Source organism: Asterias rubens, chromosome 4 (genome assembly GCF_902459465.1).
Source record: "Asterias rubens chromosome 4, eAstRub1.3, whole genome shotgun sequence".
NCBI classification, from domain to species: domain Eukaryota; kingdom Metazoa; phylum Echinodermata; class Asteroidea; order Forcipulatida; family Asteriidae; genus Asterias; species Asterias rubens.
Genome location: NC_047065.1, coordinates 5,407,370 through 5,551,548, shown reverse-complemented (window position 1 = coordinate 5,551,548; position 144,179 = coordinate 5,407,370). Strand labels below are relative to the sequence as shown.

The 144,179-nt window shown below is 37.9% G+C and overlaps 3 protein-coding genes across 4 annotated transcripts; 2 read left to right on the top strand and 1 right to left on the bottom strand.

The window, feature by feature from the left end:
* The first annotated feature begins 61,035 nt into the window (after positions 1-61,035).
* Positions 61,036-73,417, top strand: LOC117289691 (lysyl oxidase homolog 3A-like). Of its 2 annotated transcripts, none has more exons than XM_033770926.1 (5): positions 61,036-61,104; positions 68,614-68,943; positions 69,504-69,833; positions 70,445-70,753; positions 71,612-73,417. In XM_033770926.1, the coding sequence occupies exons 2-5, from the start codon at positions 68,658-68,660 to the stop codon at positions 71,770-71,772; spliced, it is 1,086 nt and encodes a 361-aa protein (XP_033626817.1). In that variant the 5' UTR covers positions 61,036-61,104; positions 68,614-68,657; the 3' UTR covers positions 71,773-73,417. The 2 variants fall into 2 exon arrangements, with proteins under 2 accessions (XP_033626817.1, XP_033626816.1); XM_033770925.1 differs by lacking the exon at positions 61,036-61,104 and adding an exon at positions 67,384-67,569.
* Positions 73,418-77,993: 4,576 nt separating this feature from the next.
* Positions 77,994-125,871, top strand: LOC117289100 (calbindin-32-like). Its single transcript, XM_033770062.1, has 9 exons — positions 77,994-78,302; positions 83,571-83,650; positions 87,099-87,188; positions 115,603-115,689; positions 116,255-116,311; positions 116,943-117,014; positions 118,141-118,196; positions 119,882-119,904; positions 123,468-125,871. The coding sequence occupies exons 1-8, from the start codon at positions 78,206-78,208 to the stop codon at positions 119,901-119,903; spliced, it is 561 nt and encodes a 186-aa protein (XP_033625953.1). The 5' UTR covers positions 77,994-78,205; the 3' UTR covers position 119,904; positions 123,468-125,871.
* Positions 125,872-127,586: 1,715 nt separating this feature from the next.
* On the bottom strand, positions 127,587-143,304 carry LOC117289099 (cytochrome P450 3A13-like). The gene is made up of 14 exons (XM_033770061.1): positions 142,922-143,304; positions 140,837-140,922; positions 139,552-139,645; positions 138,775-138,827; positions 137,505-137,601; positions 137,100-137,216; positions 136,030-136,118; positions 135,034-135,182; positions 133,988-134,130; positions 132,778-132,903; positions 131,859-132,079; positions 130,667-130,804; positions 129,105-129,267; positions 127,587-127,956 (listed from the first exon to the last, which is right to left on the bottom strand). Exons 2-14 carry the CDS (start codon positions 140,911-140,913, stop codon positions 127,879-127,881), a joined length of 1,545 nt encoding a protein of 514 aa, XP_033625952.1. The 5' UTR covers positions 140,914-140,922; positions 142,922-143,304; the 3' UTR covers positions 127,587-127,878.
* Between the last annotated feature and the right edge of the window lie 875 nt (positions 143,305-144,179).

The window sequence follows — 144,179 nt, the reverse complement described above, 5'->3', positions numbered from 1 at the left end:
TTGTTCAATATGATTTTGTAAATTTTGTTGTTGTCAAACTGTCTCTTTAATCTGGAAACGTATTTTGCAAAACAGTAATGAAATCAACTTTACAAAATAGGTTGTCCACCTTTCGAGACAGTTTGCTAAATTGCAGCTACTCGATGGCATGCGTGTAAACCCTAATACGAAAAGTCACATAGAAATCCCAAAGGATTTGTAAATGACAGTCAATGTTCCTGTATGACCCTTGTATGACATACTCCTTTAGGATGGAGTACAAATAGCATTCGGAAATCAGAATATTGAAGGAATCCTACAGATGCCTTATATGAATCTTATAGGAATCATATAGAACTCGATGGCATACGTGTAAACCCTTACACGAAAAGTCACATAGGAATCCCAAAGGATTTGTAAATGACAGTCATTGTTCCTGTATGACCCTTGTATGACATACTCCTTTAGGATGGATTACAAATAGCATTCGGAAATCAGAATCTTAAAGTCACCTGGAAATATAATTTGTTTTTCTTTCAAACATAAGAGTATATGCTTACGAACAATAAAACAATTTTTTTAGTATTTGTTTGTCACGATTTATATATTAAAAAAAAAATATATAAAGTTGTTTTGTGACGTCAATCGAGGCAGACTTTGCCTGCAATGCGTATAGTAAACACACGTGCAAAGTACATGTACGTCTAAGTCGTGAGTTGGTACATTTCAAAAAGTGTTTTTCTGCATTTAGCAGCAATACACCTGGTCGGCATTGCCGGAATTTTTTTTTTTTTGAAACTTACAAACTCACGACTTGGTCCGTACATGTACTTTGCAATTGTGTTTACTCTACGCATTACAGGCAAAGTCTGCCTCGATTGACGTCACGAACAGCGCCCTCTCGGGTCGGGGTCTACTCTTAAATTTGTAAATAACATAAGAACTGATTTTTTAAAACCTTAGTTAACTGTTTATTCACATTCCACTCATCAAAACACATATATTAGTGACAAAAGCTTTATTTTGAAAAAAATACCACTTCCAGGTGACTTTAAAGGAATCCTACAGATGCCTTATATGAATCTTATAGGAATCATATATAAAATTCAAAAGAAACTCTTTAGAAAAGTCCTATAAAGGAAGTGACGAAAAAAAAAACCTATAAGAATTCTATAGCCGGATTCTATAAGACACATCTTATGGGATTTTAATGAACTTTCCTATATGATTAACTTTTCTTTGTAAGGGAAGTGCGGGGCATCGGAGAAATAAAATACCTCATACAAAAAGTGACGTCTCTGTGCATTGGAAGATTATCACCACAGGTTCTCACCACATCGATCTCACCCACATCTGGTTCGTCCCAGAACCACCACTTAAAGGGTATATGTACTATTTACTAACAAAAAAAACACAATGTCCACAGATTTACATTAAACTTACACTGTTTGAAGATTATGATAGTAGAAAGCTTCCCATGAAATTTTACTAACTGAAGTGCTGTAGTTTTTGAGAAATGAGTAAAAATAATAATTTTTGTCTCAGTTTTAGCATGTAAAAACGTATTAACTAGTTATGCTATGGTTTTGGTATATAAGGGGATTTTACATGCTAAACTAATTTTGGTCTCATGAGACCAAAACTATTTTGTGACTTGTTTTACTCATTTCTCAAAACCTACACAACCTTAGTTAGTAATATTTGAAGGGAAGCTTTCCACTATCATTATCTTCAAACCCTGTAAGTTTAATGTAAATCTGTGGACATTTTGAAAAAGTACCCGAATCCTTTAAAGCCATTACATGTATACACTTTCGGTACAGAAACAAAAAAGTTCACAGATTTACAAATAATATACAGGGTTTACAGAATGTAGTGGTGAAAGACTTCTCTTGTAATATTGTTCCATGAAATGCTTTACTTTTTGAGAAAACATTAAAACAATATAAATTCTCGATATCGAGAATTACGGACTTATTTTAAACACATGTCATGACACGGCGAAACGTGCGGAAACAAGGGTGGGTTTTCCCGTTCTTTTCTCCCGACTCCGATGACCGATTGATCCTAAATTTTCACAAGTGGTCTGTTATTTTATATAGAAGTTGTGATACACGAAGTGTGGGCCTTGGACAATACTGTTTACCGAAAGTGTCCAATGGCTCTAAGAAGCGATTTCTTGCCAATCGAGAACTGGTCTCCCATTAGGTTTCATGATAACGGACTAATTTCTTTGCAAAACGGAATAAGGTTTCGTCCGAATAAGTGTTCAACAATCTCAAGATTTGTATTATTGATAAACACCCCCGCCTCCTCCGCGGCTTGCAACGTCCTAAACCAACTCCCCGAATGTCCAGTTTGTCTTTAAAGGCACTGCAAGTTACAGGTAATTACTCAAAATATTTAATAGGAGCATGACATTTTACGCACTTGGTTACAAGCAACGGAGAGCTGTTGATTTAGTAAAAGAAACATGGTGAGAAACGACACCTTTGCAGTAACGTAGTTTTTTTTTAAAGGTACTTCATTAAAATACTACTTGTATTGTTTTAATTTAAAGGAAAACAATTTAGGCCCGAAGCCCCTTTTCGGCATCAGAAAACACACAGATTTGTGCAAAATGTGCTTTCTATTCTTTCATTATTCTCGCATAGCTTCGATGACCATTGAGTGAAAATGTTCAAAGGTATGATGCATATGTTCCGAAACACGATATGGTATTTCATTACTAACATGTGTCCACTGCCTTTAAAGCCCTGGTGCAAAATCAACATGTTCAATGACGTGGAGTTCTTCAAGTCCCTCGCCAGTCGTTATAATCTTTGTACATCTACTGTTATCACGTTGGGAAGTACCGGACAAGTCCTTCGAGGATTTGTCTGTGATGATTTATCTAGCCGGTGAGAAGAGTTTGTTTGAACTACCGGTACTTGAATTTTTTATTAAAATAAATAAATAAATAAATAAATCAAGCATCAAAGTCAACGGGAAACGCAGTCGACTTTATCCGGGAGAAACGAGGGGGCCGGGACGGCGTTAGTTTATAATTAGAAACACACGCACGTGTGAAAAGGGAAGACGAAAATAAAGAGCGAAAGAGACTGTGTCGAAAGTAGCTTCAAATTTCAGTAAAAACCACTCCCAATAAAAGTAGAGAGTAGCTTAAGTTTCAATAATAACCACAACTGTAAATAGTGAGTGGCTTGGAATTTTGACTAGAACCACGAATGAAAATAGTCAGAAGTCAATATTTTAACGTTTCAATGAGAACCACAGATGGAACAGAGAGTATAGCCTACAACTTCAACACCATAAATTGAAACACAGAATGGATTGAAATTCCAATGGAAATAGCTCGTAGTTTGACATATCAAAAGGAATCACGAATGGTAATAGTGAGTTGCTTGAATTTTATTGTTTGAACCTAACTGAAAGTAGATGGTAGCTTAAAATTTCAGCAAGATCAGTCACATGAAAATAGCTTGCAATTTCAATAAAATCCAATGGAAAACAGAGAGCGACCTAACATTTCAATAATAGTGAGTAGTTTGACATTTCATAAGTACCAGAAATCAATATATTATTGAGTGATTTGAAATTCGAACCATGATTGAAAGTAGAGAGTTATAACTCTACATTTTTACAAGAACCATGCAATAAAGAAGCTTGGACTTCAAAAAGAACACAATTGAACGAAAACAGAGTAACTGGAAATTCCAACAAGAAACATAAGTTAGAAAAGTTAATAAGAACCATGAGGGAAAGGGAGAGTAGCTTAACATTTCAATAAGAACCATGAGTGAATGTGAAGAGTAGCTAAACATTTCAATTAGAACCATAAGTGAAAGTGAAGAGTAACTAAACATTTCAATAAGAACCATGAGTGAATGTGAAGAGTAGCTTAACATTCAATAAGAACCATAAGTGAAAGTGAAGAGTAACTAAACATTTCAATAAGAACCATGAGTGAAAGCGAAGAGTAGCTTAACATTTCAATAAGAACCATGAGTGAAAGTGAAGAGTAACTAAACATTTCAATTAGAACCATGAGTGAATGTGAAGAGTAGCTAAACATTTCAATAAGAACCATGAGTGAAAGTGAAGAGTAGCTAAACATTTCAATAAGAACCATGAGTGAAAGTGAAGTGTAGCTTAACATTTCAATAAGAACCATGAGTGAAAGTGAAGAGTAGCTTAACATTTCAATAAGAACCATAAGTGAAAGTGAAGAGTAACTAACATTTCAATAAGAACCATAAGTGAATGTGAAGAGTAGCTAAACATTTCAATAAGAACCATGAGTGAATGTGAAGTGTAGCTTAACATTTCAATAAGAACCATGAGTGAAAGTGAAGAGTAGCTTAACATTTCAATAAGATCATGAGTGAAAGTGAAGAGTAACTAAACATTTCAATAAGAACCATGAGTGAAAGGGAGAGTAGCTAAACATTTCAATTAGAACCATAAGTGAAAGTGAAGAGTAACTAAACATTTCAATTAGAACCATGAGTGAATGTGAAGAGTAGCTTAACATTTCAATAAGAACCATAAGTGAAAGTGAAGAGTAGCTAAACATTTCAATAAGAACCATGAGTGAAAGTAAAGTGTAGCTTAACATTTCAATTAGAACCATAAGTGAAAGTGAAGAGTAACTAAACATTTCAATAAGAACCATGAGTGAAAGTGAAGAGTAACTAAACATTTCAATAAGAACCATGAGTGAAAGGGAGAGTAGCTAAACATTTCAATTAGAACCATAAGTGAAAGTGAAGAGTAGCTAAACATTTCAATTAGAACCATAAGTGAAAGTGAAGAGTAGCTTAACATTTCAATAAGAACCATAAGTGAAAGTGAAGAGTAGCTAAACATTTCAATAAGAACCATAAGTGAAAGTGAAGAGTAGCTTAACATTTCAATAAGAACCATGAGTGAAAGTGAAGAGTAGCTTAACATTTCAATAAGAACCATGAGTGAAAGTGAAGAGTAGCTAAACATTTCAATAAGAACCATGAGTGAAAGTGAAGAGTAACTAAACATTTCAATTAGAACCATGAGTGAAAGTGAAGTGTAACTAAACATTTCAATAAGAACCATGAGTGAATGTGAAGAGTAACTAAACATTTCAATAAGAACCATGAGTGAAAGTGAAGAGTAGCCAAAGATTCCGTGAGTGAAAGGGGAAAGTAGCTTTAAATTTCAATAAGAACCAAAAATAACATCTATAGTGAGGAGCTTAACATTTTAACACGAGCGCTTTCAGTATTTCAGTTAGAACAATCGAAAGCAGTGAGTATAGCGTGACATTTCAATTAGAACCACGAATGAAAATGGTGAGCGACTTGAACCTTCAATAAGAACCCCGAATAGAAACAAAGAGTGGCTAGAAATTTCAGTTAAAAAAACATGATTGAAAGTAGAGAGTAGCTTGAATTTTCACTAAGACCCTTCAGTGAATGGAAGAGATTACTTTTCTTTCTGAGGTGTAGTGGATTTGTTTCTTTGTCTACAATAATAAAGTTCAGTTACAGGCGTACATGCACAGAGTATAACAACATACTTTGTTCAATAATAAATCATGAATTAATGCACACGTTGGACTTTACTCATTTACACCCTATTCAGAGAGGTCCTTTCCAAAATATCTTGACTTAATCTCTTGAGCGAGCCAGCCTAAACTACACTCGTTTAGTTATTTATAAAACCACACAGTGCGTTTCTAAGACAACATCGTCCACATACAGTGGCGACCCCATACTAATATTCTACCCTTATCTTTTGAGATTGCATGCAAAGACATTCCCCAGCATTTTTCCAACATCAATACACCGTGAAATTGCCCATGTCGACGCTGCAATCAATTATGTAGACTCTACAGCCTTAGATCCAAAGTGCACGATATACAGCCCTTTCCCCTCGTAGTGTCCGATACAAGATTTGCCGAGTTGACTTTTGTATGAGACGCAATTAACCTTGGTGTGTTTGGCATCTTACTCATAGCTGTACACTATACGTGTATTGGATGCAGGCATTGGCTGAGAAGTAATTACATATTAAAGAAATGCTGCGCTGAATTAGTCTGACGAGTTAATTTCTTCCAAGGTCAAATGATTTCGCCTGAGAATGCACTGTAGCACTACGTTATATAAAAAAATTAATAAATAAATACATAACAAAAAATGTACGTTTTTCTTATATTTTTTATTAAGTTAACAAGGTTTTTGATTTTAACAAACCGGGCCTTCAAAATATAAAACATATGTTAAAATAAAAAAAAAACCTGATTTTTATCCCTGTAAATTATTGTTAATCACAAAATAAAATGTTTTCCCTCATACCTTAACGCGCCCATTCGCTTGCTCACTGATGCGTGAGTCGGAACGATGTGGTAAATTAATTTCACATTTCCAACCCAGTTGCACGATAATTGACTGACAAAACTGGGTCGGGTTAAGACGATGAAATGGGTCGGGGTGTCACTCTCAAAGAACATTGTTTACTATTTGTTATTGTTTCATTTTATTGTTTTATATGAATTCGAACGTATGCCATGGTTTAAATAATATCTCTCGTGTTAAATATCGTCAGCATGATTTCGCGGTTGTTTGTGTTTGTTTTTGCACTGGACTCTATTGCTGATTACTCAAAATAATTGTTAGCATACAACATTTCTCTGTAACTAGCACTGGAGAGTTGTCGATGAAACACATTGTGATTGACGGCTCTTACTCTCTCGAAGTAACGTATTTGTCTTGCATATTCTCTTGCAACTTCGGTGTCAACTATTGAGTCGAAATTTTCAGAGATTTCATATGTTATGCATATGTTGTCACGGTGCCTTTAAAGACACTGGACACTATTGGTAAATGTCAAAGACCAGTCTTCTCACTTGGTGTATCTCAACTACGCATAACATAACTTGCCTGTGAAAGTTTGAGCTTAACTGGTCGTCGAAGTTGCGAGATAACAGGAAAAGAACAAACGCCCTTGTCACCCGAAGTTGTGTGCTTTCGGATGCTTGATTTCGATACCTCAAAATGATCTAATTTTGAGGTCTCGAAATCAAATTCGTGGACAATTAATTCTTCTCGTAATCTACGTTAATTCAGAGGGAGCCGTTCATCACGAAGCTTTATAAAATCAATAGCTCCCATTACTCGTTATCAAGTAAGGTTTAAAGCTAATAAATATGTTAAGCAATTACCATTAGTCTCATCTGCCTTCAACCTGTTTGTGGGTATTTTTTAAAACAGCGGATAGTAAAAAGACACAAACCCACAAAAACAAACAAACACCGCGTCTGTGTAACTCTTAATTCTAATAAAATCTAGCAATCAATAACTACGCAATGTTAAAACAACTCAAACAGACGTCAACTTGTACTTAAGAAGCAAGCCCCTTATTCTTATTTTTTACAGCGTTACAGGCAAATAAATACTCGCCAAGAATGTCACATTTTAAAGCTACCCTTGAAATAAGCGTTGGGGAATTCTGCAATGCTGCTTTTTTCGATAAACTTTCGGTTTGCTATCGAAGACGTCGATCTTCATTAGGAAGGTGACCTAGATGTAGCTTCCTTGGTGACCTCGCCATCTTTTCAAAGAGGAAATTAAATGTTTTTTTTTAAACCGGCTCTTTAAAGGGACTTGTTGTCATGCTTTTGAATTGTGCGCTTACGGCCATACAAACCGTTTGTTTTGAAACAATTTACAGTTTGACAGATTTTAAAAGTAACAACCACATACATATTTCTTGGGGTTGAGATGGTCTAGGATGGTGGCCTCTGGTAATTTTTTACAGAGTGTGGGTTTGGCTCCTGGCCTGCTCAGTCGTGTCCAGGTATATCAACGTGCTCAGTCGTTTCATGCTAGTTAAACCGTATATAAAACACCGGTACTTCTGTTGCTCACTGATCGGAATACACTGTGGAGGTTTTTTGGTGCATAGCAACTCTTAAAACGAAACGAAATGAAGCTGTATCAGACATCAACATGTTGAAATGTTTATAGGCAATGTTCCCCTTTAAAACCCAAATTAATGTTCAATCAGTCTTGAAATAATACACAGTATGCCGTAGTATTTTTTTTACTATTTTGTTTTACCTAATTTGGTTTAAAATGCAATTGAACTAAACTGGGGGGTAGACAAATATCCGCTAGATGAAAAGTAGTTAAAAACGTCATTTGAAATAAACATAGTGGACATGATTACCTATGCATATCATAATAAACCTGTGAAAATTTCAACTCGATTGGTCGACGGAGTTGCGAGATAACTATGAAAAAAAAAAAAAAAAAAATCAATCTAATTTGTGGAAAATTACTTATTTCTCGAAAACTATGGCACTTCAGAGGGAACCGTTTCGCACAATGTTTTATACTATCAACGTCTCCTCATTACTCGTTACCAAGTGAGGTTTTATTCAAATAAATATTTTGAATAATTACCAATAGTGTCCACTGCCTTTAACTACAACAAACCAATCACGTTGTTTATTCTTGAATGAGTAGGATTTGAAACTTTGCATATGGTTGAAATACGATATAGAAATGTTGGCGGTAACACAATGTAATGGCTATCTCTAATGAGTTGGGGTGATTCTGAAAAGAACCGTTGGTTTCAACTTGACGTTTCGATCAGTATGCTCTGATCGTCTTCTGGTCGACCATTCTCCAGAAGACGATCAGAGCATACTGATCGAAACGTCGAGTTGAAACCACGGTTCTTTTCGGAACCACCCAAACCCATTAGAGATAGTCATTACATGGTGTTACCGTAAACCTTTCTTTATTCTTGAATGGCTGGTTTTGAGAAAATGGTGACTGCTTTACAACGAAAGACAAATCACTTCCATTTAAATATATCCAAGCAAACTGAGGCTAAACTCATAAAAATAATTCCCCGTAGAATCCTTGCTGCGTGTTGCGCACCCATGTGATTTATGTATTTTTTAGGGGGCTGTGAAGAATATAACAAAAAAATTGCTTCCCATGGGGGCTGGGGCTTGTCTCAAATTTGTCATTTGGATTATACCTTGTTTTACCCTTCACGTGTATAAAAGCTCCTCATACTCAGTACTTTCCAGAGCGCTGTGGAAATTTTTTAGGTATTAAGAGCTAGATGAACCCTCTGTCTGTTTTTCCTTCTAGGTTTGAGACACTCGCTTTTCTCTCTCTTTATTAGTTAGGGATACATTCAGGTGATTGGAGACATTTTCTACTCTGTAACTGCCCCTTTAAAGAGCTGGTAAAAGCCAGCTCAATATTTTTCTACGGGAAATTGTAACTCTCGTTCAATCAATACGTGTTAGGTAACCGGCCCGTGAAGTGCCAGCTTATTACGTAGAGTGTCATAATCAAGATTCTACGGAGAATTCTTGATGTTGTTATTATATATTTTTTTGAAATGTAAAAATTGACAACGGTTTTCAGGACTTCTAAAAAGAACCTGCTAAGTTTACCGGAGATTGCCATTTACTGCAGACCAGGTACCTTTTTTCTTTCTTCAATTGAACGCATGGTCGACTATTCGAGATTATTGAATGGGGGGGGGGGGTGCAATAATTTGCTTCTTTCTTCTTGGTATTGATGTAACTGAACTGAAACAGGTTTGGAAAAATTGCGTTATGTATCGTGACAAACTAATATTGAACTGAAGTATACCGGATTGGAACATCAAGGTTGTACCGCCCAGTAACGACCCTCAAGAGAATTAACTTTGACCCCGCCCTTCCCCTTTGAAAAATTATGAGCAGTTTTCGCTCACTGAAAACGTGAGCATCTGACTAGATGATAGTCATTGGCTAAAGTAACGAATCCCGGGTCAGAATTGATTCGGATTCCGGCTCTGGGTCTTAATCTTTTCTGGGTCAGTATGACCCCGAACTGAGAATCTGTGCCAATAACTAAGAAACTGTTAAAAGACACTGGCCATTATTAGTAAATGTCAAAGACCAGTCTTCTGACTTGGTGTATCTCAACATATGCATAACATAACAAACCTGTGCAAATTTGAGCTCAATCGGTCGCGAAGTTGCGAGATAATTATTGAAAGAACAAACACCCTTGTCACACGGAGTTTTGTGTTTTCAGATGCTTGATTTCCAGACCTCAACATCTAATTCTGAGGTCTCGAAATCTAATTCGTGGAAAATTACCTTCTTCCTCTCCCCATTACTCGTTACCAAGTAAGGTGTTATGCTAATAATTATTTTGAGTCATTACCAATAGTGTCCAATGCCTTTAAAGCTTCGCAGAATCCGAGTTAGAACTTCAAGGTAAACCAATTTCCGGATCAGCCTGACCCAGAAAAGGGTCAGTTCCCGAGATCCGGGGGCAGTTCTGACAAGGGAACTTTTAGATTGTATATGATAGGAACATTCTTACTCATCCTGGAAGTATTGGTTTAAACAACTGCGAAGATATATCGTTGGCAAAAGATAACGCAGATATTTGCCTAAGTCTCCGGGGGTTTTCGGCTAGGCCGCATAGTGAATGATTGTTGCTACTAAATGAATGATGTTGTAAACAAGACACTTGGCACTACGCTGTACCACGATGAATATCTCAAGGCGTATGGAATATTGGAGTAAGCGATGTTTTTATAAGGTGGCTCGAGACAGAAGGTCTGAACCCCGTAGATATTTATCTAGATATTTACGTTTTTGGCTCCATATCGCAAACTGCCCTACACGCTGAGAATATTTACGTAGCTATTCACGTAAATATTTTTTGTCATTCAAACACAACTGTTGTTTCAACTAGGTTCCGTTTACGTTAAAATACAATTTTCGGGTTGCATTCTTTTAGATTATGTGCTGCGTGTATACACACTAGCAGGGCTACAGTTAAGCATTATGTTACAATTAGGTTTCGGGCTTTATACAACGTGCTACATTGGCGTTTTGGGCTACATTCAGGTCCCAAATTCGGTTGTGTGATATATATGTATACATCTCAACTGTGGACTCATCTGGATTCCGTCTTCATTTAAATATATACTTTGTGTTACATTTTAAGATATTATGCTGCGAGTTTACAATAAAGATCCAGAGTTACAAGTAGGCATTGGGTAGGTATCTGGCTTTATACAACGGGATACATTGACGTTTTGGGCTACATTCAGGTCCTGAATTACGTTGTGGGGTACTTTTGGGTAACGATACATTCAGGTCCCGAATTAGGTTGTGGGGTACTTTTGGGTAACGATACATTCAGGTCCCGAATTAGGTTGTGGGGTACTTTTTGGTAACGATACATTCAGGTCCCGCTTTAGGTTGTGGGGTACTTTTGGGTAAGGATACATTCAGGTCCCGAATTAGGTTGTGGGGTACTTTTGGGTAGCGATACATTCAGGTCCCGAATTAGGTTGTGGGGTACTTTTGGGTAACGATACATTCAGGTCCCGAATAAGGTTGTGGGGTACTTTTGGGTAACGATACATTCAAGTCCCGAATTAGGTTGTGGGGTACTTTTGGGTAACGATACATTCAGGTCCCGAATTAGGTTGTGGGGTACTTTTGGGTAACGATACATTCAGGTCCCGAATTAGGTTGTGGGGTACTTTTGGGTAACGATACATTCAGGTCCCGCTTTAGGTTGTGGGGTACTTTTGGGTAACGATACATTCAGGTCCCGCTTTTGGTTGTGGGGTACTTTTGGGTAACGATACAATCAGGTCCCGCTTTAGGTTGTGGGGTACTTTTGGGTAACGATACATTCAGGTCCCGAATTAGGTTGTGGGGTACTTTTGGGTAACGATACATTCAGGTTCCGGATTAGGTTGTGGGGTATTTTTGTATAACGTCTACTTTCAGGGTCTTGGCTACATTTAGGTCCCGGGCTGCCTTCAGGTCCTGTGTTACATCCAGGTCCCGGGCTATAATTAGGTTCCGTGCCCTTTTAAGTGCTCTCAACTTTGAGACAATTCGATAATACAAATTGGAAAAGTGGTTTGCGAAAACTTAATCACTGTTAGTTTTCGTCATAAGAACCACTTTACCTGTCAGTAATGTGATCACATGCAAGTGCAATTTATCAAGCCTTGGGCTCGATACGAAATGGATAATGACATACACACTGACGTTTTTATCATGTCTTAAAATGTTCAGGAAGAAACGATATGTTTATGTTGGAGTTTTCGATGACAAAATGAAACCGAATCGGCACTTTGATAAAACCCACTCGGAGTGGGTTGAAGTTTACCGTAGACCAAACTTTGAAGTTATTTGGATCGGATTTCCTAGGTTTTTTCCGGTTGTTGGGCCAGAGTAGACTTTGGGCCAGTTTCGCAAAGAGCCAAGATTGATCTTTGTTGTAAATCAATCGTGGTCCTTAGTATAGTGTGATTTACAATACAAATTATACTATGGTGATACTGACAATATTGTGTCTTATTGCGTCAAACTAAACGCGTCATAGTAACAACTTTAAACATTTTGGCGCGTTTAGTTTGACGCATCAGCCGTTTGCATTGTGTTTAGGAAGCGTTTAAAAGGTCCTCGGTACGTCAAAGAAACACCAGTGACTGTTTAAGTTTGATTTTTACACCACTGCTTTACAACACAACTCATGGGCCCTTGGACACTGTTAAGTGTTTAACCTGAACCCCTTGACGCGTTCGAAATCTGTTACAGAACCTAAACACTTGGTTTTTACAGTGTACGCTTTGTGAAATCGAGTTCTGTGAAATTGTTGTGGGCGTCGTTATTCCATTAGTTCAAGTTAGATTGCTCCTCACTACTCTTGTGGTGATGTTATTGTGCATGGTATGACAGTTTCAATAAGGGAATATTTCCAGCCTTTGCAAAGGCTGGAAATGAACGCACCAAAGCTTTGGTGCGTTTATCTTGCATTTTGTCATCTGAACAAACGAAAAACAAGGCTGAAAGTTATACCAGCCTGAGCCTTTGATATAATTTAATATCGGTACTCTTAAGCCCCTTTCACACGAGCGCTGCAAACGCGGGTCCCTGGTTAAGGGCGCCAGCCGTCTGTCACCTTTACCGCGTGCGATTTTTTAGCGAGCATTCACACGACACGCACACACACACATGTAAACATACGTCCCTCGTTTGGGTAGGCCTACTGCATGGACAAAAGTCTACAAGCAAGAGGCTTGAGTTAAAACAAAAACCTTACAGTTAAAAGGAATAAAATAAATCAATTTCATTGAAATCAGTTAAGTCACATAAAATGTAGAATATTTTAAAAACATTTGCGATAACGTAACTCTCATCCCGTCGGCCGGCGGGAAGGGGGTTACGTTTTCGAAGCTAAAAAAAGAAAAACACAAAGTTCCACGATTCAAATAGCTTTTTGGACGTTAAAAATGCTACATTGTTGAATGCAAATGCTTTTCAGATATGAAACTATTGATGAGACATACCAAATAATGAATTAAAACATCGAAAAGCTTAGCCAAATGACGTATTCTGCTTGCGATTGAACGATGTTTTTGCTTCAAGGTTTGGGCTGGTCTAGCATCCGGCCACAAAACCCACCAGCCAAACGGATCGTAGTCCAGCGTTGAGCAGATATACATGTACATGTATGTACATGTACATATGCATGCTATAGTTCGCCCATTTCTTCCTCCATAGTTCTTCACGTGTCAACGCAGCGGTCCCTCATTACGATCGCAGGCATTCGGTTCAGACGATGGCTCCCCGTGATTATAACATCGATGCGATTTTTTGGAGGAGGTCTCGATCTGTGTTATGAACAACACGGGACCCAGGTAATTTCGTAACATACATAGCATTCACACGACGTGGATTTGCGATTTCATAACATCGATGTTATGAAATCGCACGGGACCCTCGTTTGCAGCGCTCGTGTGAATGGGCCTTTATATTAACTGTGTGTACAGGTTACCCGACCATACCTTGTTTGAAAAGCTTATTAAACAGTGCTCTTAAAACGCCCGGGCGCCCCTTCAGCCAGACAAGGTCTTATTATTTTCGAGTATTTTTTTTATCCACGTTCCTCACATCCTTGATTTTTTTATCGTGCGCAATTAAAGTAATTCCCAAGTCCCCAACACAAATCCAAGACTCGAAGTAACCCAATCTGAAGCTCGTCTTGCTGGCTTGTTTCAAAAAGAGAATTCACAAGGACATGCTTTGGAAAGAAAATCAGTGTAGAGAAGAGAGAAAATCAAGTTAAAAGCATGCGCTTTATTGCATTATTTGCCTCTCCCTGTCGTCTCGGCGTGCGAACTCGTCTGGAAAACACATAATGCTGTGGCAGCTTGTTGAACACGAGTTTGTTACGTGGCGCGAGATGTTTTTCATTTTTTGTCCTGTATTTTTTTTCTTCTTGCGTTTAGCTTGCATAATGGAGAATTCGAATATATTCGTCGAATTAACGGCTTTTAGCACGAGGGGAGAACTAAACACCTTGGGGGCGGATTCATTATGATACTTGATCCATTGCGATTTCAACTCTTTGACGATTGCTGAGGTCTCGTGGGATCACGGCTACACCTTTAGGTCACTTGTAGCTTATTTCCGTTAATGGTGCACCTTTTTTTCTTCTTTTATCGAGCGGGGCAATTCAATTTGGAAATATACATGTACATACGTATTTCGAAGCCGTGTCTCTGCCCTAAAGATATGGTCAAATTAGCTAGAGAGCGAGAAATGTTAAGCAAGTACCTTTACTATAACACTCTTGCAATTTTTCACTGGGATGACGTAAGTCGTGTGTAATAGTCCGTTGACGTCAAATTTACTCTTTTAGAAATCCATAATTGTATACTATCCACCGTCACTCAAATAATGTAAAATCGGCTTCATAAAAAATTGTAATCATGATCAACGTTTATAATGACCGTTTGGAAAATAACTTGTTTCAATATATTGTACACTTTGGTTAATTACTCAAATTAACTCTTAGTTTGTTTAAAAACGTACTTGCTAACGAAACACCGAAGAGCTGTTGATAGTATACAACATTGAGAGAAAACGGCTCCCACTGAATAACGGTTTTGATAAAGAGGTAATTTCTCTCTCAAATAATAATAAGGCCCGATGCATCTTATTTTGCATCTTAAAGCACACAAGGTTGTGCAACAAAGGTGTTTCTCTCCCATAATTCTCTTGCAAATTCGATGACCAAATGCGCCCAAAGGCTCGAAAGAGTCCATTTCTTGAAAACAGGATGGTTGAAGTAACCCTTCGGAAAAATAGGAAATAGTTCATCATTTTTCAACGAGTAAGCATTTTAGTCGGCGATTTGCTCTGAAAAGTCGCCACTCGGGTTTTTAACCCTCAAGCAGTTGTTTAGTTGTCAAAAGAAAGCGCGTAGTTTTTGTTCCGTTTCAGCAACAAATCTATTTTTATTTAAACCGCAACAAGGAGTAGTTTTTCCAAATTCTCCCCCAACATCAACAGACGAAGGTATTATTTATGAGAACAGTTATATGCTCCACCAGCAGACACACATACAGGCGTGCGCTTTTACAGATTACAAATTTCTTAATATATTTTATTCGATAACCACGAAAACTGTTCCACATATCCTGGGGGCTTCTTCCTACAGATTTTGCCTGTGTGAGAACATGGGATTGAGAACGTAGGAGTGAATCGAGTTTGAGGTAAAGGGAGCTTTATGTACAGCCAGATGGCAGCATGCTCATTGTATCAAGTGATAAGCATCTGGTTGCCTATGTCGCTAGAGTCGACTGAAATTTCTTGTTTGCCGTCCTGACCGACGGGCATAGACCGTCATTTGAGAACGCTACACGGCTCGTTGGACCTCAAATTGAATCATCCTAACCCGTGAATTCCCAGCAATAGGCGCAGGACCCTGGGCTGTTTTTCAACACATTATTGTGGATATAAGTGTATAATGAAACCGAGGTTGGTTGGATCGAACGTCTATATAGTCAGATCTATTGAATGTGTTGCAATCAGAGGGATTCATACAAAACTGGCGGCTGAACAAGAGCGACCAAAAAAGATGGTCTCTCCGATGGTTTAAAACTTGCTCAAATTCAATATTTTGAGGGGTAATTTTCTTATTCTCATACTTTACAAATATTCCATTTTGGGGAGGCTGTTGAGGTGCGTTCGGAGGCAAGGTTTTAAACGGCCGTTAAAGAACGAGTCACTACTCTTTTATTTCCGTTCAAAAATGCCATTTTGGTTAAAAGGCGTGATAAAGTAAGAACATGTTGCAAAACTTATCCGTTTCCGACGTGCTTGAGCTCTGTACGTCCGCGTCTTGCATTGTTACGACCGAGACGCCTACATCCCACAGTTTCCGCATTCGTTCATGCGCGTATGGTCTTGTGCAAGACGTTCCTTTTGCTTTCACACACAGCACAGCCAACTCACCGACATCGCTCGCATCGCCCGTAAAAAGAAACGTCTTTCACCAAGACTAGCGGTTATGAGCTCCAACTGGTCATTATCAACCGTTTAAACACACCCACGAGGCGTGGTTCTTGATAACTTTACCGAGACGAAGTCGAGGTAAATATCAAGAACCAGGCCTCGGCGGCTTTAAATCACTAGTTGAAAGCCGATTCAACACACTTTGATTCTCATCCATAAATACCTTTTCGGTCAAGGAACATCAATCCTTTTTGTAAAAAGTGAAATAAATGCAAACAATTATAATTGTTCAATGATTTCTTTCAACTGAACACCCCTCCAGCTATGAAATAGTAAGGCCCTCGGGTGAACAACTCATTATAAGTGAATGCTGTGCGCGTCGCACGTATCGTGTGATGTGGCACACTGTTTCAGCCCTTGCTCTCGACAAACAGAAATGAAGAAACTGTCTTATATACACAGGTGCAAGCTCGCGTGTCACGCCCATATTTCACCACTTTATACTGGTCATAAACAAAGGTTTATACACACCCACGTGACGCGCTCTCAACCAATAGGAATAGCGAAACTGTCTGGGGTATGAATGTATTATTAGTGTTGTTTAGCATATACAATTTTAGTATTTGTTAGTTTACCTTTAGTAATAAACAGGCATTTTAATAATAAACAAGCATTTCTATAGCGCCCCACGAAGAACGGAGCGCTTTACAAAGAAGAGGAACAAAAAAACAGTGAATTACGGAAACAAATGAGTTTTCAATTTCCGCTTGAATACAGACAAAGACGGCGCTCCACGAAAACTAATCGGAAGTTCATTCCAAAGACGAGCCGCGGTAGATGTGAAAGTCATGTCACCAGCTTTCATGTACGATCTTTGGACAACAAGCCGGGTCCGATCAGTGGAGGAGCGCAGTCGTGATCTGTGTTCAGCCGAACCAATGATCTGGAGTTGAGTCATGGCAGAAAGATAACTAGGAGCAAGGTTGTTGATAGCCTTGTAGGCTAGTATGAACTCTTTAGTATGAAATCTTACCCTGTCATTCATTATAAAAGTTTATTATAGTAAAAAGGCTTCAGGCCTGAAGTATTTAATATTTGAGTGAGAAATTACCTTTCTCGATGCGACTTCACAGGGAGCCGTTTTTCACACTGTTTTATATAATACCAACTCCATTGCTCGTTACCAAGTAAGTCTCTATACTAACACTTATTTTCAGTAACCCCCAATAGTGTCCAGTGCCTTTAATTGCCATGTGATTTCATCCCCGTGTGTTTATGACCCCTGAGTGATAAACCTAATGCTAAATTGATAATCAACTCTGGGAACTACCTCTCCATTTACATAGCCGAAGGTTGCTGACCAATCCATTAGGCATGTAAATCTATCGGTAGCAAGGGATGCCGCTATATACTACATCGGGTCCTTGACTGTCACTCAGACGGCATTCAATGACCCAGAGTAATAAAACAGCTTCTCTGCTCATCATGGTTTTCATATTATAGTCTGGTCGGTACGTGTTTAGGGGTAATACACAACTCGATTTTATCATGAACCATGCAGCTTACATTAAACGTTCGCTACGGACGATCATGCACCATTTAATTTGTCCGACATGAACCATTCATAATGTCCGACATTCACCTTTCCTTATGTCCGATATTCACCGTCCCTGATGTCCGACATACATTATTCACTAGGTTCGACACCCACGGTTTGCTGTCCAACAAAATAACCGATTCATTGTGTCTGACATGCACCATTCCGTATGTCCGACATTCACCATTCCTTGTGACCGACATACACCATTCCTTGTCGACGTTCACCATCTCGGGTGTCCGACATGCACTAATGACAAGGTTCGACAATCACCGTTTGTTGTCCAGCATATAATATATTTATTTGTGTATTAACTATTTTTACGTGTAAATGTACTTTTACGGCCTGATTGGCCGCCAGTGCAGTGAATAAATAAGCCAGAATAATAATATAACTGATTCATTTTGTCCGACATGCACCAATCATTATGTCTGACATGCACAGTTCGATATGGCTGACATGCACCATCCAATATGTCCGACATGCACCATTCAATATGTCCGACATGCACCATTCAATATGTCCGACATGCACCATTACTCATGTCCGACACTCAACAGCCCTGATGTCCGACAAGCACCATTCATTTTTCCCCACATGCACTATGCCCAACATACGTCCGACATGCACCATTGATTACGTCCGACATGCACCATTGATTACGTCCGACATGCACCATTGATTACGTCCGACATGCACCATCCATTATGTCCGACATGCACCATTCCTCATGTCCGACATGCACCAATCATTATGTCCGTTCATTAATATCAAAAATGCACCAATCATTATGTCCGACATGCACCATTTATTAATATCTGACATGCACCAATCATTATGTCCGACATGTACCATTCATTGTGTCCGACATTCACCATTCCCTGTTTTCGACACGCACCGTCCATTTGGTCATACTTGCAACGTTCATTATGTTTGACAATCACCATTCATTATGTCCGACGTGTACTATTTGTTATCCAACATGCGATGTTAATTATATCCGAACTGTGCATTATTATGCTCATTCAGTTCGCCAACATGTATGGTTCATTGTGTTCCATATGCACCGTATCTGACAGTAATATTTCTTAGATTCCGGTTCAGTGGGATAAAAATAATATTTCCTGTAACGACATTACTTCGAAGTTAACTGGTTTTCGAAATAACTGATTACCATCGAATGTTTTTTGTTGTTTTTACTTTATAGCGAAGAACATTTACATTGCCATTTATTTCCCAAGTGACTGCTAAACGTATACACATTCAATATCCGTTAAAGTTTTCAGTCATCAGGTTTTACCGTTATCTTACTATAGGCGGTACTCATGGTGTTCTCCCCCTTATGTTTGACCATTCATTGCGTAGGAAGATCTACAAAAACAAATCCTTCGTCAAAATTTATCAAATTATTTGGTCCTGAGTGGATTCTAAAATGTTTGCCAAAGACTGTAGCAATATGAGACGTCGGTAAATTCGACTTTGTTTTCTTTGTATTCAGCCCCGTCTATTAAAGTGATTAGACACCCAGGCCTGACCGCTTAAAATTGTAGTCATCAATATTTGGCGAAATTTTAGAGTTTCAGAGGGGATTGATCAGTCCGGGATGATTTCCTTATTTAACCATCATAATTTGATTTGTTCTCGGTTAGGCTGTAACTGTTTGCTACTTCTGCCTTGTTTGTCACCGTGCAGTAAAGCCGTACTTTTAAGTGTCGCTAGCCAGGTATTACTTCTTAACGAAGCATGGCAATGTACACGTATGGTGCTATTCACGGATGTATTCTTTTATGTATGACTTGACGCGAAGTGCAAACGGATGGTCTAATGCATTTCAAGCTACGACCACCGTATGCTCTTCTGTATGCATGCTGGGACATTATTTGCACATTATATGATGTCACGTGGGCTATAAAGATAGTTCGACCAAGCTCTTCTGACTTCCTCACTTTGGCAATCGGATACTGGAACATAGTGGTCTATGCTTAATATTTGTAGAGCTGTTTTAGCACAAAGAGTAGCTAAGCACAACAAAGATGCTTACCAGAATAAGATAACCGGCAAAAATTTCCATGTGACATGTACATTTTGTTTATGTCTGCTGAGCTGAAAAAGGCTTAGCTATAATTATTTGCTGCTTAAAGGCAGTGGACACTATTGGTAATTACTCAAAATAGTTTTTAGCATAAACCCTTGCATGGTAACGGGTAATGGTAGTATCATTGTGAGAAACGGCTCCCTCTGAAAAAACATAGTTTTCGAGATAGAAGTAATTGTCCATGTATTTGGTTTCGAGACCTCAGATTTAGTATTAGAGGTCTCGAAATCAAGCGTCAGAAAGCACACAACCTCGTGTGAAAAGGGTGTTTCATTATTGACCGATTGAGCTTAAATTTTCACAGGTTTGATACTATGTGCATAGGCTAAGCCTTACACTTTTGATGATATTGAGCTAAAATCAGATAAACTCGAAAGGGTTAAGCTTTGCATTTTTGATGAAATCGGAAATAAAATCAAATTAAAAAGCAAGGGGTAAGTCTTGCTTTTATGATGAACTTGGGATAAAATCAGATAAAATTGCGAGGGGTGAGCCTTCCATGAAATTTGGCTAAAATCAGATGAAATATCAGAAGTAAGTCTTGCAATTTTGATGAAGTTGGGCCTATATCAGATAGAACCGCAAGTGGCAAGCCTTGCATTTTTGATGAAATTGGGCTAAAATCAGATAAACTCGCAAGAGGTAAGTCTTGCATTTTTGATGAAATTGGGCTTAAATCAGATAGAACCGCAAGATAGTAAGCCTTGCTATTTGGAAGCAATGAAGAGCTAACATCAGCAAAATCGCAAGGGGTATAAAAGCCCTGCAATTTTGATGAAGATGGGCTAAAACTAGATATAATTGCCAAGGGGTTTGAACCGGGCTTCAGAAAAAATAAAAGTATTTGTTGCAGTAGGATTCGAACCTGGGTTCAATACCATTGAAAGACCTCCTTTTACCACATGGGTTGCGGTACCCTTAGCCGTCCGTAGAGATAATGAAGTCTGGTGTATCGGATTGATCCGTTAGAATAAAAGACTAGCTTCAAAATGATGACTTAGACCTACTCGAACAGTTTGTAAACAGCCCCCTTCATGTCATGGTTTCATCATTTACTCCCGTAAACAGGGGAAGGGAAGTGAACGTTGCAACTGAAATAAATTGACGCACGTGACCAGCAACTCCAGAAAAAAGGTAATTTTATTGCCTTCGATTGCGTCATCACTTCGAAGATCGTCTTTAATTATAACGTATAAAAACAGGACCGATACCGTTGCATAAGATTGCATTATTTTCATAGAGTAAGTGAAGAGAACCGTAGCCTGTGCTGTAAGAGGTGCGCTTTGAATGCTACTGTTCCGGGTTCGAACCCCACTACTACCAGCATTCTTTTTCTTTTACTAAGTCGTCCCAGCAGCGCATTATTTAAGTAGTGTTTAAAATCACCTCCTAACACCAACGGGCACTGTGGCGACACGGTGCACTGGATCGTTCGCTTGCGTGCGTTCCAGAGCTGGGAGACCCGGTTCGAATCCCGCCCCGTACCAAAGGGACATGACTTTTACTGCTAGCACCAGTAAGTGATTGGGGTCCGTCATGTCTCTCCCCAAATTAGGGTAGGGTGATTATTCCGGGTCGGAAAGTAAAGGAGGGGCCGGGACTAGCCATCCCTTAAGGGTTCTAATGGGTGATCACCACGCTGGTTTCGATCAGACTTTGAGTCCCCTGAATGCCTGGTCGTCACTCTAACTAACTTTCTGCACAAATTTGTTTTAACTTTTTAAAACCCTTTTAAAGATATTGATTATTTAATGTTTTAATTTTTTCTTTCCGCTCATTTTTAAAGGAACGTTACATAATTTACAAGAAAATAAAATCGTGGTAAGCCTTGCATTTTTGATGAAATTCGGGATAAAATCAAATAAAATCGCAAGGGGTAAACCATGCACTTTTCTTGAAATTGGGCTAAAAAAAAAATAAAAAAAACGCCGGGAGTAAGCCTTGCATTTTTCCTGAAATTTTGTTTAAATCAGATAAAATCACAAAGGGTAATTCTTGCATTTTTCTTGAAATTGGGCTAAAAAAGATAAAATCGCCGGGAGTAAGCCTTGCATTTTTCCTGAAATTTTGCTAAAATCAGATAAATCGCGAGGGGTAAGCCTTCCATTTTTGATAGATCTGGGCTAAAATCAGATGAAACGCATTTTTGATGAATTTGTGCTAAAACCAGATAAAATCGCAAGGAAGTAAGCATGCAATTTTTATCAAATTTGGCTCAAATCAGATAACTCGCATGGGGTAAGTCTTGCATTTTTGATGAAATTTGGCCCAAATCAGATAACATCGCAAGGGGTAAGCCTTGCAAGTTTTATAATTGGCTCAAATGAGATAAACTCGCACGAAAGTCTTGCATTTTTGATTAAATTTGGCTAAAATCAGATGAAATCGCAAGGGGTAGCCTTAGTCTTGCATTTTTAAGGAATTTGGGCCCAAATCAGATAAAATCGCAAGGGTTAAGCCTTGCATTTTTGAAGCACTTGGGATAAAATCAATTAAAAACGCAAGGGGTAAGCCTTGCATTTTTGATAAACTTGGGATAAAATTAAATAACATCGCGAGGGGCAAGCCTTCCATTTCTGATGAAATTTTGCAAAAATCAGATAATTTCGCAAGGGCTAAGTCTTGCATTTTTAATGAAATTGGACTAAAATCAGATAAAATCACAAGGGGTAAGCCTTGTTTATTTTGATGAAATTGGGCTAAAATCAGATAAAATCGCAAATGGTAAGCCTTGCATTTTTAATGACCTTGGGATGAAATCAGTAGAAATCGCAAGGGGTAAGCCTTGCATTTTTGATGAAATTGGGATAAAAATCAAATAACATCGCGAGGGGTAAACCTTGCATTTTTGATGAAATTCGGGATAAAATCAAATAAAATCGCAAAGGGGAATCCTTGCATTTTTCTTGAAATTGGGCTAAAAAAAGATAAAATCGCCGGGAGTAAGCCTTGCATTTTTCCTGAAATTTTGCTAAAATCAGATAAATCGCGAGGGGTAAGCCTTCCATTTTTGATAGATCTGGGCTAAAATCAGATGAAACGCATTTTTGATGAATTTGTGCTAAAACCAGATAAAATCGCAAGGAAGTAAGCATGCAATTTTTATCAAATTTGGCTCAAATCAGATAACTCGCATGGGGTAAGTCTTGCATTTTTGATGAAATTTGGCCCAAATCAGATAAAATCGCAAGGGGTAAGCCTTGCAAGTTTTATAATTGGCTCAAATGAGATAAACTCGCATGAAAGTCTTGCATTTTTTATTAAATTTGGCTAAAATCAGATGAAATCGCAAGGGGTAGCCTTAGTCTTGCATTTTTAAGGAATTTGGGCCCAAATCAGATAAAATCGCAAGGGTTAAGCCTTGCATTTTTGAAGCACTTGGGATAAAATCAATTAAAAACGCAAGGGGTAAGCCTTGCATTTTTTATAAACTTGGGATAAAATTAAATCACATCGCGAGGGGCAAGCCTTCCATTTCTGATGAAATTTTGCAAAAATCAGATAAACTCGCAAGGGGTAAGTCTTGCATTTTTAATGAAATTGGACTAAAATCAGATAAACTCACAAGGGGTAAGCCTTGTTTATTTTGATGAAATTGGGCTAAAATCAGATAAAATCGCAAATGGTAAGCCTTGCATTTTTAATGAACTTGGGATGAAATCAGTAGAAATCGCAAGGGGTAAGCCTTGCATTTTTGATGAAATTGGGATAAAATCAGATACAATTACGAGGGGTAAGCCTTCCATTTTTTATGAAATTGGGCTAAAATCAGATGAAATCGCAAGGGGTAAGCCTTGCATTTTTGATGAAATCGGGCCAAAATCAGATAAATCACAAGGGGTAAGCCTTGCATTTTTAATGAAATTGGGCTAAAATCAGATGAAATCGCAAGGGGTAAGTCTTGCATTTTTAATGAAATAGGGCCAAAATGAGATAAATCACAAGGGGTAAGCCTTGCATTTTTAATGAAATTGGGCTAAAATCAGATGAAATCGCAAGGGGTAAGCCTTGCATTTTTGATGAAGTTGGGCAAAAATCAGATGAAACCGCAAATGGTAAGCCTTGCATTTTTGATGAACTTGGGATGAAATCAGTAGAAATCGCAAGGGGTAAGCCTTGCATTTTTGATGAAATTGGGATAAAATCAGATACAATTACGAGGGGTAAGCCTTCCATTTTTTATGAAATTGGGCTAAAATCAGATGAAATCGCAAGGGGTAAGCCTTGCATTTTTGATGAAATCAGGCGTAAATCAGATGAAATCGCAAGGGGTAAGTCTTGCATTTTTAATGAAATTGGGCCAAAATCAGTTGAAATCGCAAAGGGTATAGTCTTGCATTTTTAATGAAATTGGGCCAAAATGAGATAAATCACAAGGGGTAAGCCTTGCATTTTTAATGAAATTGGGCTAAAATCAGATGAAATCACAAGGGGTAAGTCTTGCATTTTTGATGAAATTGGGCTTAAATCAGATAGAACCGCAAGATAGTAAGCCTTGCTATTTGGAAGCAATGAGGAGCTAACATCAGAAAAAAACGCAAGGGGTATAAAAGCCCTGCAATTTTGATGAAGTTGGGCTAAAATTTTATAAAATCGCATGTGGTAAGCCTTGCAATTGTTCATGAAATTCGGCTAAAACTAGATAAAATTGCCAAGGGGTTTGAACCGGGCTTCAGAAAAAATAAAAGTATTTGTTGCAGTAGAATTCGAACCTGGGTTCAGTACCATTGAAAGACCTCCTTTTACCACATGGGTTGCGGTACCCTTAGCCGTCCGTAGAGATAATGAAGTCTGGTGTATCGGATTGATCCGTTAGAATAAAAGACTAGCTTCAAAATGATGACTTAGACCTACTCGAACAGTTTGTAAACAGCCCCCTTCATGTCATGGTTTCATCATTTACTCCCGAAAACAGTGGAAGGGAAGTGAACGTTGCAACTAAAACAAATTGACGCACGTGATCAGAAAAAAAGGTAATTTTATTGCCTTCGATTGCGTCATCACTTCGAAGATCGTCTTTAATTATAACGTATAAAAACAGGACCGATACCGTTGCATAAGATTGCATTATTTTCATAGAGAAAGTGAAGAGAACCGTAGCCTGTGCTGTAAGAGGTGCGCTTTGAATGCTACTGTTCCGGGTTCGAACCCCACTACTACAAGCATTCTTTTTCTTTTACTAAGTCGTCCCAGCAGCGCATTATTTAAGTAGTGTTTAAAATCACATCCTAACACCAACGGGCACTGTGGCGACACGGTGCACTGGATCGTTCGCTTGCGTGCGTTCCAGAGCTGGGAGACCCGGTTCGAATCCCGCCCCGTACCAAAGGGACATGACTTTTACTGCTAGCACCAGTAAGTGATTGGGGTCCGTCATGTCTCTCCCCAAATTAGGGTAGGGTGATTATTCCGGGTCGGAAAGTAAAGGAGGGGCCGGGACTAGCCATCCCTTAAGGGTTCTAATGGGTGATCACCACGCTGGTTTCGATCAGACTTTGAGTCCCCTGAATGCCTGGTCGTCACTCTAACTAACTTTCTGCACAAATTTGTTTTAACTTTAAAGAACATTTTTAAAGATATTGATTATTTAATGCTATGATGATTTCTTTCCGCTCATTTTTAAAGGAACGTTACATAATTTACAAGAAAATAAAATCGTGGTAAGCCTTGCATTTTTGATGAAATTCGGGATAAAATCAAATAAAATCGCAAGGGGTAAACCATGCACTTTTCTTGAAATTGGGCTAAAAAAATAAATAAAAAAACGCCGGGAGTAAGCCTTGCATTTTTCCTGAAATTTTGTTTAAATCAGATAAAATCACAAAGGGTAATCCTTGCATTTTTCTTGAAATTGGGCTAAAAAAAGATAAAATCGCCGGGAGTAGGCCTTGCATTTTTCCTGAAATTTTGCTAAAATCAGATAAATCGCGAGGGGTAAGCCTTCCATTTTTGATAGATCTGGGCTAAAATCAGAAGAAACGCATTTTTGATGAATTTGTGTTAAAACCAGATAAAATCGCAAGGAAGTAAGCATGCAATTTTTATCAAATTTGGCTCAAATCAGATAACTCGCATAGGGTAAGTCTTGCATTTTTGATGGAATTTGGCCCAAATCAGATAAAATCGCAAGGGGTAAGCCTTGCAAGTTTTATAATTGGCTCAAATGAGATAAACTCGCATGAAAGTCTTGCATTTTTTAAGAAAAGCCTTAGTCTTGCATTTTTAAGGAATTTGGGCCCAAACAGATAAAATCGCAAGGGTTAAGCCTTGCATTTTTGAAGCACTTGGGATAAAATCAATTAACAACGCAAGGGGTAAGCCTTGCATTTTTGATAAACTTGGGATAAAATTAAATAACATCGCGAGGGGTAAGCCTTCCATTTCTGATGAAATTTTGCAAAAATCAGATAAACTCGCAAGGGGTAAGTCTTGCATTTTTAATGAAATTGGACCAAAATCAGATAAAATCACAAGGGGTAAGCCTTGTTTATTTTGATGAAATTGGGCTAAAATCAGATAAAATCGCAAATGGTAAGTCTTGCATTTTTAATGACCTTGGGATGAAATCAGTAGAAATCGCAAGGGGTAAGCCTTGCATTTTTGATGAAATTGGGATAAAATCAGATGAAATTGCAAGGGGTAAGCCTTGCATTTTTGATGAAATTGGGCTTAAATCAGATGAAATCGCAAGGGGTAAGTCTTGCATTTTTAATGAAATCAGGCTAAAATCAGATAAATCACAAGGGGTAAGCCTTGCAATCTTAATGAAATTGGGCTAAAAACAGATGAAATCGCAAGGGGTAAGTCTTGCATTTTTAATGAAATTGGGCCAAAACGAGATAAATCACAAGGGGTAAGCCTTGCATTTTTGATGAAATTGGGCTAAAATCAGATGAAATCGCAAGAGGTAAGTCTTGCATTTTTGATGAAACTTTGCTAAAATCAGATAAACTCCCAAGGAGTAAGTTTTGCATTTTTATTGAAATGGGCCCAAATTAGATAAATTCGCAGGGGGTAAGCCTTGCATTTTTGATGAAATTTTGCAAAAATCAGATAAACTCGCAAGGGGTAATCCTTGCATTTTTGATGAAATTTGGCCCAAATCAGATAAAATCGCAAGGGGTAAGCCTTGCAAGTTTTATAATTGGCTCAAATGAGATAAACTCGCATGGAAGTCTTGCATTTTTGATTAAATTTGGCTAAAATCAGATGAAATCGCAAGAGGTAGCCTTAGTCTTGCATTTTTGATAAATTGGGCTCAAATCAGATAAACTCGCATGAAAGTCTTGGATTTTTGATTAAATTTGGCTAAAATCAGATGAAATCGCAAGGGGTAAGCCTTGCATTTTTGAAGCACTTGGGGAAAAATCAATTAAAAACGCAAGGGGTAAGCCTTGCATTTTTGATGACATTGGGCTAAAATCAGGTAAATTCGCAAGGGGTTATCCTTGCATTTTTGATAAACTTGAGATAAAATTAAATAACATCGCGAGGGGCAAGCCTTCCATTTTTGATGAAATTGGTCAAAAATCGGATGAAATCGCAAGGGGTAAGCTTTGCTTTTTTGATGAAATTTGCCCCAAATCAGCTAAAATCGCAAGGGGTAAGCCTAGCAAGTTTTATAAAATTGGGCTCAAATCAGATAAACTCACAAGGGGTAAGCCTTGTTTATTTTGATGAAATTGGGCTAAAATCAGATAAAATCGCAAATGGTAAGCCTTGCATTTTTAATGAACTTGGGATGAAATCAGTAGAAATCGCAAGGGGTAAGCCTTGCATTTTTGATGAAATTGGGATAAAATCAGATACAATTACGAGGGGTAAGCCTTCCATTTTTTATGAAATTGGGCTAAAATCAGATGAAATCGCAAGGGGTAAGCCTTGCATTTTTGATGAAATTGGGCCAAAATCAGATAAATCACAAGGGGTAAGCCTTGCATTTTTAATGAAATTGGGCTAAAATCAGATGAAATCGCAAGGGGTAAGTCTTGCATTTTTAATGAAATTGGGCCAAAATGAGATAAATCACAAGGGGTAAGCCTTGCATTTTTAATGAAATTGGGCTAAAATCAGATGAAATCGCAAGGGGTAAGCATTGCATTTTTGATGAAGTTGGCCAAAAATCAGATGAAACCGCAAATGGTAAGCCTTGCATTTTTGATGAACTTGGGATGAAATCAGTAGAAATCGCAAGGGGTAAGCCTTGCATTTTTGATGAAATTGGGATAAAATCAGATACAATTACGAGGGGTAAGCCTTCCATTTTTTATGAAATTGGGCTAAAATCAGATGAAATCGCAAGGGGTAAGCCTTGCATTTTTGATGAAATCAGGCGTAAATCAGATGAAATCGCAAGGGGTAAGCCTTGCATTTTTAATGAAATTGGGCTAAAATCAGATAAATCGCGAGGGGTAAGCCTTCCATTTTTGATAGATCTGGGCTAAAATCAGAAGAAACGCATTTTTGATGAATTTGTGTTAAAACCAGATAAAATCGCAAGGAAGTAAGCATGCAATTTTTATCAAATTTGGCTCAAATCAGATAACTCGCATAGGGTAAGTCTTGCATTTTTGATGGAATTTGGCCCAAATCAGATAAAATCGCAAGGGGTAAGCCTTGCAAGTTTTATAATTGGCTCAAATGAGATAAACTCGCATGAAAGTCTTGCATTTTTTAAGAAAAGCCTTAGTCTTGCATTTTTAAGGAATTTGGGCCCAAACAGATAAAATCGCAAGGGTTAAGCCTTGCATTTTTGAAGCACTTGGGATAAAATCAATTAACAACGCAAGGGGTAAGCCTTGCATTTTTGATAAACTTGGGATAAAATTAAATAACATCGCGAGGGGTAAGCCTTCCATTTCTGATGAAATTTTGCAAAAATCAGATAAACTCGCAAGGGGTAAGTCTTGCATTTTTAATGAAATTGGACCAAAATCAGATAAAATCACAAGGGGTAAGCCTTGTTTATTTTGATGAAATTGGGCTAAAATCAGATAAAATCGCAAATGGTAAGTCTTGCATTTTTAATGACCTTGGGATGAAATCAGTAGAAATCGCAAGGGGTAAGCCTTGCATTTTTGATGAAATTGGGATAAAATCAGATGAAATTGCAAGGGGTAAGCCTTGCATTTTTGATGAAATTGGGCTTAAATCAGATGAAATCGCAAGGGGTAAGTCTTGCATTTTTAATGAAATCAGGCTAAAATCAGATAAATCACAAGGGGTAAGCCTTGCAATCTTAATGAAATTGGGCTAAAAACAGATGAAATCGCAAGGGGTAAGTCTTGCATTTTTAATGAAATTGGGCCAAAACGAGATAAATCACAAGGGGTAAGCCTTGCATTTTTGATGAAATTGGGCTAAAATCAGATGAAATCGCAAGAGGTAAGTCTTGCATTTTTGATGAAACTTTGCTAAAATCAGATAAACTCCCAAGGAGTAAGTTTTGCATTTTTATTGAAATGGGCCCAAATTAGATAAATTCGCAGGGGGTAAGCCTTGCATTTTTGATGAAATTTTGCAAAAATCAGATAAACTCGCAAGGGGTAATCCTTGCATTTTTGATGAAATTTGGCCCAAATCAGATAAAATCGCAAGGGGTAAGCCTTGCAAGTTTTATAATTGGCTCAAATGAGATAAACTCGCATGGAAGTCTTGCATTTTTGATTAAATTTGGCTAAAATCAGATGAAATCGCAAGAGGTAGCCTTAGTCTTGCATTTTTGATAAATTGGGCTCAAATCAGATAAACTCGCATGAAAGTCTTGGATTTTTGATTAAATTTGGCTAAAATCAGATGAAATCGCAAGGGGTAAGCCTTGCATTTTTGAAGCACTTGGGGAAAATCAATTAAAAACGCAAGGGGTAAGCCTTGCATTTTTGATGACATTGTGCTAAAATCAGGTAAATTCGCAAGGGGTTATCCTTGCATTTTTGATAAACTTGAGATAAAATCAAATAACATCGCGAGGGGCAAGCCTTCCATTTTTGATGAAATTGGTCAAAAATCGGATGAAATCGCAAGGGGTAAGCTTTGCATTTTTGATGAAATTTGCCCCAAATCAGCTAAAATCGCAAGGGGGTAAGCCTAGCAAGTTTTATAAAATTGGGCTCAAATCAGATAAACTCACAAGGGGTAAGCCTTGTTTATTTTGATGAAATTGGGCTAAAATCAGATAAAATCGCAAATGGTAAGCCTTGCATTTTTAATGAACTTGGGATGAAATCAGTAGAAATCGCAAGGGGTAAGCCTTGCATTTTTGATGAAATTGGGATAAAATCAGATACAATTACGAGGGGTAAGCCTTCCATTTTTTATGAAATTGGGCTAAAATCAGATGAAATCGCAAGGGGTAAGCCTTGCATTTTTGATGAAATTGGGCCAAAATCAGATAAATCACAAGGGGTAAGCCTTGCATTTTTAATGAAATTGGGCTAAAATCAGATGAAATCGCAAGGGGTAAGTCTTGCATTTTTAATGAAATTGGGCCAAAATGAGATAAATCACAAGGGGTAAGCCTTGCATTTTTAATGAAATTGGGCTAAAATCAGATGAAATCGCAAGGGGTAAGCATTGCATTTTTGATGAAGTTGGCCAAAAATCAGATGAAACCGCAAATGGTAAGCCTTGCATTTTTGATGAACTTGGGATGAAATCAGTAGAAATCGCAAGGGGTAAGCCTTGCATTTTTGATGAAATTGGGATAAAATCAGATACAATTACGAGGGGTAAGCCTTCCATTTTTTATGAAATTGGGCTAAAATCAGATGAAATCGCAAGGGGTAAGCCTTGCATTTTTGATGAAATCAGGCGTAAATCAGATGAAATCGCAAGGGGTAAGCCTTGCATTTTTAATGAAATTGGGCTAAAATCAGATGAAATCGCAAGGGGTAAGTCTTGCATTTTTAATGAAATTGGGCCAAAATGAGTTAAATCACAAGGGGTAAGCCTTGCATTTTTAATGAAATTGGGCTAAAATCAGATGAAATCGCAAGGGGTAAGCCTTGCATTTTTGATGAAGTTGGGCCAAAATCAGATAAATCACAAGTGGTAAGCCTTGCATTTTTAATGAAATTGGGCTAAAATCAGTTGAAATCGCAAAGGGTATAGTCTTGCATTTTTAATGAAATTGGGCGAAAATGAGATAAATCACAAGGGGTAAGCCTTGCATTTTTAATGAAATTGGGCTAAAATCAGATGAAATCACAAGGGGTAAGCCTTGCATTTTTGATGAAATTGGGCTTAAATCAGATAGAACCGTAAGATAGTAAGCCTTGCTATTTGGAAGCAATGAGGAGCTAACATCAGAAAAAAACGCAAGGGGTATAAAAGCCCTGCAATTTTGATGAAGTTGGGCTAAAATTTTATAAAATCGCATGTGGTAAGCCTTGCAATTGTTCATGAAATTCGGCTAAAACTAGATAAAATTGCCAAGGGGTTTGAACCGGGCTTCAGAAAAAATAAAAGTATTTGTTGCAGTAGAATTCGAACCTGGGTTCAGTACCATTGAAATACCTCCTTTTACCACATGGGTTGCGGTACCCTTAGCCGTCCGTAGAGATAATGAAGTCTGGTGTATCGGATTGATCCGTTAGAATAAAAGACTAGCTTCAAAATGATGACTTAGACCTACTCGAACAGTTTGTAAACAGCCCCCTTCATGTCATGGTTTCATCATTTACTCCCGAAAACAGGGGAAGGGAAGTGAACGTTGCAACTAAAACAAATTGACGCACGTGATCAGAAAAAAGGTAATTTTATTGCCTTCGATTGCGTCATCACTTCGAAGATCGTCTTTAATTATAACGTATAAAAACAGGACCGATACCGTTGCATAAGATTGCATTATTTTCATATAGTAAGTGAAGAGAACCGTAGCCTGTGCTGTAAGAGGTGCGCTTTGAATGCTACTGTTCCGGGTTCGAACCCCACTACTACCAGCATTCTTTTTCTTTTACTAAGTCGTCCCAGCAGCGCATTATTTAAGTAGTGTTTAAAATCACCTCCTAACACCAACGGGCACTGTGGCGACACGGTGCACTGGATCGTTCGCTTGCGTGCGTTCCAGAGCTGGGAGACCCGGTTCGAATCCCGCCCCGTACCAAAGGGACATGACTTTTACTGCTAGCACCAGTAAGTGATTGGGGTCCGTCATGTCTCTCCCCAAATTAGGGTAGGGTGATTATTCCGGGTCGGAAAGTAAAGGAGGGGCCGGGACTAGCCATCCCTTAAGGGTTCTAATGGGTGATCACCACGCTGGTTTCGATCAGACTTTGAGTCCCCTGAATGCCTGGTCGTCACTCTAACTAACTTTCTGCACAAATTTGTTTTAACTTTTTAAAACCCTTTTAAAGATATTGATTATTTAATGTTTTAATTTTTTCTTTCCGCTCATTTTTAAAGGAACGTTACATAATTTACAAGAAAATAAAATCGTGGTAAGCCTTGCATTTTTGATGAAATTCGGGATAAAATCAAATAAAATCGCAAGGGGTAAACCATGCACTTTTTTTGAAAGTGGGCTAAAAAAAAACTAAAAAAAACGCCGGGAGTAAGCCTTGCATTTTTCCTGAAATTTTGTTTAAATCAAAGGGTAATCCTTGCATTTTTCTTGAAATTGGGCTAAAAAAAGATAAAATTGCTGGGAGTAAGCCTTGGATTTTTCCTGAAATTTTGCTAAAATCAGATAAATCGCAAGGGGTAAGCCTTCCATTTTTGATAGATCTGGGCTAAAATCAGATGAAACGCATTTGTGATGAATTTGTGCTAAAACCAGATAAAATCGCAAGGAAGTAAGCATGCAATTTTTATCAAATTTGGCTCAAATCAGATAACTCGCATGGGGTAAGCCTTGCAAGTTTTATAATTTGCTCAAATGAGATAAACTCGCATGAAAGTCTTGCATTTTTGGTTAAATTTGGCTAAAATCAGATGAAATCGCAAGGGGTAGCCTTAGTCTTGCATTTTTAAGGAATTTGGGCCCAAATCAGATAAAATCGCAAGGGTTAAGCCTTGCATTTTTGAAGCACTTGGGATAAAATCAATTAAAAACGCAAGGGGTAAGCCTTGCATTTTTGATAAACTTGGGATAAAATTAAATAACATCGCGAGGGGTAAGCCTTGTTTATTTTGATGAAATTGGGCTAAAATCAGATAAAATCGCAAATGGTAAGCCTTGCATTTTTGATGAAATTGGGATAACTCAGATACAATCACGAGGGATAAATAAGCCTTGCATTTTTGATAAAATCAGGCTAAAATCAGATGAAATCGCAAGGGGTAAGTCTTACATTTTTAATGAAATTGGGCCAAAATCAGATAAATCACAAGGGGTAAGCCTTGCAATCTTAATGAAATTGGGATAAAATCAGATGAAATCGCAAGGGGTAAGTCTTGCATTTTTGATAAAATCAGGCTAAAATCAGATGAAATCGCAAGGGGTAAGTCTTACATTTTTAATGAAATTGGGCCAAAATCAGATAAATCACAAGGGGTAAGCCTTGCAATCTTAATGAAATTGGGATAAAATCAGATGAAATCGCAAGGGGTAAGTCTTTCATTTTTAATGAAATCAGGCTAAAATCAGATAAATCACAAGGGGTAAGCCTTGCAATCTTAATGAAATTGGGCTAAAATCAGATGAAATCGCAAGGGGTAAATCTTGCATTTTTAATGAAATTGGGCCAAAACGAGATAAATCACAAGGGGTAAGCCTTGCATTTTTGATGAAATTGGGCTAAAAATCAGATGAAATCGCAAGAGGTAAGTCTTGCATTTTTAATGAAATTGGGACAAAATCAGATAAATCGCAAGGGGTAAGCCTTGCTTTTTTAATTAAATTGGGCTAAAATCAGATAAACTCGCAAGGGGTAAGTTTTGCAAATCGGGCCCAAATCAGATAAAATCACACGGGGTAAGCCTTGCATTTTTGAAGCACTTGGGATAAAATCAATTGAAAACGCAAGGGGGTAAGCCTTGCATCTTCGATGAAAACGTTGGGCTGAAATAAAATAAAACGCAAGGGGTAAGTCTTGCATTTTTGATGCAACTTGGGCTAAACTCCGATAAACTCCCAAGGGGTAAGTTTTGCCCTTTTAATGAATTTGGGCCCAAATCAGATAAAATCGCAAGGGGGTAAGCCTTGCATTTTTGAAAGACTTGGGATAAAATCAATTAAAAACGCAAGGGGCAAGCCTTCCATTTTTGATGAAATTGGTCTAAAATCGGATGAAATCGCAAGGGGTAAGCCTTGCAATTTTGATGAAATTTGCCCCAAATCAGCTAAAATTGCAAGGGGTAAGCCTTGCAAGTTTTATAAAATTGGGCTCAAATCAGATAAACTCGCAAGGGGTATCTCTTACATTTTTAATGAAATTGGACCAAAATCAGATAAACTCGCAAGGGGTAAGCCTTGTTTATTTTGATGAAATTGGGCTAAAATCAGATAAAATTGCAAATGGTAAGCCTTGCATTTTTGATGAACTTGGGATAAAATCAGATGAAATCGCAAGGGGTAAGCCTTCCATTTTTGATGAAATTGGGATAACTCAGATACAATCACGAAGGATAAATAAGCCTTCCATTTTTGATGAAATTGGGCTAAAATCAGATGAAATCGCAAGGGGTAAGTCTTGCATTTCAATGAAATTGGGCCAAAATGAGATAAATCACAAGGGGTAAGCCTTGCATTTTTGATAAAATCAGGCTAAAATCAGATGAAATCGCAAGGGGTAAGTCTTGCATTTTTAATGAAATTGGGCCAAAATCAGATGAAATTGCAAGGGGTAAGTCTTGCATTTTTAACGAAATTGGGCCAAAATGAGATAAATCACAAGGGGTAAGCCTTGCATTTCCAACAAAACACATATATTAGTGACAAAACTTTATTTTGAAAAAATACCACTTCCAGGTGACTTTAATTTCATCCCAAATTCATCAAAAATGCAAGGCTTACCACCGCGGAAAGAAATCATCAAAACTTTAGATAATCCATATCTTTAAAAAGGTTTTTTAAAGTTAAAACAAATGCAAGGCTAACCACATATAATTTAAGCCCAACTTAAGCCGTTTTTTTTTTCAGATTTTAGCCCAATTTTACCGAAAATGCAAAACTTACCCCTTGCGATTTCATCTGATTTTAGCCCAATTTCATCAAAAATGCAAGGCTTACCCCTTGCGATTTCATCTGATTTTAGCCCAATTTCATTAAAAAAGCAAGGCTTACCCCTTGCGATTTCATCTGATTTTAGCCCAATTTCATTAAAAATGCAAGGCTTACCCCTTACGATTTTATCTGATTTGGGCCCAATTTCATTAATATGCAAGACTAACCCCTAGCGACTTCATCTGATTTTAGCCCAATGTCATCAAAAATGGAAGGCTTACCCCTCGCAATTTTATCTGATTTTATCCCCAGTTCATCAAAAATGCATTTGCGATTTTATCAGATTTTAGCGCAATTTCATCAAAAAAAAACCAAGGCTTACCCCTTGTGATTTTATCTGATTTGGGCCCAATTTCATGAAAAATGCAAGACTTCCCCCTTGGGAGTTTATCTGATTTTAGCCCAATTTCATTTAAAATGCAACATTTAGGCTACCCATTGCGATTTCATCTGATTTTAGCCAAATTTATTAAAAAAGTCAAGACTTCCATGCGAGTTTATCTGATTTGAGCCCAATTTTATAAAACTTGGAAGGCCCCTTGCGATTTTAGCTGATTTGGGGCAAATTTCATAAAAAATGCAAGGCTTAATCCTTGCGAGTTTATCTGTTTTTTGCCCAATTTCATCAAACATGCAAGGCTTACCCTTTGCGATGTTATTTGATTTTATCCCAAGTTTATCAAAAATGCAAGGCGAGTTTATCTGATTTTAGACCAATTTCATCAAAAATGCAAAGCTTACCCCTTGCGTTTTAAATTCATCAAAAATGCAAGGCTTACCTCTTGCGAGATTATCTGATTTTTGAAAAATGTCATCAAACATTTAAGACTAACCCCTTGCGAGTTTATCTGATTTGAGCCAAATTTTATCAAAATTGCAAGGCTTACCGCTTGCGAGTTTATCTGGTTTTAGCCCAATTTCAATAAAATCTTACGATTTCATCTGATTTTAGCCCAAATTCATCAAAAATGCAAGACTTACCCCTTGCGTTTTTAATTGATTTTATCCCAAGTGCTTCAAAAATGGAGATCTTACCCCTTGCGTTTTTAATTGATTTTATCAAAATTTTATCATAAGTGCATTTTTCTTGAAATTGGGCTAAAAATAGATAAAATTGCAGGGGGTAAGTCTGCATTTGTCCTGAAATTTTGCCAAAATCAGATACAATCACAAGGGGTAAAGCCTTGCATTTTTCTTGATCTTGGGCGAAAATCAGATGAAAACGCTAGGGGTAAGCCTAGCTGTTTGGATGAAATTTTGCTAAAATCAGATGAATTCAGAAAAAGAGTAAGCCTTGCATTTTTTATGAAATTGGGCTAAAAATAGATAAAATCACAAGGGGTAGGCCTATAACTTATATTTGTGAAGAAATTTGGCTCAAATTAGATAAACTCGCGTTTTTTTTTTTAAATGGGCTAAAATCGCAAATTTCAGGAAAAATGCAAGGCTTACTCCCGGCGATTTCATCTGATTTTACCAAAAAATTTATAAAAAATGCAAGGCTTACCCCTTGCGAATTCATTTGATTTTATCCAAATTTCATCAAAAATGCAAAACTTACCACGATTTTGCTTTCTTACAAATTATATAACGTTCCTTTAAAAATGAGCGGAAAGAAATTATCATAGCATTAAATAATCAATATATCTTTAAAAATGTTTTTTAAAGTTAAAACAAATTTGTGCAGAAAGTTAGTTAGAGTGACGACCAGGCATTCAGGGGACTCAAAGTCTGATCGAAACCAGCGTGGTGATCACCCATTAGAACCCTTAAGGGATGGCTAGTCCCGGCCCCTCCTTTACTTTCCGACCCGGAATAATCACCCTACCCTAATTTGGGGAGAGACATGACGGACCCCAATCACTTACTGGTGCTAGCAGTAAAAGTCATGTCCCTTTGGTACGGGGCTGGATTCGAACCGGGTCTCCCAGCTCTAGAACGCACGCAAGCGAACGATCCAGTGCACTGTGTCGCCACAGTGCCCGTTGGTGTTAGGAGGTGATTTTAAACACTACTTAAATAATGCGCTGCTGGGACGACTTAGTAAAAGAAAAAGAATGGTGGTAGTAGTGGGGTTCGAACCCGGAACAGTAGCATTCAAAGCGCACCTCTTACCGCACAGGCTACGGTTCTCTTCACTTACTCTGTGAAAATAATGCAATCTAATGCAACGGTATCGGTCCTGTTTTTATACGTCATATAAAGACGAGTTTCGAACTGATGACGTACTCGAAGGCAATAAAATTACCTTTTTTTCTGGAGTTGCTGGTCACGTGCGTCAATTTGTTTTAGTTGCAACGTTCACTTCCCTTCCCCTGTTTTCGGGAGTAAATGATGAAACCATGACATTTCGCGGAAGGGGCTGTTTACAAACTGTTCGAGTAGGTCTAAGTCATCATTTTGAAGCTAGTCTTTTATTCTAACGGATCAATCCGATACACCAGACTTCATTATCTCTACGGACGGCTTAGGGTACCGCAACCCATGTGGTAAAAGGTGGGCTTTCAACGGTACTGAACCCAGGTTCGAATTCTACTGCAACAAATACTGTTATTTCTTTTACATAGTTTGTAAGAAAACAAAATCGTGGTAAGCCTTGCATTTTTTGATGAAATTTGGATGAAATAAAAAAAAAAATCGCAAGGGGTGAACTTTGCACTTTTCTTGAAATTGGGCTAAAAATACATAAAATCGCCGGGAGTAAGCCTCGGATTTTTACTGAAATTTTTCTAAAATTAGATAAACTCCCAAGGGGTAAGCCTAGCATTTTTAATGAAATTGGGCCCAAATCAGATAAACTCGCAAGGGGTAAGCCTTGCAATTTTGATGAAATTTTGCTAAAATCCGATGAGCACACAGGTCAACAAAATGAATACATCGATAGTCAATCACCACCTCTCTGAGACAGTTTACCATCATTGGAATCATAGAATAAAAACGTATTCATTCCTTGTCATAGCAAGATTGTTTCATTGACATCTGCCTTTCGAAAACGCACATTTTGGTTATTTAATTGGAATCATTTTGCATTTGTGTGTAATGCGCCAAATTATTGTCCGTTTGTAGATTGCATAAATTTATCTTCGGTCATCAACCTCGCTCAGTTCATCGGCAGGGAACCACGTAGGTGCCCATACAATTTCTTGTATTTGTATTTCAAAATTGTGTTGAATCTCTGGAGGGAAACCACTACCCCGGTTCTTTTCGGAACCTCCAGCACAGTCTAGGGTGATCAATATTTCCTATCTGCATTGTGTGCATTTACCAATCGTTTCTGCAAAGACACCACTAATGACGGTGTAATAATACAACCATTTAGACATTGCATTTTAACAAAGTTGTTTTTCTTCCCGAAGATTTCATTGAGTATTAGAACGTAGCCAGTTGAGAAAGGTACCGACAACCCTATACCCTTGCCACATCTGAACAAGAAACAAACTTGTGGGCATGATAAATACTCACTGTGCAATTAAGGTCACATTCTTCTATCCTCGTCTTTAGTAAACAATTATTAATATTTTGTTTGTTTTCACAACAACTAAAACTTGTTTTAGAAAATACACTGTGAATACTTGAGAGCCTCATTTTCGGCGCACACAAAAACATACAGATGAATAATTAACACTGCATGCATTGTGTGCAAAATGATATCAAATAACATTTTGCCACAACATCTACAATAATATGATATAAAATTCCATTTGAGCTAGACTAGTTCAGATTGCGGTCTCATTTTTGGCACAACTGTAGTTCGATAAAGGCTTTGTGGTATACGGTAAATACATTTGATTCCTAGCTCAATTGGAAAGCTGTTTGAAAGTCTATCTGTAGGCGGTTGTTACGAAATAAACCTATATGGACAACGTAACAGCATTTCGATCAGTGTGCTCTGATCGTCGTTCATGTAGACCTACATAGTGTTATCGTAAATCTTATCATTGATTTTCCTCCATCATGCACAGTTTCATATCCTATTCATTCAATATTCTTCAAAGACACTGGACACTATTGATCATTGCTAAAGACCCGTCTTCCCATTCGTGTATCTCAACATATTAATATGCATAAAATAATAAACCTGTGAAAATTTGAGCCTAATTAATTGGTCGTCGAAGTTGCAAGATAGTAATGAAAGAATAACACCCTTGTCACACGAAGTTGTGTACTTTTCGAGATTGCTGTATTTCGAGACCTAGAATCTAAATCTGATGAGGTCTCGAAATCAAATCCGTGGCAAATTACTTCTTTCTCGAAAACTACGTTACGTCAGAGGGAGCCGTTCCTCACAAAGTTTCATACTATCAACAGCTCTCCATTATCATTTCAAAGTAAGTTTTTATGCTAACAGTTATTTTGAGTAAATTACCAACAGTGTCCACTGCCTTTTAATGCATCTGAGCGTCAGACTGTGTGCAAAGGATCAGACTGCAATGTTAAAGTCTCATTTTCAAATAAACAAGTAACGGCGTTGTGAATGTCTTCACTCTATTAAACTCCCTGGTCAAAATGGAACCGGATTCCGAGTCCCGTTAGTGCCTGACCCATTTTTGTGTCAGTTTGACCCGGAATCTGTTTCAAAATTACCCAAACATAGTTTAAAATGTTATAGAATCTTAGGCAACATCCAACTGTTTTGCGAGTTTGCCTGTCAACTTGACCCGAACAGGGTAAGGGACCAATACCATACAGCTGCTTGAGCAGACAATTTAGCAACAAATAGCAGGATACTATTCAAAACGTGGACATGTGACATGGTATTTCGGTTGGTAAAATTTTTTCTGGTAAGCATGCTCTAAGCTACTTTTTGTGTTTAAGCAGCTCTATAAAATGTGGCAATGCTCAACGGAACTAAGAACCCAGGTAGATTCTGATCCAGAAAGTTTTTTTTTTAAGAGTGTAGGCCTACACATCTTTAAGTCGGAAACTGTAGCAGCGCGCTGAAAGTCTCTTTATTGAAACAAAGCCAAGGTTGAAAGGTTCAACAAGAGAAGCAATACGTCCAGGCTCAATACATCATGCCGAGGTGAGGATCGAAGAGCAGTATCAGTGTTTACTCTATGAGTAGTCAGGTGATATGACCCGTCACTCTACGCTGGGCGGACACTTCAGATGGGGCGATTGATACATGGGCATCGCCAAATTCCAATTACATGGCTTCTTCCTTCATCCACGGATGTACTATATAATACGCACTGCATTACAAACGGGTATATGCTTCAATATGCTTCGAAAATAAACAAGCCTTCAATTGAATTGTTTACGCCTTTATGCGGCATGCAAGTTGCTCCGGCGCACGTCCGTATCAACATCGATGTGGCTGGATATTTTATTTGTGATTTTATTTTTTCTTACTTATCTGGTCCCAATTTCATAGAGCTGCTGAGCACACAAATTTGCTTAGCATGAAATGTCTGCCCTGATAAAAACAGGATTGCTGACCATATTTCCACATGATTTTCAGTATGAACAAACAACAGCTGAATACCAGTAACAAGCAATATGCAACAAATGGAAGTTTGGTAGGTCATCCTGTTTTTATCAAGGCTGAAATTTGATGCTAAGCAAATTGTTGAGCTTAGCTGCAGCTCTATGAAATTGGTCCCTGGGTAGGATTGGACTCTGTTCTCATGCATCATGGCACTTCTGAATGATTGCATTGCCATAATGTCATGCAGTGGTGCTTGAGCTTTGACGCTATTACAAAATCCCGTCGTAGTTAATATGCGTTTGGTTGCACAATAATGTACGTCTACAAAATATTTGGCAAACCAATCGAATCCGTTATTATTACGTTGGTGATGCACATTGCTCTCTCGCTTGGAAACGGATGTCGTACCCTAGGCCTCGAATCAACGGTGTGCCCTGTCTGGTCATGTTTCATTGTCAGTTATACAGTTTAATTTAGTGTAACATACACTACACTATTTTTGTTTATACATTACCAAGTTGCACATTAATTTATGCACCGCATTTTCGTCAAACCAATTCCATTATATAACTGCGAATGTCAAGCACAAGAATGATCTCGACTGACCAAGTTTGACACATAATTACTAATAATGTGATCATTAACTATGCGTTATGTCGGTCATGTTTCATTGTCGACATTATATATTAAAATTTGTGTGAAATACAGTGCGGTATATTTCTAGATATCACACATTCTCAAACTCCAGTCTATCAGAGTTTGGACATGTACACTTTCAATGTTTATATTTTAAATTGACAAATTTCTCATTGAGCTCTACAATGGTTTCATAAAATAAAATACAAAGAAAAATACAAAAAAAGCTGCAGCATCAGTTCCATGAACAGCCGTTCATACAGAGTGGTCTAAAGGTTGATGTGTGGATAGTTATATCATTTTGTATGTTCACACTACCGAAACAGTAAATAATAGTTTCCCCTCAGGAAAAACACCAGCAACATAACTCATAACCCGTGAAAAAACACATAGTAATAAATTACCAATGTTCTGACATTTTTGTTGTTCACATGTGTTATTGAGTCGGTCGCTGCTAAAGTGTCTACAGTAAAACTCCAGGGATCAATTGGAGGTGATATTGCAGAAGAATACGTATTAAGAATCCAATATATACCCCGGTATGAATGCCCATAGCTCATCTTGAAGTATATTGACAGGTGAAAAGCTATCGACGTTGATGCACACCGTAGCGATGCAACGGATGTAACAATTTATTATAAACAAACAGGGCCCAATTTCATGGCTCTGCTTATCGTAAGCACGGAATCAGCGCTTACGGAAGCAGAGAATTCTGCAAGAGTATTTCACGAGCTAGCGGCAAGTTTTGACTTCTGTGCGTGCATACTCCGCGTTACTAGGCATTCTACGCTTACAAGGCTAGCGCAGAAATTCGGCACTGCAATGCTGGGAATCGTGATCGTAAGCACATAATTCGGCGTTAGCAGAGCCATGAAATTTGGCCCAATATGTAATTCGAAGTATTAGTGACTTTCATTTTGTTTTTTTAATAACCGAACAATTTCGTTTAGTGTTAAGCTTGTATAGAGAAAAGTAATAGTGCCCGTTAGAAATATGGTATTTTGCTTCCTGGTTTGAAAAGCTTAAAGTCACCTGGAAGTGGTATTTTTTCAAAATAAAGCTTTTGTCACTAATATATGTGTTTTGATGAGTGGAATGTGAATAAACAGTTAGCTAAGGTTTAAAAAAATCAGTTCTTATGTTATTTACAAATTTAAGAGTAGACCCCGACCCGAGAGGGCGCTGTTTGTGACGTCAATCGAGGCAGACTTTGCCTGTTATGCGTAGAGTAAACACACTTTTGTTTTTTCCGGCAATGCCGACCGGGTGTATTGCTGCTGAATGCAGAAAAACACTTTTTGAACTGTACCAACTCACGACTTGGACGTACATGTACTTTGCACGTGTGTTTACTATACGCATTGCAGGCAAAGTCTGCCTCGATTGACGTCACAAAAGGGGTAGGCGGAGTCAGCCCCCCAAACAACTTTATATATTTTTTAAACATATAAATCGTGACAAACAATTACTAAAAAAATTGTTTTATTGTTCGTAAGCATATACTCTTATGTTTGAAAGAAAAACAAATCTATTTCCAGGTGACTTTAATATAAAAAAGAGCGATGCAACGTGTGTAAAAAAATCATAATAAACCAACTGCGAAGTCAAATGATTTGTGACCATCATTTTGTTGTTTTATTGTTCATGAATCAAAACGTTGTTTTACTGTAATGCTTTTGTCGAAAAGAAGAAAAATCAAACAGTGCTAGCTAGAATGATGATCTGTGCTTCCTGATTTGAAATTGCTTTTTCGTTGAATCTGCCTTGTGAAGCAATAACACTAACAGTGACTGCTTCAAGTGCTAGGGTAGAACATTATGACTTCCGATTTGATCCTCGGTGTGCGATAACAAATCATTGTCAAGATAATGCTGACAACTCGTACCTTTTGCAGATAGTTACTCTTTTTCGGCCATGACTTGAATCTATACTCATATGTAGTACATATTTATGCTAAAAAATGCAATTAAATTGACCTGTATAATCTTCAGCTTCATTAGTCCTCAGTAAAAAAAAAAAAAAAAAAAAAAAAAAAGAGCAAAGAACCTGTACAAATTTATATATTTTACATTTTATAGTTATATCATTTATCGGGAATAAACAGTACAATAATGCACATTAATTAGGTTAAAAACATGGAAAAAATTACAGCAGAAAGGAATTCAAATACACTTGGTTAAAAACATTGAAAAATACAGCAAAGAGCAATTTAAATACAGTAAAGAAAGAAAAAAAAACAGCTGGAGCCCGAAGGATTGCCTAAAATTATTGTTCGTCTCCTGGAACGAGAACTATTTACGTGACACTGTTTTACTCGACTGAACAACTGCAGCACTTCAAAGTTGACAATACTTTTAATAATACCTTCTAACATCATTCTCTTCAAACTGTGTAAGTTTACTGTAAATCTGTGGCATTGTGTTTTGTGTCGTACAAAAAGTACCTAATAGTATACCCTTTAAATCCATTATACACTTTCGGAACAGAAAAAAACACAAATAATTCACAGATTTACAAATAACTTACAGGGTTTACAAAAGGTTATGGTGAAAGACTTCTCTTGAAAAATTATTCCATGAAATGCTTTACTTTTTGAGAAAAGATTAAAACAATTATCAATTCATTCTCGTTGTCGAGAATTTCAGATTTATTTTGAACACATGTCATTACACGGCGAAACGTGAGGAAACAAGGATAGGTTTTCCTGTGATTTTCTCCCGACTCCGATGACCGATTGAGCCTAAATTTTCACAGGTTTGTTGTTTTATATGTAATTTGTGATACACGAAGTGTGGGCCTTGGACAATACTGTTTACTGAAAGTGTATAATGGCTTTAAAGGGAAAGTATACCTTGAAACCGTTCGACTGGTTCATCCGATAACAATGTATATGTACATGCATACAATAAACTAACCCGTGAAATATTCATTTTTTTAGGTGGTCGCGTGTTTTTAGATATCGCCTATAAATCGGAGCGGTTTTTGTCTGCCCATGAGGAACATAGTAACTGAAATACACGATCTGAGAAACGAATCTGGCAGTAACGCTTCTCAGATTCAAATTGTAGGGGGATACAAACTGATATACTTTTCAGTGTGTAAGTTAATGCTGAACAAACTTCATTGGTAAAGCACTGTTGTTGATATAAAATATGGCTTGACAAAAACGTAGCTTTTTTAGAAAGAGGTAATTTTCATTATGGGGAAAAAAGGGAAATGTTTCAAGCATGAAGCTGTTCTCAGGCCTCCGAAAACACACTATTCCCTGTAGCAATGTGATTTTTCTTCGATGACCAACTATGCCCATATTTTGTACAACTAAGTTATGTTTATGCGTGTTGTGATACACACAATGGGAATAATGGTCTTCGGCATTTACCAAAAGTGTACCCTGCCCTTTAAGACACTGAGCAAGAGGCAAAGATGATATACAATATACAGTTACCCGTCCAACATATAATGCATTCAAAAACATCTGAACGAATCGTTCGTAATTGAACCCACGCGCTTACAAAAATCTGGACAAAACATCTCACTTGATTGCAAAAAGTTGAAAGGAAAAGTGAGCCATTATTCCCGTCATGTACTGTAGTGTGAGACAATTATACCCCGATCCTATAGTACCTTGGAGTGCGTGCAGCAATCAATCGGAAAGTGAATGCGTTTTATTTGTCCGCCAATGGGATTTGATCTGGCAAGCTGGGATAAAAAAGGAAAATTGTACGATGCTGGAAATTATCCGGACTCTGAGGTAATCAATGTGCCATGTTTGCTGCATTAATCTTGTATCGGCGAACGTGTGCAAAACGCAGTTCGAATATAATGACACCGACTGGAACAAATGTGGACATCGAATTCGGCTCATGTTTAAGACGGTCTTTTATTGTGCGACATGAAATCCATTATTCAAATTTTTTGAAGTCAAATGTTTTCCCAAGGGTGCTTTGAGGAGTATGAAAAAGGTTTTTTTATGGACTTGCTGTCAATTGTTGATGTTAATGTATTCAAGCGGAAACGTTGTAAAGTGAGTTATAGTGTGATGCATCGTTGGTACAGTTACAACATAATTTTAATTTCTACCATTTTCCCTTGAAGTAGGAACTATATTGATACTTAGCTGTTTGTTCAGGAAGTTGTATTTAAAGCCATTGGACATTTTCGGTACAGAATTTTTTTGTTTAAAGTTCACAGATTTACAAACAACTTACATTTACAGTAGGTAATGGTGAAAGACTTCTCTTGAAATATTATATATAAAACAACAAACCTGTGAAATGATTTAGGCTCAATCGGTCATCGGAGTCGGGAGAAAATAACGGGAAAACCTACCCTTGTTTCCGCACGTTTCGTCGTGTCATGACATGTGTTCAAAATAAATCCGAAATTCTCGACAACGAGAATTGACAATTGTTGTAATGTTTTCTCAAAAAGTAAAGCATGTCATGGAATAATCTTTCAAGAGAAATCTTTCACCAATACCTTCTGTAAACCCTGTAAGATATTTGTAAATCTGTGAACTTTTTTTTCTGTTCCGAAAGTGTATAAAATGGCTTTAAAGGCAGTGGCGACACTATTGGTAATTACTCAAAGTAACTATTAGCATAAAACATATTTTGGTAATGAGTAATGGGGAGAAATTGATAGTATAAAACAAAGTGGGAAACGGCTCCCTCTGAAGTAATGCAGTTTTCGAGACAGAAGTAATTCCACGAATTTGATTTCGAGACCTCAGATTTAGCATTTGAGGTCTTGAAATCAAGCATCTAAACGCACACAACTTTGTATGACAAAAGTGTTTTTTTTTTCTTCATTATTATCTCGCAACTTCGACGACCGATTGAGTTCAAATTTCCACAGGTTTGTTATGTTATGCATTATGTCGAGATACACCAAGTGTGAAGACTGGTCTTTGACAATTACCTATAGTGTCCCGTGTCTTTAAAAAATAGTGTGTATATTTGTATAACATGCACACATTTGACGGTTATCACGCTGTCACCATCTTGGTCAAGTTCACTGTTTCTAATAACAGTATTGAATGCTAACATTGATTGCGCAAGGCACCAGACTGTTATTTCGTCCTGCGCTTTTGGTTACATTGAGTTGGAATGGAGTAAAATCAAGATGACCACACCGTGATAAAGGTCTATTGGCTACGAGGACTTAATTAATTGGAAAAACATCACTATTCTCAGTAAACATTGAGTGAAGATGCATTATACAAAGCGTATGTTACCCCCTTATGAGTTGGATAATTCTTGATGTCGTTTTTAAAAGATAACAAACACCTCCACAAACCCAGACTTGTGAACTTGTAAACCATTACATTTGTATACGTCTATTTTATAGTGCTTTTCATTCGGTGTACGCTAGAACGGTAACTGGGTTCCCCTTAAAACCAGTTCATTATTCCCCTTCCGTGCCATATATTCAAAGAAGCAGGGAAACAGCCAGCCGTGGCTAGAACATTAACACCTTGAGTGCATTAAGGATTATCATGCATTATAAAGTGATATATGACGTGTGAAAATTGAACGTGCCTTAGACGGGCAATTACCCACTGCACTATTAAATACAGTCAGGATGTTTTGCATTGTCTCTGTTTGTCATGGTCAGTGAACTTGCAGATTGCGCAACACTTTCACAAATCCTGATTGACCCTGAATCTGTGTCAAAATAACCCATATTGGGTCAACCTGACGCAGAATATGAGCTAAAATAATTTGTTTTAACAAGCATCGGGTCAAACTGACCCATAAAAGAGTTAGGGCCCCTGGGATCCAGCACATGGTCAGTTCTAGTTTTAACAGTAGTACACATATGCATACTCATTAAAACAATGCAATTTTGATTAAACTGATCTGTTGTTGTTAATAGTGGATACAATAAATTCTAAGAAACAACGTGTAACACCTAAAAGTGCATACAAGCCAAGCATGCCAAACCATTACGCATGTTTTCAAATCATCATAATTTAAGCCGTTATTAATTGTGCGTTACCGGGCCATTGGCAACAACCTAAGTTGAGTCACCATATAGTCAACAAAACTATAAGCATTAAGCCAAACAGAAAATGTTCCTTGGTTAATTTGTTCTTCTTCGTCTTTTCTCCCTCTATCTTTGATGTCTTCTTCTTCTCCTCCTATAGCTTGAAGCAATATACCTCAATTAGTGCGTCAAATCATGACGTATCCAGGACAATAATTAACAGGCAATAAACGAGCACTTAATTGGATTTCAGTTAAAGACACTGGACACTATTGGTAATTGTCAAAGACTAGTCTTCACAGTATGTGTATCTCAACACTTTCGAGACCTCAAATTCTAAATCTGAGGTATCGAAATCAAATTCGTGGAAAATTGCTTCCTTCTCGAAAACTGCGTCACCTCAGAGGGAGCCGTTTATTTACAATGTTTTATCTTATCAACCTCTCCCCATTATACTCGTTACCAAGTTAGGTTTTACGATAATAATTATTTTGAGTAATTACCAATAGTGTCCACTGCCTTTAAATGAACTCTGTAAAGTGACATAATAGAGTGGTTATAGACGATGTGCCCTGTGACATCACACGTTTCCAAAAGAGCCACAGAGCCTGGACTTCCTGCAGGCACGATTTGTACACAGCCTAATGGAAGAAATTATAATAAATATCTTATTTTTTATGGAGATTGCACTGTCTAATTCTTATCAACTTTTGATATGATGAAAGGGGGCACATCTCAAAACTTGTCCAGCTTTTACTTTCATAATTATTGGATTTATGTGGAAATGATGACACAAAATGTCAACTTTCCCATATGACCTGTGCAGTAATGTGCCTGCCAGAATACTCAAAGAATGTACAAGGTCACACTTATATTGTAAACAAAGTTCACATGGTCTATATATAAAGCTGTGGGTGGAGTTTCTCCCTTTTGATATCTCATTATTCTCAACCATGTTAAACAGCATTCAAGAGGCAAATGTTTTCAAAGGCACTGTACACCTTTTGAATGTCAAAGATCAGTATTCTCACTTGGTGTATCCCAATTATGCTTAAAAACAGTTGGGCCCTATTGATCATCGACGTTGCAAGAGAATAATGTCACAGAAAAAAAACAATCTTTGTTGCACAAATTTGTGTACGTTCAGATGCCCAAAGGCTTCAAGCCAAAAGTATTTTATTGTTTGCGTGATAAGTACCTCTCTCTCAAAAACTACGTTGCTTCATCAAATGTAGCCGTTTCTCGCATTGATTGTGTTTTACATTGTTTCTAAGTCAGGTTTTGATGCGAACATAGTAATTGCCTGGAAACTATTGGAAATTACTAAAAAAAAATAATAATATAATAAAATCTTACTTGTTAACGAGTAATGGGGAGCTGTTGTTAGTATAAAACATTGTGAGAAACAGCTCCCTCCGAAGAAGCGTAGTTTTCGAAAAAGAAGTAGTTTTCCAAGTCGTCGACTAACACGTTCGGCCATTTTATGGGAGTCAAGTTTGTGACTCCTTTAAATGGCCGACCGTGTTGGTTCGCAAAGTATAAGGAAACCATGAAATTTCGAGGCAAACATTTGTGTGGATCTTTATTCTACTTGTAAAACATCTTTCTAACCAAATGCATTTCATAACAAACGGTTACAGACGCTTGTTATAGACCAACTCGTCCAATCCAAGGCAACGTGTTCCTTTAAGTACTTTCCGGGTAAATTCTGGACCCGAGAGGGTTTGAGAGCGTAGACCAAGTTCACAGGAAAGAGGCGCGTTGCCATTACAAACGTCGTATTAAGGTTCATAGAGTACATCCAAGCTATACTATTCCATTCCGCTGAAAAGCACTGAACACCTTTTGTACGTTTTAAAAACAAGTCTTTTCACTTGGTGTATCTCAACATATGCATAAATTAAAAAAACCTGCGGTCAATTGGTTGTCGAAGTTGCGAGAGAATAATGGTAGAAAATACACACTCTTGTCACACAAACTGTGCTTTTAGATGCTTTGCATTCGAGACCTCAGCTGAGGTCTCGAATTCAATTTCAAATGTTTAAGTAATAATAATAATAATAGCCGTATTTATAACGCGCCTTTTGCCAAAGGATACAAAGCGCCAGGTGTTATAACTGCAAGGAGTGGGGCGAATTTTGAGATATAAGACCTAATCCTTAAGCACCATGTAATGGTTTACAAGATGCTGTGGCGCAATGTGCTGCCAATCCAGCCAGGAACACCGGGGCGAACCCCTTCTCTTTTCGATAAGTGCACTGGGTTCTTTAACACGCGTTTACACAACACGTGGGACCAACGGCCTTACGTCCCATCCGAAGGACGAAGCAATGGTTGTGTGTCTTGCTTAAGGACACAAGTGTCAAGGCTGGGGATTCGAACCCCAGAGTTTGAATTCGGTACTCTTAACCGCTCGGAAAAACTACGTCACTTCAGAGGCAGCCGTTTATCACAATGTTCTGTCCATTGCTCCTTTTCAAGAAATTTTGTTTGCTAACACTTATTTTGACTAAGTGCCAATATTGTCCAGTGTCTAAAGAATTACCGCGATATTCAAGATAACCTGTTACATATAACGGCGAGCAAAAATTCCGACAAATTGAGTTAAACTTAGTTAAAAGGTGCAATTTATTGCTACCTGTACTGTAGCAAGTTTGTAATGACGTAGAGCGATGTCATTTCCAAACACTACACGTTTGGTAATATGTTTCTTGGCAATGTGAGATTGCACTCTTCCCGAACCCAGTAAAACATCATACGTCATTACGTTCACACCGATTGTTTTCGTTCATCAGAAAGGAATAAAAATGTACGCTCCCAACATTTTCTTCTATAAAGATGGCTTAATAACAAGTTAGCCGAACATCAACAATATGACATAATTACAACAGCAATGCTACCCCAAACCCACTTAATGCCACACATAATTTCATAACTATCGACCCGGACGAGACATGGCCCTTACATCGTTGAAAAACAAAATCACGCCGGTCGGGTTACAGGCTATTGAATTCTGTATCTCTACCGCGGCTGTAACGATTTTTCCCTTTTTCTCCTTAGTCCACCCACTCTCCCTCTCTCTCTCTCTCTCTTCCTCTCTCTGCGCGGGCGTTGCGTTTCAGCTGTGGGGTGTCTAGGCAACAATTCACGGTGTTTACTTACGCCGGCAAAAGAGAGTTTGTCCCGTTTCCCCTTTCATCGGAGGCAGCCCCCGTACCCATTGGTAAGGGGATCAATGTTCACACAATCGGATGCGGTATTAATATTGCCATACATGTCTCATGAATGTGTGTACTTTAATAGGGGGGACCAGTCTGTTAGCGCAGGCGCTACACTAATGCAGTTCTATTAACATTTAGTGATGCGTGTCTGATGTGACGAAGGTGCATCAACTCGAAAGTCATTGTAATTAGTCTTCGGTATACAGGAATCACTTTTACATTATAATGTTTTTCTTGTTCAAGCAACCTTGACTCAATACCTATACGCTCGGGCGAAACCAACAGTCTTATTTCATGCATTTTAATATAAAGCTATGTAGTGTTACAGGGAAACACACTTCAACACGCAATGCAGTGCCATGGTATCACTTTAACATTATTATTATTATTATTATTAATTTTAATATTCCAGCAACCCACACCTAATAATAACTTAGGCAAAACCAATGGAACGGTTGTTCCATCCATGTACATAATAGCTCTGTCATGTCACTGGAACCACACTTCAACACGTAATACAGGACCGTGCGGGTATTTGTTTTATTTCTCTCATCGTGGATGAATCAATGCTTCTTTGAGGGTGGGGGGGGGGGGGGGGCAAGTCATCATTAGCTCCGACACCGTAGATATTTCTGAGCCGGATTGAATTAAAGTGCATTCTTTATAAACTCATGATAAGTGTATCTGGCAATGTAACAAATATAAACTGCGCAGTCATTTCTAAAACCATGACTGGGTTATGATTAAAGGAGTAACATGGTAGCGACGAGTTCTTTAATTTAACGGCCTTTTAGAATAGCCCGCATCGCCAGTAACAAGAAACGTCTTGCACCAAGACTATAGCGCGTAGTATCCGACTACAACCGAGTTTATAAACAGAGCTCCAGCTGGTCATAACTGTTTAAACACCCCCACGTGTGGCGCTCTCCACCTATAGGAATAGCGCAACTGTATTTACGAAAGGTATTTAATAATACTAGCGGGAAACCTGCGCTACGCGCGGGTCCCGCTATGAATTTTTTACAAAAAAAAACAAGTGTTTTGCCATAGTATTTGTGATGAGAGGTTAATTCACGTTGTGATAACACCGGGAAGTGAGTGTTGTACTCCCGGGACCCGGGTGTTCCATAATAGGTAGATTACAGTTCATGTTTATGTTTACATACCCCCAATGTGAGTTCAGCTTTGAAAGGCCTGAACTTGTTGCAACTAATCGCTTTTTTTTTTTTAAGCAAGGCAAGGCAGCCAGTGCGTTTACTTAACCAGTTTTAATATCAGAAGACCAGGCTTACACATAACGTCTGATAACACACAATACGATGAGCAGAACTGCTATTGACGTACACGCGGATAATCAATTGCCTCATCGAAACGTGTGAATATAGCATCTTACCCATCTCTGTGTTAAAGAGCTACGGGTGTATTCTTCATAATCGGGTAACGGCTGTAGCGACATGCAGACAAGCTGGCGCGTTGCGGTGAGGCTATGTGTAGACATCGTTTATCAGCTCGTGTCAAACCTGAGGGATTGGGGTAGGATGGTTTTTAGTCTGGCAAAGCGAGTGATAAGTAGGTCATCTTGCGGGAAAATTATTTCATAGTTTTTTTTTAACGGATGGTGGCTATAATTTGAGAAGTAAACATTCAGCGTACACCATTGGACTGCTTGATTATACGTCCATTTGTACTGGGAAATGCTGGTTTAAAAACACGTACATTTAAAAACACACCCCCCCCCAAAAAAAAAAAAAAAAAAAAAAAAAAAGATTTCGAAGCAAATTTTCTTATTTCTAAAATAAGCTGTATTTACGTTTAAACAACCGAACAAACCCGTGAACGAGTCCACAAGTACATTACTCACGGTAAGTTTTCACATGTTTTCTTCAACTGTTATATCAACACTGACAGCCGTTCTACACATTTCTCAACACACACTCTCAATAATGTATCTTTGTGGAGCATTGTGTTGTTCTTTCCCATTAGACTTCGTACGCAAAATATCCTTGTGGAACACCCAGTCTTTACAATTCGTACACGGAGTCATTTCATTCCCATGTTTGTTTTGTTATTGGTCTCCTCAAGGTACCGAAAATGAACACAATTTTGTTCTCCGCCACGGCCACCATTTTAAAATATAATGATGTGCATGTGAACATGACCTTTCTCTAACCGATTTATGCACGCCATTCAGAAAGTAAACGCGTATGGAAGTTAGAATAAGAAAGGGAATTAAGAATGACTGAAATGGATGAAGAAAAATTATCAGTACAAAGAGCAGTACTGTACACGCCACCTGCTTGTAATGTCAGTAATGCGATTTTCTTGTTCGTAGTATTAACTTCAATGCGTTATGAAAACCACAAATAAAAGATCTTCTTTCAATAATAAGAGACGATACGTTTTATTCGCGAAGACAAGTTATTGTTATTCAGCGCCTTGATCCAGTGTCTAGGATATGTGCGCTTTATAAGGACTTTGTATTTTTACTCCATTCTTATCGCGTGAAGGTCAAACTTTAAAGCAATTAAAAGGGCAAATCACAACACTAACCAAACATTTGCTCAGTGTCTTGATACTTTCCATTATGTGTATTTGAATAAAAAATCAGCTAAAAAAAAAAAGGCATCCTCACAAACAGTATGCGTACGTGCCTTTAACAAAACACAAGCCCCAACTACAAAGTAATCCAATTTGAACTCCAGTGTCATTTAATTTGTCTTGGGTGATGTGGTGAGCCACGTGACTGATTATGTCATTACATCGTTCCGGCGAGCAATTTTCCCTGAAATCACTGAGTGAAATAAAATCCCAACGGGAAACCTTGGTACAGTCAATCACACTAAACACAATGGATATTTGCTGAAATGCATTTAACATGATAGGGGAACAATAGTAACCGCACGAAAAACCTTGCAGTAATTGTATCATTGTGCTAAATTACTGGGTCGGTCGCAGAACAACACTGGATTCAAAGGCAATCATTACACAGCGGTTCCTTTTGTTTGGACTAGAAGCTGTATTATTATGTGCCTTCAATCTTCAATCTTCAAGGATGAAATCCTTATTCAGCCATCTATAGCTATACCAGGATGGTAAAGAAGTGACGTCACAGGCAAAGTGCATAAGAACTAAGGTGAAGTTTGATGATTTGGACATAGACAAATCATCAAACTTCACCTTATTTCTATATAAACGTTCTTGTATGACACAACATTATGATGACTCGTTTTTAAAGCAATGTCTGCTTGTTTGGGAAGGAGTTATTGCTCAACGATCTTTCATGCGTTGCACTTTCTTTGTATACTTTTGTGTTGGTAATAATGGTGCTTCGTTTGTGTTCCATTTTGTTCACTCATTTCAAAAAAGTTGTAACACCATAGAAATCACTTTGGGTTTATAGGAAATGGGTATTTTAGAGTTTTTAATTTCAACGTTTTAAGGGTGACTTCCACACTTTTTGATGGCGCAAATGACAATTATGCGTGCATACTTATTTAATTAATTTATTTAATTTTCCTGTATTTCCTGTATTTATTTATTTTCCTGTACTAGACATTTTTGTGTAAGCGCGGTGATTTAGTTTTCTAATTATAGAGCGTATTTTAAATGTCGCTTATTAATATGCTCCGATACGTTCTCAACAGCCTCCCCACAGTAGGAATTTTTGTGCACAGAACTGTCGGAGAAAAAAGGAAAAGTGAAAACGTGTAAATTCGACAACAGTTTAATGCTCAATCTTAACACGTTTGGCACCCTCGGATGGCCATTTTTAAGGGCTTTCGTCTCGTATAAACTTATATTCATGACGATTTTTAAGGCAGTTGTTAAGGCCGCATGAACTGTGTGTATGGTTTAACAAACACACGACACTGTGACGAATAGAAGGAAGTAAACAATTCACTGGGAAAATGGCCACAGGGAGTGGAGCTGCTACCCAGCATCAACTGTGTTTTCGTCATCATCAAAACTTTTTTTTTTTTTTTTTACAGGAAATAGTCATTTTTTTTCACAAGCAAGCAAGAATCCTGTATTTCTTTCCATATTCCCAACACGGAACCTTAAATCAAATTATCCATTGTGATTTGTTTAATATCAAGGGCCCCCTTTTTGATCTTTAAACAAGGATACTATTCTACACACAAACAAGACAAGGGTTACCTGCAAGATTTACTACAAAAACAATGCGTTTCCACTAAGTGCATTTAATAGTCCCATCCTTTTCAGAAAAAAAACTGACCCCGCCTTCGTATTGAGAGATCAAGTCTGACCTAGTTAATTAATGTAAACGCTGTTTTACACAGTTACCAGGCACATACAGTCATACCAGTATGCGTGATAAATAATAACAACAATAGTATTAACTGAAAAAATGACTATTTAGAGAAAAATAATGTTGTCTTTTACCCATATATCGATGTGTGTTAGGAGTCATGTCAGGCAACTATATCCTTTCGCAGCGATATTCACGAATGAGTTGAGCTCTGGTCAACTGCTGCGAATTGTTCATTGCGAAATTATGAAGTCGAAATTCGTATCGCAATAACAATCGGAGATAGATGCACCGAGCTTTACCCGTAATTCGGGTCACTTTTTATTGCCATGGAATTGTTTTCTTCTTTCGAGTTTAGCTATGTGCGGGTTACTGTCCATCTGAGACGAGAGATATGAAGTCAAATGGTTATAATAATTTTAGAATGATAAGATGCTTATAATAATATGAACTTGGGCAAACATTTCAACCCAATCAAGATTGATGTAATCCGAATCATTGTACGATTTGGTATAATTGTTAAACACACAAGGCAAGGTGGGGCCCGTTGTTGGGGATTCAATTGTTTATTCCGTTATTAATTATTTATTTTTTTGTATCACATCTTTTGATCCCATGCACACCAATATTAAGAATGTCTCTTTTTTCCCGTTGATTTAGCTAGAGTCTCCCCCTTAATAATGGGTGACGCTGTGTGAATTATTCCCCCTTGATTTCTTTTTTTTTTTTTTTTTTTTTTGGGGGGGGGGGGTGCCACAGCCGGGGCTCTTAAAGGGAAGGTACGTACGTTTGGTAAATTACTCAAAACAAATATTAACTTAAAAACTGACTTGGTAACGAGCATAATGTGAGAGCTGTTGATAGTATAAAACATTGTGGGAAACGACTCTCTCTAAAGTAACGTGTGTTTTTTTTTTTGAGAAAGAGGTAATTTCTCACTCAAATATTAAAATACTTCTAGGTCTTTCATCTCTATCTTCAAGCACACCAATTCGTCCAACAAGGGTGTGTTTTTTCTTTCGTCATTTTTTCTCGCAACTTCGATGACCAATCATGGAGTTGAGCCCAACATTTCACAGGTTTGTTATTATGCTTATGAATGGATACACCTAGTGAGAAGACTGGTCTTTGACATTATTACCACACGTGTACAGTGCCTTTAAAGCCCCCCCCCCCTCAGGTCAGAAGCTCATTATTTAAGAGGATTAAGGATGTATATCTTGTTGTAGAAAGTGGTACGAGACACCGCGTTAAAATAGAGAGAGGGATCCTCGCCCCCATAAATATGTAGACTCGGCAAGACTAGGAGATACTTCACAGATATATATCTATTTCAATTTTCCCGAGTGCTCTTTTCTTGAGGGGTCTTTTTTAATGCGATCAGACAACAAGAGGTTCCCTCGAGTAGTGAAATCCAAAACCCACCGAAGTTGTAAATAATAGAAAAGCGGAGGATGTGGAATGATTGGAAATAAATGGTTAATAACATACGTTTTGCATCAGCATTAAAGGCAGTGGACACTATTGGTAATTACTCAAAAATAATTATCAGCATAAACCTAACTCGGTAACGAGTAATGGGGAGAGGTTGATAGTATAAAACATTGTGAGAAACTGCTCCCCTTGAAGTGCCATAGTTTTCGAGAAAGAAGTAATTTTCCACGAATTTGATTTCGAGACCTCAAGTTTTAATAGAACTTGATGTCTCGAAATCAAGCAGGAAAGCACACAACTTCCTGTGACAAGGGTGTTTTTTTCTTTCAAAGTTATCTCGCAACTTCGACGACCAATCGAGCTCAAATTTTTACAGGTTTGTTATTTTATGCATATGTTGATATACCACAAGTGAGAAGACTGGTCTTTGACAATGAGCAATAGTGTCCACTGTCTTTAAACAAATTGACTGTTTGTCAAGAAGGTGATTTTAAGCTATTGAGTTTTATAAAGAAGTATTAATTCCACTTTCTAATAAATTGCATTGCAAAACGCAGTATTTTCCGATGAAGTAAAGAAGAAAGAACAAAAAGTGAGACAATTGTTTGTTTAACAACAATAATGGTTAGTAATTATTGCAATGTGCTTTCGTTTGTTAAACTTATGTGGCGTGTCATGACCTTGCGGTTTAGAGCACGGGATTCAAGCTCTGGGCCAATTTCATACAGCTGCTTAAAGACACTGGACACCTTTTGGTAATTGTCAAAGACCAGTCTTCTCACTTTGTGTATCTCACTGATGTACATACATGTATAGTATACCGACTGGATAGCGGGTTATGTTGCATGGGCACAAGCCTGTGAAGTCACCATGCGCCATTTTGAAACACTCAAATAGCTATGCACATAGCGTACACAAAATACGATGTTTTTTTTTGGTTTATGTAAAGAAGGAGTTTTGTGGCATAAACATGTTTTTCATTTTTCTACAATTTTTTTTAATCACGTAGATATAATGCAAAAAAATTGAAGTTTAGTCGGAAAAACCCCTTATTATAATCAATCGCGAAAAATATATAGAGATGATAGTCTCTATTCTTACAAGCGGACATTTTGCTGAACAGTTTTGGCTACAAAACGGGAAATTGTAGACACAGAATAAATATGTGCAGTTTTGGGTGTTTCAAAATGGCGTCTGTGGTGATTTCAACGAACGCATTCAACCCGCTGTCCAGTCGGTATGCCTATGATAGAGATCAGTGGAGTATCTCAACAAAATATGCAAACAAGAACAAACCTGTGTAGATTTGAACTCAATTGGTCGTTAAATTTGCGAGAGAATAATGGAGGAAAAACATCCTTGTGCTTTCAGAGGTCTCGAAATCAAAAAGGTTTATCGCGAATAGCAAAGTATCAAGAGAGGGCGCTGTTGAACCCACACAATAGACCTTTTCGCAAATACCGGGCGCGCGCGTAAAGCTAGGAATTAGGTGCATTGTGGTCTAGCTGGTATCCAAATTTGATCCATATCTATCCCACAATGCACCTCATTCAACAGTCTGCGCTTGCGCATTGGTATTTGCGATAAGGTCTATGATAAAAAATAATAGGCATAACAACGTCCACCGCGGTAACAAGTGCCCCGTCTGCCTACCCCTAACGCAAATCGTGATAAACCTTATTCAAATGTAAAAGTGAGCAATTAATCCTTTCTAAAAAAAACCCACCACACATTATAGTGTCGATGAGATCCAGCCGTTGGCTCCGCGGCAACTGCGTTTTAAACATAATTATGATGAGTTTGGGTGATTTGTCCCATCACAACTAGGAACTAACTTTTTTTTTTTTTTTTAAATCTTTGTTTTATTGCCCCAATACCCTGTAGTTCTCATAAATTTACTACAATATTATCTACAAAATTGTAATGTAACTCACCAAATTAAAAATTGTTTTGTTTTTCCCGATCTTCTGTTGTCTAAAACGTTAAACTAAAAGTATCTTAATGAGCTTGCAGTAAATATAAGAATAATAATGAACCGTTTTTGTAGAGCGCATACAAATTATCACAATCACAGAGAAGTCTCTATGCGAGTACAAAGACTGGATAACGAGTTAATACACTGACTATACTTCTATTAATTTTGTTCAATGTGTTAGATACATCGGAAAATGCAGTCAATCATCTAGTATTCACAGAACAGAGTGTCACTCAGAGACAAGAAGCTTGTCATAGTGTTTTTCAGTCAAATGAAATGTAAATTGTTCGTTTTGGGAAAAAGTAGCATTTCCCATATTCATTGATGTCTCCTTCAGCAGCCGCATCACGACGAGCTCAAATTTCCACAGGTTTGTTATTTTATGCATATGTTGAGATACATGAATCTTTGACAACTACCAAAGGTGTCCAGTGTCTCGGATACTGTAATAATTTGAAATTTATCCAGGTGCTTTTCCCTGAAGATTTGAACACTGACAACAATCACACGATGACCTTTTGACCATAACGCCCCTGAGAACAACTTTTAATCGGCAATGTTGCTCTTTTTATAAAATATTTTGATGAAGGGCTGCAAGTTTCGAAAACTTAGAACAGTAAACAGTTTAAACCCCTAGCTCAACACAGGTTAAAAAAACCATATTGATCAAAGATGACCCTCGGAAATGGTGGCCGTTTTGAATTCCCACACTGCCTTGAACACCATTAAGTGACACATTACTTCCCGTTCCATGTAACAATTCTGAAAGCATGAGGAAATGTTGTATAAAATTGTAAACAAAAACAATTTTTTTTTTTACTTCACCCAGTGTCAAACACACGGTTGACATGATAACAGTTGACATTCAAGTGACCATTGCTATGCCCCAAATAAATATTGGGAAAAGTAATGCAAAACTGTGCTGACTGAGTTCAAATGTTTTAGGGCACAATGTGAATGTCCCAAGACCCCAAAGCCCCCGTAGTTTCAATATGACGATAATCAGGAAAGAGAAGTTTCAAACAAATCAACAATTGATATTACTGGCTATTATGTAATTTCAAATAAATATTTGCTGTTATTGTTATTATATTTAGTTGGCATAAAAACACATACAAAATACAAACATTAGCAATACAAAAGCCAGGGACATAATGCCCGCAATTAAAACATGTTACTGAAAAACTGTAGCCCGAAGGCATGTTATTAAAATATCTCTGGCCAATAATGTAAACAATCTATACACAAAACAAATTACATTAATAATAAAACAGGATTGCATATATTTTTTCTTAATTGCGTAGAGTCAGATTTGATCTCAGCTTACTCAGTTGGCAGGTCGAAAAGAAACCTGATAATTCCATCGGTGCAACGGTGTGCGTTTAAAATATTTCGAAACGAAAAACTTGTTTGTGGTAAACGATCTCAATAAGTATTATATTATTAAGTCAACCTCAGTGAGGTAGAACCTCAGGAACACTGTGCGGATTGTCCCCACGATCACCTACATTCATATCACACACAGTATCATGCTATATAATGCAAGTGCATGTAACTTACACATATTAATACACACATTTTTATGTGGACACTGCATGTAGACGACCGACATTAAAGGCAGTGGACACTATTGGTAATTGTCAAAAATCAGTCTTCTCACTTGGTGTATCTCAACATAACATAAAATAACAAACCTGTGAAAATTTGAGCTCAATCGTTCGTCGAAAGTGCGAGATAATAAAATAAGAAAAAACACCCTTGTCACACGAAGTTGTGTGGATTTTTTGATGGTTGATTTCAATATCTCAAATTCTAAACTTGTCTCGAAATCAAATTCGTGGAAAATTACTTCTTTCTCGAAAACTATGTCACTTCAGAGGGAGCCGTTTCTCACAATGTTTTATACCATCAACCTTTCCCCATTACTCATTACCAAGTAAAGTTTTATGCTAATAATTATTTTGAGTGATTACCAATAGTGTTCACTGCCTTTAAGCTGTGTTTTGATAGGTCCGAATTGATATTTGCCAGCAGCACCCGTATCACCTCCGACCAATCAAAACACATGGAAAGCTTACGTCACTGCACGATTATCCAATGAAATAGTTGACCAATGAAATCACTGTTTCTGAAAAGCAAGTACCTGACGGGTTTCAGGGTACCAATGTACAGTCTATCATGCATCTCTAGTAACAAGCACTTGTTGGCGCACTAGATTGCGAACTAATATAAAAATACATTGAATATCAACAATTATTTTACAATACGATTATTGCATTCTAAACATGACTTTGTTTTAACGTTGATACTCTCATAGGTTTGACACTCTGACATTGAAATGTCGGTTTCATCGAAAAATATGTCATCCGGAGATCGAGTCCCTCATGTGAAATTAACATGGGTTGGGGGAAGATGATTCAATAGAGGGCGCTATCAGAAGAAGTTTGTACATAGTTCGCCGTACAAGTGGTTCAAAATCTCCAGGGGGCAGGTCTCCTGCCACCCCGGTTTTACAATACTATTGTATCAAACGAAATTACAGTAATATTAGCGTTGCTTCAGTGTAAGTCTTTATTATTGTCACTGCTGTTGTCGTTACTATTATGTGTAATCTCTGTAGTTGTATTGGACGACTCATGTCTGTTCAGATGGACATTCTTCGAGTTCAAAACTTCCATTCGAGACGCCCTCTCGCGGCACAATGCTGACTGCAACCGTAGCTTCATATGACGGTGGGTCGTAGTTGGTTTCAGTATAGCCGGGTAATCGTGGTACAGCCATCGCAGAACACGGCCCGTTAAGCTCATTAACTTGTTGCTGTGGATTCAACCCGCAACTCACGGAACTGATGGGTGTTGCTGTGTTCGACGAAGCAGTCCGTGCATGTGTTTTTCGTCGACGGTCTTTTACTTCCACCCATACACATGATGAGACCGAAACAGCAACGAGTAAGGCAATAAATCCAAGGGCTGCGATGGTTGCGTAAGTCATGCCTGTAGCACCTCCTAAAAAATATATTCTAATAGTATTATGTTTAAAGACACTGGCCACTTCTCACTTTGTTTATCTCAACATTATGCACAAAATAACAAAACTGTAACAAACTTGAACTCAATAATGGGTCGTCGAAGTTGCGAGATACAAAATTGAGGAAAATCCCCCTGTCACACGAAGTTGTGTGCTTTATGTTTCATTTCGGGACCTCAAATCTATATTCGAGGTCTCGAAATCAAGTTGGTAGAAAATTTACTTCTTTCTAAAACTACATTACTTTTTATCAGAGGGAGCCGTTTTATCATAATGTGATATACTATCAACAGCTCTGTATCAACAACTATTTTGAGCAATTACCAATAGTGTCTTCACTGCGTTTAAGTACTTGATTCGAGAATGACTGTACACCAATAGATGATTGGAAACCAAGGACTGATGTAAAAAAATAGATTATAAACAAATACTTTTGGCGCGAATGATACGGCGTTCTGTTCTGCTTTCTAATCCAAATAACCGCATAAAAACCCGGTCCAGCCAGATCATGCAGGTCAGTGAGACTATATAATATCATAATTTCCATTTGTTTAATCCCGATGTGTATTTAAAAGTACTAGACACCTTTGGGAATAATTTGTCACCGACCAGTATTATTGGTGTATCCCAACATAATATGCATAACATAAAACAATCTGTAAAATTTGAACTCAATTGGTCATCGACACTGCAAGATTGTAAGACAACATCTTCTTCGTTTTCACAATTAATAATAATGGGTTTTCAGATCCATACAAATGCATCAGGCCCAGAGTATTTTAATATTATTATTTATTTTTGAGTGAGAAATTACTACGTTAGCTCAAAGGGAGCCGTTTATCACAATAATTCATGCTATCAACAGCTCTCCATTTCTTGGTTTATAAGTTTTTATGCCAACTAATAATCTGAATAATTACTAGTAGTGTCCAGTGCCTTTAATTATACTTCACGTACTAGAAGAGCAGATAATTCCAACAACCTCACTGTCTTGACAGTTGGCATAATTCCAGTCTGAATGATAGCATTCTAACAGCCTACTCTCGTCCCCCCAGCAAAATACATCTCCGAGTAAAATGAGACCATCTTCGTAATACGTTTTCTGTTATGTAAGACAGAGCAAAGAAAATTACACCATTAGAGTTATCTTCAAAACAATGACCAGTAGGATCATACAGGTTAAGCCCGTTTCATACTTCCTGCGAATGCGAAGGCGAAGGCGAAACGAATGTTGACGCCACAAATTCGCAGCAGTTCCACTTTGCTCAACTCACTTGCGAATATCGATGCGGAGGGGAGGTCGTGACGTCAAATTCACGTCAAACTCGCATCGCATGCGCATTCGCAGGAAGTATGAACCAGGATTTAGCCTAGAAGCCAGATGCTTGTGACGACTCACCCCTTTCAGATTTACTCGACTGCCATTGGTTACTGCAGCCACTGGTTACTGCAATTGAAAGGTCTATAACTCTATGTTGATTTAATATACTTTGCACCGTTCCCAGGTGTTGAAGAGCCAGTTTGACAAAAACAGTTATAAATGTTTGATTTTATTTGTTTATAATAGTTATACAGTAAGTGTTTCTAATGTAAAACCGCATTACTTGTGTTTACACTCCTATCTGTTTTTCTAGCTGGTGGATTGTCCGAGTTCGTGGGTCATACTGCCTGATCATAGGCCATGTCATTCGGGCTTGTCAAATGATCCGACTTCAAGTTTTGTTTCTTCCTGTTTTGGCTGAAAATTACACGAGTAATAACATTGACACAAAATATGTTTTCGGTCTTCTGGCTGCTGACAAGTAAACGGGACAAACAAGCATCCCTTACAACAATAAAAAACGCACATAAATAAATAAATAAACAAACATACACTCTACCACAACAACAACCACTACACTAGCTTCCTTTTAGAGACCAACGTTATCTTTAAGATGCTCCTTTATCAACTTCCATTCAACTTTCATGGCACTCGTGGAGTGATCGCTGCGTTACACATACCGGGCCATCTCTTTTATTTGGAACATCGTCCCACCTCAACTCAGACAAGCACATACTTGTTCTCAATCTAGGATTTATCTAAACACATATATCTACTTCTGAAATCACAGTTTTCGAACTTTGGTTGTATTTGTGTATGTAGCAGAGTGCTCTGTAACTTGCGCTAGAATCGCCTCATTGACAGAAATGGCACACTTTGAAATGTTTTTTTTTCTTCAACAATAACAACAAAACACGTAATCAGATAACAAAGGACCGACCAAGCAAATCTATACCACGTGCCTTTCACTACTGAATGTGGATTCGGACCAGGGTCAATCCAGCAGCAGAGAATGGAGGTTAGACTGAATAAAATCAATCAAACAAAACCAATGAAATATATTGATTTTACCTCAATGGAGCCTTGGGCGAACTCGTACCCAAGTTGAGAACATGCAACGTGTGCTTCTGAGATGCCGAACCCGTCGGAGCATATTGTCCCCCATTTTCCCCGGTAAACGATTTCCAATCTTCCAGCGTTGGGCGAAGAGCCTTCCACCAAACGTAAATCGCCATCTAATATATTATTATAAAAAAAGGTACTGTCCTTTAGTCCAAGTTTATTTATTTATTGCACGGGCAGCCAAGCAGGCCGAGGAGTACAAATCATAATAGATAAACAAACATTATTATAATTTACGAAAAAATAACCCCCCCCCCCAAAAAAAAAAAAAAAAAAACATCCTCTTTGGTATTACCGAATACTATGACGCTGTAGTATTGACATGAATAATAATAACATAATAATAATTATGAGCTAATTCTTATAATATAGCGCGTTTCATAACTGAAAGCAATACCAATGCGCTTAATACAGAACCATAAGGCAAATAATTAAGCAACTAATTAACAATAAATACACTAACTAACAATACGCAAACAAAATGATTAAACTGTATAATAATACACATGGGATTTGAGCAGAGTTGTGAACAGTTGGAAGCTCTGTGGAGAGCGGATGTAACAGGGAAGAGAGTTCCAAAGTTGGGGGCCGCACTAGAGAAAGTCCTTGAACCGAAGGATTTAGTTCGAACGGATGGTATGACCCGAAGAAACTAACATGTTTTGTCATGGAAGAATAAGATTTCCGTGATTGTCGAACTGTTCAATAATACGCAGGGGGGCCAGCGCGGTTAGTTTACCCACGGTACCGGTTAGTTTACCCGAGTCCAATAAATCCAAAGTGCGGACGGTGGGAAAGTTAACCCGTCGGAATGTTGCCCAGCGTCATGGTTAAGTTACCCAAGATATTAATCCAGTGCGAAGAATGTGAAACTAGACGGGCAGCGGTAGTCTGGATACGTTGAATATTGAAAGAAAGAATGGTTGGAGTGAGAGAAAAAGTTGAGTAAGAAATGTTGACCTGGATTTGCCGTTTTGTTATTGAAAAGGTAGATGGATCGGTAATGTTTAGACCTCCTTTTTTTGATACATACTCAGCCGATATAGGTAGAAAAAAGACCAAATTAAAAAACTGATTATATTTATCTAGTATTCTCAGTTTTGTCATTTAAAGATGAAATCTGAACTGTGATTAGCATTACAAAAAAGTGTTATGTCAACATACTTAAACGAACTGTTAAAAAGGGCCAACACGAGGGCCGAGCAGCACCGCTTGCATAACATGAACACATTATGGTTTGTTTAATAATCATATGTATTAATAGTGTTTCTGTGTGTGTTTTGTTTGTATGGGGGAGGGGTTGCTAGGGGGCCTTCATTCGTAAGTTGTGTTCAACGTTTAACATAGGCCCCTTATCGCACTTTTATTAAACGATCTTCAATAGGGATCAATAGGCAACGTGCCATAGGGGGCACATGCACGCAAAACGTGACAAAGGTAAACAATTTTGGTATAATACCGCCACCGGTGGATTAATGCAAACCCGGACGCGAATTTTGCTACCTGACGACATGTGTGCTTCGTTTTTGAATTGGAGCATGGCAACTGGAGCATGGCAATGGCACAAATGCGATGGCCAATATGCATGGAGGCAATCGGCTTCATTGCCTCCGTGCAATATCACTTTATTTTCAACTTCAAATTTTGAGAGTAACATAATAATAACCAATAATTTGGGGGGGGGGGGGCTAATCATCCTTACTCGCAGCTAAGAGCTAAATTGCGAAGGATGCGGCTACAACGTGTTCGAGAAGCAGGCATGCAATGGCGCCTTTGGCTGGCAGCCACATCAACCCATTATGACCACGGAGCACAGCCAAGATCGAACGTGTTTGATTTTTCCCGAGGGGGGGGGGGGGGCGGCACCGGATGGTCTGGAAAACCATCGTGGCACAGCAGAGAACAACGCACAACTCAACTCACATATATGGCCCTGGCCGGGAATCGAACCGGGGTCACCTTGGTGAGTGGCGAGCGCTTTACGCACGCGCCAACCATGCCATATTATGCACTTATCGACAAGAGAATGAGTTCGGCCCGTGTTCCTGGTTTGATATGCAGCATAATGCGCCACACCACATTGTAAACAATTACAATTTCATGGTAAAATGAATAATATTTTTCATACTTCAGTACATAGCTCAACCATGGAGTAACAAAATAAGAACTGTGACAGTTCTTATTTTGTCTTTCTTATTCCTCCATGGCTCAACACACATTGCAGGAAATAATACTGGGCGCTTTGGTACGCCCATAAAGACCTTTATCACGGTGACGCCATCTTGAATTCTACCCATTGATATAAATTTTACCAAACCGAGGCTTGAAGAACACAAAAGTCTGGTTCCTATTTTCAACGTGATTATTAACATTCATTATTGTTATCCGATACGAGGAACATGGTCAAGATGAAGGCAGTATATGATACAGGTCTATCGGGGATGATGACGAGCAACAACAAGAACAGATTATTACTATTATCATTAGTTTACCTGACAAACAGAGAACAAATACAACAATAACTAAAAGAGTTGATATTAAATATAACTCCATATTGTACACCATTATAAACCTTCGGTGCTTTACGTACCTGATGTAGCTAGTGTTCCGGTCGATGCACTATTGATCAGCAATAAGAACATGATCAAGTGAACTCGATGTCCTTCGTTCAACGTGCAAATGACAGCCATTTTAACAGAGGGTAGGCAGCAATAATTACACAAACTGTGCTAGTTTTGTTTACCTTTTTAAAACTACACTCCCAAGCAATGTGGGGCACGTTTTATAACGCTAAAAGGCAGCCGTGTGTTTGTATAAGGATGTATAACTTGTTGTATTTAACAAACCTCAAAGTAAACGCAACGTTTTGTTATCACCTAAATTATCTTTTTCAATCGGTTTAAATAAGCAGCACTTATCCTTTTCCTTGAAATTCTTGGATTGTGCTCAAATTACATACACGCGATGGGTCGGGAAGTCGAACCTAAAGTGTACACTTCGATGTACCTTGGAAATAATTTATAGACAAATTATAGTTAGTTGGCAGAAAGCTTCGAGAAATAACTTGTATGTGATTCAAATGAACACCATTACAAACATTACTGTTTAAAGGGAAAAATGAAAAACTCAAGCATATTGAGGTTACTATGCTGGAATTAGTTACTATGTTAGCTTTTATTTCAACATCATTATCCGCGATTAGCAACGTGTTTTGCCCCGGCAGCGATTTCTGTGAACTTTGTTATCACCAGTATGCTTGCTTTAGTGTTAACGTTTTAACGGCTCATTTTATTGAAATATTTCTATATTATTGGGTCTTCTTTTGTTTTGTTTACTAACGGGCACCGGAGTGATAACATTTTATCTGCACCAGGTACGGCTTATTTATTTATTTTATTTAATAAATGACATACCTTTTTTATACTAATACGGGCACCGGGGTTGGGGCAAAAGTACCTCTCCATGTATTCAATAATTCTGGAGCATTTTTGTTCTGACTTTTGTATTATTGTTATACAAAATGTTGTACTTTTTCTTTTACTTTTTGTTTGTCTGAAACCTGCTTCGTATAATATGAACCCAAACGCGTTTTAGAAGCCGTGTTTGTTATCACACAAAACACATTCATTCTAATAACCCAAAATCGTTCTGTTATGAATCACCGTCTGGCAGGTGGAATTCATAGTACCTTCACGAATTGAATCTACTAGCTTTTGTACAGGTAAAGCATAGCTCTTGAGCTTTGTAGTGTCAACTTGAACTTTGGTTATTACGCGTGTAGTGTGACATTTGATAATAGAGCAGACTGGGGTTTTGGGGCGGCAAACTTTGCCCGAGTAGACATTTTGATATAACTGTGCAAACGTGTAACAAGAGGCTGTGTTATTTTATTGTCTGGCAATAGTCATTTCCAAGCATGATGATTTTACATGCAATTTTGATCACCTTTGCTACCATCGGGTTAGCAATGGCGGCAGGTAAGCACTTCCTTTGAAACATTTAATAATATTGTTACTCACTTTGGGATTGTTTGGCTAGTTTTTACGTGGTAACCGTTGAACATAGAACGTTTACTAATGCTCTATGAAATAATTATACATGTGTATGGTTAATTACTCCGACACATCTGTTAAAACCTTTAGTTCGTCTTTCGTTTCTGGAAACCATCCTCAAGAAAACATTAGACAGCCCCTTTCAGACAATGTAGTTCAAACATTTAAGGAACACGTTGCCTTGGATCGGTCGAGTTGGTCTTTAAAAAGCTTTTGTAACCGTTTGTTATAAAATGCATATGGTTAGAAAGATGTTTTAAAAGTAGAACACAATGATCCACACAAATATGCCTCGAAATTGCCTGGTTTTCATTTTACTTTACGAACTAACACGGTCGGCCATCCATAAATGGCCGACCGTGTAAGTCGACGAGGTAAAAGGAAAACCACGTAATTTCGAGTGATACTTATGTGGATCATTATATTGTACTTTTAAAATATCTTTCTAATCATATGCATTTTATAAAAAACGGTTTCAAACTTTTTTTAAAGACCAACTCGTCCGATCCAGGGCAACGTTTTCCTTTAATAAAATAACAATGCATACTGCAATTTGTCTCGTCGGTGTTATGTAAATGATGTTTTTTATCGATGTTTTTATGGACCTACAATTTCTAGTGTTGGCTCCATTCGTATACAAAGATACGATGTGTTTGTTCGGCAACCAAACAGACGGCGATTTACTGCTCTTTGGCGGCTCTTCTTTTGTACACATCGATTGAAAACTCAAGTTCATCTTTCGTTTCTTGCGTCCATCCTTGTGAACACATTGGACAGTCATGTTGTGTTACAGACAATGTTGTCTGAATAATAACAATTAAAAATAGACTAACTGTTTATTGTTCTTCTTGGTATGTTTCATGTTATTTTTAATGATGTTTTTATTGCTCTTTTTTTATGGGGCTATTTCGTATCCTGACGCCATTTATGTACAAATCATTTAATGCTGTTTGTTCGGCTATAAACCAGACGGCGATTTAGTGCTCTTCGGTGGCAGCGACGAAAACAGCGGAATGGTCCTGATCGAATTCGGCGGAAAACAGGGAAAAGTGTGCAACTACGACTGGGACGTGTACGCTGCCGACGTCGTCTGCAAACAGACACGGGGGACCACGTCAAAATCAACGGGGTACTTCGCTCCACCAAAGTGGAAGGGTCTCGGAGTGTTCCTGGACGGGGTGCAATGTCAGGGCAACGAGGAGAGTTTGATGGACTGTGTGCACGAGAAACTGGGCCAGTCGAGCTGTCCAGCTGAACGGAGTGCAGGGGTAATCTGCTGGTCACCAGAAGAGTATCTCGGTAAGTATCAGACTTATCACATGTTTTGTGGTGACAGACTGACAAATAAAAAATAATGTTGTTACAATCTTTTTTGAGCTAAACCTTTTTAAAGAGAATAATATTCATTTCCACATTGTTTATCCCCAAAACAATCCTTTATTTTGTTCATACTGAGTACATTTGATTTACAAAAGGTGTATTCAACTCATTAATATTTTCATTTCGTTTGTATTTTGATTGTATCAACTTAACATAATAGTGAGTTTTTGCAAACGCTTAAAAAGTATTACGTTTCTCTTATTCTTAAGTACAGTTTACTTGGGAAAGCGCATTACTTAGATTTCGATTTTTGATTTTTGATGTTTGATTTTTTGATTTTTGATTTTTGACTTTTGATTTTTAATTTTTGAATTTTTGAAATTTTCCTCGACGTTTTCCTTTAAATGTAGCTGTAGCTAGTATCCACATTTGAATGCTTAGTGCACACTCTGGACAACAATGCTTCATGGATTTGAAAATCATATTGAATTTAAACTGAATCCTAGTTAATGTTCACACCTCCCTTAAATTGCCAACAGATAATAAAGTCGAAGGAAGCGTCCGTCTGGTGGACGGCAAAACTTCACAGGATGGCAGAGTTGAAGTCTTCCTCGCATCGTCGTGGGGACCAGTCTGTGACGAACGATGGGGTGCCTTCGACGCTGACACGGTCTGCAAACAACTCGGCTGTACCAACTCAAAGGGCGCCACCACCGGCTCGGCGTACGGGGAGGGATCCCTGGATTTTAAACTGAATGAAGTTTTGTGCGCAGCCTCCAACGTGCGGTTGGTGGACTGCCCGTACAGTTTTGTCGATAACACGACGAGTTGTAACCATACGATGGAAGCAGGGGCTGTATGCAATTGTAGTATGTTCCAATCTGCTCTGTTTAATCTCACAATAAATCTACTTCGGGATACAGTTAGACGAACAGCAGACTTTTGTCAATCATTGCGAAACAATAAACACAAAACAGACACCCTTATGAAAAGAAGAAAAAACAAACGAAAAAAAAGGGGAAACAAAACACTTCAGTCTCAGCATTTTGTAAACATGGTCGAAAAACTACACTTCAAATTTCATTGCGGTTTTTGACATGTCGTTTGGAATTATTGCCAAGCTGACCTCCCGCCAGTTTTAACGAAACATCCCTCAACTTCCAAAGCAAAATTGGACCAACTTCATGCCCGAACCTAGCAAGTCTTATACATAGGTTGACGGCACCGAACCCATAAATGCTTTGGAAACATGTCATGATTTTACAATACTATTTATTGCGTGCACCCAAAACAGAAATGAAAAAAAATATTCAAACGTTGTTGTATCGGGAGTTTACAAATAATAATATGATAATTGTATAGGTTTACCAAGGTATTCTGGACTCGTAATCTTGATTTTGCAATCTGGGGCACTTTGTTACAGAGAAGATAACCTGATATTTTACGAGATAATTGCACAAAGGTTTTCCTCTCAATTTAGGTATTGAAATTACCGTCGGCGAAAACAACTCTGGCAGCGGCTTAGTGAAAGTGTCATCTTCTGGTGCATCAGAGAGCACTATTTGTTACGATGGCTTCGGTCCAAGGACCGCCGATGTGGTTTGCCGAGAGGCTGGGCACAAGGAGGCGCTGTCGATATCTTCGGTTAAGAGGACCGCAAGCTCGCTCTCCAATATCTCTTACTCATGTCTTGGTTCGGAGATGAGTCTGGTAACCTGCCCTACCGCACCTTTTAACGTGTCTGATTGCACTGAGGGGAGGGAAGCTGCTGTTGTTTGCCAAACCAATGGTGAGCCATCGATATGTGGTTTAATACACTTTGTTATCTTTAGTTTTATCTGATGTTAATGTTTCAAAATGCAATACAATGTAATTATTTTAAAATCACTGGACTTAATCGCTCTGGTGTTTCTGATCAGCAGAGTTTGTTCGAGTCCCAGTCACGACACTAGTCCTTCAGATTATACGTTACCTTATTTGGTTTGCCATGCTTAGTCCCTCCGACATATACTACAACAAAGATGAAACGGTGGATAGTCTGGCACCCTGTATGCTAACATTCATTGTTGTTTTGCTTTCTGCTTTGTTGGTTTGGTATCATGTTGTTGTCGTCGTTGTCGTTTTTATTATTCTTGTTATTTGTCGTTGTCGTTGTCAATATATTTGTTGTTGTTGTGTTTTGTTGTTATTGGTGTTAATGTTGTCGTTGTTGTTGTTGTTGTTGTTGTTGTTGTTGTTTTTGTTTTTGTTTTTGTTGTTGTTGTTGCTGCTGCTGCTGCTGCTGCTGCTGTTGTTGTTGTTGTTGTTGATGTTGTTGTTGTTGTTGTTGTTGTTGTTGTTGTCGTTGTTGTTGTTGTTGTTGTTGTTGTTGTTGTTGTTGTTGTTGTTGTTGTTGTTATTGTTGTTGTTGTTGTTGTTGTTGTTGTTGTTGTTGTTGTTGTTGTTGTTGTTGTTGTTGTTGTTGGTGTTGTGGTTGTTGTTGTGGTTGTGGTTGATGCTGTTATTTTTTTGTTCGCGTAGGGGGGAGGGGGTTTCCGAAAACATAATCATCTCGTAAGCAGCGGCAGTTCTTTAAATATCAGTGACGTTACGACGGTTTTTATGTGTATCCTCATTCTGTTTACTTTTGTTCTTTTGTCCATTACAGATGAACCGGTTCCCACTGCCGAGCCTACACCAGGTCCTTTGGGCCTGAGTACAGGAGCGATAGTCGGCATCGTCATCGGTGTGCTTGCGGGTGTGCTGGTTCTTGTCGTACTCTGCTGTGCCATTTGCAGGGGGCGGAGGGGCGGACCAGCTTCCATCTAATAATGTGTTGACGTTACTTTATACTTACAAATATTCAGTTTGCTTGAGGTCGTTTCTTTTTCAACATTTACCACATTTTTCGTATTACGATTTCCACTTCAAATTCCTAACAATAACATTGAACGTAATGGTAAAGGAAAAATTTAACATTAACTGCAGCTTAATTTTTGTTTGTTAATGCTTGAAACTGCCTAATTTCATTCAACTTATTTGTTTTCTTGCTGGTAAGGTAACATAGATTTGTGACCGAACCTTCTTCCAGTATTTTGTAATACACAAAAACAATATGTATTCAGCACACAGTATTAACATATTATTCTGGATTAAACAGCAAACTAGGGCAAACCGTTTCCGCTCAGTCCCTGTGCCTATATAGCGCCCTCAGTTGTCGTTCTAAGAAGAACAAATCAACTTTTCCAAACGCTGTTAACTAGAATGATGACAAATGCGTACCATTATATTGAAAATACGGTGCACACAGTGCAGTATTTTTGTTTGTTTGCAAATAATTCTCTAAAAATAAAACTAACCAAACTTGACACTGTTGTATCTGCCAATTCTAGAGTCAACGTTATTTTATGATGATTCTCAATTAAACTCTTATTGTCACCAAACGAAAACAAAAAATGGTTTTGATTTATTGAAAGAACCCGAATGATTCCGCCAAGCGGTAAGTAAATCGTCAAGTTATTGCAGAGGTTATGCTGTTTGAAGGAAAGTACTAGTCATTATTTGTGTTTCTGGATATATTGACTTGCTATGGAGGCTCCCTTTCTACCCAAAGGGCGATAATAATGCATCCATGCAAGTGTTTTAATTCTGTGCATCATTCTCATCTTAAAGGCACGGGGTACTTGTGACAAAAATAATACTCAAAACAATTGGTAGCATAGAAACTTACTTGGTAACTAGCAATGAAGAGATGTTTATACAGCATAACATCGCAATAAACGACTCCCTTCGAAGTAATGCAGTTTTTGAGAAAGAGGTAATTTCTCGCAAAAAAAATATTGTACAACTTCAGGCCTGTGGCGTTTTCAGGTATCTGAACGCACACATATTTTGTTCAACGAGGTTGTTTTTTCTTACCTTATTCTATTGCAACTTCGGTGACCAATGAAGTCAAAATAATCAATTGTAACTAATTGAACCCAGAAAAGATAAATTACAGATTCATTAAAGTCATAGCAAGAGGGACCTACACATATTTTTGGTAACGTACAATTTCGATAGTATAATCATAAAAAAAACAGTTCACTTTGAAGTAATGTGATTATATAGAAATATATTGGTTTCTATGAACTCACAGTTGAAACTGTGAAGCGTTACTGACAGAGTTACTGACTGAAAAACTCTTTTTTTTTTAATTGTGCATTGTTATTAGGGAGTATTCTTTATTCAAGGACATTCTTCGCTCCGGATTTTCAGCGCTACATCAACAACTCAACCACCTTTTGAAATAAAAATTTCACCACGTTGGCTTGATTATACATGATAAGGACTAAAGCAATCGGCTTGCAAAAGGGAAGGTACACGTTTGTTAATTACTCAAATCAAATCTAAGCTTAAAAACTTACTTGGTAACGACCATGTGATACCTGTTGATAAGATAACACATTATGAGAAACAGCTCCCTCTCTGAAGTAGCATAGAGTTTGAGAAAGAGGTTATTTCTCACTAAAATAATAAGAGACTTCTAGCCAGAAGTCTCTAATTACACACTTTTAGCACACAAATTCGTCCAACAAGAGTGTTTTTTCTTTAATCACTTTTCTCGCAACTACGATGACCTACTGAGCTCAAATTTTTTACAGGCTTGTTGTTTTATGATTAAGTTGGGATACACCAAGTGAGAAGACCGGCCTTTAACAACAACTACCAAACATGTTCAGTGCCTTTAAAACAAACCAACGGTATACATTTTATTTTGCCAGATCAATCAGGGCGAAATTCCATAGAGCTGCTTAGGCAGGAAATAATTATTGTGTTAATAACGTTAATGAGCAGAGTATACCAGTAATTGTACAAGTGACATTGTTTTTCTTTTGGCTGGTAACCCTTTTCTGGTTACAATAATATTCCCATCAAGCCGGGCCCATTTTCATGGCTCTGCTTACCGTAAGCAAATAATCGGCCCTTACGGAAGCACTGCAGGGGAAAATGTGTTTAAGTCAAGCATATTTCACGGGTTAGCGGGGAATTTGGCTTGTGCGCATGCCTACTCCACTTTAATTGACTTTCTATTCTTAGGCCCTACACTACAGCTATAGGGAGAGCACAAATTCGACGCTTTCCCAGTTTCGTTTCTGTCTGACGTCACCAAGTTCATACCCAATTCCCACAGCGAGTGGTTTGGTCCATACATTCTATTGAAAACGTGCATAGCCCAATCTTGCTGATAATGACGAACGGTCGTCCAACGTGTGACGTGTATCGCTCTAAACTACCCAGGGTTCGTCACTGTAACAACGGGACCAGCTGGCGCAATTTTATCGCATGATGTCGTTGATTATTAGTTACACTTTGTGGTCTCATTTAATAAATGGGCTATTGTATCTAGGTCTGTCATATCATTATTGATGCTCACGACTATGAGTCAGACAACTTGGTGTTCATAATATTATTACCAAGAAAACAACAGAAGTTTGTACACAATCATGCAAATGTGTCATTAATTAAAGGAGTACCCTCTGTTATTTTAAGAAAACTGTTTTTCTTCTTCTAACTCGTAGCAGTCTAGAAAGCATGCTGGCAGATTCAGTTTCACACAATCTTTTTCGTTTTGTCACCAAATCGTAAAACTTTATTTTATTATGATGAATTTAAGAATGTTCGACTTTTGTATAAACTTAGCACACCACAGACGAGTCTGTGTGTGCAAAAGCTCCCATCAATACCTTGTACGAATGAGTTTGTACTAAATAAACATGAAGCTTGTTGAAAATTAAACAACAGCCTAGACAAAATAAACAGAAATATGTTCGATTTCTGCAGGAATGACCATCATTTATCCCACAATGTTGATTTAACACCAATGCATCGTACTAATAAACCAGTCGTAAGAAATAAGACCCAAAACAGAACGTGCTAAATATAAAATGTCATCCGGTTTAATAAAATGTATGTGTATTTTGTTTTTCCACTCAGATAAATTTGTACGCGTTAAAAAAAAAAGCAAAACATGAAACCGGGTCCATTATATAATACATATGTAAACTAAAGTTACATATTTTTGTGCAAACTTGCAACTGATGACGCATCAGCAACTCATGCGATTTTATATTTTGATTATTGATAATAAAAATACACAAAAAACAATAGATACCAAAGAAATTAACAGGGAAATTCATTGCATGACTTAACCATTACACATGTTGCAAGAGTTCAGTTGCAGTTTCAGTGTGCTGAAAAAAAAAATGCTGAAAGGCACGGGACAACTTTGGTAATTGTCAAATACCAGTTTTCTCACTGGGTGTATCTCAACATTGCATAACATAACAAACTAGTGAAAACTTGAACTCAATTGGCCGTCAAAAAAATTGCGAGATAAAATGAAGTAATAAACACCTCTGTTGCACAATGTGTGTGCTACTAGATGATTGAATTCGAGACCTCAACCGAGGTCTCGAATTCAATTAAAATATTGTATTGTATTGAGAAATTACTTCCAACAGATCTCCATTGCTCGTTACCAAGTAAGTTTGTTTGCTAACGATACTATTTTGAGTAATAACCAATAGTGTCCGGAGGCTACCTTTAAAGGATTTGGGTACTTTTTTTGTAACACAAAACACAAAACACAATATTAGATGAAAATACGTTTTTACATCCTAGAATAATTTTCGTCTCATGATCAGTGAGACGAAAATTATTTTCATGACAATGTTTAACTATTTTCTAAAAAACTACAGCACCTCAGCAAGTAATATTTTCGGGGAAGCTTTCTACTATCAATATCTTCAAACTGTGTAAGTTTAATGTAAATCTGTGGACATTGTGTTTATTTGTCCCCCCCCCCAAAAAAAAAAAAAAAAAAAAAAAAAAAAAAAAAAATACATAGACCCTTTAAAGGAACATTTTAGAACTGGTTTTTGCTAACAAAACAGTTGTTGTCAGTGTAAGGTCTTTATGTAATCCATCATATACATAAAATGACAAACCTGTACAAGCATGAGATCAGTCGGCCATCTGGGTCACAAGAGAATAGTGATCAACAAATAAACAAAATTGTGCATTGCATCGATGCCAAAACAAAAATGAATAAAACGCTCATTGAGCGATAAACTCAAAACGCAAAATTATAATATTTATTTCTCATCAAATTATGACATTTCAGACATAAATATTTCAAGGGATGTTGTCTACTATCATCATCACTTGACCGTGTAAGTTTTATGTAAAAATGTGATCTTCACGATTTTTGTTTCTTACCAATTCTGTAACGTTCCTTTAAACTTCGCCATGAAGATATTTCCATAAAAAGCTTAATACAATTAGAGAACGAACAAAACCCCCCAAAGCATTATTATGACCCGACGCTTCGACCCTGGCATATTTTTCTCGCGAAAATTAGCGTTCGAAAAAAAACTCTACTATGTCATTGTTTACATATTTTAATTAATTCCTTTTGGTTTGGCTAGCAGTTTGAAACAGCTATTCATTCTCTCACTGTCTCTCAGATCAATTGCTCACTCTAATCGATCGAATGCGATCGATTTGTTTGCCAACCGAGATGAATTTGAACTATAAGTCTTTGTTTTACTTCTACTTCTAGAAAAACATGCTAGGCTAACGGTGTAGAGTGATTAATGATTTGTTAACACAGCTCCGGATGAAGTTTATTGTTCAGATGTGTGATATTATGTTGATCACAGTGTTGTTATCTCAATTGTGTTCGGCTGACGTTGGATCTCATTTATGCTGGTATTTTCATTTTATGCATTTTGTTGAATAACACTGGCTGTTGGTTTCCATTGCTCCATTAAATCTAGGCTATACATTTCACGTAAATAGCTTCTGGTGGCAATGTTTTTATAATATTAATAATAATATCGCACGTATCTACCAAACAAGATACTAATGGCGCTGAGTATACAAACTTTCAGAAAGATAGGTCTCTAATTGCAATGATGAATTTTGAGACCCAATTATTTAGCACCTTAAAAGGGTTTACAAGCTGCTACGGCGCATACAGCAACCACAGCCAGGAACACCGGGGAAAGCCCCCTTTTTTTGTTTTGATAAGTGCACTGGGTTATTTTACATGCGTAAACAACATATGGGACCAACGGTTTTACGTCCCATCCGAAGGACGAAGCAATGGTTAAGTGTCTTGCTTAAGGACACAAGTAATTGTAAAATTATTTGAAAATATTGATTACATATATCTGTTGTCTAGAAAATGATCAAGAAGTAGGTACAACTGACGTACAATCCGTGTTTGAATCCAATGTTCTGATTCCGGAACGGCCGGACCAGGGATGGGTCAGGTCACTATGGTAATGTTATCTGAGTCATAGATTATAACCATGTCATAGTGCATTAACAATAATAAGTAAAGTAGGGTTCATTTTATTTGCAACCACATACGCTTGGATTCATTTTAAATATACTAAACCTTAGGAAATTCATAACAGAAACTTTAAAATCGTTAATCTTCACATGTATTTACAAGGTGAAGGTTCAAAAAGTAAACGATAAATATCAAAGAATGGCCAGTAAAAACAAATTAAAAATAAAGAAAAGTAGAGAGCAACATTATTTAAAAATACTACTAAAAACATAAAAAACATGCACTTAATTTTGATACGATAGAAAAACAAGAAAAAAAAATATTATTATTTTATCCATCTCTCTCCAGTCTAAGTTTAGACCCCGTACGCCTAAAATATGGATGGGTCAGACCGTTCCCCTTGTGGGTTATTACCTACGATTGTTCCTATTAGATATTAAAAAATAATGAAAAATCACCTTAAAATGTTGTACTATATTTAACACTAGTCGGCGAGCTAAAGTTGCATTTCAACCATAATGATATTATGCTAAAAACACTCCGATAGATTGAATACAACACAACCCGAACTGAACTGTTGTACTAGGCGACCTTCTAATGTGAGATACCATCCCGTACACACGCATGCGCGTTCCACTATGGTACCACCACCTGCTCAAAACGCAGCAGTCGTGGCAAACTGTGTACAACACTGTGTCGCGGTGAGTTACGTGTAACGTATAAAACAGCACAAAACCAGGGACTGTGAACTCACTCTACTATCTCACCCCGAAAGCAAACGGCTATCGCGCTCTCCGTGAAGCTTGCATACCTACAGTGATAACAGTCATTAGTCAAACCTAATAAGGACACTACTTATAAACCCCGACAACAGCAAATCAGTTCTTTTTTTTTGAAGAGCCCGCTTAGTAGCTAATAATCATGGATAAGGAATCTGCTATAGAGAATATGCGAAAGCAGTTTGAGGACATGACTGCCGAGGACTTTGCCCAGACATGGAACAAGTACGATGCTGATGGTATGTATTTAGATTGATTCAAATTTATACTTCAACTCTGTTTGTTAAAAGGCTCATTGAGCATTATAGACAACAGTATATCAATGGTTTTTAGAAGTGGTTTGATATTTACTTTGCTTTTTTTTTGTCGTTAAGTTGTGATTGTTTAAAGGATGGATTTGACTTGAGTGTTTTGGCTTTAGGTGACGTGCAGTTGCGTTAACCCGGGTAGCTCGTCCTTCATCCAATTTTAAAACTAAGTTGCTTGAACTAAATTGCTTGCACCACTTTGCACCAACTCCGGAGTGCACTGAATTTTTGGGCAAAGACTTATAGCATATTATCGAACATTTTCAAAGCACTCGACATTGTAGGCGAGGATCAAACATTTCACCCTCATAGTTTGTTTTATTAATATTATTCGTTTGTTTTTGTAAAAAGGATGTTGGTCCTATCATTTTGTTATGTAATGCACATTGCATTGTCCACTTCTGGAGAATGACAGGTAGAATCGTTAATGTTTGCACACGAGTTTCTGCAAATTTCAAATGTTGCTGGTATCTGACTAATTACACGGATCGGTTTCAAGGAAACACTCAATAGCCAAAGAGAACCCGCAGAAACCACTCTATAGTCTAAGCACCCGCATAATGATAAACAAATACAATTATGAAATCCACCATCAAGGCTTTAAGCGTACACGGCATGGAACATTTTGCCTCAGTGCACTAAATTGCCAATAAGCAAAGTTATTAATATATGGGCAATTTTGTTTGCTGTTCGATTCGATGAAACTGACGATGGGGTGCAACACGTCTGTTCTTATGGGGTATTTTTTGTTTATATGAATATAGATGTATTCCATGCTATGTAGTATGGCTCACAAGGGAGCCGAAGAAAGTATAAACCAGGGCCCAAATACACATTCTGCTTAAGCACAATTGCTAAATACATCCACATTATGCTTACCAGATTAAGATTATCAGCTGAAATACCATTTTAAATGTCGAAAATGTAACAGGTATGCTGCGTTGTTCCTAGCATACTTAATAAATGTTGCTTAAAGGCAGTGGACACTATTGTTAATTGTCAAAGACTAGCCTTCACAGTTGTATCTCAACATATTGTATGCGTCAAATTACAAACCTGTGAAAATTTGAGCTCAATCGGTCGTCGAACTTGCACAATAATAATGAAAGAAAGAACACCATTGTCACACGAAGTTGTGTGCGTTTAGATGGTTGATTTCGAGGCCTCAATTTCTAAATCTGAGGTCTCGAAATCAAATTCGTTAAAAATTACTTCTTTCTCGAAAACTACTTCACTTCAGAGGGAGCCGTTTCTCACGATGTTTTATACCATCAACCTCTCCCCATTACTCGTCACCATCAAGAAAGGTTTTATGCACAACGTTATTTTGAGTAATTACCTATAGTTTCCAATGCATTTAAGCAGCTGGACTTAGTCTAATTAAATGTCAGGTTTTCATGTTGTTCTCAACGGTAGGCCCAATGCTTGACCACTGCCTCCTCCCGCTCGAAGACCCGTTGGAATCCACGCCCTAAGTACCGCGTATAATATTTCATCAAAAACTTTGAAGCCATTTTGATTTTGCCAGTAGGTTACTCAAATAGTTATTTTGGTTGTGGCTGATTAAGCGCTACGGTCTGAGGTAATGGCAGCTGCAGCGGTCCAGCCATAGCCACATTTTAAAGCCGTGAACCCGGAAAAATCACCCAGTTTTAGAAAAGGCAAACATCTGGTTTTTAATAGCATTAAACTATTATCCTATTTGAAGCAGGCAAGCAATATTGCTTTCGAGGGCATTTTTGTAAGGGAAGTTGTTGGTTTTTCTAAGAGCAGTTTTTGCATTCTGTAGGGTATTTTTTGTATTTTTAAAGACAGCTATAATGGTAAATGTCAAAGACTAATCTTCACAGTTGGTGTATTTCAACATTATGTATAACATAACAAACATGTGAAAATTTGAGCTCAATCGGTCGTCGAAGTTGCGAGATAATAATGAAAGAAAAAACACCCTAGTCACACGTAGTTGTGTGCTTTCTGATGCTCGATTTCGGAACCTCAGAATTTGAGGTATCGAAATCCAATTCGTGGAAAATTACTTCTTTCTCGAAAACTACGTCACTCCAGAGGGAGCTGTTTCTCACTATGTTTTATACTACCAACCTCGCCCCATTACTCGTAATCAAGAAAGGTTTCAATGGCAGCTGGTCACATTTTACAGCATATCTAGAAAATGGAAAAACAATATTTTCACAAACAGAAGATAAATTTTACAAACCCGCTTTCGTAAGAAACCTCGCCTTCAAATTACTTGCTTGCTATCGTTAAAAAAAAAAAAACAGATGAATTGACTGCAAGGTTCATACAATTGTGTGTAAGTGTCCATCTGTTTTAATAGTGCATCAATTGTTTTGGTCAATCCATAATTTGTTTTATTAACCTTGGACCGAAGTCAGGTCAACTTTATTATGAAAAGGTTAAACCTGTTCCTATACCAACCTCGCCTCAAAAATTAATTGCTTTCAAATCCTGACAGAAAATGTCTGGAAGGTTCATACTAAGTGTTTAATTGTCCATGTTTTGTTATGGTGCTCCTTATCAAAACAAAGTTTTTTATTTAATTTTTCTTTTTTTTGCTCTTACTAGTTGTCACTTCCTAAATGCATCATTTCAGCCATTGTTCTTAGTAGCAAAGTTTATAGATTATGCCATACAGACGAACTACACAACCTTTATGCCTTATCTGAGCAGCTGCAAGCCTACTAAAAAACTTGAAATTTGTTTTGCAGTCCGCCATTCTGCGGGAAGGAAAACAAACTGACCATTAATATTTTTCAAGGTTTTCATGACTTTTGCAACGTGCATGACATCGGCTTTGTGCCCAGTTCTTATTTGAAAGCAATTAATGAAATACGGTTGAATAAAACGTTTGTTCGTGTCGTTTTTATTACACGAGAATCAGCGCAGAATCTGCAGAATTGCAAAACGCCAAAGATGCATCAGACAATGCCATACCATTGCCCGTGACCAATTACTCTGCAAATAGAACGACAGTTTCCATTAGTCTTAAATCCAGTCTTCGTTAATTATGAAAGAGAAGATCGACCATTGAGGCTTATATATCACTAAGTGCATTGACTGCATATTTAATTTAGGTTTCCCGTTCAATGTCATTTCAATGGCATTAAGCCTTTAATAATGCCCACCTTCTGTTGTGTGGATACAATGATAATATCGATGAATTCCTGTAACGCACAATCGGTGACAGGTCGGGACATACGTCATCAATGTGCGGCCATCTTGAATTTGTATCTTCTGTTCAATCTAGTTTAACCATGCAGGGTGCACATAACTAAAGAAGGTGAAAACAGAGCATCTGCCTCATTAATAACTTGTAGAACCTCAACATATTCTTTTATAGCCAGGTACGACAGCCAAAGTAAATTAAATGTGTACATTTGGATGACAAATTAATGACACTGAAATAATTTTTCCATAAGATGCTTGGGAAATTACATCAGTGTGAGGGTGTTTTTTATTTGGAGGAAGAATATATTTACGGGACCTGGGACTCCCCATGTAAAATTGTGTAAATGAAGAAAAAATATTACAGTGAAATAAAATTAAACATTAGGAAAGAAAGTTACTTCTAAGTGTTTTCAAGTTTTTTTTTAAATATTGTTTAGCTTTCTCTGCACTGTATGCTATGTGAGTTAATACTTGTATATGATTTTTTTGTTTAATGTACAAACGCTATACAGGCACTTTATAAACTGATGCTGAAGATCTTCTGATTTTTTTTTCTTGCCTTCAATAATAATTTGTGCTTCCCAAAAGAAATTACTTCGATTGTCTCCTTTATTAAAAGTAAGTCCATTCATCATAATCTAGGACCCAGTATACTACATCGATTTGTTTGCCAATCTATAATTTGTGTTCGCGAGCGAAACAGTTTAATTAACCTTGGACCGAAGTCAGGTCAACTGGGGGAATTAATTTATTCAAAGGAAGAACTTACTCCATTATCAAGAACCCGTAACTGGCTAGCGCGAAAGCATTTCATCCAGTCGTGCACTGAGCGCGATGCCCCAGATACTCAACAGGAAATGCCGAAATAATGTAACTTTCTTAATCTTAAGACACTTGTTTAGACACCTGTGTTTGTTTCAGAGCTGATTAGTGATTTTGGTGTTTCCAGTTGCAAATGGTATTTAATCATACAGGCTTAAAGGCGGTGGACACTATTGGTAATTACTCAAAATAATTATTAGCAATTAAACCTTTCTTGATTACGAGTAATGGGGAGAGGTTGATAGTATAAAACAAGGTGAGAAACAGCTCCCTCTGAAGTGACGTAGTTTTCGAGAAAGAAGTAATTTTCGACGAATTTGATTTCGACACCTCCAAGTTTAGAATTTGAGGTCTCGAAATCAAGCATCACAAAGCACACAACTTCGTGTGACAAGGGTGTTTTTTCTTTCATTATTATCTCGCAACTTCGACGACCGATTGAGCTGAAATGCTTATGTTGAGATACACCAACTGTGAAGACTAGTCTTTGACAATTACCAATAGTGTCCACTGTCTTTAATGCACTGGACACTAGTGGTAACTCAATTGATTGTTGGCATGGAAACGTATATACTTGCATGTTAACGAGCAACGAGGAACTTTTGCTAGGAAATGTTCCCTCTGAAGTAACGTAGTTTTTGAGAAAAAAATAGGTGGTTTCTAACTCAAATATTAAAGGCAGTGGACACTATTGGTAATTACTAAAAATAATTGTTATAATAAAACCTTTGATTACGAGCAATGGGGAGAGGTTGATGGTATAACACATTGTGTGAAACGGCTCCCTCTGAAGTGCCATAGTTTTCGAGAAAGCAGTAATATTTTCCATGAATTTGATTACGAGACCTCAAGTTTAGCACTTGAGGTCTCGAAATCAACCATCTCAATACACACAGTTTCGTGTGGCAAGGGTTGTTTTTCTTTCATTGTTATCTCGCAAGTTCGATGACCGATTGAGCTCAAATTTTCACAGGTTTGTTATTTTATGCATATGCTGAGATACACCGACTGTAAAGGCTAGTCTTTGACAATTACCAATTGTGTCTACTGCCTTTAAAAGGCCTAAATCCCAAGCAACTGAAAGCACACAAACTTGTGCAACAAGGGTGTTTTTAATAAAGCAAAGTAGTGCAACACTCTTATAATCTTCATAGCCTCTTTATAATAAAATAACCCCTTTTTTCTCTCCAGGCAATGGCTTTATCGAAGGAGGTGAGCTGACATGTTTCTTCAGGGATCTGGTTACAGCCAAAAAGGGATCATCGCAAGAGGTGGGTTACTGAAAATTGATGTCATATTATTTGAATATTTTATGTTCGGGGGTTTTCTCGGCTGAGTTTCTGTAGTGTTATTTTTTACTGCTGCCGAAGTAAAATGTTTCCTTGAAAAAGATGTACTTCAAACTGTAGTCATATGCACTTTCCCCAATGGTTGTATCTGTGCAGTCTTTTAGTTGGAGTGAAACAACCAGACTTTCATGAACCAACAGGCAAACAAAATGTTTGGTCTCTGAGCCAACTGGCAAAACATCGTTTGGTCTCTGAACGTAACACTTCACCAAACTTGCATCCCTCCACCTCGGAGTAAAAGGGTAAACATTCGTTTTAAGAAAGCCACGTTTACAGTGCAAAACTCGGGTGTTAAATTAACGCCATTGGTGTTGTCACATGTAGATACACTGAATCAAAATTGATATCTGCTCTCTAGTTGTATCTCAACGTGTGCATAAAATAACAAACTGTGAAAATTTCAGCTCAATCGGTCGTCGAAGTTGCGAGATAACTATGAACAAAACCTTGTTACAAGAAGATGTGTGCGTTCAGATGCTGGATTATGAGACCTCAAATTCTAAATCTGAGGTATCGAAATCAAATTCGTAGCAAAATACTTCTTTCTCGAAAACTATTTCACTTCAGAGGGAACACGAATGGTTTCAATTTTGACATCCAAGGCTTTGCAATGTATCTATCATTTGACTATTTTATGTTTCTCCCCCATCCCCTTTCTCCACATAATAAACTTGCGGCACTACATCGGTGTCCTTACTTGAATTGCATTTCTTCAATTTATTCGTTCGGGTGCAATTACCAAAAGTTTGATTACATCGACTGGCGTATCCTTCTTTTCCTGAACTTAACACTTAATCATAATTGCACCACATCCAATACGAGCAAACTTACACCTGGGAGTAAATGTGTATGTGTTCTGTGTGAGAGGCTAATAATTATAGATACATTGCAATGCCGCAGGGAGACAGGTTGTAAATCGAAGAATAATATTTGAACCAATATCGCAAAGTGCCCTACTGTCATTATGTGACTTTTTAAAGTGCATAATCAACAACATCAATATAATGGATCGTTACCAAACCAAAAAATACCGAGCATTCATAACTTTACCTCGGTGGCTGAAATTTCAAATCAATCAAAAGACTTCCGATTTGTTTGTTTTACCTTTCCGGGAATAAACCCATTTTGGGGGATTTTTTATTTTTACTTTTTATTTTTATTTTTATGTTTTATTATATTGTGCTCAACATTGAATAAAGGTTCAAACGAACAAATTTCCCTTGATAACTTTGACCGTGACACCGACCTTGTATTTCTGATTTATTACAACTATATTCAAACACGTGGAGCAAAAGGCAAACATTTATTCAGTATGCGCATTTGCTTCAACAACGTTAAAGCTGTTAAAAAACCCTTAAAAGACACAACACAACATAACACAGCAATCTGAAAGAAAAAACGTTGTTCTTTAACATACAATGGTGTGTAGTAGCCAATGGGTTCGCCGCTAGAACTGCGTTATAACTTTAAGAACCGGATCGTAGAACGGCTACCGATATCAAGCAGCAGCGTAAATATCAATCTTTGCAATGTATAACTCAAACAGCCAATGTTTTAAATTTGGTTTTATTTTGCACGCTCGGGAAATCAAATCTGGAACTTCATTATAATTTTAAGAACCGGGTCCTAGAACGGCTATACCAAATATTACACACAAATCTGCAGCCTGACACTCAAACCAATAAATGAACTGGAACCAAAACAGCCACTGATTTATGTTTTGAATGTTCGATTATTGAAATTAGTGAGAAATATTTTATACCAAGTAATTTTCACCCATGGAACTTCATTATAACTTTGAAAACCACTGTAGAACGGCAATAGAACATATACAAAATCAGCTATATAGATGTCCGATTATTGACACAAATGAAATGAATTAATGTATAAAGCCACCCTCACCACTGCAGTATAACTTTAGGTACCTCATTGTGTCAGGTATGCAGTTGAACACACACATAAATGAAATATCAAAACATGTAATATAACTCCTTCCACGTACTTCAAGTGTGCGCCCTAACGCATTAAGAGGTGTAATTGCATAGCGAAGAAGTCAGGTTGCTCGACACCCAATACGTAGTGGCATCATTGACTGCACAGAGTGGTTGAATCCTGATGATTTTGTCTGTATACCTTAATGTACTTCATTTCACCTGAGACGGCTCGGTTTGTGCCATGCATTTGAGGAAAGAGAATAAGGTTGTTTTTCTCTCTTTGCGACAAGAAATTCAATATGGGGAGTTGTGATCTGACGTTGTCATTTGCTTCACCACCTCGTTCGTGGCAGATGAACAATGTTGTAAGAGTAAAGAGTGATAACAGTATCTAGTCCTAAGTATTGTTTGAAGTTTTGCATTGTGTGAATAAATAGGAAGAAACTATAACTTAATAGTAAACTTGCGAGTACAACCATGTGTACACCTCTTAGGGTGAGTGTTGGCTCTGAAAAGAGCCGCTTGGGTCTCGACGTTTCTTCTTATGTCAATTTCTGTTATCTATGTATAAAGTGTTGTTATTTATTAATATGGCTTTTGATCATGCACTGAATGTTTACTATTTTATGAAAGGCGGCTTTACTAGTCCTGTGGAAAATATGATAAAATCCCACAACTTTTCAATATCTCCTCACATCCCCACTGGCTTGCTTGTTCTGATTATCCGCATTTGTGATCCATACCTCTTGATGCACGGTTTATTGTAGAACAATCTCGTAATAACTACAACCTCGTATACATTGTGTCTTTCCTCAGGAATCATTTTTTGTTTAAATGCACTAAATAAATACTTGTGCAAGAAAGATCACAAAAAACAAATCATGTTAGCATTTTAACTTTGGTTATTACAACACCGACGTGTCCGGAGGTGGTGGTGCAGGGGAGTATGATGGTTTAAAAATGCATTTCGTGGCAATTTATTCAACTCGCATATTTGTACACTGTTTGCTTTAAAGGAAACCATACGTTCTGTAAAGAAAGTACTTTGTTCGAAGTACGGAAGTTATAGATAGTAATGCACTTTGAGAGTATTTTACTTCGAAGTAATGCGGTTATGAAAATATTATAGTTGTTATTCCCCTAAATTTGATTTTGTCAGCGTGTATTTTTACAGGTATGGTGTATATTATTATCATATCATATTCTACACTTATGAATAGAAAAATCGAATTGTTCCAGCAACGGTACTTTCCCTACCAATACAAGTGCAACTTGGAGTCGTACAGTCATGTATACATAATGTGTACAGTACAAACCATTCAATGACACACCCTTCGACATTCTACACACAGGTAGGCCTAATAATGATTAGTAGGTTGTTGATAGTCCTGTGAAATGTTTTACTAATTAACGTTGTTATTGTTTTCCCTAATTAGGCCATGTCGTGTGTGATGTTGGAGGAGGTGATCAAGCAATACATGGATGCTTATGATGACGATGGGGATGGCAAGATCGGAATGGCCGAGGTAAGGGATTTACAACAGTTTGTTTTATAAAATTACCGTCATTTCATTGCCTTGACCTACAAATCATACAGAACTCTGTACACGGCAAAAATTAGGGCGTTAAATTGATTATATTATATAATTATATTATGTGGCAACACCGACAATGTGTTATTTATCCCCATTACCATAACGTTTGTGAAATTCACACCGTGTCGGTGTTGTCACCTTTATATATACCAAGATAATTTAACACCCCGCTTTTTGCAGTGTCATCCCGCTTGTTTAGATCATAAAAATATCTCTGGTGTAGTTATCCAACATAATTAAACGAATGTCGACACTCTGCCAACGATCGACTTTTCAAATAAGAAAACTTCATCACTATGACGTTTTACAACACGTTGACGACATTCTGCTGATAAATATTTCGGAAGGGCGACGTCCTGCAAAAAAAGGTCTTCGTCTCGATTTCTCTATTCTTATTCGTCGACATGCCTACACTATTAATTTGATGTCTTCACTTGTTTCAATGCTGCTTGCTGACGTAAATAATCTCTGAAGTTGCCGGGCAACTTTCAAGTTCCTGTCACCCTTAGGATGACACTTTCAGAGCATCGTACTTTCTCGGTCTGTTGAGCGCATGCTAAACCACTCCATCGTCGATTGCAATCCCTAGGAAAGGACTGACACTAAATCAACTCCGTTTGTAGATCAGTGCCCATTGTATAGAATAAACTGACGAGGAGTTCAATATAATAACGATTTGTGTTTCTTCGTATTCCGATTCCGGTTATTGGCTTTTTAATTAATGGTCTTGCTGAAATGAACGTTGAGACCGCTTAGTAAAGTTAAAAACGATCCACTAAAACCTATAGTAGGCCAGGCCGATGTTCTTCCTGCCGCCTAGGTAGTAAATAAGGAGTCCCAAAAATCGTTTTCCTCCGCGGTAGCTATTAGTATAATACTAAGCCAGGTAGTTCTCTAAAGAACATCATCTATCTAGCACGTAGATAGATACACACATGACGTTACGACAAACCAAATATTATTTATAGATACATCACGATGCAATGCCTCAAACCCCATTTTATACATTATTACTGGCTCTATATTATAAGAGTCGGCTGTATTGGGTTTCCGACTTATGCATGGTTCCTCAACCGCTATTCACAGGTGACCGAACTTTTTCGCACCGTATAATCAATTTATGGGTGCGTTCGTTTAGCTTCCCTGGGTCGACCCCGGTGTGTGGCGGTTTTTTTTTTCCAGGACGAACGTGTGCAGATAATTACCCACGGTCGTTCTGGAAAAAAAAAACCGCCACACACCGGGGTCGACCCAGGGAAGCTAAACGAACGCACCCTATATGTTTCTGCTCTTATAAATCCCGGTTGCTTGAGTGGGGAAAAATTGCCCACTTTGTGTTTTTGTCTTGCAAAGTGAGCATGAACTGTAAACCCTACATAAGAACTATATACCTTTATCACGATGTCAACATCTTCGTCATGTTCCCTGTTCCCATAATGAATGCTATCATTCATTGCGCGTGACATGACACCAGACTATTACTTCGTCCAGCCTCAGTTTGGTTACGATGAGTTGGATTGGAGTAAAATCAAGATGGCCACACCGTGATAGTGTGAACGCAGTCACATAATAAGTGGCCAACGTAAATTAATTATAATTCTGATAGGACACACTTATTAAAATATATAGATCGCTTCAATCAAAAGTGCCATTAATATCGACAAAATTGGCGGGTGAAAAAAAATAGGCATTCTGCACATTTTAATTTACACATGGTAATTACAATGCATCATTCGTCAGCCCAGCATAATTTACAGTGAAGACTGTCGATCGACCAGTGAAACACCCCTCAAGACTAGAACGGCTACCTCTGAGACAGTAACAACACCCAGTCAACGCCTCGGAAGAAGTGTAGTACGACGGCTGTTCCATGGTTGAGTGATTTATGACGGCTGATCCATGGTTGAGTGTGAAAGGCGGCTGTTCGAGGGTTAAGTTCTAGATACATAAGGTCGTGCAAGTTGTCACGCCCTATTATTATGCAGATACATTAGCGCGCGTAAACGTCGTTGTCGCCAGCCAAGTTATCCAGTCCAGCCATTTGAAGGGCAAATAAAGTTAACATTTGTTTTCCTATCAGAAAAATTAGATACAAATTATTGAACAAGAAATCAATAAAAAACTACCACAAAAAACAACAACAACAGGCAAGGGAAAGGGTGTGCTAAATAATGTAATGATAAACGGACGAGATAAAAGTATGAACAATTTTCAACAACTTATTATGAATAAGATGTAATTGTTTCCGTAACTTGGAAAAAAAAAACCAAAACAAAACAGTGAATGTCAATTATTACCCAGTGCCATTTTAAGACGTTCCCAGGGCCTGATTTGACAAAGCAATAAAATCCATCGTAAGACACATTGTCAGTATCACTCTAGTGATTTGCATTGTGACATCACACTTTACTAAGCAACTACCACTGATTTGCAGTTGCGATCAATTTTAGCTCTGTGTGAAATCGGCCCCTTTACACACAGTCGCCTTTGTGGAAGCCAAATATCACACATTTTAAGTGGATTGCATTTTTATTACGTAGACATATTTAATGTCAACTTTCAAAACACAGAGTATGCAAAACTCGGACATGTCTTCACCGAACACATATTGCCTTTACTTAAAAAAGGAAGAAGATGTATAGTTTCTTGAACTTTCTTCAAGATTGAAGGCAGTTTCGATTTGACAAATCGTTCTAGGTGTTGTAGCTTTTCAGCATTTTACACTGTTAAGTCCAACTTTGCTCCATGCACAGGTGCTGAAAAAAAAAATTAAGATTGAAGGCAGTTTCGATTTGACAAATACAGGAAAGTGGTGTAAATTATTAACTTTGTAAGGTAACCACAGTATAGTTTTCCCATGGCCCCCTTGGTGGCTGCCGTGTGACGTGTTGAAGTAATTATGCCACTTAAGTCAAGGTGTGAATTGTATATTGTGTCGGTCTCTAAGGATCGTGCAGCGAAAGTCATTGTCCAAAGTTGATTAAAGCTGAACGAGACTGGTGATCTTACAACACCAAAAGTGAGAGAGCTGTCTAGCTCGTTACACGCTTGCCTTTTTCCCCTTTCCTCAAAATGCTCTTTTAACTTCAAGCCTTCCATCTGCATTAGTTATATATATGTGTATACCTTTGTCTTTTTTTTAGGGTAATATCATGTTTTTCTCTTAGTTGCAACTTTGATAATAGTTTTGTCTCCCAATTTTAAATCATATTATACAACTCTGTTTATATGACACCGGGATGTTGTTAGAGTCAAATAAATTGACATCGAGGAGAATAGCTTGCCATTACAATCATTTATTTAGATCTGGAAATAACAGGAGAGAACAGAAACTGTTTAGAGTGTTGTCTCTCGTGAAAGTAATTTGGAAGTGATTGTAAAATGTGGATGCGAAGCTTATGAGGGCGTAAGTAAACAGGTTGATTTGCATGACTATACGTTTCTAAAAAGAACTCAATAGGCGGATTGATAAAAAGTAAGGTAAGTTTATACGTTTACAAATGAAAGAAAATGGTACATTTAAAGGACAAATAAGTAAACTCTGTGGGGTATCTTTATAATCGTTACACTTACAAACATGTGAGTTTGCAATATGCTTTTGAGGGTGTACATTTGATGTGTGCTTTTACCTTTTTTTTTTTTCTCTTGATGTGGAGTTATACTACTCCGTTTATTCAACAACAATTATCAGCAACAACATACATCAATACAACAAGCTCCAATACATACTGCTATTTTATAACAGATTAAATGAGCTACGGGTTGTAATACATATAAATTAAATTGATAACATACAAACAAGAACAAGAGACATAAATATTTATATATACATTTTAGCGTGATCTAATCACGGTGATCGAGAAAAACAATGGGTAGAAATTATTTTAGACAATCAAGGTTAATAAAACAAAAGTAAATAAACAAAAGGTCATAAAAAGGAACACGGCGACGGCCTTTTTTATTTTATATTTGCTCATCTCTTAAGAAAGCTTTTGTGTTTTGATGCACGTTTTAACTCGGTTTTCTTCTATTTTCCTAAATTAACCAATTGGAAATGTGTCAGCCTTATTTTTCAAATGAAGGTTTAACGGTATAGAATGGCAAAGCTGGATCAGTAATCTGTAGTGGGACTTTACTGCTGGGAATATGACATAACGTTGTGTCCATAAGTGTGTCTAAACAATAACAACAACAATATGCAATACAAACGTCGGCAACAACCGCAACAAAAAGGGCATCTTGAATATGACGAAGTCATGGAGAGAGAACACAAATAAATTAATGTGATCTTTTTGGAAATATGGTGATTAGAAGAGCTATTTGCTAAAGATGACCGAAAAAGCACAATCGTGCTGACTACAATCCCATTTTATGATGGGACATTTTTCATCATAATCTGAACGCCTTAGAGTCGAGGGGTGATCGAATTTACATCAAGTGAACGCAATAGGCCACGCGAGTGGAGACAACTGTGTTTGAGAAAAACTATAAATATTAACAGGACAGGGGTTACAGACTAAAGGACATGGGCGTCTGGGTGATTTTACGTTTTAAGTGAAACCATACATTACTATGGAACTGCACAGTGCATTGCTATGTACTGGTGTCGCATGCAATTATGTCCTCTGCATATGCAATATTGTCCGCCGGACGGTTTTGCATAAGCAATCGTGTCCGCCCGGACGCTGCTGCATAATGCAATGGTGTCCGTCCGGACACATTTGCATATTATGCAGTTGGGTCCGCTTCCGTGCAAAAACGTCCTTGCAGTAAATTAAACGCCCTTGGTCGACGGAACACGTTCTCCATTTTTTTACGGGTTAATAGCAGTGGACACTATTGGTAATCACTCAAAACAATTATTGGCATAAAAACTTTCTTGGGGACGAGCATTTGATGGTTTAAAACATTGTGAGAAACGGCTCCCTCTGAGGTGCCATAGTTTTTGCGAGAGAAGTAATTTTCCATGAGTTTGATTTCGAGACCTCAGATTTAGACTTTAATGTCTCGAAATCTAAACGCACACAAGTTTGTGTGACAAAGTTTGTTTTCTTTCATTATTATCTCGCAAGTTCGATGACCGATTGAGCTCAAATTTTCACAGCTTTGTTATTTTATGCATGTTGAGATACACCAACTGTGAAAGCTAGTTTTCGACAATTACCAATAAGGTCCTCTGCCTTTAAGTGCATGTCATGAATGACATGGGAAATGTTCGGCCGTTGGGTATTTGCTGCACTCATAATACGTGAATAATTCATGCTGCATGTACATGTACATAGGTTCAGTGCATGTACGCTCGCACATACATGTACAGTCATGTACATGTCCACCGGACGGTTTTTGCATAGCCCCGGACACGATTGCATATATTTAAAAGTGTCCGGAGCGGACAGTATTGCATGGCGGACATAATTGCATCTGACACCGGACTATGACATTCATCGCCAAGTAATTTAAAGCATAATTATAGACATATCAAATTAACTCAGAAAATAGATGAGAAGAAAAATACAATTCAGGGTGTTCTATCATAATTACCAGTCTGTGATTCTCGCCAAATATATAATTACGCACAAACAAGCAGCAAGCATCCTGTATAGAATTATCCGTGTTAGTTACTGAAGATGCAATAAGGAAACCACTGACGTTTTTATATAGGCTTGTCAACCATATTAAACATTACTAATTCAAACAAAACAGTCGCGGTGCGTGCATTTTTCTCTCCAAACTAGCTTCAAATAAGTCTTATCTGGACAGTTTCATCTTATAAAATATTTCGTAGGATTAAAAAAGAAGAAGTGAATGTTAAAGTAACAAGCAATACAACGCAAACAAAAACAAAACAACACCAACAAACACTTTATAATGTTATGCTGATGCTCTTTTAACTAGAGTCGGACCTTTCATGTTTAAACATGACGTCACGTTTGAACATGGACTAAAACAAGTTAGACATTATTTACTCAATGACCGTATTTCTTGTTCGCTATTCTATTGTCACAATGCTGTAAAACCCAAGTTTGAATCTGAACTCTAAGGTGTCGTTGAAGCAGCATGCATGCATATAGGCCTTTACATTTCAATATTATTACATTAGTGGTCAATGGTATGTTTGCAAATAAAACTACGGTCAGTATGCACGGACTACGTGCTTGAATGGCACCAGTACACAGCTCCCAGTTGCCGATTCAATATTTGACTAAACAAAACACACTTGCAAATTGTGAATAATGATATGGATGATAGATCGAGCTCACATATTATATTCTTCCTTGCTTCATGGAGCTTACATTGATGACACTGCTGTTCACTATAATGCGTATGAATTGCATTTGAAGAATAATATATACAATTATATTGAGGAAATATCCACGAATACAATATCAAATTGTGGATACCCAACCTGTTATTTAATTTTAATTTGTAGGATTTTTAAATTTAAAATTGTTGTCATTCAGCCTTTGTGCGGCAGCGAGGATATTTTTTTTATATAATTAATTAACTTTTTATCTATCTGTCTATTTTTACATCACTCTTTTGTACGCACAAAACACTCTGTACACGCCCCTTCATAACAATTTCCCAAAAAAGAAGACAATAACGAGAAAATGCAATTTAAATACCAAAGTGGTTATAGTATTTAAGCTCCCTGGTCAGATTTGACCCTAATTCCGTGTCCCAGGGGGTCTGACCCATTAAGGATCAGGCTGACCCGGAAAGTGAGTAAAACATCGGAATTTACGCGGATTTTGCGTAATTTTGATCAATTCCTGGGTAATTTTTGACACTGATTCGGGTCATGCTAACCAAGAAAGGGTCATGTCCCGTTAGACCCAATTTGAGTTAATTACTAAACCCGGAAGACTTCTCATCAAGATGTGTTTATCATGTTAAAAATGACCACTTGACATGAAAACCCTGCTCGAAACCGACTGGAGTAAAAGCCTAGCGTATAATGAGGGGTAGCTCTTTGTCGTTTTGGTTATTGGCATTTAATTTGTTAGATTGTGAGAAAGCAAGACACATAGCACTCAGTCTACTTTACTTGAACTGCACTAAGTGTAATGTGCAGTGTTGCAAACATTGGTCGGTTAAAGATTTAATTGACATGTTTAAATTAGTGAGCGTAATACTTACCGCCATTATCATATAATGGCTGCAGTTTGCAGAGTGAAAGCTTGATTGCCATTTTAACATGCAGTGCGGTAATAAGAAATCAATAGTAATTCTTTTAAGTAACTGACATGTCGCTCGTTATTAGTGAACCAGCAGCTTCGGTATGCGGTAACGTGCGGTCATTTCCTAGGTGGCTGATTGTCAGAGAAATAATGACGTGTTGTCACTTCCTTGATGACTTGTTGTCAATGTATTGGTGGACCGCTGTCACTGTCGTGGTAACGAGTTGTCATTTTTTCGCGGTGACGCGTTGTCAATGTCGTAGTGACGAGTTTGTCACTGTCGTGGTGACACGTATGGCTACATATTGTCATGATCTGGAGACGGGTTGTTAAAAAAAAAAAATAATAATAATAATAATCCCTCTGAAGTGCCATAGTTTTCGAGAAAGAAATAATTTTCCACTAATTTGATATCGAGACCTCAGGTTTAGAACTTGAGGTCTCGAAATCAACCATCTAAACGTACACAACTATACGTGACAATGGTGTTTTTTCTTTCATTATTATCTCGCAAGTTTGATGACCGATTGAGCCTAAATTTTCACAGGTTTCTTATATTATGCATATGTTGAGATACACTAACGGTGAAGGCTAGTCTTTGACAATTATTACCAATAGTGTCCACTGCCTTTAACCAGAGTATAAATGAACGATCGCTGTTTCAATGATGCACACACAAAGCTTGTTTGTCAAACACAAGATACACAAAAGTTACTGACAGTAATATAACATTATAAATATTAGTGTCTTTGTAACACAACAAAGTGCACAGTGTGTGGCGTTGCACATCTCCAATGGCAGAATTATGTATAAAATGCAGCACAGATGCTCCCATCATGGCGCCGTAGGAATACACGTCGAACACCCCAGGCCGGCCCCCCCTACATGGTTCTGCTCAGACATGCACATCAACGCCACGGGCTGTTTCTAAACACAACTTGACAACTTGTAATTTACCGTGGTAATCACCAGCCCTTTATTTGTTCTGCTGTTTATATTTGCATTTCTCCCTCTCTCTCTTTTTACTTTGATACGAATGACACTTTGATTACAATGGGTTCGGACCAACAACCATCCTCGGTCATTACAACCGAGTCATGTCATGTCAATATAAATTAACTATGGAGTCGCTAGAAAAATCTCAATGACAATTATTGAGTTACTGCTGTTTATTCTACTTTAGTTTAATTACTGCTTGAACTCATTTGCCAGGTGATCATCGATAACTACGTTTCAAGCGAAAGTGGCCCTAAAAACCTTGTAGATTTGAAGTAATTAACTGACGGGGGGCTAGACGTCTCAAGACACCCCAATGTGTCATCTCATTATATTTATATCAGGTTTATGGGTTTACTTTACTGCCTCACAGATGATTGACTGTAATTACATTAGCGTGTTTTATACACGCCTTGCTTGGCGTACAGGGATTAGCGACCTAAGACTGCGTGAGCGTGCTGCAATATGAGCCGGTCTGATCATAAACGCCGCTATAAATAACGATATACATCGTTTCGCTATAACGACCACGTTAATATGAACGACCACCATTTTGTCATGTCGCATTCAATTCGTTTCGTCACCTTAAAGCCAGTGGACACTATTGGTAATTACTCAACATAATTATTAGCATAAAACCTTACTTGGAATAACCAGTAATGGGGAGAGGTTGATATTAGAAAACATTCTGAGAAACGGCTCCCTCTGAAGTGGATTAGTTTTCCAGAAAGAAGTAAATGTTTACGAATTTGATTTCGAGAATTTGAGGTCCCAAAATTAATCATCTGAAAGCACACAACTTCGTGTGACAAGGGTGTATTTGTCTTTCATTATTATCGCGCAACTTCGACGACCGATTGAGCTCAAATGTTAACAGGTTAGTCATTTTATTCATAATGTTGAGATACACCAACTGTCAAGGCTAGTCTTTGAAAATTACCAATAGTGTCCAGTGTCCAGTGTCCAGTGCAACTGTTTGGTTTAGGATCTAGCTAGGACAGTTACAATCGTGCATCCTTTGGACGGTGTTTCAGATTGGCAAATAAATATTAAGCGGCTGCCGAAACAGTGGTTCCTGACAAAGGTTCATTCACATAAACATATGCTGGATATAGACGTGTCCTTCCATGTACAATAAGTAGTAGTCTCATCACATGTCAGTCGTTTGTTTGTCTAAACAAACATGGGCACACTGTGTTTTAAACAAAATGCTAATTACACACAAAAAGCAAACAATGAAATAATTATAATCAATGAGTGAACAGTGATTATCGCACGTTTGGTGTACGTGGTATACAAACCAAGATAAAGAAATATTCATATTACAACTAAGTTTTTCAAGCTTTAGTTTAATCGATTTATAAATCAATGGGCAATTCAATGTCAAAATGAAATAAGGTGTTACCCAGGAAAACGTGTTTTCACACATCACTTTAAATCAAAACAAAACTGTTGTTAAATCGGTATACAGTATTTCCAATTCAAGACCACGTTTAATAATTTGATACCACGCAGTCTATGCATGTACTCAATACCCCGGGATATTTAAAACCAATAGTAAACCACCACGTGCAGGAAAAATGTCCCACATTAGGATTTCAAATTAATTTGAAGAAAATAATGTCCACACGTCATTTATATACTTTTCCCAATCTCACACTACATCATGCATTTGAAAGGAAGGTATACTTTTGGTAGTTACGAAATAATGACCAACATCGCTATTCGGTAATAATAATAATAATAATGATATAATATATCGAAGTTTTATATAGCGCACGATTCAAGGCGCTGAGTATATTCAAACTGTCAGGGTTATTGCAGTGATGGATTCTAGGACCCAATTATGTAGCACTTATAAGGGTTTACAAGGTGCTACGGCGCATAAAGCAGCCACAACCAAGAACACGTGGGCGAACCCCTTCTCATTTCGATAAGTGCACTGGGTTATTTTACATGTGTTACACAACACATGGGACCAACGGCTTTACGTCCCATCCGAAGGAATGGTAAAGTGTCGTGCTTAAGGACACAAGTGTCACGGCTTGGGATAATCACTGCAAATGGTATACTCACTGCAATTATACTAACATTTTGAGGAGTTATTCTTTTCTCATACGAAATACTTTTTTTAAAGAAAGGTATTCAAAACAATAATTTGTTTGTGTATTCCACGGATTAATATTGTTCCTGCCTGGACAGATTTTGGCGATATCTCCAAAATGCTACCACCTTTAATTTTCTTTTTTATAAGTTTAACTATTTTAAACATAATAATGGAGACATTTGATTAAAACAAACGACCGTGCTATTTGCCTTTAACTATTCACATGCATGAAGTAGATGCAAGGCGAGCAAGTGAAGAAACAGATTCATCGTTAGTCCCGCAGGTATCGGACTGATGCAATTTAAACATAGCATGGTCTCTTAAGTGGCTTTTTTGTATGTACGTCTACTGGGATAGCGGCGTCTTCTGTATTCATCTAGAAGACTTCCTTTTCTCTTGAAGAGGATGGCTCATTTGAAATGTATTGCGTCTATATGCAGTGAATACTTCATGATTGAGTCAAGAGAATAACCGATTGGTTACCTCAAGTATACGGAATTATTCATTTAATTTGTGAGCTTGGGGTTTTTCCAGCTCTAATCAAAGTCATATTGGGGGTCTTTAAACATTATATTGTTTCTATGGAATCCGTTTGCAAATCGTTGTTCGTACCGACGGCACTCGAAAGATATTTACATGGATCTTTGTGATTTCGTATTCGTAAAAATAATGTTTAACATACTAATAAATAAAAAAAGCAATTAAGTATCTTATGCAAAGCCTCAAACTGCTTGAAAAAGCGCAATAATTAATAACTACATTAACAGATAGAAAACATTCACCATATCTTACAGTAATCACAATCAGTACAATACATTTCAATACAACAGGAATTTAAAAAGAGTCGAAGCAATCACTAAAGGAGAAAGGCTACCAGGAGGATACTCAGCCAAACGACATTCTGCATCTTGCTTCTTACCTCAAGGCCATCGGTTGTCTTTCTATTCCAGTTGGCGACGGAGCAATTATGCCCGAACTAACCAACCAACCGACATGTCATAAAAACTTCCCTTCAATGTTCACGCATATCAGACAGACCGTGGATGGAAGAAGTGCACATTCCTCATTCCACTTACATGTCAGTGTGGAAGTGCAAAGACGAATGTGGAAAGATGCTTATTGTCGGTATCTTGTTTTTATGGAGACCAAGGGACAAAACAAAAATAAAATAAAAAACTCCTTGGATGAATTCTAAAGACTGGTCGCTTCAAATGAATAATGTGTGTATACAAATGTAGGAAAACTGTTAAAGGCAGTGGACACTATTAGTAATTAATATTCAACATATTTATTAGCACAATACTTTGGTAACGAGTAATGGGGTGCGGTTGATGGTATAAATCATTATGAGAAACGGCTCCCTCTGAAGTGACGTAACTTTCGAGAAAGACGTAATTTTCCATGAATTCGATTTCTAAGACCTCAAATTTTGAATTTGAGGGCTCGAAATAAAGCATAATTCGAAAGCACACAACCTCGTGTGACAAGGGTGTTTTTTCGTTTATTATTATCCCGCAACTTCGACGACCAATTGAGCTCACACATTTTCACGGGTTTGTTATTTGTGCATAATGTTGAGATACACCAAGTGAGAAGACTGGTCTTTGACAATTACCATTAGTGTCCAGTGTCTTTAATGGGTGGGGAAATGGAAAGAAGAAAATAATGCCTAACAAAAAAACATTTTGAAGAAACCGCTTATCAGAGATTTATGTTAAACTGCGAAGGGTGGCAATTTTTTCTTCTGTAGCACAGAATTATCACCATCAATTTGTTTCTCTCTGACTTCCAAGGATTTCCATTTTTGAATAAATTTTGAAGAAAACAATCCTCATATATACCGTGGCAATGTTGATGTACTGAAACAAATTGCCATGGATGAGCGGCACCAGTTTTCGTTGGTCACGTGGTGTCTATAGACACCATTTTGTTGTCCAAATGTAGCACATTAAACCACGTGTTACAGTCTCGTCTGTCACAGTGCGTACACGCACATGCATTTTCTAAAAAGGTTTCTATTATGAAGTAGTTTAATTGTATGATGAAATCTTCATCAGTTTGAAGTTCCGACATTTGATGTGAATTTGTTTTTTTAACCGTAGTAATATATTAACGCAGACTTATCTACTCCATTCATAACTGCCAAGATTGCAATAATAATATTGTTCATTTTAACGTAAGTAATCCTTGATCAAAGAGACAAACTGTCCAACTGTTATTGTATTTTGTTTACGTCTTTTTATTTATATTATTTGATCATAAGAGATTCGCGAAAAAAGAGCTGATTTATAAAAACACAGGAAGTGCACACTAAGATGAGCATTAGACTTAGACATTAGACAAATGCAGTTCGTTCCGGGTCATTACCATTTCTATTCATTAAAGGCAGTGGACACTATTGGTAATTGTCTAAGACTAGCCTTCACAGTTGGTGTATCTCAACATATCCATAAAATAACAAACCTGTGTAAATTTGAGCTCAATCGGTTATCGAACTTGTGAGATAATAATGAAAGAAAAAAAACACCATTGTCACACGAATTTGTGTGCGTGTAGTTGGTTGATTTCAAGACCTCAAATTCTTAGTCTGAAGTCTCGAAATCAAATTCGTGGAAAATTACTTCTCACTCGAAAACCATGGCACTTCAGAGGGAGCCGTTTCTCATAGTGTGTTATACTATTAACCTCTCCCCATTACTCGTTACCAAGTAAGGTTGTATACCAATAATTATTTTGAGTAATTACCAATAGTGTCCGCTGCCTTTAAGTCAGTCCATGAAGTTGTGCCCAACGTTAAAATATTATTTCCACAAGGATGGTTACAATGAACCATGTGCGTCTTTGTTTAGCAATGACCAATAAGTACACTAAGAACTAAAACGTCATTATGGTGTGTCAAAGTAGAGTCAAATTCATGGCCGTTGTATGTGTCAAGTTAATAATAAAGAAAAGGAATGATAAACTCCAAGGTCCTTGAGCACCAGGTACATTCCAACCCAATGGAGATTATCCAATCGTGAACAGACCAAGGATACATATTAGATTAGATTCGATTAGATTAGATTAGATTTATTTTATTGTCCACGTGAACAGAACATGGAAACTTGACAACCACTGGCCATAATACAAGTGTACACAATCAATATAAAAACTATATAAATTACATAATTAACCCAGCCTAGATACGACTGTCTTAGGTGCCAACGTTAACTTCCAGCACTCATCCTTATGATGGGATATTCTTTTGCCGACGTCAAATCATGAATTCATCCCAGAGACCTTTGGTTCGAATCCAGCTCTAGTCGGTTTGTCTTTGTTCAATCGCGAGTCATGTGTAATACCCTGGTTATTTATTAGTTGATATCTGAAATGATAAAAATGTCCTTCCACTGCTACTTTACAAGTCGCATCATAAACGTGGGTGTGGTCTCTGGCTACACGGCAGTTACTGGTTGAATGTCTTCTGAATGTCTTCTTCATTTTAAATCGCATGTCGTTGGTTCAACTCCCGCCAAAGTCAACCATTTGTCTTTGTTCGTGCCAACAATTTAGTTCTTTTGAATAATAACAGCATTTGCAAGGTTGATATGTAGTTAAGTTGTGCATTAATTCAATTCATTTATTTGGGGGTGGTGAGAGAACTGAATAACGGGAGGGATTTGCCATTCATTCACCGATAGACTTCTTAAACCTTAACATGTCTCAGTAAAAGGTAACATGCCCTTGTTGTGGTAGTAAATTATTGAAACATTCGGTATATGACGGTTAAAAGTAGGCCTATATCATACACACGAGGTGGGTCTTTCGGAAAGATTCAGTCCCCGCGTTGTCTCTTGTTTCCAGCAGTGCCCTCATGTGGCCTCTTTTGCGGCCTCTCTCAGACAGGCAAAGGATAACACTGTCCACTTATTACGCACGTTACTCACTAAAAGAGGGAAACATTTTAACACATTCTTTTTTGGTCAGCGGTCTTCTCCTTCGTCTGGCTTCCCCTTGTCCTTATCATTATCCGTGATACTTGTCAAGGAGAAAAACAAACTCTTCATCGGTCTCAGGCCACGGTCTAACGGTCCGCTGGTTTCTGGCAACCGATGTCATCGGAGCTAAATACAATTTATATACCGTGGTCGGTCTTGGGTGACATTGACTAACGGGCAGCCTTGCATGTGTAAGTAGATTATAGAACTGCGAGTGACGCGTATGCAGGGGGCACCTTGGACCGCAGCGGACGTCTGAGTACATTACGATTTCATCAACTCATGGGCTTGAAGAGCGAAAGGAAAACACACTCTTTAAATACAAATTGTTGTTCCAGTTAATAAAAGCGAAATTGGGTTTTCAATGTTATTTATTAATTACAATTGAACTGAACATCCTTTTTACAACAACATTTTGCATTGATTGACTTGCACTCTGTCCACTGAACCAACTGAAGCCCACTCTTCTGTAATACCTCCTCAGTCTCCTGACGACGACCAGAGCAAGCTAGTCGAAACGTTGAGACCAATTTAATAACTGACTCCGCGGTAGTCCCCGCCTGTGTGCAATACCATCCGCCCGGGTAAAATTTAAAGGCAGTACAGTTCTTTAGAACTTAGAAGTCTCCCGAACCCTGAACATCTACTCCCTGGTTGTAGAATAAAGCAAGACAGTTCACTAAGAACAAACTCTACCTGGCACGTAGATACACACATCATGTTACCGCAAACCAAATATACATTGGTACCTCACCATGAAATCATTCAATTCCTATTAACGTTTCGTTAATATGTTGTATTGCCCCACCCCTTTTTTGTATTGGCCCTACCCCTTTGGTGGAGACGACAAGTCACAGAAATTAATTTGTTCATTTGTGTGTGTGTTTAAACGTATGCATAGAATAGCAAACCTGTGAAGTTTTGGTTCGATCCGTTGTTTGAGTCAAGAGAAAATACTGAAATCCAATGCACAATTTCAGCATGCATTGCTCATAATGTCGTTTGTAACAATCCACATTAAAGGCTGTGGACACTATTGGCAATTACTCAAAATAATTAATGGCATAAAACCTTTCTTGGTGAAGAGATAATGGGGAGAGGTTGGTGGTATACAACATTGTGAGAAACGGCTCCCCTGAAGTGCCACAGTTTTCGAGACTAAACGGAGACTTACTTCGGTAAGCTTTTAGACAAAAAATTAAACAGTTAGTGTTTGTTAATGACACTGTACACTATTGGTAATTGTCAAAGACGAACCTTCTCACTTAGCGTATCTCAACATATGCTTAAAATAACAAACCTGTGACAATTAAAGCACAATTGGTCGTCGAGGTTGCGAGATAAAAATAAACGAAAACAACACCCCTGTCACACAAAGTTATGTGCTCTTTTAGATGGTTGATTTCGTAACCCCAAATTCTTAATCTGAGGTCTCGAAATCAAATTCGTGGAAAATTACTTCTTTCTCGAAAACTATGCCACTTCAGAGGGAGGCATTTCTCACAATGTTTTATACTATCAACCTACCCCATTACCTGTCACAAAGTAAGGTTTTATGCTAATAATTATTTTGAGTAGTTAGCAAAAGTGTCCACTGCCTTTAACCTTACCTTACTTTCCTTTCTGTGTATACAGAGCTAACCAGGCCTCAATGTAAACAATAGTATACTTGCATACGACAATGGCATTTGAAACACCATCCTCGAAAAGGGTAGCGGGAGAGATAATTATTATGATATTTTTAATTTGTTATTTGAGGGTGGGTGGTGCGGGCATGACACACAGTTATTCCTTCCACCTTCTTGTAAATCATATTGACACCTCGTGTGACCCTCTGGAGATGTTTCGCTGAAAACAATTATCTGCTGACGAACTCTGAGGGTCGTGTATAGATCCTAAAATAGCTTCTGCCAGAACGTGCGTTTTTATCTTATTCTGACGAGAGAAGACAGACCTCCCTCCTACCTTATTACCTTTTTTTAAATTGCTAAGATGGCCGTTGTCGGCACATGCTGACCAGTTTTGATAATTCATTTTCCGAACCACATCTTAGACACTGGTCAGGTCTTAATATGTCATGGTTGATACCCCAAACTGGACCGTGCCATACGTCATTTTAGGGGGTGTCAATAAACAGGGGTCAGTGATTCGGTTCGGGGTGGGTAGGAACAAGTATGCGGGCATATATCGTGTACAATGCCGATTTGTAAGTTGCCAAATGAAGAACTCGTTATTCAGCAAACAATAAACCTCGATTTCTCGAAAACTATGTTTTTTATTATCAACCTCTCCCTACTTTACTCTTTACCAAGTGAGGTTCTAATAATATTTCGAGTAATTACCAATAGTGTCCGGTGCCTTTAAATATAAACCTTCTTCTTACGTACAACCCTACCTTCAAATGGTTCTCGATCGATCTCTAATTGAGTTAGATAGCAAAGAACATACAATTAAATTAAAGAAAACTAGGCTGCTCATTCACGTGTAGTTCGGTTTACCTTTCATTACAACTACCATTTCTATGCGTCTCAGCGAATACACAATTAATGCTGTACGAACGGCACGATCCGTTTGGGCGTTAATCTAATAAACATACTGGGCCCAATTTGTTAGAGCTACTTAAGCACGAAGAGTACCTCAAGCTTAACACAATAATTGTGTTTACTAAAATAAGGTTACCAGCCAAACTTCTATGTCACATACGCAGTTTGTGACTGGTGTTCTGCTCATTTCTGCTAAGCAGACCTTTTTTTTGTGCTCCTTTGAAATATGCACTGGTTGGGTCATGCGAATGGAATATAGGCAAATAGGGGAAGAGAGAGACGGGGGCTAGACACAACGAGCCTTTACCAATTGATCACATTGTATTGTAAATTATTCCAAGATTGTATCTTTCCCTTGCCTTCCTCATCCTCTTTCTGGCCGGGGTTATACGTCTTGCCATCCCCAGCTGCGTGATAGCTCAGCCATCACTGCATGAATAACCAAGTTGGGTGGACGGGTGCGAATCTCGGAAGGTCTTGTTGAAAAAATAAAGAATAACCGCCCTCCGTATCCCACCTCAACCCCTTGAGAAATGCAAAGTCCCATGGTTGACATGCTCCTGTATTTAGCATATCATTCACAGTATGAATAATTCACTTCACTTGACATCCTCACCGGGAACTCCATTGTAATTATCAACCAGTTCATTCATACCGAATTCATACGCGGAACCCAGTGGTTAATTAATGCTGTGATATGGCTCGCTACCTTTGTTTAGACAAACTATTGCTACCATCAACATCTCCCCATTACTCGTCACCAAGATAGGTTTTATGCCAATAATTATTTTGAGTAATTTACAATAGTGTCCACTGCCTTTAAGTTAACTTGACATAATATTGGTCTCTTTGTAAAAGGTACACTACGTATTTCTGTTTTGTGTATCGAAATTTGAGCGAACTTCTTTTTTTGGCATAAATGAAGCTCCTCGCGAGAGAAGCTGATAACACTCGGGAATCGGGAATGATAAATGGGTGATTTTAGATTGTAGGATCGAGGGAATTATCATGCACTTTGAACATCGCAACAAAATGAATAAACAAAACCAGAAGTCTACCTAACATATAATTACAGACAATCCAAGGGAATCTTTGTGTGTGAGTAAATGACATTGAACCACTACTATGTAAATTGTAAGATCAAAAGCATTTTTGAAGTTCATAATCTTTAAAGACAGTGGACATTAGCGGTAATTACTGGTATTATTTAAATTCAACTTACGAATGGTCAAAGTGTAGTCGCAAATGCCTATAGATGAAATAGAATGTCATAAACGAATCTTAAAATGAGACAAACGAAAACGTGTGTACACGAAAACGAAAATGAATGCATTACTAATCATTGACCCTAGTTTAAGGGCGTCGGGGGGGATGCGTTTGAATTTAAATACGTAGTAATGACATCGAAATACATATTTGCTTGAAAAATTACCGGTGAACCTGTTTTACACCAGAATTGGTAATTAAAGAGCGTAATGGTGTGGCAACTCACCCATATGAAAACAAAATGGAGGCATACACAAATATAAAACGCATTCCCCCCCCCCCGACCTATGTTCTATACGCCCATAATATAAGTATAATCTAATAGTAAGGATGCGGTTATGGAAACGTCACCCGAGACATAATGTAGAAGACAAGGCCCTTCCAAATCAATAATGTATTATAAACTGACGGGAACACCTGTGTAATATCCGTTACGGAGACATAATGATAATAATAGGACGTATTAATAAAAGACTGTCTTAAGAAACAGGTGGGGATTAATGAGTAGGTAGGGAGGGTTTTTCTCACACGGACGGCACCGTCGTGTCTCTGGCAATTGACGTATATCTTTATTTATTATACACGGAATGTGGCGCTGTAGCTTCAGCTGATGCATGCGTTTGTAATTATGATTGCTTTATATCTTAAGCCATTCAGACTTGCTTGAATTTGAGAATGAACAACATTTGGCGTAAACAAAATAATAAATATACAAGAACAATTATTAATTTTTATACAAATAATAACAAAGCAAAGTTAATCACATACATACATACATACATATACATACATACTTACATACAACTAAATATTTATAAAGCGCCTTTACATCAAGATCAAAGCGCTGGAAAGAGCAAGACTAATGCAAAATACAAAATACAGCAAATTACATCTGATACAAGTGAGTTTTGAGAGATTTTTTAAACAATTGCAAATATTTACAATTTCTGATGCATACTTTGAGGTTGTTCCATATTCGCGGAGCAATTAAGGAGAAAGTCCGGTTGTGAGCAGATGAGAGTGTTCTGATGGTTGGGTTTTCGGTTAGGCGTGTGTTGTCAGAAGCTGATCGCACATTATTAATAAAAACAAACTCTTGTTAATCAATAAAATGTATTAACTAATTAATTGAAAATTACATGCGGTTTATACAGGCGATTACAACCATTTGAAGTTGTATCAAAGAAAATGTTTTCCCATTCACTTTCGGCAAACTGCAAATTCAGAATTGACAGCTCCTCAAAATAGTAGGCCTAATTCAACTTCACTGACAATTACAGATGTAAGTTAGTCTTCAATCTTGCCATGCAACTAAAACGGGCAATAATTAAATACAAACAATTCGCTTCAACGGCACTTTTTCGAACAACAGCATTGTGTGTCTCCCCCCCCCCCCCCCAGAAATCTATTTTCTGCTAAATTAAATGTCTATTTCACATGGCTAAAATTATTCCATCTAAAGTGGAAGAATGACTACATTACTATACAAAGTTGCAAACCTCAAAGTGTGTTGAACGATTAGTTCAAACAGAGAGGTGACATCACTTTATTACAAATGCATGAAGAAAACAAGGCTTTTTTTTCGCCGGGGAAAATTTTCAGTGAAAAACAAAAAACAATTAATACGTTTAATGTTCAGCTTTAAAACATTGCACTCTTCGTATAAAGATAATCTCCTTACTTACTTCAGTTAAAGTCATATATTTAACGCATAAGTTGACATTTATTTTTGGATATAATTAATATTTTAACGTAGGAAGCCAGTCAGACCCGAGTCGCTTGAGCTGGTCGATTTCATTCGACTCGCTTAAGTGACATGATGGTATAGACATTAAGAATCGTTCATTAAGATCGTGCAATTACGTCAGAGAATCTTAAAGTGGTAAAGGGACACGTTATTGTTTTCTTTTCTAGAAAGAGTAAATTCATTCCAATCCAATATCTTTCAATAGATGTATGAAACAAAATAACATGTGTCTATGTTTAGTTTTTAGTTTTTTGAGGGAAAACACCGACCGAAACTGTTTTTACTTTCACCAACCTTAAAGGCACTGACTCGTACTAACCAAAGCAGGTACTAACCAAAGCAGGTATCCTCACTTTGTGATCCCTTACCAAACAGTAAAATGCCCTTGCTCATGAGACTCAATTCAGCCCTGTGTAAACAAATCAGATTGAAAACCACACAATAATTTAGTATGCGTTCTTTCTGATCCGTTTTATATTATTATCATTATTATTAATATTATTATTTTATCTGCCATAACAGTACAACACAAAATACAAGACAATATACCCCAGTCGGGCAAGGGACAACCAAAGCAAATACATACTTTGATCTGTAGATATGTTGCCCTACATATACCAACCATGATTAAGTAACAAGGAAGCAACAAGATGATTGTGAAGCTTATATATATTCACACAAGGGAAATCTATACCAAAATGTATTTATATAGAAAGGTTTGCGGTAACACCATTTAATGACTATCTCTTATGAGTTGGGGTGGTTCTGAAAAGAACCGTTGGTTTCAACTCTTTGAAATGTAATTTGTAACAATATTATAATTATTTTGTAGTGTGCGTCAATGTCTATCACGACATACCATTGGCAGTATTTTACTTGACATTGATGAGAGCTAGCTGTACACGATGACAATAAAAATGTATACAGTATTCATTAGTATTATTGTGTAAACAATGCATATTGCACTCGAGATGCGGTCAAGGCTGGTATAAAAGCATCTATTTTGCATATCTATATTACGACAATGCCCATCCAGGGATTGCTTTGGAAATGTTTACCAATCTCAATTTGTAACCCTGCTTGATTAAGTTTTTAGGATCAAAGCAAAGTACATGAATTAAATTACTACTGGATATCGATATATTAGATTCATTTGTTGATCTGAAGATGATCAAGGGCGTCGTGATTACAGGCATTATGTACCCAGATCCATTCACAATAAAATAATCACTATTTGGGGGTTCTGAAACAAATAAACCCTAATTGCATTGAACGACTGTAACCAATAGGTAATCGTTAGACCTACGAATAGAAAAGCTGAAAACATTTTGGTATCAATGACCTCCCAGCTTTACGTCCGCAGCAACCGATACATAATCATCCAACGGAAAATCAATTTTTAGCATTTCTCTGAAGGGGGCCCGAAGGAAACGTAATCCACACAGCGCTATAGACACACGCCAAGAGCGGCTTTAAAGAAAAGGTACACGTTTGGTAATTGTCAAAGACCAATCGTCTTACTTGATGTATCCCATCATAACCATAAAATAACAAGCCTGTGAAAATTTGGGCTCAACTGGTCATCGAAGTTCCGAGAAACTGATGACAGAAAAACACCCTTGTTGGACGAATTTGTGTGCTTTCAGATAGGAATAAAATACTTCTTGCTAGAAGTCTCTATTATTTTAGTGAGAAATTACCCCTTTCTCAAAAACTACGTTGATTAATTCAGAGGGAGTCGTTCCCCACAATGTTTTATACTATCAACAGCTCTCCAATGCTCGTTAACGAGTCGGTTTTTAAGTTGATATATGTTTTTGAGTAATTACCAAACGTCTACCTTCCCTTTAACCCTTTTAGAAAACAAGAAAGATAATGGAAAAGTGATCGAGGACTACAAAAATAAAATATCCCCAAGAAGCGAATTCTATTCCGAACACGATCTAAACGTGCATCCTCATACACTCAAGTGTGTTATTTCTGTTAAATCTGTTTTGGATTTAAAGAAGACGGTACTGCCCAAATATTGTCTTAGCTTTTATAGGATACTTAGGAACCTCTAAGCTGTCAGAGAATGTGTTCTTAGCAGCAGGACTTACACGCACCGCTGTGTGACTACACAGGTTCTGAGGGGAATTTTTTTTTAACTGCGGGGGATTGGCGAGCATTTTGCAAGATGTTAATGTCAGGTTGACAGGAAGATTAATTTGGGCGACATATACTAAAACAAGTGCAACACTGTACACAATATTGATTTGCTAACCTGAAACAAGTATCTCTGTGGGCTTTTTTAAAAACACGGAATTGGTTCGTGAGTTTTTTGCAAGCTGCTCAATTCATGTTTACAAGAATATTATAGGCGATCACTGAACAAGATAATGAATTGCACGTAATTATATTGATGTGCTGAAATTACACAAGATAACAGGTTTTGTTTTTACTTTATTTGAGAATAGAGCCGATGTTTTTTTTCTTTTCCATTTCTTTTTTCATTGGTAGAACACGATAAGGTACTCACACCTATAACTTTAGCGAGACATACAAAGGTGTGATGTCCATGTCAGTACAATGAACAAATAAACAATCAACAGACCCAATATCTATTTTCCAATTATGTCTCATTCAGATTTGACAGCCCTGTTTTAAAATGTTGCTTAACTTAAAACTTGAATAAAACCTGGAAAAAAAACACAAAACAGTAGTGCATTATTTCATTTCCAAAGGCATATCATTAACCTTTTAAAAGTCATCGTTCTAGCGTTATAGCCATTTACTAGATAGACACAATTTGTTTCCAAGGTAAATTACCCATTATCAAAAACAAAAATTAATGACCGCAGCCTTATCAAGTTACAATTCTATACAACTATTATCTAATCACACCATGGGGAAACTTACTAAAGTACTAAATAACCCGTAATTGTGTTGTTATAGTATTGATTTCAATTCTGTACCTGCAGTTTATTTTTTATGCGATATCATCAAAGCACTACTGCAATTTATCGCATAAGTAGGACATAACATCCAAAGTATAAATAATTATTAAACTAGTGGCAAAGGCACGTCCCCACCTGCTCCAGGGACTGAATTCGTTTATGATACGCCTGACCTATAGCTTGCCTTAAAAGTCATGCCAACTGTTCTATTTTGACTACAAATAATCTCCGGTGCCACCCTCACCCCGTTTGTTTTATAACATGAAATAGTATTATTACGCTTTTCAAAGGATACCAAGACGATCTATTCATATACAGCTTCGGTGGGTAGATAATTGATATCTAATTCCAAAACTTCAACTTATCAGCTTATTAAAGACACGGACACTATTGGTAATTGTCAAAAACCACTCTTCTCACTTGGTGTATCTCAACATCTGCATTAAATAACAAACGTGTGAAAATTGTTGCAGTTGCCCTTCGATGACCGATTGCGCCTAAATTTTCACAGGTTAGTTATTTTATGCACATGTTGAGATACACCAACTGTGAAGGCTAGTCTTTGACAATTACCTATAGTGTCCAGTGCCTTTAACACAACGAAAGTGACACATCCATTGATTGTTATGAAAACAAACTAACAGTATCGGCACGCACCTCAGCCATCACTTCGAAAAAGTCCGAAGTACTCTCTTAATATATTCGAAGGTGTGTATTCATTTTAATTAACACATTGACACCCCATAGCAGCAGTTTGCACGCTGCCATTAAAGCTGCAAACACCCATCGATTCGAATTAAATAAATGCATGATCATGCATGATTAATCCCACGCACTGTATGCGAAGATTCGGTTTTGCAAATGAGGCGAACTGTTAAAGCGAAAAAACGAAAACAAAAAAAAACAGCTGCCGAGTACAACTCACATGACGTCGGCCAGTTGGTTCCGAACACTGTCGTGGGTTCACGGCCAAGCCCTCTAGGGACGGCTAGCCTGACAGCTGCCGTTCCCTCGCTCTTCTTAACACCTCTGGTGGAACATACTCCCACTTAGATAATTGACCCATTAATATATAATAATTATAAGATAATCTTGAAAATCCTGAGTGAACAAGATAATTTTGAAAGATGAATTTATCCAAATAAAGCATTTTTTAATAGAAGAACATACAATCTGTTATGTAGAATATCGCAATGTTGTTTAAAGTTAAAAGCTCGTAAATGCACAATGTGTAAATACAGTTACATGACGTGCTCATTGGTTAACATGTCTACCGTACAACACAATGAACAATTTACACCAACGGTATTGGGTCAAACCCAATGTCCTTCCAGCCCTTGTCATATTCGATTTTGTAGGAATTTAAAGGATGTACGTCATGACAGGCCCCTCAAAATATAAATATCAATTTCCTAGAAATTGCTGCCACACAAAATCTGATACGGGGGGGGGGGGGAAATGCCATTCCTCTGAACGTAATCAATATTAATGCTAGACCATCACCATTCACAAACTCAACCATACCACACATTGCGGTCTGTATACATTTTGGAAATGATGAAGGCTTCTGTTTGCAAGAATGAGGTACCCGCTGCCAAAGCATAAGATGCGAACTGCCTCTAGCTACCGGACAACCTCGGTAGTCTAGTTGGTAAGACACTGCTCTAGAATTGCAAGGGCCGTGGGTTCGAATTCCACCCGAGTAACTTGCTGTGATATTTTTGTTCACAGGACTCGGGAAAGTATTGAGTATACAGTGCAGCAAGCATTGCTAAAAGTAACTCTAGAAGAATTATTGTGTTATTTTTTTTATTTTTTTTTACTGAGATGATGGAAATTATATCAACCTCCCAAAACTAAGGATGTATTGTCAATTTCTTTGAGCCTTTACTTCTCTTTGTGTAAATATATCTCCAAACGAAATCCAGCAACCCTATCCAGCAGTGATTTTGCATTCCTTCAAGAATGCGGTCACGGTTTTAATTAAAGATAAGGGTGCGGTGGCAACTCGTTAAAATGTATTCAATCTTTCAAGTCAGGTAGGCGACGAAGGCGCATCATTAAATCAGTGGCACCTCTAATAAGGTTAAAGGCAGTGGACACTATTGGTAATTGTCAAAAACTAGCCTCCACAGTTGGTGTATCTCAATACTATGCATACAAAAACAAACCTGTGAAAATTTGAGCTCAATCGGTCATCGAACTTGCGAGATAATAATGAAAGAAAAAACACCCTTGTCACACGAAGTTGTGTGCGTTTAGATGGTTGATCTCGATACCTCAAGTTTTAAATCTGAGGTCTCGAAATTAAATTCGTGGAAAATTGCTTCTTTCTCTAAAACTATGACACTTCAGAGTGAGCTGTTCTCACAATGTTTTATACCATCAACCTCTCCACATTACTCGTCACCAATAAAGGTTTTATGCTAATAATTATTTTGAGTAATTACCAATAGTGTCCACTGCCTTTAAAGGCAATACACCTCAACAGTGTGCAGTTTTCATTGTAGGCCCTGTGTGAGTTTTGTTTTGTGACACTATAGTATCGGCTCCCTAGTGACGTCAGCATACGGCCCATCAGTTGATTGAAATTAGTATTTGTAAGTTACTGCAAGTGAATCGGAAAGCACAAAAGCGCACAGTCAGCAATATTATGTTCATGTCACTTTGTTTCAAGCAGACAACAATGGACAAACTGCGTTTGATTTTATGAATTATAGTGAGTACATTATGGTTGCTTTAAAGGGTTGTATTGGAATGAGAAAAGGAAAATGAACTCAGTAAATCTTGGCAAATTTAGAACAGCATGTACTGTTGTAATTATATTCGTTTTGTATTTATTATTGTATGTCATTGTTTTTTTAAGAGGCTGTCCAAATTCTGTTTTAAGGCGCAAATTTTCATAACGTTTTTTGTTTTAAACTTAGCTGAGTGGCATTCTAATAGTTGGCTGCGGATTTGTGTTTATCAGGTTCAAACACACATCTGGATGAAGTGTTGTGCCAGAAGAAAGTCCCCCCCCCCCATCCCACACCCCTCCGCAAACGCCATCGAACGGTTCAGGAATATTTTACAAACTAGGGGCCGATTTCACAAAGAGTCAAGATTGATCTTAACTGCAAATCAATCGTAGTGTGATGTCACAATACAAATCACTATGGTAGTACTGAAAATGTGTCTTGTGATGAATTGTATTGCTTTGTGAAATCGGCCCCTGGTCCACAATTGATCCAAATGTGGCATCGATGGACTTTTTTATTTTTATTTATTTATTTTTTTTTTGGGGGGGGGAACGGGAAGGGTTTCAGCTTAGATAATAATTATACACAATTTTAACTTGAGGTTAGAGACTTATTATTAAACCCATCCCAACTCTCATATATACATAGCAAGTTCGTATATATACGAACTTGCTATGTATCGCAACAGGAGTGCATCACAGAGCAGGGAGCCTCTCTTTAAAGATTGGCGCCATTTAATCTGACATCTGCCGTAAGGGTCACCCAGGGGTTTATGCCCAGCTCAGCGAATCGAGGGACTTAATACACGAGAACTAATCAAATTGGATTGTATAAATCCTTCCTATCTGATTGGAAGGATCTAGTGACGTCATTCAAGCCAAGCATGACAATCCGGTATTATCCTTGAGGAGGGAAAAGGGGGACGGCAGAGCAAGGGGACGGGCTGGGGTATATGGTGGATGGGGAATTGTTTTAATAATTATAAATAGATTGATACTTTCAAAATATATATCAGAATGTTACACATTGATGACCGGTGCCCCACTATTAACTTTGGTTATTATTTTTGTCTTCTTTAAATTTGGTATTTTTCTTTAAAAAAAAAAAAAAAAAAATCAAAGTTGTTGTCTTATCAGCTTTTGGAATGATGCCCCGATACCTTACATCAAAATAATAATTAACAAACTACTACTGTATAAGGTGGAAAGAAGTGAGTACATTTCGTTACCTCATTACCAATTCAATGTTTTTCTTTAGTATTCATACCGGAGGGGAGGTTGTAGTTAAAGACAGTGGACACTTTTGGTAATTACCCAAAATAATTATTAGCATAAAACCTTACTAGGTAATGAGTAATGAGGAGAGATTATTAGTATAAAACATTGTGAGAAACGGCTTTCTCTGAAGTGACGTAGTTTTCGAGATAGAGGTAATTTTCCACGAATTTTTATTTCGAGACCTCAGATTTATAAATAATTGAGCTCTCGAAATCGACCATCTAAAAAAGCACACAGTTCGCGTGACAAGGGTGTTTTCTTTCATTATTATCTCGCAACTTCGACGACCAATTGAGCTCAGTTTTTCACATGTTTGTTATTTTCTGCATACAAATGTTGAGATACACCAAGTGAGAAGACTGGTCTTTGACAATTACCAGTAGTGTCCAGTGTCTAATAATAGTCGAGTCGAAGAGGTTCGGCAGGATACCGTGGTCATCTTAAGCTTAAGGCTATGGTCATCTGCAAACCGTATCTTGCGATTACTATTCAGCACTCACGAATAACTAGCCCCTTCTTGAAAGGGTCCGGAAGACAACAACGGCCACCAGTCCAGCCTCACACTGCCCTGATGAAGAAAATAAATTCAACATCTAATTAGCAATCAGTTATCTCCTCCCGTTATAAGCACTCCCTCCCCTCCAGCAAAACGTATTAAACATGAGCCCATGGGCGCAGAAAGTGTTAGATATACAATATGCAAACTAAGTTATGAGCTGGGATCCTCTGCCGATCTCTTCGTCCCGCGGTATGATGTAATTTCCCACCCCGAAAATCTGCCTCTCGCGTTCATCAGTTGATTTAATCTTCGATCATTAACATTCAAGTGAATTCAAGTGAATGTTGAAAATATTGCAATTGTAATCAAAGTGTGTCTTTCTGGGAATTTTACAGAGGTACTGAACTGATGTTTTTCTTCAGTTGATAAAGTTTACACATGATTGTTTTGTTATAGTTTATCTGTTAGTGTTGGTTATTTGAAACACTTAGAATGCGATTGTTTGTTTGTTTTTAGCGCCGAGAGCACTTTGATGGATATGTGCGCTCTATAAGTTTTCAATTACTATTATTTTAATTAATAAGAATCTTAAAAGATTCTTATTAAGTGACGTGGTGTTACTTTTAACCATGTAAATTACACAAGGCTGTTGATACATTTAATTATTTCCCTTGTCTTAAATACACTGGACACTATTGGTACTTGTCAAAAACAAGTCTTCTCACTTCGTGTATCTCAACATGTGCATAAAATAACAAACCTGGGAAAAACTGAGCTCAATATTGAAGTTTTCGAGATAATAATGAAAGAAAACTCCCTTTTCCTACGAAGTTGTGTGCTTTTAGATGGTTGATTTCGAGACTTCAAATTCTAAATCTGAGTTTCGAAATCAAATTCGAAAACTATTTCACACCGGAGGGAGCCGTTTCTCACAATGTTCTATCAACCTCTCCCCATAACTCGTTATTAAGTTCGGTTTTATGCTGATAATTATTTTGAGTAATTACCAACCGTCTCCACTGCCTTTAATAATGTCTTAATACTTAAGGTATGTTTTTCTTTTTCGTTTCTGCAGTTGGCTGAAATCCTAAAACCAGAAGAGAACTTTATGCTGATCCTGAAGACCCAGGATGCCCAATTGTCAAGAGCAGATTTCGACAAGGTTAGTGGTGCACAAATGAATACTTGCAATATATCCCAACCTTATTTACCAGCAATAGTGGACAAAATCATTGATTTGTTAGTTGACAATGATGACACACACCCCTGCATTACGGCTAGCTATGCGATCTTGAATTGTGCTTTGTGATACTGGAGTGTGGTACTTGGCATACAGTCAGACGATGTCATTGTATGGTCATCATGAAAGGCATTATTCCCCCAATTATTTCCCCTATGTTCCCATCGTTTGTTAGCCTTAATAAAATGATGTGCTCGAATCGAAGACTGGTTTCCACCACCCCTCCCCCATTTTGAATCTCCATTGTGTTATGTGAATCTCTGAAACTCTTATAACGAATTTCAGGGACGGAAATTCTTTTGTAAACTGGTGCGCTCACTTATGAAAGCATAATATGGGGAGGGGGGGGGGGGGGGCAGACACATCCCATGCATGAACAATGCATTCCTCCACCACAACCATACCTGACTAACCATCTAACTGTTATTTATTTATTGTGTATTTTTGTATGAACTATGCTAACTGTCTTCCTTTGAATTACGTTTAGATATGGCAGACGTACGACAACGACCAAAACGGCTACATTGACACGGCCGAGCTCAAGGTAAACACATTGTGTGCCATTAACATTTTGCTAAATTCTCAGTAACTCCGGCTCTTTTATTCATCAATGAATAGCGTTAAAGCCGGTGATTTGAAATGAATGTCTGTTTTTTTTTTGCATTGGGGATAGTAATAAGCATTGATTTATCTTGTCTGTGGGTAAAGTACATGACTATCAATTTACAATGTACCTAGTCAACTAAAGATTTCCTGCTGCACGCAAATGTTTCCCCTCTCAAACACAACTGTGTACCATTGTCTTTTTGTTTCACTTGAAGAGATTTTTCTATTGCAACGTCACCGCACGAGTTTTCGCCTACCGAGGTTGGGGAAACTATGGAGAGCCATTAATGCAAAGCAAAAACAAAATAGCTCATGTTTGTAACACTATTACATAAATGCTCAACCAGATGGTTCAATTTAATGGAAACAGTTGAAATAAACGTTCGCAACTGCGACGACCAATTGAGCTAAATTAATGTTCACAGGTTTGTTATGTTATACTGTGTTGATATAGACAAAGTGAGAATACTGATCTCTGACAATTACTATAGTGCCCACAGTGTCTTAAACACCATGTTTTATGAATTTCGCTTATAAACATGTTGACGATGTTTCTCGTTTGTTCTCAGAGTTTTCTAAAAGAGGTCCTGAAAGAAAAGAAACTCAACGACGCCACATTGGAAAAATATACTGCAGCTCTTGTAAGTAGTAGAAGCGAGACCCACAAATCCACCACTTTAGTGTTCTTTCTCTGCAGATAGACGTTTTAACTATAATAGTTGTTTGGTCAACTTAACCAGAGTGACTCTGCCCTTGGGTGTGATGAATTTCTCTCTCCCGCCCCAAAATGGAGCCCTGTGGGAGGTGTTATTTTCCTAAGATGCTACACACTTACTCATAACTGTCTGTTTGACATCCCGGAGGCCAGGGAAGAGTAGCTAACATAACGGTGCAGCTAAACTCTGATTGCATTTGTTGTCCCCTAAATAGATTTTAGATTGAAATGCAGTCCTGGCTATTACTAGACTTTAGGGACAACGTGAGATATAAAAAATGTCCCTGGCGGATCACTGTGTTTTAGACTGACCTGTGAGTACGCATTATATCATCTGCATCATAAAATTATCAGTGTTATCATCTAGTCACGGTAATTTTGTTATAATACTACGAATAATCTATCTACTTCTCGTTGTGTTCTGAAACTCCACTTCTTGGAGAGCTGAAACTTCTTCTTTGAAATAAGAACTGCATAAAATTATTGAATTAGCAACCATTAATTGATATTTATCAGCTTTCTATAACTCCGTTCTGCTTCTCGCAGTTCCTAATAACATATTCGCCCTTAAATATTTCATTTTGAATTTTCTGTATATGTTTAAACCCAGTACCGGATATTGTGCATTCAGCCTCTTTCTTTTCACATGGAGACTTTGTTTATTGCTTCTGTACCACTGTTTCCCTCAATAGCTGGCTGATTCAAACAGCCTCTCCTATTCATTATAATTATTGTATGGTACTTTGTTTAATTATTATTAATATCTGTCGAATATAAATTTTGTTTGTAATGTTCCACTGTGTTTCTTTTTGGTAAAGATTATTATGTCGTTTGTTTTTGTGCAAGCGGAAAACGTTACATGTAATCGAATACGGGTGTTTTTATTGCCACCAACTAAAACGTTTAACCAAATGCACTGCTTTGAAATGTGATTATATTACGTTCCCTCCCTTTGTTTTTTTACGCAATCAACCATAACTTGAAGAAAATTTTATAGTTATTTAACAAACTGAGAACTTAATTCATTTCCTGATTGTTTGTATGTTTTGTAGCTCAAAATGTTGGATTCAAATGACGATAAAAAGCTGGAACGAGAAGAAATGAAAAAGTAAGTAAGATATTCTAAAGAATTTAGCCATGTCAAATGATTTGTATAAACAATGAATCAATGCTGCTTGCTTATGAATGTCTACAAAAAAAATTCCGACTGGTAATTTTATTGGAGGCTGTGTGAATGTATTGGGTTTAAGTTGATAAAATGCCATTGCTGGTGCATAGCTGTCTTAATCACACCATGAATTCATTGTCGAACCGAAGGACTAGATACCTTTGGCAATGTCAAACAGCATGACGCTTACTTGATGTGTGCCAACATATAATTCAAACATTAACAAAACTGTGTCATCTTAGACTAAATCATCAAAGTTGCAAAATAAAACTGAATGAAAAATACAGGTGCACAAAATGTGTGTGTCTTCAGGTGCCTATAAAGGGCTTCGGCCCAATCTAAGATTCAAATAGTTGAGTGAAAATTATATATTTCTCAAAAACTACGTTATTTCAGAGAAAGTTGTTTTCACAATGTTTTGTGATACCAACAGCTCTCCGTTGTTGTTTTATCAAGTAGGTTTTTATGCTAATAATTATTTTGATTAATTACCAGTAGTGTCTAGTTAATTTAAGGTTCCAATTGCACTTGCTGATGTGTATCAACTATTTTGCTGTTTTAATCATTGAAGAAGTTCAGTGTCGAATCGTGAAATGAAAGCAAACTAGACACGTGTCATAAAAAAGTGTACTGGAACGTGCAACTATAAATAATACAGGAACAAAGCAAGAGTTAAAGACTAGAGACTTGGGGAATCTGATACTACATGACATGCAGTGTGTCATGGCGTTAAGTCATAGCCATGATGTTACACCTGTAGTCCTTGAATTGCATCACATTATTATTCATAATGAATTATTCAAACCTTTGGTCATATTCAATCAAACATCTTAAAGGCACTGGACACTATACATCATGGTGCGGCCATCTTGATTTTCTTCCATTCAAGTCAATGTAACCAAACCGAGGCTGGGTGGGGGAATAGTATTTGATTTTTTTGTTTTTTTAACGAGTGTACAACATTCAATCACTGTAATAGATAGGGAACTGGTGGCAGCATGGTAAATGTATGTTGGTAGTTACCCAAAATAATTGTTAGCATTAAAACTTGCTCGGTAACGAGCAATGAACTGTGTTCAACTTGAACTGTTTTTCATTCTACCTCATTTCTGTGTAATTCTGACACAAATTCCGGGTCAAACTGACCGATAATTTAGTCAAGCACCCCGGAACAATTCTGACCCGGATTAACAATGAGCCGGAAATTCTCAGACCCAGAAGCTTTAAGATCATATCTGATAAGTTTTCAGGAAAATGAACTAGTAGCAGTGACCCTTTAATACTGTGCCAAGACGATGATGTGATGATCCAGCTCCCTCGGGCGAAAACATAAATAATAAATAATATTCTCGACCGAATGAGAAGATTGTTTTGTTGGCATAATCACACCATACATACATGCACACGACCGTGCTTGTTTAAAGGCAGTGGACACTATTGGTATACCCGTAGTAATTATTATAATAAAACCTTTCTTGATTACGAGTAATGGGGAGAGGTTGATGGTATACACCATTGTGAAAAACAGCTCCCTATGAAGTGGAGTAGTTGTTGAGAAAGAAGTAATTTCCACGAACTTGATTTCGAGTCTAAAAATCTTATTTTCCTCTTATTATTTTCTGCAGGTTTTTCTCAATTAAAGAATAAGGTAAGACTTTGTAATCATATCATTTTGCTCAATTTAGGTTTCTTAGCTGGTACATCATGTATCCTGATAAAATGACCATTGTACAGAGCATGGATTTCCTGCACGCACAATTTGTACACAACCGAAGGGAAGAAAATAACATGTAGACTGCACTGTTCTTATTAACTTTTGATATGGATAAATATTTGTACAGATCATGTACATTATTGGCCGATTTTTTTAGTTTTTCATTTATTAATTGATTTTTTTATTTTTTATTATTATTATTATTATTATTATTATTATTATTATTATTATTATTATTATTTTTTTTTTTTTTTTTTTTTTGGGGGGGGGGGCAATTCTGAAGCAAAATGTCAAATGTTGACCAGCTTGGTATCTTGCCTGCGAGGGATCGCCTTGCTTAAGCAAATTAATTTCTCAGCAACCCTCCGCTGAGCAGAAATGAGCTGGATACACGAAAGGTACATGTGACATGGCAGTTTGGCCTGTAACCTTATTATGGTAGTCATTTTGTTGTGCTTAGCATCTTTGTTGTGCTGAAGCAGCTCTATGAAATCGGGCAATGGAATGTACACGATCTGGGCCCAATTTCATGGCCTTGCTTACCCTAAGCACAAAATCGGCGCTTACGGAAGCAGGAAATTATGTGCTTACGGCAAGCGTATTTCACGGGTTAGCGGCGAATTTTGGTGCGCGTGCCTACTCCATGTTACTAGGCATTCTACGCGTACAAGGCTAGCGCATAAATTCGGCGGTAAGCAGAGCCATGAAATTGGGCCCAGTCTATATTGAAAGCGCAGGTTAAGGCCCATTAGACGCAAATAATACTATCCATTGGAATTCAACAGCATGATGTTCTTTATATTTAACACTAACATGCCTCATCAAATGAGGTGTGTCATATACAGCAATTGATTAAATTTAAAACCATTTCAACAAATTGAGTTAGAACAACGTAAACCATCCACTGATTGGCACCTTTTCCCTTCAACTCAATCACATTATGTAAATCAGTTTTGCCATTTTTGCAATTTGCAATTAAGTCAGAACTTCAATAAAATGTTAAATTGGAATTAAGATGAGGCTGCTATTTCTGAAGAAAACAAACAACACCATAATCTTGATTCAATTTGCATTTAAAATAACTTCAAACTACTGATCAGATGATACATGAATCATAAATATAAATTAGATTTTATATTGAGCGGATCACACAAACATATATATATATCACATTTGCATTTATAGGGTTTGGTTGATCTGTTCGGATTGTTCACCAGTACTTAAATTGAACATCTGTTTGGCATCTTGCTTTTTTCTTTCTTTCTCCGGAACACGATTCAGTAGTTAGCTATCTCCTATTATTAAAGTATGTTTATTTATTAAACCAAAAATTAGAATGATCTTGTTTTTTTGTCGGTGTGTTTTTAGGGGAGTGTTTTTTTGTTTTTTTTTCTTCTTTTTTCCGCTCATATTATTGGAAACCTTCTAATGGGACCAAGAAAAAAAAGAAGGAAAATTGTGTGCAAAATCGTTGGGGAACTGTTAAAAAAAAACGAGATCAGATCCTGCATACAAAGCTGCTCAAATCCGGTGTGTCAGGTCATATATAAAACAAATTTAAAAAACGCGAACAAAAAAATTCAAAACAACGCTTTTCCTACCTGTCATCGTCCGTGGCCGGTGTCGCATGCAATACTATCTCTGCAATACTATCCGGCGCGCCGGACGGTTTTGCATATCCAATCGTGTCCACCCGGACGCTGCTACATGATGCAATTGTGTCCGCCTGGACACATTTGCATACGCAGTTGTGTCCGCCCCTGTGAAAAAAACCGCCCTTCAGTAAATTAAACGCCCTTGGTCGACGGAACATGCTCGCCATTTTGGTTACAAGCTAAGTGCATGTCATGAATGACATTATGTTCGGCCGTTGGGTATTCGCTGCAATCATAAAATACGTGAATATTCATGCTGCATACGGTGGTTTGCGGCATGCACGCTCGCTTACGCGCGCACATACGTGAATAGTCATGTACATGTCCACCGGACGGTTTATGCATAGCCCCGGACACAATTGCATATGGGGGAATCACATTGAGAGCTGGGTTCACTGTGCTTATAGACCATGTGAACTTTGTTTACAACAAGTGTGACCTCGTGCATTCTTCGAGTATTCTGGCAGGCAAGATACTACACAGGTCATATCATTATTTTTGGGAAAGCTAACATTTTGTGTCATAATTTCCACACAAATCCATCATATCAAAAGTTGATAGGAATTAGACTGTGCGATCTACTATAAATATAAGATTTTATGTTTTCTTCAATAAGGCTGTGTACAAATCGTGCCTACAGAAGTCCAGGCTCTGTGGCTCTCTTGTAAACATGTGATGTCACTGGTCACGTCGTCTACACCTGAACTATAATTACCTTTGCAAGTGTATGCATGTAACCCGATTGCGAGTGGACCGCGACGGTGACTGGGACCGTCATATAAATAGATTCGTGTACCCCATTCGATCTCCATTCTTGTCGTGTTGCTGACTTCATATATTGTGATTCTGTTGTTCCCTTTTCAAAATGTCATTGCCACCACTCACCCTTGTAGTGATGCATCAACCAAATTTTTAGAATAAGTTATGCTGAGGCCCTTATGCCGAATATCGACTGTGAAGTGTATAATGTTTGCATAGACTTTGACACTATCACGATTCAGTGCTAACGTACACATCAACCACCATAATGTGAATACGGCAACCATAAGGAGATCCTAAGCTGCTTAGCAGAGCAAATCGAATAAGTTTAGCTGATATAAAAAATAAATCATAGTTACTGGTCCCCTTACTAGCATTACAACTTCATTTTATGCAATACTGTTTTTGCTGCAGGCGTGTAGCTGTATGAAATAAATCTCTGAAAATTTGAGAGAGGCCGAGTCGAAAAAATATAGCATAAACAATATTGTATTTATATTAATTGCATGTACAAATAACAGGCAGTCGAAACTGTTGGTAATTACTCAAAACAATTATTAGCATAAAACCTTACTTGGTAACGAGTAATGGGGAGCTGTTGATAGTATAAACAGTTTGACAAAACGGCTCCCTGAAGTAACGTATAGTTTTCGAGAAAGAAGTAATTTTCAACGAAATTGGTTTCGATATTTTTCATAATTAGATTTTGAGGTATCGAAATCAAGCATCTGAAAGCACACAACTTCGTGTGACAGGAGTGTTTTTGCTTACAATATTATCTCGCAACTTCGACGACCAATTGAGCTCAAATGTTCACAGATTAGTTATTTGTTTTGCTTATGCTGAGATTACCATTTGATGTCCGGTGTCTTTAAGAGATGTTGTAGAATTGTCTCCTTAAAAATGGCCAGTCATTGTTATCGATTTTCAAGTACATAGTTGCTGTAGTTGTACAGGCCTCCATAGAACATTATTTGTTTCTGTAATTTCTGCCATAGAACAATATATACATATCAGGGGGAAAATTGTATTTCTCACGGAAAGCTCACTCTGTGTCTCTCGTTTTGAACTTTGTCTTTGCAGATCAATGGAAATGTACAGGCGAGCTTCACGAGCATCTATTTACTCTTCTCTTATGCATCTTTCAAGCCTTATAACATACTATAGAGATACACATCCCTTGGCCATGAGTTTTGGGCTTCGTTGGTGTACTATATAACATCGGTGGTGGATGCCGCGTTGAAGTCACTCAACTCTATAGCCTTGTAATCAAATCAGTAAAAGCAAAACACAAAACCACAAAAGTTTCACCTCGAGACAAACTTCCGTTCGAGTTTGGTTAAGGTTTTGGATAATGGGTTTCTACGAATTGTATTAAAAACAATGGACACAGTCAAAGTGAGCAATTACCACTGACTGCTTTGAGAGTTGAATGACTTGTATTTATAATTTGAGGCTTTATTTATATGGATATATTATTTTGGGTTAAGAAACAAAATCAAATGATGGGCAGGAGTCTTGATGCTTCGCATACTATAGTATAACTTGACTTACTGTGTCCATTACAATAACGAGGAATATCGGTACAATTTCATCTACTGACACGGGTATGTTACATTTGATGAAGGGTAGGGTTTATTGTCTGCATTTACAAACATTGCAAAGGTAGGCCTACTCTCAAGAGCTATGCATTTACTAAAATATAGATCGTCGTGAATTGAGCCAATCATTTACATTCCTATTTGTAATTCTCTCCCTTTCTCAGATCTGCCAGTCTTTCTAATAGTCCCTCATTTAGATAGTTTTTAGATTGCTGTAGCCAGTTGAGGTTTGCCATGCAATAATTCAAACGATTAAAGGGCAACTCTGTGTACACATTTTGCGTGGTTAACATTATTGTGTATCGCCAAGAGGTTGTGTCAATGCAGAAAGGTTAGTTTCAAGGGAGTGAAGTAGCAGCTAAGGCTGGTAAATGAAACAATACCAGACAGCACTGCTTCGGTTACCCAACCTCTACTCCTCTGCTTTGAGTAGTTGGTGTATTATTAAAACGCGATCTCTGTGTGTAACAACAAGGCGAACGATGTACCATTTCCCCCACAATACAATGCAATAAATGGCCGGAGCGTGTCAAGCTATCGGTGGCGCACTACACTTTGAAATCGCAAATACCCATTGCGCAAACGCTAACTGTTGAATCAGGTGCATGCTGGTCTAGCTGGCGATCAATGGTGATCGCTAGCTAGACCAGCGTTCACCTCATTCCACGCACAATGCGAGCCTACCAGGTATTATTGAGACAAGGTCTAGTAGCATTTGGCCTACTATTAGTTGCTTAGCTTTACAAATCGTCATTTGTTAAAGATTTAAAGCATTTCGGTCAAATAGTTTCCACTGGGTCTATTACATAATGTTACTTTTGATCAGTGACTAGTTTGGATGAATATTAATGACTACGGTTTGGGAACTAACAGGTGGGTCAGATTGATGAGTGCAGTTTGCTTTATGTAATGTGGTGGAACTATAAACTGTTTGACCATTACTATAAAGAACATTTATATAAACTTAACTCAAGGTAATGTCTATATAACCACTATGACGATTTCACTACATTTTTCCTCGATACAAATAAACCTGCCTTTTTCAAAACATTATCAACTAGGACTAGTGCTACTTTATAGTCACGAGCTGCTTAAAACTTTAACTTTACAACGATACTTCAACTACCTTTCAGGCTACATAGAAAACTACACGTCGTTTTTATTCGTTAAATGTTTAAACAAACCTTTTGAAACTTTTGAAATGTTAACCTGGTAACTGAAATTAAATTGTATTATATTCTGTCGTATAAAGTGTTCAGTGGTGGGTATTTTAAATAAAATGGCAATGGAATGTGAAAATCCAGACAGTAAAACGAGGCTACCAGTTCGCATATGCTTTGCACTAATACCTGAGCCTCATAAGAGCTGAAAACCTGGCGAGGTACCAATAACTGTTCTGGTTTGTGGGAGTTGAATGTCTGCCTTGGGTGCGTTCGATTAGCTTCCATGGGTCGACCCCGGTACGTTCAAATAGTTTTGACGTAATTCCATGGGCTCACCCACAAGTGCCATGCGTGTGGAGTGGGTCACTTGGGGGCTGGCCCGAGGTGCATTACGTCATCATACAGGGTTGAGCTCTTGTCAGGGGCTCGAGTGAGCAACGCTAAATCGAACGCACCCTAAATTCGCAACCATTACACTGATATTTGTGTTTTGGGTCATTTTGTGTTGTGTTAATATTATTGTTTAATCATTCGTAGTCCATGATAGGTTTCATAAAAGGGTGATTTAGTGCAAATTTGAAAACGTAGCTTAGTTTGGAAAACAGTTGAGTTCAACACACTAATGTAGTTCAAGCACTCTTTCTTGAAGATTTGCTATCGTAATTTAACCACTGAACCATTCTACAATGAATAGTGCATAGTGGAGATACCGTACAAGTTTAACAGATCACGCTGTTCTCCCAACGAAACAACATTACACTTGAATATTGTATACTGAAATCCAGATCCCCTTACACACTTGTAATGTGCATGTGCTAACGATAATAAGCTGGAAAAAACATGTTTCACTTGCTCTAAAACCCAAGCTTTTAGGCTAAACTATTCTAACTAATTCAAACTCAATTAATCAAAAAGTACAGGCACAAATTATAATGATTACACTTAATTACATCAATGCTGATACGGTCATGATAATAACATAAACGAATAATCACTTAAGGGAAACTATTTGGGACGGTTAGAGCGCAGTTAGTGCACGTTCATTATTGGGTTCGTTTCGGCGTCAGATTTGTTCTTCCACGGAAAGAAAAACCGCCCCTGGTATCCCGCCCCTGGTATCCCACCAGTACCTTGAAACCAGGTGAGCACCTTCGTGCGGTGATCCAGCTTAATAATAATAATAAATGTGGCTTCTTATAAAGCGCACATGTTCGTCACCCAGTGCACTCTTGGCGCTGTAACATACAATATTTCCTGCCAGATGTGAGATTACGTTTTTGAATTATGATACCTAATTCTGATAGCAACATGTAATGCTTTGCAAGATGCTGTGGCGCAATTTGCTGCCGATCGGATCAGGAACACCGGGGCGAACCCCTTCTCTTTTCGATAAGTGCACTGGGTTCTTTTAACATGCGTTACATACACATGGGACCAACGGCTTAACGTCCCATTCGAAGAACGTAGCAATGGTCAAGTGTCACGGCTGGGGATTCGAAACCACACTCTGTTGATCAGAAACACCAGAGTTTCAATTGAGTGCTCTTTACCGCTCGGCCACGACACCGCTCGGCCACGACAGCTTCAAGCTGTCTTTTTTGGACATCGGTGCCGAGTCCACAGCCATCACCGCGTCCACACTTGATCCTGCTAGGGGGTGTGGGGAGGGGGTTCTTATCGTGGAAATAAACAAATATCATGCATTCCAGCTTGGGGATTTAAACTAATATCTCTGTTTACATACATTGGTCAGTGTTCATTTGTGACTATTTAGAGGCAGTGGACAAACAATGCACAAAACTGAAAAGCGTCAAACAAATGAGCGCTTAGAGATTTTCTTTTTGGAGGTGTTAGGCGCTATAGAACTGCAGTTGTCTTGATTATTCTTATTACTAATGTACAAGTTGCAAAATAATGGAGTGTAAACAATGTCAGACATTATTGGAATAATCAACTTTCTCAGCTTGACAGCTTTGTGAAACTGGGTTTCTTGGTGTGTCTTTACCGGATAAAGGTCAACTCAATGCTAACTTTAAACTCAACTTGTTGGTAACGTCTGAATTTCGTATTGTCATTATCCTCTTCAATATTAAATAGCAAAATTTAACTACGACTATTCATTTGTACATTTTGTCACTCTTTCACTTTTTTACCTTTTTATTTATTAAGCAATTTAATAACTATTTCAAGTCGCAGTAAAGTTAATGTTTATGTCAACTATTGTTGTTTATAATAACTTTTCTGGTTAATAAAAATATTAAGTCAATCTTTAAGGCCATTTTGTCTGTTTCAATTTGTTTGACTAAACACCTTCCGCATGGTGTGATCGAGTTGTGCAGATCAGCATGGTGCAGTGCTATAACTTAAAGGCACTGGACACCATTGGTCATTACTCAAAATAATTGCAAGCATAAATTAATGGGGAGCTGTTGGTAGTGCAAAGTATTATGAGAAACGGCTCTCTCTCTGAAGTAACGTAGTTTTAAAATATTTGAATTTGAATTCGAGACCTTAACCTTCGCGCATACAAATTTAGATCATTACACTACAACGGATATATTTTACTCAACAGTAGCAGTTATAGCAACCTGGAACTGCTGCACGATACGTATGTGAACCATTCATTGTTTGTTCACTTGATTTAATAAACACCGCAACTATTGTTGCAAAGCCAACAAGAGAGGGCGGTCTACTATTGTTGAAACTTATAGCTGGAGGTGCTCGGTCTACTTATTTCCTAGCGATAGCTCGAAGTTTGATGCCGTCTTTAGGAGCTGAGAATGGAGTCGGGTTAAGATTCAGTGGAATCTGAAATTTACAAGAAAAGGCAACGTAAGTCCGTTAAGTATGGTGACAATCAACAGTGTGGGCCCACATGGGCCATTGCTACATGTTGTGACCATGTCCTCGTCTGCCGTGTCGATGACTGTTGCGACAGAATGCTTCTAGTGGAATTAGGTCCTTACTTATTGTAAGTTACTGCACGGAGTTACTCTTTGGTCAATGGGTTTGCATATATGGTTGCTACTCTTGGGTATGTTGGGTCTATTTGTTTGAGTGAGTGTTTGTTTGATTGTTCTATTTGTCAAGATGATCTTCCCGTCAAGGGAACTTGGCAAACTCCCACAAGGGGTATACGCCAAGATGATCAGAGCCAATCTCTTCCATACAAACATCTGGTTTAACGTCTATGATGATGAATTGAAGAAACTGTTATTCGGTAACTAGACGGCACTACGAGTTCTTGTCACAGTGAAACCAGCGGAATCCAAACCCACAATGTAGTTGCAAGTCACGCAGTTAATTAACGATTGTACCACGGTGCAGTGTCTCGTCTAAACTCACCCTGCACATCGCAACCTTTTGGTAGGTGCATGGGTAGTATGGTTGTCTGACCAACATGGTAGTTGTGGGGAACACTTAAAGGAACACGTTGCCTTGGACCGGTCGAGGTTGTCTTTGAATAGCGTTTGTAACCGTTTGTTATAAATTAGTTAGGGTTGGAAAGATTTTTTTAAATTATAACACAATTATCGGAACCACACATTTTATGGCTCGAAAATGCGTGGTTTTCCTTTTACCTCGTCGACTAACATGGTCGGCTATTAGTGGGAGTCAAATTGTTGACTCCCATTACATTCATGGCCGACCGTGTTAGTTCGCAAATCAAAAGGAAAACCACGCAATTACGTGGCAAATTTGTGTGGATCATTGTATTCTACTTTTAAAACAACTTTCCAACCATATTATTATGCAACATATAACAAACGGTAAAGTTCAACGCTTTTTATAGACCAACTCGACCGGTCAAGGCAACGTGTTCCTTTAACATGTTAAACTACCAATGGTGGCTCTGGCACACAGTCCTTCACAGACGGCCCTTTGGAGGGGCACCCAGTTTAGGACTTAGTGTATTAAACGTGTTAGGTTTTATAATTATTTACTGCTCTCTCTACCTTTGTTTCCGGACACACATCTAAGCGGTACTTCTGCAGTACACGCACCAGTGCCATCTTGGCTTCCAACAAGGCAAATCGCATACCGATGCAGTTACGCGGTCCAAAGCCGAACGGCACGTAGGTGCAAGCCTGGATTAACGGTTTTCTCTCTGGACTGAATCTGTGTACAAGACAATTCAAATGAACTGATACAGTGAACAAGTATAGCGGATTCGTTATAAGTACCTTTATACACAAAGCTGAAATGAAACATCTTGTAGCACCTGTTATTCCATGCAATTTTTTAAAGACAATGGACACTATTGGTAGTTGTCAAAATCCAGTCTTCTCACTTGGTGTGTCTCAACATATGCATTAAATAACAAACCTGTGAAAATTTGAGCTCGATTGGTCATCGGTTTCTAGATATATTGTGAAAGAAAAAAAAAACACCCTTTTCACACGAAGTTGTGTGCGTTCAGATGCTTGATTTCAAGACCTCAAATTCTAAACTTGAGGTCTCGAAATCAAATTCGTGGAAGATTACTTCTCTCGAAAACGTCACTTCAGAGGGAGCCGTTTCTCACAATGTTTTAAACCATCAACCTCTCCCCAATACCCGTTACCAAGTGAGGTTATACGCTGATAATTATTTTGAGCAATTACCAATAGTGTCCACTGCCTTTAAAAACAAGGACATTCTTTTGAGCTTCCGCCGTTATGTTGTTCGTAATGATCCTGTCACAATTTGATCAGAAGATGTAGGCATAAATTACTTTTGGTAATGTTGACACACATTGCACGTTAAAATTGTTCAGGTCATTTGTAATCAACTTGTGCGATTCTGGGTCAGAAAACACTTAAAGGCAGTGTACACTATATTGGTAATTACTCACAATAATTGTTTGCATAAAACCTTATTTGGTAACGAGTATAATGGGGAGAGGTTGATAGTACAACATATTGTGAGAAACGGCTCCCTTTGAAGTAACGTAACTTTCGAGAAAGAAGTAATTTCCTCGAATTTGATTTCGAGACCTCAGAATTAGATTTTCAGGTCTCGAAACGGAGCGTCTGACAGCACACAGCTTCGTGTAACAATTCGTTTTTCTTTCACCATTACGAATGCAACTTCAAAGACCGATTTGGCAAAAATGTTCACAGGTTTGTTATTTTATGCTTAGTTGAGATACACATAAGTGATAAGACTGGTCTTTGACAGTTACCAATAGTGTCCAGTGTCTTTAAGCTCAGAACCTGCACTTGTTCCTGAGTGTCAATTTCCAGCCACAACCGCAAGAAACGTTACGATTGGTATCAAATTGGTCATCAATATAACTCCAATAGCCTATTGTTTACCACATCACCAAACTAATTTGTATAGACGATGTGACCTATGTTTATATTCAAACCGCCCTCTGTTGAAAAAAAACTTAAAGGAGGTATGCGCGCGAGTCACGTTATGGTTTTCGAGTGACGTCAGATGTCACATCGTCTATTGCTTGATAGTTTTAGACAAGTTTGTGTCGATAGCAAAATAGTCTTTAGATTAAATACTTATGGTGCCGAACTAAACGTACCTCTCCGGATCAAACTTGTCCGGCTCCGGCCAATACTCCTCGTCGCGATGGATACCCCAAACGTTCATCAACACAGTCACTCCCTTCTCTATGGTCAGGCCATTGTAAGAAAACGTCTTGTTACAGATGCGTGCGAATCTTTAAAAAGAGATCAAAATATATGCATAGTATTAAATAGAGTAAACAAACAACAAATGGAAGACTCAACACACCGGCGAGGAAACAACATCAAAATTGCTCTTATTATGAGCTTCTTGGAAGCCCATACAGTCTTAAAATCTTATTCATAAATACCTTAGACAGTTTCGCTATTCCTATTGGTGGAGAGCGCGTCATGTGGGTCTGTATAAACCCTTGTTTATGACCAGTAAAAAGTGTTGAAACATGGGCGTGACACGCGAGCTTGCACCTGGGGTTATATAAGACAGTTTCTTCGTTCTCCTACTCGTCGAGAGCATCGGCTGAAACAGTTGTGCCACATCACGCGATACGCGCGACGCGAGCAGCGTTCCCTTGGGAGTTGTTTACCCGAGGGCCTTATTATTTCATAGCTGGAGTGGTGTTGTGTTGAAATAAATCATTGAACAATTATAATTGTTTGCATTTATTTTACCTTTTGACCAAAAAGTGTTGATGTTTTTTGACCGAAAAGGTATTTATGAATGGGAATCAAAGTGCCAGGCCTCGTTGGGATTAAACCTAGTTGAAAACCTCTTCACCACACATTGATTCCCTTCTTATGAACTGGAATTAGCGGGTGTTGAACATACAACATTAGACCGCTCCTAGGTCTTTCTTAATCCATTAAATTTTGGTAATTACTCAAAATATTTTTTTAACATAAAACTTACTTGGTAACGAGTAATAAAGAGCTGTTGATTGTACAAAACATTGTGAGAAACGGTTTCCTCTGATGAAGTAACGTAGTTTTTGAGAAAGAAGCAGTTTCCCACGAATTTGATTTTGAGACCTCAGATTTAGACTTTGAGGTCTCGAAATCAAGCATCTGATGAAAGCTCACAACTTTGTGTGACAATAGTGTTTTTTTTTGTTTTCATTATCATCTCGCAACTTGACCAATTGAGTCCACATGTTCACAGGTTTGTGATTTATACATATGTTGAGATACAGCAAGTGAGAAGACTGGTCTTTGACAATTACTAAAAGTGTCCAGTGGCTTTAATGAACTTACAATGATGCGGGTGGATAGACTCGCAGGGACTCACATATTACCATATCGAGGTACGTCATCTTGTTGACTACGTCATAGCCTATGACGTCACGGCTTGGGGCTTTATCTTGGATCTCAGCGTAGAGTGTATCTTGTACGTCTGGGTTGAGGGCGAGAAGGTACGAGGCAAAGCCGAGCAAGGAACTCGTTGTCTCGTACCCTGCTAAGAAGAAAATGATGGACTGAAAGATGAAAACAAAAATACCATCCATTATCTAGGCATTATTGGTAAAGCACAATACATATAATAGCCTGAACATCCTACGTCACGCTTCGAGGCTCGTGGATCACGCCAGGAAACTGCCTCTAACCTACTTCAGGATCCTTCGCTATGCACATTTTGACCTCGCATTTCCAGTCAAATTCTTTGAACACTTTAACATAAAATAACACTAAATAAATGTACAGGCACTTGCACACACACAGACACTGTGTAATCTGCATGCATCGACCGAAAGTGCAGCTCTCCACATTTACCTCCGACCACCAATCAAAACACAGATTTGGAAAGCTTGCGTCTCTGCACGTTTATTAAATGGGGACTCATTGTTTTCAATGTAACAATATTGTGTCTGTAAAAACAAGCGCACATCGTTATCATTGCGGTTAAAAACCAGGGGTACCAGTCTTTATAGATGCGAGTTGATGAAGTACCGAATCGAGATCCTTAGCACCAGTCGGCCTTCCTTGTTCCAGGGAGAATAATTAGGCATCTTGTTAGGGATACAGGGCACAATACGTACAAAACAGTGCCGTATAACGTCATGATTATGCATGGATCTAGATTCAGTATTATTTGAGACCACTTCGCATTTTTGATTTAGTTGTTTTGTTTTTATTTGTTTGAGAATGGATAGAGCTCAATATTGTTTGATCTTACCTGGGCTGTGACTTCGACGTTTGTTAGCGCCCTCTTGTGTTTGTGAAATCCGTTTCCAGCGACGTCATCTGTTGGGTCTGGAGCTTCGTTGTGTGCATTTAGCAACAATTGTAACATGTCAATGTTCTGCAACGAGAATGAATGACAACTACATATTATTTGAAATCAGTTTTGAAATGTGCAAAGTGAAAAAAACAACCAATAACTGAGATTTATAGACACTGCAGTGACAACCAGAACCCGACGCTGGCGAAATCACCAAGGAGCCACGCAGAGGAACACCTCGGCGACCAACAACCCAGCCGCGGAACGTCTGTCCAGTGTGGTGGTGCTAACTCCAAATGGACTACTTGGAAAAGCTTACAAAGCCGTCTATACGCACCCAAGTCGGGAGGTGCTACAAAGACAATGGTCAAATGGGGATTGCGAACCGACTAAAGACACCTACGAAATTAGGGAGAATTGGACTATGAGCCATCTCCTGTGTTTTATCGACAGCTCAATTCACCTATCACAGCCAATGACCTTTCCGCTGCAAACGACTTTGCCATCCTTTGTGCGGACCACTAGGGGGGGGGGACACCGTTTAGAACAGGAAGGACACGGTGAAGAAGACGATTATAAACAACTCTGCTACAAAATGAATACTCACTTTGATTATGTTATCAATCAATATAACAGTTATTAATACATTGCTCATGGAGGCATCACCCTAAAAGCCGAGGCTTGTGATGGATGTGCCCGTTGAAACAATAGACGATATGACCTCTGACGTCACTTGGGAAACCATAACATGATTCGCACGCATACCGCCGGGCAAAACCTTTGTGTTTTGGCAGCCAGCTTGAAAGTGTATGGAATCTTACCATGACTACGCGTCTTTTTGCCCGGCGAAACATGACGTATACAAGGTTTTTGTCAACAGAGGGCGGTTTGAATGTAAACATAGGTCACATCGTCTATACAAAACAAAACAGGATAGACAGCAATCGAAGATTGAAGAAATAGCAACTGTTATGGTAGATACACAAACTAAAGATTAAACATAGACAGGGAGACAAGCAGCTCCAATTTTAGATTCGGTTAAAAAAACAATAATTAGCCGAAATTAATGTATATTACGCTAGAACGGTATAAATTACCCAACGGCACTTTTTGTTGTTGAGAAAACCCGGTTTTGAATCGTTACTGCTACTTGATCAAGTCTCACCTTTGAGTTGTCCACGTCGCCTCCCTGCTCTTGACGAAGTTTGCATGATTCACTCGTCACTGTTTCAAAGAACCTTACAACTTCTTTAGGAATTGATCCAGCATCGAAGTAATTCAATACTGGTCTAAGCGCTGGGAACCAGTCTACAATTCAAGATGAAACAGAACATCTGCAAGTTCCAGTATGTTTATATTTTAACTATACATACGACGAGTACACCCGAGGACAACAGACTTTCTCATTACGTACGGACTTTTAACACCTTGTGGATCCACAATTTTTGTTTAAATAATAATTAGTGACACTGAAGTCTTATATAGCGCACTTATCTACCAAACAAGGCACCCAAAGGCGCTGAGATATACAAACTTTCAGAAAGATAGGTTATTGCAGTGATGAGTTTTGAGACCCAATTATTTAGCACTTGATAAGGGTTTACAGGGTGCATACAGCAGCCACAGCAAAGAACACCGGGGCGAACCTTTTCTCTTTTGTGCAGTGGGTTCTTTTACATGCGTTACACAACACATAGTACCAACGGCTTTACGTCCAATCCTAGGGACGAAAGGCCCTCTGTTAGTGAAATGTATGTTCCATTATGTGTATACGACGACGGAATGCCCACAACGTTATTGCAACCCTAAGTGATTGCTGAATACCAAGTGTGGACCCCAAAAAAATCAAACATTATGTTCCGAAAATGTATGGACCTAAACTTTCATGTGGATTAAACACACGTCCAAAAGTGTTGTTCATTAGTGTTGAATAGTACGATTTCCAGAAGTGTACATAAAATTAAATTGAGCTATGGACCCCACAATTGAACTCTTTAGATAATGGATTGATACAACAACAAGGTTCTGTATGTAGGCGTAGTTGGTTTGTATGGCCTACCCTCCGAGAACATTAATTTTCGTTTTAATAGGGACAATTATTATGTCATCACTAGTCAAATCTTCTTTTAGTGTATGAACATTAAACAACTAACGAATGGTCAATACAATAGTAGTAGATAAAATCCAAAGTGAGAATATTGCTATACTTACTTGCAATAATAGCATTTACGATTGATTCATTTGCTTTGAATGCTTTCTTGGCGTTGATAACAAACTCATGATCTTTGGTGACCTGTGTGTCTATTTTCAGCCCGAAACCACACCATGCTACCGTGTCCATCGTGAAACCTCCGTATAAACTGCAGTGGAAAGAATAACAATAATAGTAATACCGAAGTCTTAAATGACACACGTATCTACAAAACAAGGCGCTGAGTATAATATACATCTGGGTTTTTTTTGTTTCGTTTTTTTTTCTTCAGAAAGATAAATTATTATAGTCAACAGCCTTTGACAGGAAACAACAAGGCGAACCATTTTTCTTAGCGTAAAGTGTTATTTGCATCACGCAATGCACGGGACCGACGGTTCTTTATCCCGTACGAAGTACAAACAATTAGTGGTTTACCTAAAAGGTATCTTACTAGCGGAGTCCAACATAACCATGACCCTCGAACCCACTCTCTGCATAATCAGACAAACCTTAAATCCGGTGATCTTATAGGCAGTAGACACTAATGGTAATTACTCAAAATAATTATTAGCATAAAACCTTCATTGGAAACGAGTAATGGGGAGCTGTTGCTAGTTTAAAACATTGCGAGAAACGGCTCCCTCTGAAGAAATGTAGGTTTCGAGAGAGAAGAAATTGTCCACGAATTTGATTTCGAGACCACAGATTTAGAATTAGTATTGAGGTCTTGAAATCAAGCATCTGAAAGCACACAAGGGTGACAAGGGTGTTTTTGTTTTCACTATTATCTCGCAAATTTGCATAGGTTTGTTAATGTTATGCATGTTGAGATACACCAACTGTAAAGATTGGTCTTTGACAATAGTGTCCAGTGTCTTGAAACCTTTCGGCTACGTCACGTACGTACGCCGAAGTTCCACCAACACATTTCACTAGATAGATCTCGGATTAATTGTTTACTTTTGTTGAAACAAAATAGGCCCAACTTGTTGTTTATTATGGCCATCACTCACTCTTTGCAGTTGATGTTACTTCCTTCCTTCACTGCCATGTCGATATTATTCAGCATGGTGTCACAACATTCATTGATCATAAAGGACATCTGTGTGTGAAAAATGCGTATCTTAATTAAGTATACAAAAATAAAATAATGAAAATACATCAGATTCTCTTTCAAATGTTTTATATTTTTTGTGTAAATATTTCCTTGTTCAAACTTTGAAAACAATTCCGATCCTTACGCGTTTGTTTATACTATCAAAGACATTGATAATTACTCAAAATAATTGTTAACGTAACGACTTGGTAAAAAGCGAACGAGAGCTGTTGATAGTGTAACTCATTGTGACAAACGGCTCATTGTGTAAATATCTCCTTGTTCAAACTTTGAAAATAATTTCGATCCTTACACATTTGTTTATACTATAAAAGACACTGGTTACATATTGATAATCACTCAAAGTAATTGTTATCGTAACACAACCTACTTGGCAACAAGCGAACGAGAGCTGTTGATAGTATAACTTATTGTGATTAACGGCTCCCTCTAACGTGTAGTTTTGCAATTTCTCTTTCAAATTCGACGACCAACTGATCAGCCTAAACCTTCACAGGTTGGTTATTGCATGCATGGAATACCCCCAATTGAGAATACTGGTCTTTGACAATTTCCAAAACATTTCCAGTGCCTTTAATGTCTGAAAAATAATTTCCGTCACAGTGATCACGAGACAAAATTATTTTAGCCTGTAAAAACGTATTTTCATGACATTGTTTTACGCATTTCTCATAAACTACATTACACCAGCAACTTTTAGGGAAGCTTTATAATTATATAGGTATTTATATAGCGCCTTTAACACAGATCAAAGCGCTGAACAATGAATGAAGCTTTCTAATATAATTATCTTCAAACTTGTTTGTGTAAATCTGTAGACACTGTATGTTGTTGTCCCTGCAGAAAGTACATACCTTTAAATGGCATACGTAACTTGATAATGACTCTGCTCAGAACACACTCATTGAACTAGCGAAACCCTTACAAGTTGATCGTTTTATTCCCAACTCCGCCAGTACCACATACCGTTCTCATTTTGACGGCGCTAAATGCCGGTGTGACGACTGTCCTCACTTCCTTCCACTCTTCATCTTGCAGCGATAGCAAACCCTTGCCCATAATTCCGGCGTGTGGACCTTCTTCCTGAAAAGATGCAATCAACATACCTTATAACGGAAGCAAAGTCTCATACAATTGCACAAAGTTATCTGTCCAAACAAATAGTTAAATAGAATAAATGTAAACGTTTCAGAGTTTCAAATTAAATGTGTAAAGTCAAAAACGAGAACTGGCATACAGTCGTCAGAAAACATTTGCACGTCATATTATATGACCTATATCTTTGGATTCCCGGTCTTGTGGCAATGGTCAACTGAACTTCGTCAAGTTCTGACCCGAATTAGTCTGTTGACCTGAATGTGTCAAACGTACCCTACGGTTAACGAAGCTGGAGAAGTCCTTCACAAGAATCTGCTTGATGATGTCAACATCCGTCACAGCAAGCATTGGCTTCCGAAACATATACCACCTGGACAAAATAACAGTGGACAAGTCGGGTCTTAAAGGGAAGGTACATGTTTGGTGATTACTCATAACAAATATTAACTTAAAATCTGACTTGGTAACGAGCATTGGAGAGCTGTTTATAGTATAGCCCATTGTGGGAAACGATTCCCTTTGAAGTAACGTAGTTTTTGAGAAAGAGGTAATTTCTCACTAAAATAATAACACTTCTAGCTACAAGTATTTTAATCTTACCTGAAAGCACACAAATTCGTCCAACAACGGTTTTTTTTTTCTTTCATCATTTTCTCGCAACTTGGATGACCAATTGAGCCCAAATTTTCACAGGCTTTTATTTTATGGTTCTGATGGGATACACCAAGTGAGAAGACTGGTCTTTGACAATTACCAAATGTGTACCTTCCCTTTAAACCTTTAAACTACCTCATTTTGTACTCAATATTTTTAATTAAAATGGTTGATTTAATTGTTGAAAAAAAGAAGAAGATAATTGTGTAAAATAATTCAAGCATTTATGGAGTAGTTCTCCTAGGCTTTGGTCTGAGGTGAGATTCGAACCAGGGTTTAAGGAGGTGACATCTTAAAGTTTATCATTGTTATTCACAGATTATGTGTATACTGTTTAACGACACTGTACAGTACACTATTGGTAATTGTCAAAGACCAGTGTACTCATTTGATGTATCTCAACATATGCACAGAATAGCAAACATGTAAACATGTTAACTCAATTGGTCTTTGAAGTTGCGATATAATAATACAAGACAAAAACCACCCTTGTCACACGAAGTTGTGTGCTTTCATATTATGCTTGATTTTGAGACCTCAAAATCTAACTCTAAGGTCTCAACATAAAATTCGTGGAAAATTACTTGTTTTTCTAAAACTACGTTACTTCAGAGGGTGCCATGTCTCTCGATGTTTTATAATACCAACAGTCCCCACTACTCGTCACCAAGAAAAATGTTATGCTAATAATTATTTTGAGTAATAACCAATAGCGTCCACTGCCTTTAACGGCCTTAAAAATACAAAGGTTTTCTTTAACTTCAACTTCTTTAAATAATCCCAATTTAGTTTTTTTTTCATTGATAGGCCGCTCGTAGATGATAATAAACCGTCCTTAAAAGCGCATTACTCAGCATGAATACAAACATTACAACTTAAGAAAACTTACCCAAATACTCTTCCGTACTTTTCACGATACTGAGGGAACCTGTATCCGAACCCCTGGTGGTGACATCAAAAAAGGACGGAATTAAATAACGCAAATTTAGATTTGTTTAGGTGCTGAAGAGTATTAAAGGGAAGGTACACGTTTAATAATCGTCAAAGACCAGTCTTCTCACTTGGTGTATCCCAACATATGCACAAAATAACAAGCGTGTGAAAATTTGAGCTAAATTGGTCTTCAAAGTTGCCAGAAAATGATGAGAGAAAAAAAACACCCTTGTTTGACGAATTTGTGTGCTTTCAGATAGGAATAAAAGACTTCTAGCTAGAAGGCTTTTATTATTTTAGTGAGACATACCCTTTTTCTCAAAACATATGCTACTTCAGATGGACTCGTTTCTCAAAATGTTTTATACTACCAACAGCTCTCCAAAGCTCGTTACCGAGCCAGATTTTAAGTTAATATTTTGTTTTGAGTAATTACCAAACGTGTACCTTCCCTTTAGGCAATAGTATAAAGAGAATATGCTGAAATGTGACGAGATGATCGTGACTTTGCATTGAGAGTTGGAAATAGAGATCAGGAAAAGGTTCATTTGTTGCCTTTCCCCCGTGCTTCTGTTAGCCGTGATCAAGGCCAGCCGCGACCTGCAACATCCCAGTCCCCATTACTGAATTCCGGGCCGGGGCACACTATGCCAACAGCCTTGAATCAAGTCTATGCTTCTGTTGGACAATCGTCTCGTAGAAAAGTCTATCAAAAGATCATTGATGTACTTACTTTTCGTATCTGATGTAGGCTGCCTATTATTGGTAGGTAGGACCCGACACGTATGCCACGACGCTGGAAATACTGATGACACCACCAATCGTATCTGAAATAGAATAGCTATTATTATACGGTGGTGTTGGACGTGAAAGACCGAGACCAAAATCAGAAACACGTCGTTAAGAAGATGATACTGAGTCTGCCATGTTAATAACAGACCAAAACATTTTTTATAAAACTGTTATAAATTTTGACACTCACAGAAACCCGTGCAATAGTTCCCCCCCCCCCCCAAAAAAAAAAAAAAAAAAAAAAAGACAGTGGCCACTATTGGTAATTGTCAAAGACCAGTCTTCTCACTTAGTGTATCTCAACATATGCATAAAATAACAAACCTGTAAAAAATTGAGCTCGATTGATCGTCGGAGTTGCGAGATAACTATGAAAGTAAGAAAAAACCTTGTCACACGAAGTTGTGTGCTTTTAGATGCTTGATTTCGAGACCTCAAACTCTAAACTTGAGGTCTCGAAATCAAATTCGTGGAAAATTACTTCTTTCTCAAAAACTACGTCACTTCAGAGGAAGCCGTTTCTCACAATGTTTTATACCATCAACCTCTCTCTATTGCTCGTTACCTAGTGAGGTTTTATGCTAATAATTATTTTTCAATAGTGTCCACTGCCTTTAAATAGAATATTTAAATACTATTGCAAAGTACACTGCTGTGTTCCCTGAGGGTAGTTTAAAGGAACGTTACAGAATTGGTAAGAAACAAAATCGTGAAGATCACAGATTTACATCAAACTTACACGGTCTAATGATGATGATAGTAGAAAACTTCCCTTGACTGAAATGTCATTTGATGAGAAATACAACAATATAGTTCGCGTTTGGAGTTGATCGCCCACTGGGATTTTGATAATTTTGTTCTTCCATCGATGTCATAGACCTTTTTGCAAATACCATTGCGCAAGCGCAAACTATTGAATGAGGTGCATTGTGGGATAGATATGGATCAAATTCGATCAAACTTGATCACCAGCTAGACCACAATACACCAAATTTCAAGCTTTACGCGCGCGCCCCAGTATTTTCGAAAAGGTCTATGCAAAAATGTGTAATCGGTTTTTCACTATTTTTCTCGTGACCCAGAAGGCCGATCGATTTCCAACTTCCACATGTTTGTCAGTTTATCTATATGGTGGATTACTAGAATGCTTATACACTGCCAGCACATCTTCTGTTAGCAAAACCAATTCTGTAAGGTTCCTTTGACAATAAAAAACAATTTCTTACACTAAATACAAGACAACCACTGCAATGAGTAGCTTCGTGGTAACCGACGACTGTTCAATGCCTCTCAGGATATCCATCGTGAAGTTCTGTGGAAAAAAAGAACAAGCTTTTTGTATAGTTTCAGTTGTATTTTCCGTGACGCGAACCAGGATAAACTCTAAGAACTCCCAACTCAGATTTCACCCCCTGGGATCTCGCCCTTCGGGTCTGACACAACTATTCTTGTGTCGCATGCAATTATGTACTCTATGCAATACTGTCTGAGGGACAATATTGCATATGCAATAATGTCCGCCAGACGGTTTTGTATATTATGCAATCGTGTTCGCCCGGACACAGTTGCATATGCAGCTGTGTCCGCCCCCGTGCAAAGCCGTCCTTGCAGTAAATTAAACGCCCTTGGTGGACGGAACACGTTCGCCATTTGTTTTAAAAGCTTAAGTGCATGCCATGAATGACATGGGAAATGTTTGGCTGTTGAGTATTCATTGCAATCATAAAAATAGCCTTGCCCAAGGCAGTCGCATTATTCGCTCCGAAAAGACGCCGCTGTAAACCCACCCGTATATCCTGTGCATGGTGCGTGCGATCACACCGCATGACCACCCCGTATACACACTGTCACATCGTACGACTACTGTGCACACAAGTCATCCGCACTCGTACCACTAACCGCATGCGGAGGCCGTCAGGCCTGACGGCCGACGCATGCGGATAGTGTACGGGGGCATCGAGTCGTGCGATGTTACGCACAGTGAATACGGGTGGGTTTTTATACAGCGGCGGTCTTTTTTCGGAGTGAATAATTTGACTGCCTTGAGCAAGGCTATCATAAAACACGTGAATACTCATGCTGCATATACATAGGTTTACACGTGCACATACATGTACATATGCAAAAGTATCCGGAGTGGACAGTATTGCATGGCGGACACAATTGCATCTGACACCGGCACCTATAACTCGATTTTTTTTCTTAAACTTCTTCTGACAGCACCCTCTTTTGGAACCCCATAAAGCCAATGCTAGTTTCCAATCACAAGGAAAAGAGAAGAATCCCAGGGGGACACCGGGAGCCTGACAGAATGATGTAGCAATAATGTGACAAAATGTGTAAGGATACTTCATTAGACAACGCAAAGGAATGTCGGCCTCTCACTTCTGTGCTTCAACTTATATAATAATAATAATGATCTAAACATTTTATATAGCGTTCTTACACAAAAAAGGTACCACATAGACCATACGAATGTATGAAGCCTTATGTATTTGTTTGCATATATTCCTTGTTGACTTTTTATATCAAGCCTCATGCGTGTAAATGTATATTGACGTAATAGTGTTTGAACATCGAACACGATAAGCTAGTACGTACCGATCGTGTATAGCAACTTGGAATGTTTATGCTTCCGAATAACTCCATTGATGTGCTGAGTTTGTAAATGTGTGTGTCCCCCCCCCCCCCCTAAGTTGTTCAAGTTTGATTTGTAATGAACACCTTGTGCTATTGACATTACAAAATATTACTAAAATTGTAAACTTACCAAATGTAGTTCCTAAACCTAAATGCAAAGTACACAAAGCACAGATAAAAGGAACGGCTACTCCTCGATGACGTACACCAACATCGACTGTCATCATCAAAACGACAGTAGACACTATTGGTAATTGTCAAAGAATAGTCTTCACAGTTGGTTTATCTCAACGTATGCACACAATAACTAACCTGTGACAATTTGAGCTCAATCGGTCATCAAAGTTGCGAGATAATAATGAACGAAAAAATACCATTGACACACGAAGTTGTGTGCATTTAGATGGTTGATTTGGAGACCTCAAGTTTTAAACTTGAGGTCTCGAAATCAAATTCATGGACAATACTTCCTTCTCGAAAGTTGTGGCACCTCAGAGGGTGCCGTTTCTCACAATGTTTTATACCATCAACCTCTCCCAAATACTCGTCACCAAGAAAGTTGTTTTGTTAATAATTATTTTGAGTAATTCCAAAAGTGTCCACTGCCTTTAAAAATAATGTACACTTACGTTCAAAATGTTGTACCATTACGTTCATCTTTCATGACTTACCGATCGTTGGTTAAACTAATTGCCTCAGCTGTAACTGGTTTTAATTGTAGACCCTTACTGAAAACTGCCGCGACAAGAATCCGTTCTCCTTGGGAGCAAACTGTAAACTATGTTGTCGCAGAACTCTTTTTCCTGATCGAAGGTTATCAAATGAGATTGAAGCTAAGGGAATGACAGTCAGTCAGTCCATTATTAACTGTCACCTAGCTGTCAATGTTCTCGTTGTGAAGTCAAACTCGGTAATGATGTACTATTCGGTTATGCATTATTTATACACTTTCTCTGCAGCTTAGTGCTGTCTTATTTCCCGGTCGAAGGTTCCTGAAAACACATGCATTGTCGTGCAATGTGTGTATTCTGAACTGTCACCTACATGCATTGTGTTTGTGTTTGCACATCGCATGCAAAGAACGCATGGGCCCCCCTTTGTTTGTTGTATCAACTGGTGGCGATTGTATACACTGTTCATGGTGTTTCGGGTGCGTTCGATTAGCTCCCCCGGGTCAACCCCCCGGTATGGCCCGGTAAGTTCGAGTAGCTTTACGTCAGTCCAGTGGCTCACCCGGGTTAGCCCCAAGTGGACTTGTGGAACGTGCATCACGTCACCACGAGCGGGTAATTGATCGTTCGATTAGCTGTAGTCAGGGGCTCACCCGAATGAGCACCGGGGTAGACCCATTGACTATTGACGTATATAAGAAATGTAAGTGAAGGGCCATTGTTGGGATCTGAGAATGATTATTTGCCATAAAGGTTCAACCGGACTAATTGGGATTAGATTGGAGCGGCTTATTTTGATAACAAGGTCCCCCTTACAATGCAGTGAACTTTCAACTACTTTTATGAAGGATTCTCATTGCATATAGAGAAGGCGTGTCCTGTATATTGGGGGTAGGGGTAGCGTTTTCGAGACTTTTGTGAACATTGTCCAACATACTGAACGAACTAACGTGCCATTTTTTTCTTTTTCTTTTATATATTTTTCGATAAGCTCTCCATGTTCGCATAATTACTTAGTTATAAATCTAAGACTTGGTTCAGCTGAAGGCTGTTGAATTTTGACATGGGGAGGACTGTCCAAAGTCAACGTTATTGAACAATCTCCCACGTTGCCTTGGATCGTTTGTAACGGTTTGTTATAAAATGCATATGATTAGAAAGATATTTTAGAAGTAGAATATAATGATCTACACAAGTATAACTCAAAAATGCGTGGTTTTCTTTTTACCTCGTCGACTAACACGGTCGGTCATTAAAT

Bases quoted from the DNA above. Each gene is read 5' to 3' on its own strand.
- LOC117289100 (XM_033770062.1), top strand. From the start codon at position 78,206: ATGGATAAGGAATCTGCTATAGAGAATATGCGAAAGCAGTTTGAGGAC. The intron at 116,312-116,942 runs GTAAACACATTG...GTTTGTTCTCAG, and splicing joins TTGACACGGCCGAGCTCAAG to AGTTTTCTAAAAGAGGTCCT. The intron at 117,015-118,140 runs GTAAGTAGTAGA...TATGTTTTGTAG, and splicing joins AAAAATATACTGCAGCTCTT to CTCAAAATGTTGGATTCAAA.
- LOC117289691 (XM_033770925.1), top strand. From the start codon at position 67,509: ATGATGATTTTACATGCAATTTTGATCACCTTTGCTACCATCGGGTTA. The intron at 68,944-69,503 runs GTAAGTATCAGA...AATTGCCAACAG, and splicing joins GTCACCAGAAGAGTATCTCG to ATAATAAAGTCGAAGGAAGC. The intron at 69,834-70,444 runs GTATGTTCCAAT...CTCTCAATTTAG, and splicing joins AGGGGCTGTATGCAATTGTA to GTATTGAAATTACCGTCGGC.
- LOC117289099 (XM_033770061.1), bottom strand. From the start codon at position 140,913: ATGGATATCCTGAGAGGCATTGAACAGTCGTCGGTTACCACGAAGCTA. The intron at 137,602-138,774 runs GTAAGTTTTCTT...TATTTTGTCCAG, and splicing joins AAGTACGGAAGAGTATTTGG to GTGGTATATGTTTCGGAAGC. The intron at 136,119-137,099 runs GTATGTGGTACT...TTTCACACACAG, and splicing joins GCGCCGTCAAAATGAGAACG to ATGTCCTTTATGATCAATGA.